Raw genomic sequence first — 144,179 nt, 5'->3', positions numbered from 1 at the left:
TTGCTGGGGTTCAGACATCTTCAGGTACCTGGAAAACTGGAGGGGCAGATAGTAATGCATCACAGGGAGCAGAAGAGGAGGGTGTGAAGTATGCTGGCAGCAAATGTGTTCCAAAAAAGACAGCAGAATTCACATTGGCTCAACAAAAACACACGGGAACATATATTTGCATCAATGCAGTGAGAGGCTTAAGTATAAAATGAAAGTCCAATTTCTTAGTGGCAGGTACTGTGGATGCCCCATGCCTTTCACTAACAGCCGTGGTAGATATTTCCAGGCACGCTGGCAGCCCACCTCAGAGTCTACAAGTCTCTGTTTTTCAGTCTTAGGGATTTCTTCAGATTTGAAAGACCATATTAGTAATATGAGGTCGCTCAGAAATACTGAATATTTAATATCCCCAGGGACACTTATTAACAAATGAGAAATGGGAGTCAGTGGCTAAATATCCAAGCTTCTTGGACACCCACAAGGACAATTCTGAGGTATATTCTACCCAATATTTCAGAGAGCTTCTGTTGACATAGAATCGTTGTTCCTCTATATACTCAGAGTTTAATGCACCTTTCTTGCTGCTTCCTGCTTTTCTTTCTTTCTTTCTTTCTTTCTTTCTTTCTTTCTTTCTTTCTTTCTTCCTCTACTTGTGCTTCCTGGAAACACTTCACAAATAAGCCACCTGCTCCCAAGTCCATGCCCCAGAGTCTAGCTTTTGTGGAACCCAAACTAAGATATTCACTGAACTCAGTGTCTCATTGGGTCCAAATAATTTGACTTTTGAACTCCATTAAAAGAGTGTGATACAAAAGGGAAAGAGACTTTATCCCTCATTCTGCCAGACTATTTCAAAGCTCTGACACCATGAAGATTCAAGGTGGTCACCAGCAGGGAAATGCATGCCTGATAGAGTGGTAAGAGAGAACAGAGCCTTGCAAGGCAGTTCCAAAGACTGGTGAGGTACAATATGTGCTGCAGAGCAGAGGGAGCCCTCACCTCTCACTAGGGGTGACAGGTGCCACTTATAGAGACCAACTGAGGACTGTGAATCAGTGAAGAGTAGTGGCAACTGGAGGTCCCACAGGAGGAGAGTAATAAAGGGAAATGTTAACGTGAGTTTATGTTTACTCATGTGTTGTACTTAGGTCATGGATATTTTGAAATTGTAAATAGTAATAAGAAGAAGTAAAATCTGACACGGAAATGAAAATATTCCACATCTTGTTATTGGTTGAGGCAATTATGGTTATGTCTTCCTCCCTCCTGGCAAGTTTTAGGAAATGAATTTCAGAGGAGATCACAGACTGCAAAGCATAGAGAGCTAAAGGGAGAGTAAGAAATAATGAAGAACCACCCAAGCAGTAGCCCAAGGGAAAAAAGTCACTGAGAGTATTCCCCAAACTGGTGAGGATTAACTTCAAAATTAATATAAGGAATAGATGCAGGAAGTTAAAGTAATAATTGAAATATTTAAAAGTAATAAGTTGAATTCCCAGTAAATAGATTAGAAATTCCAATTTTGAAAAAATGTCTCATTTAGGAATTTTTAAATTTTGCTTAACAGAGACCCAGAAGCCATAAAAGAGATAATTAAAACATTTTACCATATCAAATAAAAACATTTGTAAACTTTTTATCTACAAAAAAAAAACTACACAAAAATTAAAAACAAAAAATGCACTGGAAGATATTTTAATGCATAAAATAAAGAGTTATTATGTAAAGAGTTTCTATAAACCACTAAGTAAACGATAAGTAGCCTAATTTTAAAATGGGTGATGAATTCAAGTTCACAGAAGAAATCCAAGTGTCAATAAATATAAAAATGATATCTTTTCCTCCATGATCCTTTATGCCTCTACAAGTTGTTGCTTGGACTATCGCCCAGTCTGTCTGTCATTTATTTACCCATGATGGTTTCCTCAGGCCCTCCTTGTAAGAGAAAGATATTTTAGAAATTCTAATTTTGATGGCCCAGCAACAGGATGAAAGAGATACAAGAAAGATACTTAGCTTTCTACTTCTAAGATTGGCGGTATCTTGTGGTATAACTCCATTTACTTTATTAGCAGAGATTATTTTTCCTATCTTCCTATAAATGTCATTATTGCTTGCATCTAAGCACAACTCCTATGATATGCTCATATCTTTTTCTTACCTTATAAATTCAATTATTCTATCATCAATAAGGTATACAGGGAGCCCCACCCTGTTATAGTAGCATCAAAATCCCTAGCCTGCTAAAATTTTTAATAAATGCGTACATACTTTGATTCTATGAGACACAGAGTTGTAACAACTTAAGCCAGATGTTTATTTTAATTCCTTTTTTCCTCTTTTGCTATAATTTGAATGTTTGTACTTTCCAAAACTTATGTTGAAACTTAAGCCCCAATGTGCCAGTATTGAGAAGTGGGCCTTTAAAAAGTGATTGGGTCATAGGGATCTACCCTCATGAATAAATGAATCTATTCATAGATTAATGAATAATGGGTTAATGGATTAATGGGGTTTCAGGGAATGGGACTGGTAACTTTATAAGATGAAGAGAGACCTGAGCTAGCACACTAGCCCACTCAGCCTCCTTACCATGGGACGCCCTGCACTGCCTCGGGATTCTGCAGGGCGTCCTCACCAACAAGAAGGCCCTCTCCACATGCACACCCTGGACCTTGGACTTCCCAGCTTCCAGAACTATAAGACATAAATTAGGTTTCTTATAAATTACGCACTTTAAGGTATTTCATTATAAGAAACAGAAAACAGACTAAGACACCTTTATTTCTTTATTATTATCAATATTATCATTATCATCATTATTGATCTATTTGATGTGACAGACACAGATGAAGATGTCAAAGAACAGTTCACAAGGTGGCTTTGATCTGACCTAGTTCTCCCCTCTTTCTCACTTGCAGTTCTCAAGAATCACTGTAGAATGTGCTGAAATGCAGCATCCTGAGACGGAGGAACTGGCCAGAACAGCCCAGGCTCTGCTCTGGGCACCCCCTAGAAACAGGATGCCCTTCACTGCTTTCACTCAGTGTGTCATGTGGCCCCAGGTCACAAAGCCTAGGGCAGGCTGCTTTCTGGGGTCCCTTGGCTGTGATGCAAGTGGGACACGTGCAGACAAAACTCCATCCACCCTGGGCAGCTTTCCTGAGGCTTGAGGGGACAGATTTGAAATGAATCCCAGGCTTCTGTCATCCCTTGTTTTCTATGTGTAAGTAATAAACCCGCATCATGTACCTCGTGGTGTGTGGGTGTTCCGTCTCAGCAGACTCAGATAAGGTGGTAACCAGGGTGCAGTGAGCCTTCCTCACAGCTGTGTGCTAAAGTCTGACACGATGGCTGTAATCTGAATCCTTCTTGACTTTTTAATATCTTTGGTTGCATATATTTCACATAGATTTTATTTAATGATTCAGCTGTGACATTTTCACTGTGAAAATTTAATATTTTGTCAATATTTTTAAAAATCTTCCTCTCATATTACGATTTTTGCATTGTGTTTTCTGTTATTAATATTGACAAGCCGCTATCTTTCTGCTAGCATTTGTTTGACCTATCTTCCTCTCCTGCCTTTGTTTTTTTAGCCTTCCAATTTTTGAGGAAGGAAACAGTGTTAATAGTATCCACACAGTTTTTGAAAACATTTACAAATCAAAATAGTGAGCTGAAACAGATATCTCTGTTTAAGAATGAGCAGAGAAAATTACTGTTTATTGTACCGGGGTCTAGTTGACGATAAGGTGCAGGGTCATGCTGGTAGGACCACAGGGAGCGCTCTGCTTTGCTGAGTGTGGTGCTTACAGTCACTGAGATTGTTGGCAGTCATTTCATAACTCTGTGACCTTAGACAGGTTCCTCAGCCTCTCTGTGTCTCAGGTTTACCTTGTCTATAAAATCAGGATGATGACAATACATGCATTCTAGGACAGTTGTGAGGATTTAGTGGGTGAGTGCATGTAAAATGCTTAGACCACCTCCTGGTATATTGCCAAGTGTTCACAAATATCAGGTCATAATATTATTATTCCTGATGTTATTCATCTCCCAACAGTTGCTCCATCCCAACTGTTTCCCAATTTTCCTTCAGCCATCAAGCCTGCCATTAGACATTGAAAGATAACGGTGACAGGTTTGAGTTGCAGTTGTCAGTAGGAACATGAGCCCATTAAACTGTGCTTACTGTTTTGTTCTTTTAAGTCTTAACTTGGCAGCACACGTTGCACTTGGTAATATAAAAAGGGATGTGGAAATAGATGAATGACCTCAGTCCTCCTCAAGCCTCCCTCCCCAAGACAAATTCTGTAACCAGCTTCTTCTGTAGCTTTTCTAAAGCATTCTATAATCCTTGCAAAATAAGAAAAAAAAATCAAGGGGAAAAACACAAAATGTAGTGTTCTACTTTTATGTATTCTTCTGCACTTATTAATATCTCTTGCATATGGTATAGACTTTCTTCTCTCATAAATTTACCATAATTTACTTATCCAGCAGTCTATTGAACCAGCAGTCTGTTGATAACGCATTTAATATATTCCCTGGTTTACTATTTTATTTGCATAAAACAAAAAGGCACAATAAATATCCTTGTACATTTGAATATATATGGATTTATTTTCTGTGGGATACATATTTAGAAGTAGAATTCTAAACACAGAGTATGAGCACTTTTAATTTTGGTAAATATTGCCAAATTGCCCTCAACGGAGGTCCTATTAATTTGTATATCTACCAACAGTGTGTAATGGTAGATTGCTATTTTTCCCCATACTCTTACCCTCTGTTAGCAAACCTTTTTATCTTCACCAGTCTGATAGGTGGAAACAGTTTTTCATTGCAGTTTTAACTCACTTGTCTTTCATTAAGAATGCGATTGGAGGCTGCGTTTGCCACCATCATCCAACAACTGTGTTAGTGAGATAGCGTATGTATGTCAGTTCCTGCTTAGTTGTATATTTTAAAGCTCTGTGGTTGGCAACCAAAACCTTAGTCTTTTCTTGCTTGTCACAGAAATATTTTAAGAAACAAAACTGCAGCTTTCTTAGCCTAATCTTCTTGTTTCTTTTATTCCATACTTTTTTTTCCCTCTTACCAATTCAATAACATCTCTAAATTGCAGTGGCCGCAAAAATTCTCAGGAAATGTTTTACATGTCTATTATTTTTTTTCTCTGTGAGAGGACACTAAGAAAATGTAAAGAAGGAAATCCTTTTCCGCTTGCCTACAGCAATTTAAAGGCCAGTGATAAATAGTTAGCTGGTAGAGCAAGGCCTCCAAAGCAAGGGTAATAGGATGATTAGGTTCTATATTTTAAATTAGGAATGTCTACTCTGAATATATAAATAATCAGATAAACATTTATGCAGAAGTAAAAGGAGCCAATGATTAATTCATTTATTACAAAGGAATTAAGCATAAAAAGGCAACTTTTCCCAAAGAATAAAACATCCTTTAAAGAAAATTACAATGTTTAAATCATGGTATTTTGCATGTTAATTTTTTCTTCTCAGGACTAAGTATAAATAAACACGCATATGTTTGGGAAAATGTACTTTCAGTCTAAAACTGAGTCATCTGAAGATGGTTATTCATATGAATCATTTCTTAGAGATGTGAGTACTCCTCAAATGAGCTGATATTTATGAGTCGATATTTCTATTTTTAATCTAAAACATACAGATTTTCTAAAAACTCTCTTGCCATACTTCATTGCTTAGTTATAGAATGCACAGTGACAATACCTGAATCAATGAGTTGTGCTGGACAATTTTATCACTACATTAAACTGGCAAACAGTACATTTCCCCCAATGTCTTCTGCTTCCTATAGTCATATTCCTTTCTCTACTAAACAGATTATAGTTTAATCTGATTTTTCCAAAATGATTCACCTTAACCTCTCATTTCTACAGAAATTAAGAAGCATTAAACATTATAGAACATACACCTAAAGATTGCAGTGCTGAATATACTTTATTTGTAAAGAGAATTAATAGTTCATCAAGTTATTATTTTGATTGCTATATTTACATATGATAAAATGGAAAATAATTGTTTAAACTTTTATGCAATATTAATTAAACTAAACAAGGAGACAAGTTAATCAATGAATAGAACAGCATCGGGCCTGAATGTAAGGGCCAGTTTCTTTGCCAGATGTCTAGATATTGTCCTTTCTACTCCAATAATTTTTACCCAACACAATTTTACTGATAATTACTCACCTTCTTTCCTAAGGCAATAATAATAAATATTGGTGTAGAAAACACTCAAGGGAGCATCTGCCCAGCAATTTTTCCTTGTGGAAACAGTCCTTCTCTTTCCTGTACATCTTAAGAAGAGCCACTAGGATCAACAAAACTCTCCTTGGGCTCTGACCACAGAAGTAGGTTCCTGACCCAAGCTGGTTTTGGACTTGAAACAAAAGAAATAATCATGTAGTCACTCTATAAGTAATTGAACTTTTGAGATATAAATCTGGGAAAATGTCAGTGGCAAAAGGAAAAGATTAGAGGCAAGAAACAGAAAGTCACTTGTGACAAAGGCCAAAATGTAAGAGAGAGCTAAGGGAGCAGACAGTCCACGTCTCTTTCAGTTGGGTAGGTCAGGAAGGCTTGTAGAGGAGGAAGCATTTGAAGTAGGCAGTAACAAATGAACCTCCATGCTTCATGCATGCCAGACAGTGCTCTGGTGCCATTTTGGAATTTCTTTATTGCTTTCACTTCTGTAGACCCCATTTCTTAATCACAAGATGGTTATTTGGACATATGTATAAAGATGTGTGAATAACAATATATGATTAAGGATGTTCACTGCAGCATTATTTTTATTAGTAAAAAAAATTGAATATATATCTGTGTATGTATATACACACATACTCACACACAGATAATGACTACTTCTTATGGCATAGAATGGTGAGAGGGTCCATGAAAACTGTATCCCAGATATTTATGTACTCTTTGAAAAAATTTTAAAGAACACATTACCTTTACTTTTATTTACAACTCAATTACTTTTATAAAAGTTATATGTGAACACAGTTTAAATATCTTTTGTTTTAAAAAAAACAGCATGCCTCTAACCTCCCCTATCTTACCACTTCCTGATTTCCAGAAGCAACCATTTGCAAATCCTTTAACAATTTTTTTCTATTAATATCTATTAATCTGATTAATTTATTTAAATTGCTTCTTCTTGACATTTGAGTCTTAGGCACTATAACTTTTCACTGTGAAGAGGAGACTACTATCACCTCCATTCATACTTCTCATCACCTATTTTCCCGATATAATCAAATCATCATTTTTATTATTAATAGATCAATGTTCATTATTCAGCTGTTATATATGCTGTACCCTAAGATTATTTTTCCTTTTCTGCACATTTTGTTGTCCCTCTTGCTAATAAATATATTTCTGTATACTTTTCCCTAATAACTTACTTATCAATTCCTAAATTATTCCCCCACTCATTGCTTAAATCTTTTCTAAATTAATTCAAACATGCTAGATATTCAAATACATTTTCCAGAAAATTTTCTCCTCAAGTCTGCTGACATGCTTCGATAAAGACTAATCATTCTTTTGAATTTCTTCCTGGAGATCCCTGCTGCTTCTGTCTTATGTTAGATGTCTTTCCTGGATCCTGTGTCTTTCTGTTTCTTGGCTTACCCATTTATTTTAGACACATACTTTACTAGTGTTCCTAGAAAGAAAACATGGGAGCTAAAATTTTTGAGACCCTACATTTCTAAAAATGTCCTTAATATATTCCCAAACTTGCGTGATAGTTTGGCTAGATACAGGTTTCTAGATTAGAAGCCATTTCCCCAAAGAATTTTTTGAAAGTAGTTTTTAGCATATTTTCTTTGTCCCTAATGTTTTGAAATTTCAAAATAGTATGCTTGGGTAGAAGCCTTTTTTTTCTATTCCTTATATCAGACATACTATAGGCATTTTTCAATTTGGAAACATAATTTTCAATGCTGAGAATTTCATTGAATTATTTCTTCTTGATGCTCTTTCGTCATTTTATGTTTTGCTTGTTTTTCCAAAACTTTAGATGCTGAACTTCCTATATTGGTCCTCTAAGTTTATCTTTTATTTCCTTTTTTTACATTTTTTTGTATATTTTCTGGGAGAAATTTTTAACCTTTCCAACTCTTCGAAGTATTCCATTTCTGTTCTTTTATAATTTTTTTAATTTCCAAGAACTCTTTTATATTTTATGAATGTATTTATTTTGTTTTATTTACATTCTGTTTAAATTTTAAGGGAACAACACATTTTCTTATCTCTGAGTATTGTAACAGTAGTCAGGTTTGGGCCGCTATTGCTTTTCTCCTTGATTCACAGTAACTCATTCCTCCAGATTGTTTTGTTGTTGTTGTGTTTTTTGATATATTTTGGATTCATGTGTAGTTTGGTTCATGTCTTTCATATTGGAGACTTTTTCAAATACTTAGGATTCCTGACTGCTCAAATTTATGACTAGGCCATAAATTGTTGATTAAAAGATCTACATGTATCAGAGGCAGATGGGTATTGCATGTGGATTCTGTTTATGTATACATAATTTTTATTTCAAAACATTGTGAGGTACAAGTGTTCTTGTACATGGATGAATTGTATAATGCTAAAGTCAGGGCTTTTAGTATGTCCGTCTCCAGAATAGTGTACCTATCAAAGATAGTCAGTATCTCTACTTCGGTGACCAGCCAGATTCCCTAGAGACAGTTCCTTCAATCTTCTGCTTGAGGATATAATCCTACCGGCCAAGCTTGGAGAGTCAACATAGTGCACATAGAGCTTCACTTCATCCTGCTGTTTATAGTGGGGTGTTCTGTTCTAGACATCTTGTCTTCTAATCTCTTTGTCCTCATGTATTTAAAACCTTAAAAAAAAAACCTTTATTGTCATTTTTTATAATTTCAGGAGGGAGCAGAGGCTAATGCATGTCCAACTTTCACCATGTTTAAATTTTTAATTTGCATTTTATAATATACTATTATTTCTAAAAGCCATTAAAAATTGATACTAAGCTAGTGATGTCTACTTTTTATTGTAATCCTCAAACACTAAGTTTTCTAACAACAGAGAATCTTTAAAAAAATATATAATTGGATAGCAGGCAATGTAAAATCACCATAAAGTAATTTTGGTAAGATATTTAACTCAGCCTCTATCATGGAACTTAGGTAAATTGAGTTTGAAACACCTACTCTAATGAATGTTGAATGCTTGAATCCTAACTTTGGAATCAGTGTACTAAGTTTTCTTGCTGCTTTGATGTAAACAAAAGACTATAAAATAAAACAAAGATTTAGACATCTGTAAGACCCAAACATCTGGCATTCACAAATTCTCACTGTATCCACTATGTCTGAGGCACTTTAATTACTGGATATGTGCAACCATATTTCTATAATTATCGTTAAGAGGTTTAAATTTCAAGAAGAAATAAAGGTGGTTCTCTTTACAACTAAGAACCATACCTTCTATTTACAACACTGTAATTTCTTTCTTAACACATTAATTTGAGGGAATTTTAGAACAAGTTTTAGACTATCCTGGTTTGAGAAGAATTCCTATAGTTTTTTATATTTCAATTGAAGGTGATATACATTAGTGGTCCATGAATATTTACCAGACTATAAGATTTCACTAAATGTCTTGGACATCAAAGAAGCAGCTTTTCCTTGTTAACAGTTATCTGTGCCTTCCAAGCAGAGACCTCTCACTAGCTGGGTCATCAAAACAGCGGGGGTCAGAGAGGAAAAACAGTCTCTGCTTGGCCTGTGAAAGTGCATATCAGGAAGGTACACTTATGAGAGGTTAGTAGTCAAAATCTAGAGATTTCCTCAACAGTTCCCTCAACTGATATTACATTATATTGACTGTTTGTATAACTATAAACATCAGGATTTATAACCAGTGCAAACCAGCACTGATAGAAGTAAAAAGGCAATTTTTATGAAACGTTCTCACTTGCTGATGTTAAGATAAGAAAACATTCTTCAGGAGTTTCTTAACGAAAATACATTATATATGCTAGAATCTGCTGGGCTACTTTTATCCTTATCATTTCAGGGGCATACAAAAATTTCTTGGGAAGAAAATGGTTTGTATAATTTGGAATCATAGTCCAAAGCCATTTTGATATTCAAATAACTAACTGGTCCCAAGATTCTCCAAGTAGTATTATAAAACCATGGCTCTGGAATCAAAGAACCTGTGTTCAAATCCCAGGCCCTCTACTAGCTGTATATATTTGGTGAGGTTAGGTAATCTCTTGTATATAAAATGGGAAAGAAATATTAATTAGAATTCTTTTGGTTGTAAATTTCAGAGACCCTACTAAAATTGGCTTAAGCCAAAAAGCAAAAAAAACAAAAACCAACAATAACAACAATAAAAGAAAGTGTGGACTAACATAATTTGTTGGCTCTGTTTAACTCTGGGTTGGCTTTATTTTCTGGAATATTCTTCCTATGGAGTAGCAAAGATGAGCCCTTGCCGTTTCACGTATACATATCCTTGGTACTAGAAAACCTAGAAGAAATGGCAAAATGTCTTTCCCTCAAGAGTCACAAGAATCTCCAAAATGGGTTCTGGATGGCTTTTCTTTAGCTCTGTTCCTACCTTTGGGACGATAACTTTGGCTGGTGGGATTAGATACAGATTGGTGGGTCTGATCTATGTCACAAGGAGGTGAAGGTACAAGTCATAGAAGACACTACCAGAATTATTTGGAGGGATGGATTCAGATAGAAAAAAGTAAAGGCAATTCAAAAAGCAGCAGATGTCCGCAACGTGGTCTACTTCCCTCTATTTTACAAAGTCACCATGACAAATAGATGATATAACTTCAGTAAAGTACCAGACACAGTTTCACAATAATTTCACAATAATTACTCTCGGTAATTATTTTTTAAGAAGCTTACTTACATAAGTAATCCATTAGGGTCCAGACATTTTACCTACTTACCTGAAAGTTATATTTTGCCTTTTGCTCAGCAACATCTCGAGCATCTAATCAGAAGCTGTTTGTTTTAATTTCTAAGTATACAATAAACATGATAAGTTGAAGCTAGAACTTTCAAAGAAATCATCAAAAGTTTTTCAGAAACAAAGTCTGAAAATCTTAGCAATCAAAGTACAGATTGCAAGCAATACACTGCAGTACTTAAAAAGTCACCCACTGCCAAAGAACAGAAAATTCTGTCCCCACTTCAGAACAGGAAGCTCCATGCAAGTATCAACTTTAACCTCCACTTGAAGTGGCTGAGACAGTAGCCATAAACAGCCAGAGAAACGATTTCAGACTTGGTGTATTATAAAAATGCCTTATGGGCATCCTGACAATGAAATCTAGATGTTAAAATTGCTCTTTCAGCAAATATCTTAGGATCCAAAAATTAGAGACAGTGATATTTTTTCTTAGATCACCATTAGAATTATACGGGGATTTATATATATATCCACTATTTTAATAGAGATACATATACTTCAGAAGGCTCCCCTTTGCTTATAAGATGATGTTTATCAAGTGACTGGAATAGAGTGTGTGCTAGGAGATTGTGATATAATTTGGGGGTGGACTTGAGTCCATATTTATCTGTTACAGAGAAGGGTGTGGTTAATTATGTCTTAATTGACTTAAGATTGGATTGACTGTGTAAAGCAATCATCTGGGAAGAAATAGGGAAGAGGGGCATTTCTGTTGGAAAGACCATTGGAGCAGAGATTTGGAGGTGGAGAATTATACCAAGTGAATACTTAGTAGTTCAGGTTAGCTGAAAAGGAGATGAAGACAATATGGGAAATGTGCATGAAATATCCTCACCAGTATCTGATGAAAGCAATTTATAGAAAATTGGATTCTAATATTTCTGCTTATAGATAAATCAATAACAATTATTTTATAGAGAGGATTCTATAGATCTTTACAACTCCAAGGTAGCTATAACTCAATGCTGCTTTCAATATACAAAAATGTAAAAATTATTTCACAATTAAATTCACAGGGATTTCTTTGTCGGTAACTGAATCATTTGCTGGTCATGTTCTCCTACACTTTTTTGCAAAAGAATAGCGTAGGTACTGCCTATTACCTGAACTGCTTTTTAGAACATGAATTCCATGTCTTCAAAAAAATTTGACTCCATGCTGAAAATTAAACAATGTGGCTTTTTTATTAAAGCAGTTTCTTCCATTGCGCTGGCTTTCCTGCTGCCAGTTTCCAACCCCTTCTTTCAAAGCTGAAAAGGAATCTGCTGTTAGTTTAGTTGTCAACACACATGACTTTGGCAGTTGAGGGGCATGGAGATCGTTTCCTAGGACCAAGATGACCACACTATCTTTCTGGGAAAAGTCTTTTCCTTAGTTACGTAGGACCCTGACTTGGCTTTGTGTTACTTGTAATCTTGAAAATTTCTTTAAAGTTTTATGGATTATAACACAACAATCTTCTTATGGAGCAGACTCTGTCCTCAGATCTAGTTTAAATCTAGCAATTTTGCATGTGTTTATATAAGGAGGATATTTATTTTGCTGATTTTCTGAGACTGAATTTTTTAAGCATGATGGTATTATTTACAAAAGATAAATAGAGCCCTATAACCCCAAGAGCCCCCCAGGAGTGGAATAAAATTAATATTAAACTGCAACCTGCATCAGCATCCCAAGTGGGGGGAAAACTAAGTACATACATCATCAAGAAAAATTCAGTTCCTGTTATTTAGGTAGCTACATTGAATGATGACTTTCAGAATCACTCATTACTCCTGGAGAGAAGGGCGGTGAAAAATTATATAATAGAAGACAATCACCAGATAACAATCAGCCAACTAATATAGGGAACCCTCCTATTAACTGTAGAAAATATAAATAAACATCTTTCCCTCAAGTAGCTTATAATCTAAATAGAAGCAAAACATATTAAAATATACAAAAACAGTGAAGCATTTTAAAATTGATTACTAACAAAAAGTGTTATAAAAACTTATTGTTGACTTTAAAACTGAGTGAAAAGGGGTAAAATTTAATTTGGGCCTTAAAGAATGGGTAGGATGTTGAGAGAAAACTGTGTTAAAGTTCCCTCGAGGAGGGAGGAGGGAGCGAGCAAAGACGTGGAACAAGAACAACATTAAAGGAATAGCAATTAGTTAAGTTGGACTGGAATGGAAGGTTTGTGTGAGAAAAGTAGATTAGCTTGAAAGGTTTATAAAAGGTACATTGCATGAGCCCTCAAATGCAGTATAAAGGAATTTAATCCCAAAGGTGAAGGAGATTAACCTTAAAGAAGATTGATGGATGCAGGGTGAACTGGAAGAGGGAGAGGCGGAAAGCACAGCAAGTATAAACTAATCTCTGTGTGGCCCTTTCAGATTCGGCTCAATTGATAGAGCTCACGGGGGATGGAGCCGGCGTGGTATCAGTGGGAATGCAAAGGAAAGGATGCATTCAGGAGACATGGCCAAGGAATGTCTGATTAAAGGAGAGGATATCAGACTTTCTGCGTCTGGGTGGCTGGAGAGTGGTGATACAGAGCAAAAATTGGGACATCAAAGGGACGGCTTGCATCAGGGGAAAGAGAGTAAGTCTAATTTTAAAAACAAGGTTTAGCACTGATGTCCAGGGAGGAACCTGAAAGCCAGAGCTGAAGAAATATATTTGGTGTCTGCCTTCAGAGAGCTAACAGGTGACTCACAAGCATAAAAAGAGACCCCAAAGGGAGTGTGTATAAGGAAGAAAACTGAACTTCAGGAACGCTCACGCCTCAGAATAGCAAGCTAGAGGAAGAGGAGGCAGCAATGTGAAAAGGAACCAAGTGGACAAGAGGTATAGAAACAGAAACCAAGGGCTGAGGGTGTTTTTAGAAAGGCAGAGCTCTCCTTTGGAGCTACCTTGTGCTCAGACAAAAGCATTTTCTGCTCACCACTGTGGGGTAAGCTTAACGGAAACAAACTCCTGAGAATTTCCTGCAGCGCAACACACTCAGTTTAACTTTGCAGATTTCATTTACTGTTATGACTGTCTTTATACCACAAAATATGCCTCCACAGTAGACTAGCAAAAAATGTTACATGGCTTCTGTAGCATCAATTTTGTTTAAATGGAGATTAAGGAAGCATTAATCAGTATCTAAAAGAAAGTGTCCCATTATTAATTTGGAACTATTATATTAACTTGAGTGGCCAAAGTTTTGCCCAGTGAAAACGAACAAGCACCAACAGACTAGGCACACTATGGTATTTTAAAATATTCACTAAAAATTTCTTGGGCTTGGAATGGAACTCTTCCGTATCTGTTTCCCTCACATGTCCCATAATAATTAAAACTTTAATTCCTCTTTGAGGAATATTTAACACGGTCTTTGTCACATTCTTCAAATAATGAACGTGGCTGCTAAATCAGCCATAGACTCATAAAGCTAAAAGAAATCTCAGGATCATCAAGTCTTAGAATCAGAATAAAGGATATTACCTAAGCCAGTTTAATCACAGACATATGTTCCAATAGTTTTAAAAATAACTTTAAGTTTCCAATATCTATTGGCTTTGAGATGAGCTGCCAAGTCAGTTATTACCATTTGGGTTCATTCCTTCAATTTCCCTAATAACATACTTTCTATGCTTACAATAAAGGCATTGGGAGGTTTCCTAAAACACAATTTTTAAATATTAAATAAATGTATTCATACGTACATAAACAAGCAAGTATAACTATGCCAGTTAGAAGTGGATTTTGCTATAATAAGAGAGTCCTAAAAGAATAGCGCCTCACTCAAACATTTTCTTTTTCTCATATAAAATGTGGGGATGCAGACAATTAGGGCAGCTCTGATCCCAGGCTTCTTCCATCTTTGGATTCTTTTCATAAGGCCTTCATTACCAAAGTCTCCTCGTGTTCGAAGATGACAGCCTTAAATTACATTTGCCCAGATAAATGTGATTTCTAATATTCCACATTATAAATAACTCTGTAATGAATTCGTTTACATGTACACCTTTGTTTATATCTCCCATTTTTTCTCAGAATAAAGTCCTTGTGCCAAAATGTCATCCTGAAAGGTGTAACAAATTATAACTTTACCAGCAGTGTACGACAGTACCCTTTTTGCCTACACATGCCCTTGACAAAATGGAGTGTATCATTCTCTCAATTATTTGATAGGTAAAAATGTTTTCTTGGTAATTTTAATTTATACCTCTCTGGTCATAAGTGACCTTGAACAACTTTTGTGAATATTAACTACTTATATTTATTCTCCTGCAAATAGTCCTGATATTTTGATAATTTGAAGCTGAAATAAGAAAATCATGTGAAAACATTTTGCATATTATAAAATGCCATATAAATATGAGATGTCATTAGCATCTTATTAATACTAAGAATGTCTTTTCTTTCTACTTTTGAGAATAATGTTCAGATCACGTAAAATGTTATATGTGACCGTTCTATGAAAACTTAATATACTTTATATGTAGAATGCATTATTATTTTTGGAGATACTGAAAAGTTGCCTAATTTGTTGATTAATTGACAGACAGGAGATGAGGGAAAGGGATGTATGACATCAGTCTTTCTTACTGTTACCACCTCACACATGTCATATCTCTACATTGACATGGGTCCAAGCATATGGCAAAATTAAGCTTTTTGTCTAAGTTTCCAAAATATGACCATTAACAGGAGGTAAAACAGATTTGAAAAAACCTAAGATTTGAAAAATAAATGGAGCTTTCTAGACTTCTAAGAGAATATCACTAAGGGTTTTAAAACCCATCTCATCTTTTTTTTTTTTAAGAGAAAACAAAAGTTATGATACAGGAATTCCCTTAATATACCTTGCCTCTTCTTACGTTATCTAAGTTTAAACACGTTATTTGTTTTCCTCTTCACTTAGATGTTTCTCTATACATTTCTCTATGTAAACTCATTCATACCAAGGCTATGACTAATTAGGATGCTTTTGTCCCTCAAATGTATACCTCTAGCTAAATCTTACTACATACCACACAACCTACAATCACTTAAAAAAAAACTAAATTCATCAATATTTTTCTGCAGTTTAGTGTCTTGTAAGCAAACAGATTATATAACAATACTTTACCAAAAACAGACACCTTTTTTGTGTATTAATCAACATTTCAAGTGCATATAATTTATGTTAACAGGATATGCAGATTTGGAACTCAAAGTGAAGAGGCAATGAGAATACTATCTCACTCTACCTTATTTCTAAATTTTATATATTCTGATTATCCTGGTTATTTCAAAGTCATATGAAGTATATTTGTTTAAATTATATGTGATTTTGTCAGAATTTGAATTAATCTATTGGACTTATGCAATTATTATTTTTATACACGGCTTATTTTCTTACATTAGTTGATTTGTCATGGTTGCTGGTTATCTTGTGGGCTAGGTGAGAAATTAATGAAAAAGAAGTTAGAGGGAAAAAGACATTTACTAAACAATCCCAATATTAAATATACTTCGCAGAAAATGAAATGAATAAATATTTCTAAAAATGAATATTCTTACATAAATCATAATTATTTTTCCGGAGAAGAGTCCAACATAATTTAGCCCTTGGCTACTGAAAGTTGTACCTCCCTGTCTTGGAACGATGAGGTATTTCCTAAATGGCTTTAGAACTACAGAATGCAGAGCACAATATCTGCAGTGCAGGGTGGTCCTTTATGCAGTTGAGAAAAATAAGCATAATGAGTCAAGTGCCATCTATAGTAAATGTTAAGGTATGGTAAGAAAATTTGCAGAGTTGATTGATATGTAACCTTTAGATAATATATTTCTTATGCAAAATAAGTTAAGCCTTTGGGCCTTAATTCTGAAATGATTAAAAACTCCTCATGCAATGTAAATCATGGACTTTAATTCTTACCTTTCATGCTATCAGTGTTGGCTTTGCCTATAGATTGTCTAGACTCCAGTTCCAATGCAGTGACTGAGTGTGGCTGAACATCTGATGCATTAGTTACAATCTTTTCATGCTGAGGATGTGTTATGAGTGCTGCTGTTAACAGCTGTGATTGTTGTTTGTAATTATCTCTATTTTCCTCATAGGTGGTCTCTTTGCTGCTACAGCTTCTAAGCAATCATCTGTAATGTTGACTTCTCTTAAAGCTGTGAACTAAGGACTGAACTTCCTCCCACTTTATTCATCTCCATTAGGGAAAAAAAAAATACAAATGCTTAATAACTGCAAATGTCAAATGTATATTCCCTTAGTCTGCTGCCATATGATACATGAAATGGAGAATGTTGATTATTCCTAGGTATTTAAATAAAATAAATGTTTGATATTAAACTGAGGAAGGACTAAGGCAAGGATGAAAAGTTATATCTTGACTGAAAAATCTGATTGGTGGTAGCTGCATGTGATGCTGAGGACTGTGAATCTATATTTAATCCTAGCAGATGGTGGGGTTCAGGACATGCTATCCCAAAATATTGCACCTTGGCACATTGAATATTTTAAGCTGAAGGAATTTGAGAAATGGTATGTGCATGAAGGACTTTCTGACCTTCCCTTTAAGCAGGCCATGAGACCCTCATGTGAGAGGCACCCTCCCCGTACCTGGAAAAAAGGAACATCCTTACTTTCAAAGACAAAGGGACACAGACAAGTATGTGAACAAATAGGCCTTGCTAAGTTTCTCCTAGTTTATTATTATACATAGTTCTTATCCCCTTTGTCTTATTATATTTCTCTACAACTCTTCACTACTCATCAAAACTAACACAAAAACATTTAGGTTTAACAACTTCTTTTGGTCTTCATTTCCTTACAAAGGCTTCCATGTCACATAAAACTTACATTAGATAAATGTGTGTGCTTTTCTCCTGTTAATCTGTCTTTTGTCATAGGGACCCCAGCCCATAACTCAGGAGAATAGAAGGTAAAGAATTTTTCTTCCTCTCTACAGAGAAGCAGTTAATTATTCACTAGCAATGACTAACCTCAGTGCATGAGTAGTGATTCAAATCTACCCATTTGGGCAAAGAGATTCTAGACAAATCTGATTGTGGGTAACAGTATTGTCTGTCACTGAATGAAGGTTCAGTGGATTATGAGCCAATAGGGAAATCTATTGAGAATCTGTAGGGATCAAAAAAGTACCAGGTTGTCTTTTTTAAATATGTGAGTTCAACACACAAAATTATAATGACAGAATTGAAGAAAAGCGGTAAGTCATTTTATAACACCTGAAAACTGAAAGTTAAGAAATGTTCAGGTTAGAATACATTAGTAAACCCTAGCATGTACTGACAGAGTAGGTAAATATAATTATCTAGTTTTATGAGACATTGTTGATATACAGACAAAAACTTATGGAGAAAAATGAAAATCTGCAATGATGGAGCCAAGAGACCTTCAGATGTGAGAGAAACTTCTCTGATACACAGGAGGAAGTGGTCACAGAAGCTGGGTAAATGCTTGTTTTCTTTGAGCCATGCAAAGAAAAACTTTTTCCCATATTTTAGTTGATAAATAATAACTACATATTCATGGGGTACATAGTGATATTTTGATACGTATAATGAATAGTATTAGATCAGGGTAATTAGCAAATTCATCATCTCAAACACTTATGATTTCTTTGTGTTGAAAACGTTCATATCCTTCTAGCTATTTGAAACTATATATTATTGTTAAGTATAGTCATCCTCCAGTGGTAGAGAACACTAGAACTTATTTCTCCTAGAAAAATAAACTTTTAGAGAAGGAAAAAAAAAAAAAGAGTATTGTCTGTGTAATAAATTGCTTTTAAAATCCATCAGTAAGCAGCATAATGTATACAAGTGCTGTGGTTTAAATGTGTCCCACAGAAGTTTATGTGTTAGAAACATAATCCCCCATAAAACAGTGTTGGGAAGCAGGGCTTAATAAGAGGTGATTGGGTCATGAGGGTGGAGCCCTCATGAATGGATTAATGTAATTATTGAGGGATTGGGTTAGTTATCAAAGGAGTGGGATGTTACAAAGCAAGTCTGGCCCCTGATGCCTTTCTCCTTCCCATGTGCTCACTTGCCCTTCTGCCCCTCTGCTTTTCCACCATGGGATGAGTAGGCCTGAAGGCCCTCCATGGAAGCCAGCCCCTTGATATTGAACTCCCCAGCCTCCAGAAGCATGAGCTAAACAAAGTCCTATCATTATAAATTACCCAGTCTGTGGTATTCTGCTACAGCACCAGAAAGTGGATGTGAGCATAAATAAAGAAGGCATAAAAATTCAACACAGCCAAATTAAAATCATTTGAGATTCAGGATTCCAAAGGCCTTGGGACACTCCACTGCAAGGACAACTCTGTCATTTGACCCACCTCAGTGTTAGGTGACCTTGCCATCAACATATTGTTGCATTGACCTCAGGGTGAATTTTTCATGTACCATGATTGTCAGAGGGGCAGAGAACAGAGATGGACAGAGGTAACAAGAGCATATGATTATATTTGTCTGTTTGCTACTACATGTACGTTACGTAGAATCTGGGTCTATGGAAAAACTTGCTTTTATGGTAAAATATCAACTGGTATCATGGAGGTGAAAAAGGGACATGTAACCCCCACCTACCTCTACTCACCTGAGATGACCAACATTGTTGGCCAGCTAAATTGGCTTAGATTAGTTCATTAAAGGGGTGGGTATCTCATCTCCTTTTCTTTTTCCTTATTCTCAGATACATTTTATGTGTAATGTTTTGTTGAAAATGATCTCCTCTTCCACAATCCTTCTCTATACTTATTTCTTGCTACTTTTTCTCCATAACATTTAATGATGCATATTAGTGAAATATAAATTTCAAATGAAGTAATGACAGATTTCCCTATGGTTTTAAACTCATAGGATTTACAATTATTATCTGTGTGAATGTTCCAACACACTAAGGGTATATCTATTATTTTTGAAGGCTAAAAGGCCAATACTCTGCTATTTGTAGGGTATCTGGGCCACTTGAGAAAAAATAAAACCAATCTGCTCTGGAGCACAGTTTTGAAAAGCCAACTTTGGGCCACTGCCAACTCACAAGCACTGCGGGTCACACAAATAAAAAAGCAGTCTTTCTTTTGGTGCCAACATAGTTGTAACAACAGACCAATAGCTTCGTTGGTAGCAAAATAGAATTTCAAACATTTTCTTTTATTGGTATGACACGTGACAAGTACGAATTTTGCATTTTCAAGCCTTGCCTATCATTTATCCAGAAGTATCATTTGTTATTGGGTATTTATCTGTGACATACTTATCATTACAGCCTTCATTTTGCAATCACTGAGCAGGTTAACAAATCCAGATCCTCTGGCTGGAGAGGTCCAGTTCAGGTAAAGACAAAGTAGCTGGTATCAGGCTAACCCTCCCACAAGAAACAATTAAAAACTTTTGGACTCATGCCTTTCTGTCTGGCGGCAGCCATCAGGTAGGTGCATACAAGATGGGTGCATACAAGCACATCCAGGAGCTACGGAGGAAGAAGCTGTCTGATGTAACGCGCTTTCTTCTGAGGGTCCACTGCTGCTAGTACTGCATGTCCCTGTGTTCCTCAGGTTCCCCTCCTCCGCCACCCACGCAGCCGGCAGCCAAAGCACACACACTGGGATCCTAAACTGGACCTCTTAAACTAGAGGGTCTCGATTTGTTAACCTGCTCAGTGATTGCAAAGTGAAGGCCCAGCAAGGTTATGCCATATATAGGATTCACGTGGCCATGGTGCCACCTGTGGACAGCCTGTGCATCGCGGTATTAATGAGCTAAAGCTTGCAACGGGTTTTCAGTTCGTTGCCGAGGAGTGAGCTGGACGCCACTGTGGGAACTCCAAGAAGTCCTGAATTCTTATTGGGTTGGTGAAGATGCCACATATAAATTTTTTGAGGTTATCCTTATTGATCCATTTCATAAAGCTTTCAGAAGGAATCCGGACACCCAGTGGATCACCAAACTGGTCCACAAGCACAGGGAGATACGTGGGCTGACATCTTCAGGCCCCAAGAGCCCTGGCCTTCGAAAGGGCCCTAAGTTCCACCACACTGTTGGGGGTTCTCCCCATGAAGCTTGGAGAAGGCACAGTACAGTACTCTCCAGCTCTACATTATCGCTAATATAAGTAATATTTGTAAAATTCATACTTAATACACAATTTAGCACAGTCAAAAAAAAGTCAGATTCATTTTAAAAAACAGCTATTTGGAAGTAATAGAGGCAGAAACTGAAGAGGGGAAACGCACTGGGTGGTATCTATATTTATGTGATGTTTCCCTCAGGGAAATGCTCAACAGCATAGTGACAGCCAGCTGGAACCAAAGCAGAAAGCTGCAATCTCTTTGGATGAGGTGTTAGAGGACAGAGTTTAATTAAAGTTATACTATTTGATATAAATAGTAGGTAAATTATAAGTACTTATATCTTAGCCATATTAATTAGAATTATTAATATTTACTATGCAGAAAGATGATCTTTTTATTTTGAACATGTATTTCCTTTTGGACAGTGGAAATACTTAAGAATATTAAATATATTTAATTTATAAATCCAGCTAAATATAGTTGAAGGTGTATATTCATTAACTAGATTGAAATGGTATCAAATATTGTTCCAAAAGGACTTTAAGATGATGGTTAAAAGTTGCTAGACTTAAAAATTCTAATAGTAAGATTTGCAAGCTAAAGATAAGAACTCACTGTTAAGGAAGAACTAAGTTTTTGAACTTGTAACTTTAATAAATTGAATTCTAATTATAAAACCCAAAATAAACCCTGGGTTAGTTTATTCTTTGAAAAAAAAAAAAAAGAAAAGAATTCTCAAGGACATCAAAGATCTTACACTGTCAGGGACAAGAGTGTGACGATTACAAAAGGGGGCAGAGAGGAGGTTCAAAGTTCAAGCAAATGGGCAAGTAGGGGGTCAAAAGGAGCTGAGGAGCCAAAGGGAACAAAGGAGGAAGAAGACAAATATAGCAAAAACAGGAAGGATCTTGATGGCCACTGAAGTCAACCTTTGTTTTAACCAGGAAGCTTCAGTGTGTGTGTGTGTGTGTGTGTGTGTGTGTGTGTGTAAGTGGGGGGGGGGGGGGGATGAGATTGAATCATTCTATGTAGATTTATATACTAAGAAAAAAAAAGGACAGTAGCCAGCCCTCTGTGTGGGATACTGCAATCATACAACTGTAAGGAAAAGTGAGAGGCCACAGGGAAAATCTACACGGGAGCAAATTGCTAAAACCCTACAGACCCATCATCATTCATTCTTAGAAATCAAATATTTCTGTTCAACAGCAGAACAGAGTTTGGACAATAAAATGTACTCCAAAGTGACAAAGTGAATAAAACCAACAAGGAAATCCATGCAATCTATTATATTACTTTTTCCTTGAAAAACCAGGACTCCCACAGCCAATTTAATGTGCACTTGTACAAATCATCTCATCCCTAGTGAACAGAACAACCACTTTCCCTTTATCATTCCCAACTTCACTTTTATCCTAATGCTCCTATGCATAGGAATATACATGGAAACCTATTGTAGTGATATATATGTTTGTTTAAAAATTCACCCTAAATACTTTTTCAAGGGTAAAATCTACATTTAATATCAAATAATACAGGTAATTGGACAATACATCATGCCTTAAATTATTTTCATCTCAAGCTTGAAATGTATTTTCTTTACTTTCAAATTTAATCGTTCTCCAAGGTGTATTAGAATTTTCTCACTAACTATGACGGAAACTCAAAGGAGCCAAATTTTGATTTACTTTTTCTGACTCCCTCATACTGTGTAGTAATGCTGGACATTTAGAAAAATTGATTTGTTCAAGTGATGACACTTCTGCAGATTCTGCTGCAATTGTCATCAAGTAAGCAGGACTTCACGGCAGGAGTTTCATTCCGGCCCCTCATTATTATTAACAAAACATCTAATGATGTTAACCAATGGTTCTTAAACATTTTTTTTTCCTGTACCCTCAGAATATCTAACACATCCCTATCAGTAACAGGGGGTTGTTATGGCTAAACTTGAGCTGGAGGTCAGAAAAGATGAACTTTTAAGAAGTGTAGGTGTAATTCTAATATGACCCTTTACTCCCCATCCTCTTGAGAATAATGTGCATAAATGATGCTGTGGTCTGAATGTGTCCCCCCTCAATGCAACAGTGTTGGGAAGTGGGAATTTTGGAAGGTGTTTAGGTCTTGAGGGCTCCACCCTCATGAATAGATTGATGACATTATAGCAGGGCTTGACAGAAGACTTTTGTTTCTTTTTTTTGTCCTTATATCCTTCTTCCATGTGAAGACACAGCATTTCTCCCCTCTGGAGAATACAGCATCAAGGCATTATCTTGGAAGCAGAGAGCAGCCCTCCCCAGAGAGCCAGACCTGCTGGTGCCTTCATCTTGGACTTCCAGCTTCAAGAACTCTAAGAAATAAATTTCTGTTCCTTATGAATTGTCCAGTCTCAGGTATTTTGTTATAGCATCACAAAATGGACTAAGAAAGAATGGGTAATAGAGGAGTAGGGTGTTGCTATAATAAACACCTAAACATGTGGAAGTAGCTTTGGAACTGCTTAACGGATACAGGCTGGAACAATTTTGAAGTGAATGCTAGAAAAAGCCTGTATCGCCATGAATGGAACATTAAGGGTAAGTCTGGTGAAGGCTCAGAAGAAGAAAAGAGCTGTAGGGAAAACCTTTCTTCTTAGAGATTATTTAAGTGGTCATGACCTGAATGCTAGGAGAAATGTGGGCAGTGAAGGTCATGGCCATTCTGATGAGGACTTATTAACAGAAATTATCAAAAAGGTATTGGAAACTGAAGGAAATGCCATCTGTGTTACCAAGGGGCAAAGAACTCACCTGAATTATGTCTATGTCTTAGAACTTTGTGGAAGGCAGAACTTAAGAGTGATGGGGTAGGATATTTGACAGAAAAAACCTCTAAGGAGCAAAGAATTCAGGATGCTGTGTGGCTTCTTTTAACTTCTTATAGTAAAATTCAAGAAGAGAAATGACATAAGGATGGAATTTATAATTAAAAGGGAAGCAGAAGATGAAGAATTAGAAAATTCTCAGCCTGGCCATGTAAAGAATAAAAAAGTGTATTTAGGAGGGAAAACCAAGTGTATGGCCAAGTGACCATCTGAGAAGGAAGTCAGTCTGGATAGAAGGAAGCCAGGTACTATTTGTTAAGACAATGGGAGAATGACCCTGAGGCATTTCAGAAAATTTGGGGGTTGCAATACCCATCTTAGGCCCAGAGTGCTGGGGCCTTAGGGGCAGAATACTTTCAGGAAAAGGCCTAGGGAACCTGGGGGATTTCAGGACTCACTGCCCAGGGCCACTTCGTGTCTCTGCTCTCTCTGCATTCTGGCACAGCACTCCTTCACCACCCCAGCATGGCTCAAGCAGGCACAGGTGCAGCTGGGGCCACTGATCCAAAGGGCACAAGCTGTAAGCCTTGGTGGCATCCACAGGGTGCTAATTCTACAGGCACATAGAGTGCAAGAGCTGTGGAGGCATAGATATCTCCACCTAGATTTCATAGAATGTCTCGGATATCCTTGGAGCCCAGGCAGAAACCTTCCACTGGGATATACAGTTGCTGCAGAGAGGCCCCACTAGGGCAATACTTAGTAGAGTTGTGAGGGCAGAGCCACCCCCAAGACCTTAGAAATGTAGAGCTACAAGTGTGCAGCACCAGCCTGGGAGAGCCATGGGCACTCAACTCCAACTCATGGCAGCAGGGGCCCCTGGAGCCTTGAGGACCCAGGCCCTGTCCCAGTGTGTCCAGAAGGTGAGACATAGAGTCAAATAAGATTATTCTCCGGCCTTAGGATACAATGTGGTTTTCCCTGTTGGGTTTTGGACTAGTTTGGAATCTGTGACTCCTTTCTCTTTGCCCATTTCTGTCTTTTAAATGAAATTATCCATTCTATGCCTGTCCCACCACTGTATTTCAAAAGCACATAACGTGTTTGATTTTACAAACTCACAGCTGGAGAGAAATTTGCCTCAGAATGAAGAATCATGTTTTGATTATCACTCATATCTGATTTAGATGAGACTCTGGACTTTAAACTTTGAGTTGATGTTTGAATAAGTTAGCACTTTGGGGGCTACTGGGATGGAATAGATGTATTTTGCATATGAGAAAGGCATGAATATTGAGGGCTGGGGCAGAATGCTATGGTCTGAATATGTTCCCTAAAATTTGTGTGATGAAAACATAATCCTCAATGCAACAGTGTTGCGAGGTGGGGCCTTTTGGAAGGTGTTTAGGTCTTAAGGGCTGTGCCTTCATGAATAGATTAATGTCATTATAAAAGGGATTGACAGAGAGACTTTGGTCCCTTTTTTGACGTTCCGCCTCCTGTCATGTGAGGATACAGCGCTCCTTCCTTTCAGAGGATGCAGCATCAGGGCACCATCTTGAAAGCGGAGAGCAGCCCTCACCAGAGAGCAGAACCTGCCAGGGCCTTGATCTTGGACTTTCCAGGCTCCAGACCTATATGCAATAAATTCCTATTCTGTATGAATGACCCATCTCAGGTATTTTTTTGTAGCAGCACAAAATGGACTAAGGCAAATGGCAACTTTGTGGAGGAGGATGAAAAGTAATTTAGGTAAAGAATTTGCATTTAGGAAAAAACTAATAATATATTATATTTCATCATGAATTATTCTTATAACATAGTAAGAACTTGAACTCTTGAGCAAGAATGATGGGTTCAAATCTGAGAGCCACCATTTCCGTGGTGTATGGCAGTAAGCAAATTCCTTAAACTCTTGTTTCCATTTCCTCATTCTGTAATGCAGGGAGACCAATAATGGCACCAACTTAACAGCTTTGTGAGGATTAAATGGGGTTCAATACACAGAAATTGAGATTATGCCTGACAAAAAGAATTCACTAAGTGTAACTTGTTATTTTTATAGTGGCTGTTGTTAAAAGAATATGTAGCCTGTTTTTAATTATTTTATGTACTTGAAAGAAATAAAATGCATCTTTTTATAATATATATGTATTAGTCTGCCCAGTCTATTATAACTAAATACCATAGACTGGGTGTCTTAAACAACAGAAATTTATTTTCTCATAGTTCTGAAGACTTTCCAAGATGAAAGTGCCAGCATGTTGGATTCTCGTGAGGACTTTCTTCCTGGGTTTGCAGACGGCTACCTTCTCACTGTCCTTACATGGCCTTTCCTCTGTGCATATGCAGAGAGAGAGAGAGGGAGGGTGGGAGGGAGAGAAAGAGAGAGAAAAAAGTCATCACTTCTTTTTATAAGGTCACCAGTCCTATCATATTAGATTCCTCCCTTATAACCACATTTAACCTCAATGACCTCCTTAAAGCCTCTGTCTCCCAATATATTCACATTGGGACTTCAACATATGAATTTTGGGGACACACAATCTGGTCCATAACAATATATAATCCAGATACTTGAAATTTTTAATCAGTATCACCACAATATCCTTCCCTACCAATTAGCCCACATTAGTTTAGCTGAATTACTCACTAGAAGAACAATTTAATGGCATTTTGAAAAATTAAATTCCTGATTCCTAACTTCCTCTAAAAATAACATTTTCTAGAAGAACCAAATTAATTGTAACTCCAGTCCAGTGTGTTGCCTATATCCTAACAAAGTGCTTTCCATAAGAGGGTGATATGGGCAGAGACGGGGCAGAGGCGGGGAGCAGCTCACAGATGCTACGTGATAATTAAATCAGAATTATCATGGGCGCTTTCTCAAAATATACGTGTCTTTCTCACACTATGCTTTCCAACTCTAAAAAGTAGCTTGTGGGTATCTTTGGGTACTATTTAAAAAATCCCCCCAGATTTCTTCCATGCCTTTCCTCTCTTTTCAAAGGAAAATTATACAACTATTTCCCTGCCAGACCTATTGGCTGCCAGAGCAATCAGCTTCCACTTCTCAGTGAATAGCAAGCACAGTTATTTAGAGTTTTGTAGCAATTGAGCCAGACACCTCCTTATTCTCCAAGTCTACGAACCAAATTATTTTGCAAAAGAGAAATTTAAAAAAAAAAAATGAATCAGATGGTATCTGATATATTGATGCCATTTAGTTTTAGAATTTTTTTTTAAATAACTTTGACTAATTCCATCTTGTTAATATTAGTTAATATTAGTTTTCCATTACTACTATAAGGCCTCTTTGCTCCTATTCAAAGCACATTAAGGAAGTGTAATTCTAGAAAAACAATTTGAATGAAAAGTGCATCGGCCATGTTAACATATCAAAATTATAATTATTCACAAAGAGCAGCAAAAGGGGAAAAAGACACCGACATAGGAATGTTAATTGATGCTGAGAGAATAAACTCTGCACTGGTCAATATAATAAATGACAAAGTTAACTTTGAGAAAATAGGTGTAAACAACAGCATATATTTACATATAATTAGTGGAGCTGATTGGTATTGGTTCACAAGAACTGATTATTGAAATTTTAGGATCTCTGCTAGCCAGTTATTAAACCATGGATAGCTTAAAATTAATCAATGTAGAAGTGTTTCACACCAGAGAAATTAGCAAATACTACAAATCGGGACTTTTTCCCAAAGAGCTGGCTGTTAAACATTTACCAGCACACCACCATATTCAATGCAACTTACTTATCCACATTTATGGCTTTAACTATAAACAGGATGCTATGTGAATACCAGACATTTTTCCTCGCTTCCTCCTTACTTAGTCACTCCTGGTTTGTTCCAGTTCATCTGTATAGAATTATTTAAATCTTTTTTAAAATGAGGAAAAATATAAATGAAAACTATATTATACTATATTAGCTTGGTAGGTATACTTTCATTTTGAAGAAGCAATGTATTTCTGTATTCCTCCCATAAAAAGATGTATACATACCATGGAATTTTTACATCTTAAAATCTACATCTATAGCTCCTTTGCCTAAACAAACTTTAATATGTTTGCATGTCAGTGCTGCATATAGTACATAGTATTCTATAAGTCAATGATTCTTAAATGGTAATGGACCTAGGAATTACTCGAATGATTATAAAAACAGATCCTCAAGTCTTAATCTCAGAGATACTGATGCTGTAAGTCCAGGGTAGAATGCAGGAATCTGACAGTTTAGAGTATTCCAGGTGATTCTGGTGCAAGTGGTCTTCAGCCTACTATGAAGCATTGTCACAAGGTAGTGTACAGGGTGATGGCAGAGTGTCTGCTTTTGATCATCTTACGGAAATTTATTTTGAACCTGTCTACTGTAAGGAGCATTATTTGATCAATCTTTTCAGGTCATATATCTCAATTTATACCTCTTCCAGGAACGCTGATCAAATGAACTCATCCTCCAGTTTGTCCAGATATCTCTATCCCATAACTTTTTCTCTCTGAATTGTATATTTTACTTGCCAACTAATAGCTGCTAAACAACTGCTGGTTTCCTTGGCAAAGGGTCAGTTTTGAGTCTTACTTCTCAGTAGTAGCAGGACTTTGATGGATTGAGACTTCGCAAGCACAATTTCTGCTTAACATCATAATTCCCAGTTTGCAACCTTTTCTTTGGAGCTCCTCAGAAGTAAAATATCCAACCAGAAATTTAAAGCCTTTTGAATATACTTAGGGGCCTCCTCAAGTCTCATCCAGGGAGTAGAAAAAGAATTTAACCTGTTTACCCTCAACCCTTTATTATCTACGGGGGTTAATATTTGCCTAACAACTCTTAAGATACTGGGTAAACAAGCTAATCTCCTTGCTTATTTGACTTCAGATATCCTACTGGAAGACTGTCTTTTACCAGCACTAGACCAATATTTTTCAGAGATTTGTTTTATATGAATACTTCATTCAGTTAAACTAAGTGATTATATGTACCAGACACTATCCTAGGGGTTTCCAAAAAATTTTTTTGCAAGTGATTTCCAGTTCATATGGTAATATAATATTTCTAAATTTTTATCTTTGTTTTGGCCTATACACGAACCTTCTCTAAACTTAATGCACTCTTCCATTTGTGCCCTAGGGACCTCTTCTCTCAAGCCTGCACAGAGACAGGTAGATGTGAATCACCTACTGCAGAAACATAAGCAAAGCCTGAGAATAGTGCAAGAAAGAGAGAGAGAGACAGGGAGAGAGAAATATTTAGAGGTTTGTGGCAGAAGATTTCAATTGGCAGAGTCTGTAGAAACAACCACTTGGGAGGAAGAAATGAAAAATATGGGGAGACGCCACATGGAAAGAATATAGTGGAGAATGCACAAGCCCCTGGAGGCTAACTCAGTGTGCAGTCGTTCCCTTTGGAGGAGCACTCGCTTGAGTGGCCAGCCAGTTGTCCATGGTTTGTGTTGACTCTGGTCTAGACAGCAGAGAGACAGCCCTGAAGGAAACCCAGCTCTCCTGACCCACTTCTCAACCTGCCACCCGTTAACAACTCAGAAGCAAAATAATAAGAATATTTGGAAGCTTCAAGAAGAGAGAGTAAGGCGCCAGTAGATGCTTAGAAAACTTGTGAATTAAAGATGACATGAAGAGGATTCCTCACCCTCTGATCAACAATATGAGACTAAAAGTACAGTGCCTTTGTATAAATTGCATAAAAGTGCCTCTCTGAGTTAACAAATGTAAAAAGGTACCAATTCTCAATAGAGAAATTACAGAAAAGTGTTTCCTCTGGGCATTTGAATTATAAAAAGTACAAGTCAGAGCAGCACGGGCTGGACTTCAGAGCACAGCCTGCACAACCACCATGCTCAGAATACCAGCCACAGGCGGGCTAGACTCAGGTTGAAGTTGTTCATGTCTTTCCAACTTCCTGAACTACCCTCTGCTTGGCTAACTTTTATCTTTGAAGATTCAATTTAGGCATTACCTTAACCTTACTCAACTGGGTCAATACTGTGTTACCCAAAAAACCTTTCATGTTTCTGCCCTAATACTAATATAAAACTATTATCTTGAAATGACCTCTTTATTTATCTACTTCTCCCTCTAAACTATAAGCTCATCAAAGACAGAAATCACATCCTGTTGATCTCAGGGTCCCTGCCACCTAGCATAGTGCCTGCTACATAGTAGGATCTTAATAAATGTTTGTTTAACTGTCTATCCCTTGCAAAGCCATGGCATGTTTACAATAGCATTTGCTTCTCTGTTAAACACTTCTAAAGAGAAGAGAAAAGCTAATGGTGCAGATTTTCATAGCATACAGATTCTCCACTCCACTCAACAGATTCAGTGAAGAGCCCTTTTTTAATCAGACAAGTATAAACGTAGCATTCTAAGTTATTAATGCACACTGCCTCTCATTTAACCCAAGCACATACTCAGGTCGCTTCTTAAAAATAAACTCCTCCAACCTTAACCCATTTTAATAAGTTGTGTGTTTCAATATATTGTTTGGAAACATTATAAAATGTTCTAGCTAACTAGCTAACAGATTATTTTAACATCTATATTTACAATATACATGCAGAGTCTCTGACAGTTTTACTCTTAAGTACACAAAATGCCATTGTTACAATCAGTGGGATGGCATTGCAATTATGGTTACAATAATCTGCATATTCCATTTTCAGATTTATCATTTAGAATACAATAGTCAATAAATAAAATATTTGATAAAGTCATTATCATTCATTGTTCCCATAGGATATGTGTTAAGAATTCCTAACGATAGCGTACTGTGAAACTTCAAGATCTGCTAGAGTCTGTAAAGCCAGGGATGTGTACAACCTAGGACTGTTCTGACATTTTCATAGTGTCTTCAGTTTTTGTAAGTAGTCATTTACGTCAAAAGGTAATAAAGCATAAAAGCTGTGCTGTGGTGGCAGTGGTTTCATAAAACCGCCTCAACAATGAAATTAGTAATATACTGCGCTGTTTGATAGCGTGTTTTTTTCAGATGTTATCTAAATGCAACTTTCAAAACCTTGGGGAAAAAGACATTACATTTTAATTTTACGGGTGAACTACAGTAGGTTCCGTATAGATTAATTGAAATTCCTATGTGCTTGGTCAACATGATAGCCAATGATTACCCAAACTTAGATTTTATTTAAACTTGTCTTTGTTTTTTCTTCATAAATTGAGGGAAGAAAAAGTGAAAAAAGTTAAGTATGGGAACAAAAACTTAGCTATAAGGATGATCATCAGATTATTACTTAAGTAGGAAAAGTGAAAAATATCCTGCATGTTCTGTAATAGGACATAGAGTACATAAATTATCCTAAAGCCATATATGGGATATACTATGCATTGATAAAGCAAATACATTTATCATCCTAAAGGGATGTAGTTATTTCATTGCTCAGTTTAAAAGGCCAATTTAAGAATATGTGTATATTATAAACCTTGAAAATAAAAAAATAAAATAGTAATATGCTTAAGAAAAACATGACAAAGTTGGCTGATAGGAAGTAAGAAAATGTATGTGCACTGACTTCCTAATCTTTTACAGCAGTATTTAACAGATAATTTTTAAAGTTAAAGTTTTCTGAATGGCATTATTTAAAAGATATTTTACTTCTATTTTAGAAGAAGTAGGAAACATTTTTTTCAGGAACAAACTGCATAAAATTCCTTTTATTAATCCCACTCTGAAATATTGCTTATTGTTGTACTCAAATCTTTTTATATTGCCTTTTCTTCTGGTACTTTTAATTCAACTCAAGGTAACATTGTACTGATTGACATGCTGATATACAAGCCTTGCTAAAGCATTGGTCATAAACCAATTCAAGAGACCAGAAGGTAAAATAATTAAATAAATTGACTGTAATAACATACAGAAATACAGAACCTCAAACTGGCCACGAAGAGTTTAACAATGAGATGGGACTTGAAGTCCTGAAAGGTGTATAGTCTGGTTACAGAGAAGTCTGAAGGCTGTTTAATAAAGGGGTGGGGAACCCAGAAGTAGCTCTGCTAGCGGAAGCCAAATGTTTCAGCCTTTCACTGCAGTAAAAAATGCCTTGATTCATTCAATCTGCTCTGGTATGGGCTGGAGGAATAAAAAAAATAGTCTTCAGAATACCAGTGAGAGAGCAGAGATGAGACTAGGAAATAAACAGATAAATAAATGGACACAAATCCTGCATCATTTGCAGTTCAAGGAAATGTGAATGAAACAGATTGGCTGAAACTAAGCATTAATGCCCATCTGGAGAAAGGACTATAAATGGAAAGGTAAATTAGGGTTAGATTCTAAAAGAAACTAGAAGCTAAGTAGAGTGATAGACTTTAACAACTATAAATAATCACTGCTGGTTTCTAAGCTAGACTTTGAAAAAATATGAGTGGTGTAAAATGAACTAGAAGTACAAAAGAGAGAGTGGAGAAACAACCTCTCTAAATCGCCTACTATATTCCAAGCACAGTGCTCAATAATTTCTTATTTAATGTTTCTAATAACCCCATGAAGCACATATTATAATTTCCATTTTACAGATGAGGAAACTAGGAATCAGAGATGTTAAGTAACATGCCTGCTCAAGGTAGTGAAGAATGGAGATCATTAAAATGCTGTTTGGGAGGGAGGACTCCTGAATGGTACAGTAAGGACCTTGAAAAATCTGTTTATCCATAAAAGCAATAAAAATACTGAAAAAATAGTCAAAACCAACTTTTTCAGAACTCTGGAAATTAACTAAAGCCTTGCAAAAATTTAAGAAATATTTCTCAATTTTGGCAAGGAGAACAAGCTTCTGAAGTATTTTAGCTTGCCCTATTTTCAACTCTTCCTCTCTAATTTTATAATAGCCATGAAAATCAGCAGCATTATAATCATGGCTGTTGTGAACAATAGCAACCTCGCCACAACTGCAGGAAGCAAGCTGGGTTTGGAGCATCTCAAAATTCCCCATCTCTAGAGAATTGTTTCTATTTTCCTTGTCTTCTGGCTCCCCAGAAAATCTCCATTCACGAGGTTTGTCATTACTTGACTTGACTCAAAATTCCCTCAATTGGAAAATCCCTATCCAGAGTCTTTGTCAAAAATAATTAGCCACAATTGCTAATAGTGCAGCAGCCTGAAGTGGTGATACCAGCTGGAGAAAAGAAGAAGCAAACCAAAACACTTTAAAGGAGTATCTGGGGAACCAGATGTTGATGGGGGCTTGGAAGACCTCCAACATATTCTTTGGGCTCTAGACAACCATGTGCAAGTGCAAGGATGGGTGCATAGTGAGGAAACACAAAGAAAGGCCCTTATCTCTCATTTCTGACTAAACTTGAGGTTCTGAATAAGAAAGAAGTGAAGACTAAGGCAGAGTTATAATATAAACTGTCAAAGCACTGAAGGTGCTCCCCAACACATACAGAGCCCCTCAGCAAATAGTGGAAACTTACTGGTTAAATGCAATTAAGGAAATTTCTGTATAATCATTAGCTGACCGTTAAGCTAATCTGGCAATGACTTCAGTGGCTACAAATTATACAGAATAGAGAATAAGTCCAAGAAAACACACAAATAAGAACAAGAACAACAATAATAAATGGCAGCAATAAAAATCCCTGGGGCTGTGTAGGAAATTTGTTTCCAGAGATGCCAAATTATATTGTTTAAAATGCCTATTTGTCAATAAAAATTACAGGACACACAAAGACACAACAAAGTATGGCCCATATATAGGGAAAAAGCAGTCAATAGACTGTGCATAGAAAGCATAGATGTTAGGCTTGATAGACAAAGGCTTTAAATCAGCTGTTATAAATATGTACAAAATCCAAAGGAAACCATATCTAAAGAATTGAAAGAAATGTTGAGAGCAATATGTCACAAAATAGAGACATTAAAGGGACAATAATTATTTAAAATAATCCAAAAGAAATTCTGGAGTTGAATAATACAACTACTAAAATGAAAAATTCACTAGAGGGGCGTAATATTACATTTGAATTGGCAGAAGGAAGAATCAGTGACCTTGAAGATAAGTCAATTGAGATTATTTAGTCTAAGAAACAGAAACAAACAAACAAAAAAATGAATAGAGCCTCAGAGATCTGTGAGACATTATCCAACATAACAACATATTCATAATCGGAATCTCAAAAAAAAAAAAAAAAAAAAAAAAAAAAAAAAAACCGAGGGAGAGACAGAGGAAGAAAGAATATTTGAAAAATTAATGGCCAAAAACTTTATGGTCATATGTTAGATTATAAAAAAAATTTGATGAGAAACATTAATCAAAATATCCAAGAAGCTCAAAAAACTCTAGAACCTAAACTCAAAAATATCCAAACAATATAGTCAAATTGTCAAAAATTACAGATAAGAGAATACTGAGAGCAACAAGAGGAAAATCAATCATCACCTACAAGGAATCTAAAATAAGTTTAACAACTCTTGTTAAACATCTTGTCAGAAACTATAGAGATAAGAAGGAAGTAGGATGACATATTCAAAGTGCTGAAAGAAAAAAATTGTCACCCAAGAATTCCATGTCCCTTAAAAGTGACAGAGAAATTAAATATCTCCAAATAATCAACAACACACACACTAAGTGTGTCACTAACACACTTGGCCTACAAGAAATAATAAATGGAGTGCTTCAGGTTGCAATGAAAGTATACTAGACAGTAACTCAAATCCACATGAAAAAATAAAGAGAACTGACAAAGTTAATTACATAGGTAAATATAAAGATAATTGTATTTTTGTCCATACCACTCTGTTTCACCTATCTGACTTAAAATACAACTGCATAAAATAATAATTACAAAGCCAGGTGATAAGTTGATAATGCATAAAGATGTATTGATAAGCATATGTTGATAATGCATAAAGATACAATTTGTATAACTATAATAGCAAAAAGGATTGGAAAGGAAATGAAGGAAAGTTTTTTTATACTATCAAAATTAAGTTGATATCAATCTAAACTAGATTTTTTAAGTTAAGGTGTTAATTTGTGAATATCTGGGAAACCTAAGAAAATAACTAAAAGGACATGTTTTAAAAATTAACAAGGAAATGAAAATGGTATACTAGAAAATAGCTGTTTAACACAAAACAAGGAAGTAATAAGGGAGTAGAACAACAAACAAAAATAAGACACATAGCAAATAACAAAATAACAAATAACAAATAACAATAGGATTTATATTAATCCTACTTTATCAGTAATTACAATGCACATAAATAGATTAAACACTTCAATCAAAAGGCAGAGATCAGAAGAATGGATAAATGTCCCACCTTTATAAAACATCAATAGAAACACACTTTATATTTAAAGACACAAATGGATTGAAGGAAAAAGGATAGAAAAATATATTCCACACAAATAGTAACAATAAGAGAAATAAGACCTGCACATGTGGCTCCCCAGATCCTCAAGTGCAGACCCCTGGGCTGAATCCAAACTCCACAGAACAAACCCTTTTAATAAAGGCAAAATTTGGATTAAGTCAAAAGGCTGCACTCAAGGATCCAGAAGGATGCATGTGGCCCCAAGAACACAGGTTCCCTACCCCTGGATCTGACAAAATAGATTTTAAGACAAAAATTGTTAGAAGAGTCAAAGAAGGACATTTTATAATGCTAAAAAATCATCCATGAAGGATACATAATAATTATAAATATATATGCATCTAAAAATATTGTCCCAAAATAAATAGAGCAAAACTGACAGAATTAAAGAAATAGACAATTCAGTAATAATAATTAGAGGCTTCAATAAACCACTTTTATTGCATAGAATGAAGACCAACAAGGAAGTATAAAAAACTTTAGCAACTGTAAGCTAACTAGACCTAACAGAATCTATAAAACACTTCCCCACACAACACATTCTTTTCAAGTGCACATGGAACAATCTCCAGGATAGGGCATATGGTGGACCATGAAACAAGCCTCAATAAATTTTCTAGGATTGGAATTTTGAAATTATATATTTTTTAAGCATACTAGAATTAAATTAGAAATCAATAACAGAATGAAATTTAGGAAATTCACAAATATGTGGAAATTAACAATATAGTACTAAATAACCAATGAGTCAAAGATGAAATCACAAGAGGAATTTAATTAGAGATGAATAAAAACAAATACTAAAATATACGTGGTGCTGCTAAAGCAGTGCTCAGAAGGAAATTTAATGCTGTAAATACCTACTTAAAAAATAAAAAGATCACCCATAAATAACCTAATCTTTCATCTTAAGAAATTACAAAAAGAAATGTAAACTAAACCCAAACTAAACAGAATAAAATAATAGAGAATAGAAAACATTAAAGAAAATAAAGAAAACCAAATGCTGATTCCTCGAAAGATCAACAAAATTGATAAAACCTTTAGTTATAATGACCAATAAGAAAAGAAAGAAGAATCAAATGATGAAAATAGGATGAAAGAGAGTACATCAGTACTAACCTTGCATAAATAAAAAGGAATTATAAGGGAACACTGTGAATTACATGCCAAAACATTGGGATAACTTAGTTTAAACAGATAAATTCCTGAAAGACACAAACTACTGAAACTGATTCAAAAAGAAATAGAAGTGAGCAAAGGACATGAACAGAAACTTTTCAAAAGAAGACAGACTAATGGCCAACAAACATGAAAAAATGCTCAACATCTCTAATCATCAGGGAAATGCAAATCAAAACCACAATGAGATATCAGTTATCTCCAGTGAGAATGACTTTTATCAAAAAGTCCCAAAACAATAAATGTTGGCATGGATGCGGAGAGATAGGAACACTCATACACTGCTGGTGGGACTGCAAACTAGTATAACCTCTGTGGAAAGTAATATGGAGATACCTCAAAAAGCTACAAGGAGAACTACCATTCGATCCAACAATCCCATTACCAGGCATCTACCCAAAGGAACAAAGGCATTCTATATAAAAGACATCTGCACTAGAATATTTACACTAGCACAATTCGCAATGGCAAAGATGTGGAAACAAACCAAGTGCCCATCATTCCATGAGTGGATTAATAAAATGTGGTATATGTATACCATGGTGTTCTACTCATAAAAAACAATGGTGATCTAGCACCTCTTGTATTATCCTGGATAGAGCTGGAACTCATATTACTAAGTTAAGTATCCCAAGAATAGAAAACAAGCACCATATGTACTCACCATCAAATTGGTTTTAACTGATCAACACTTATGTGCATATATAGTAGTAACATTATTCAGTGTCAGTCAGATGGGAGCCGGGAGGAGGGGATGGGTATATACACACCTAATGGGTGCAGTGTGCACTGTCTGGGGGATGGGCACACTTGAAGCTCTAACTCAGGTGGGGCAAAGGCAATATATGTAACCTAAACATTTGTACCCCCATAATATGCTGAAATAAAAAAAGCAAAAAAAAAAAAAATGAAGAAGAAGAAGAAATAAATCAAAAGTGACCTATAATAAGTAAAGAATTTAAATGGCTAATTTAAAAATATTCCACAAAAAAATTCTAGAACTGAATGGTCCCACTGGTAAATTCTACTAACCATGTGAAGAGGAATTAATAAAAACTTTTCAAAAACTTCCAAAAAATAGGAGAAAACACTTTTCAACTCATTCTATGAGGCCAGTATTATCGTCATACAAAAACCAGATAAAGACATCATAAGACAAGAAACTGCAGGACAATATCCATTATAAGTACAGACATAAAATTCTCAATATAATACTAGCAAACTGAATCCAACAACATATTCAAGGGATTATATACCATGACCAAGAGGGATTTATCCCAGGAACAAAAGGTAACCTCAACATCACAAAATCAATTAATGTAATACAATGTGTCAATAGATTAAACAACAAAACTACATGATCATTTCAATCAATTCAGAAAAATCATTTGACAAATTCCAACACCCTTTCATGATAAAAACACTGAACAAACTAGGAATAGAAGGGAACATTCTCAACCTGATAAAGGGTATCTACAAAAAAATCCAAAGCTAACATTATATTTAATGGTGAAAAACTAAAGGCGTTCCCCCTAAATTCAGGAAGGAAACAAGTTATGTCTACTTTTGTCACTTTCATTTAACACTATAATGGAGGCTGTAGTCAGGGAAATTAGGCAATAAAAAGAAATAAAGTGCATTTAGATAGGAAAGGAAAAAGCATAACTATCTCTACTAACAGATGAAATGATCTTGTATTTAAAAGGCAGTTTCTGAGCTCATTCTTGTTAGCATAATACAGTTCCTTGCAGTTATAGGATGAGGTTCCTGTTTCCTTGCCGGCTTTCATCTAGGGTGGTTTCACCTCCCAGTGGCCTCTCTCATTCCTTGCCATGGGGCCCCTTCCATTTTTAAGCCAACAATAGCACATCAAATACTTTTCATGCTTTGGATTTCTTGAGTTCTTCTTCTGTGACAAGCTGGGGAAAAAAAAAAAAAAAAAACTCTCTGCTTTAAGGGCTCATATGATTAGGTCAGATCTAACAAAATAATTTCCTTATTTTAAGGTCAACTGATTTGGGACTTCGATTGCATCGGCAAAATCTCTTCACTGTAGTACCTAGATTAGTGTTTGTTTGAATAGCTGGGAGAAGGTACATGTACACCAAAGGCCAGGAACCTGGGGACAGGATATCTTAGAATTTTTCCTGGCACATTATGCTTTCAACAAACTGGCTAAACTGTTAGAGCATTTGTAAACTGTGTATTTATGAAATTTATCAGCCCAAGAACAAAGACAACGAATGCCAAACTGCATAGCGGACATGGACATGCAAAGATAAAGAGTTGATCATTGCTATCATTTATTGTGTGTCTTGCTGGAGTATAGCATGAGCAGACTATGGTGTGAAGTGGAAGATAATCAGTGAAGCTGCAGAGACAGAGAGAGAACAGACTTTTATGCTGTATTAAGGACATTAAGCTTTATTCTACTGGCAATGGGCAGCAGGAAAACAACACAGACAATTTCATTGTACACAGATTACTCTGATGAGAGCAGGGAAGGTGGACTCTGGAGCCTGACTGCCTAGGTTTACATCTTTCCTCTATTCCTTCCTAGCTCTGTGATCTTTGACAAGTTATTCAACTTTTCTGTGCCTCCATTATCTTATCTGTAAAAAGCAGATAATATGATTATCTATTTTATGGGGTCATCTTGGGTATTAAATAAGTTTATATGTAAAGCACTTAGAGACCAGCACATAACTGCTACTTAAGGGTCTGCCATCATCGTCATTACTGAAGGAGCAAGTTTGGAGAATAGAGTGCATTTAGAAGGCTACTGAAATAATGAAGACACGATGAAGGCAATGGCAATAAAGACTCAAGCACATAGAACAAATTGAGAAATATTAACAGTAAGTTTGACTGGACTTTGTTTGATATGGGGGATGATGCAAGAGCAGTTGAGAATGATTCCTAGGCTCCCTGGTTTAGGTGAATAGGCAGATGGTGATTCCATAAGCCAAGGCAGAAAAAAAAAGGAAAGTATTTGTGGTGGGACTGTTTCGGGTGGAGATGTTCCCACATGGACATATGATCAGATATATGCCTGAAAATAAGAGTCTGAAATATGGAAATGCAGATTTAGGAGTGATTGACATATTGATTGTAGATAAATGAGATCATCTAAGAAGACTATATAAAGAGATGGAGCAATGGATCAAAGATAGAACCTTAGAAAACATTAAAGGGATGGCAAACGGAAAAACCTTCAAACAGACAAAGAAGCAGTAGTCAGAGATTTATGAGAACAAGGAAAGAATAGCTTCATGGAAGCTAAGGGAATAAATCATTTTAAAAACATGGCCCATGGGCAACAGTACCAAAAAATGCAGATATGGACCGAATAGTATCCATTGGTTTTATTGCTGACCCTACAGATGTCATCAGTATCCCCAGTGAAAATAGTAAAGTGGATGAGTGTTCAGCCAGGGTGCAGTGTTTGACCATTAAAAGGTTATTGCTGAAAGAAAGAAAGAATGTAAGAAGATTCTAGAGCAAAATCTAAAAACAGTGACAGAATTAAACCAAAGGGGGAAAAAAAAAAAAAAAAGATCTGTCCTAACGCTTAAGAAGCAAGTTCAAAAGGTGAGTATTTAATTAGTCTGCCCAGGCTAGCTGGTCTCTTAAGTAAATTATCTAGCATGCAGGACTGAAAATTCCCCACAATTACAGTTCAAAATATTTCTCTAATAAATTAACATCAACTTCATGTGAAACATAAGCTACGCATGTTTCAAATATTCTAGGAGGAAAACAGGCTCAATCAAATACCATTTTTGTCACAGATCAAAGGTTTCCATTTCCAACATTTTTATGCCAGTGAGACAGGTGTCTCCTGTTGTACTTGGGAGCCCTCAGGGATTTTGCTTCTGTATAATTACCCACAATTTAACACCTAGAAGGTGTAAAACTGGTATCTCCAAATATATCTCAAGAATGTCTGGGTTATCTTTAAGTCCAACATCATTTCTGCTTGATCACGCTTCAGGGAGAGGGGTGTTTCCCTGAGTAATAACAGCTGACATTTATTGAGCAGTTTGTCAACATGGTATGGGTTATTCTCTCTTCAGCCATTAGTTCATTTAACCCTCACATAACACAGCAGTAAGGAACAATTATTATCTTCATTGTATGGCAGATAAAATTTCAATTTAGAGAGGTTAAATAACCTACCTAAGAATGCAATGAGGGAAGGGGAGTGCCCAGATGTGGATTTAAATAGTCACAACCTATACGCTATAATGTATTCACCCTGGATTCTCCTCCACATGTACACCATTCATTCATTCATTCAGTGGAGGAAAAGTTTGGTTAAGAAAACAGAGGGTGAGGGTCAAAGGGTACCAAGTTTCAGTTATACAAGATAAATAAATTCTGGAAATCTGCTATACAGCATAGTGTCTATAGCTAACAATACTGTATTGTATACCTAAAATTTGCTAAAAGGGTAGATTTTAATAAAAATATTAGAAATTGACTCAAGTTCTTAATTATTCAGGAGGCTAAATACATATGGGACTAACTCACGTCTGTTACTTTCCTTTTTTCCTTCCTGATTTTGCCTTCTAGCCACTGCAAAACACATTATTATCTTTACTAAAGAAAAAACAGAAAATAGAAAATGTGAACTCAAAACGAGAAAGTCAGCCTTACATAAAATTATGAAACAGGGAAAATCTATGCCACACCCAGCCCCACGCTCCTTTGCTTCCCAGCTTATGTAAATGTGCAGATGGTAATTCCACAAGCTAAGGAATCCCTTCTGACAAAGTCTCACTGTTTTTGTGGCCTTTGAGTTGCTGAGCAGCTCAACCTCCTCACCCCCACATGTCCAACACAGAGCTGCTCATCAAACTCTGGCCCTGTCATCCTACTCATTCCGTAATCAAAACACATAAATAATACATTAAATTTCCATGTTCCATGGGTTCTTCCATGTTTCAGGAATTTTTTTTTCTTAAATGTTGCACATATACTCTAATAGCTGATATTGTTTAATCTCTCGCCTTCATACCATCCTTACAGGAGTACCTTCTCATCCTTACCTAAAGCTTAACTGATCTTTTTTAGAGTTTTTAACATTTTTTTCTCTCTCAAATTTTCAGGTTAAAAATCTCTGCCTATTCTACCAAATAATAACACATCACATGTCATTCTACTAATCAAAAGGTTGCCTTTCGTATAATAACCTCTAATCACAAATACTGCTCCATAAAGGAAATGGTAAGTCATTTTGTTTTTACAACTACCAGAATAGATAAGTTTAAAGTGGGCTTCCCAGAGTCACCTTTAATAACAACAATAACAAAACAACTATAGTGACGGGGATTTCAAATGCTGTGGCAGCCAGTGGGAGCTATTTTTGAACAGACACGTCTCTTGTAGTCGCTCAAATTATGCCACTGATGCTGCCTCCCACTCTGTTTATAGTAGGATCATCCCAGCTCAAACAAATTTAATACCATTTCTTTTTAATAGATCTGGAAGAACATTTGTGAGGAGAAATGTGTAAATTAGGGTAAGGAAATGCTTTTCTCTCAAATGTCAATGCCATTCAAAGATCCAATTAAAGACACCCTGGACATGAAATCTAATTTTAGTTACAGAGTTTTTGCTTTCTTTTGTTTTTCACTTTTAAAATAAAACTTTATTTTGAAAAAAATTTTACCAAATATCTGTCAAGAACTTATCACACCCCAGCTACTAAAGACAAAGCAATGAGTTAAATGGATTTAGTTTCTGCCCTAGAGTAGCTTAACCTCTACCAAGGAAGACAGATTATCAAACAAATTATAAAAATACAATGTAGAGTCCAGGATGTTTAGGGATAAATGACAGAGAAACTGAAGCTATATTTCTTAAGAGGAAAAATTTAGATGTTATTTACTTCCATATCTATCACAGTGTCCACAGTTTACCATTCCTCATAAGAAAAATACCATAAGGAAAAAAAATGGGAATGAAAGAGAAATAAGTTGAGAAACTTTTCTGATTCTTATTTATTGGTATCTACACTCTGAATTATTAAAAACAGAATGTGGTAGATAGTAATATTATATGTTATAAATATAACAACTTAATCCAGTTTAAAATGTAATTTTATAGAGACTGATATTCAAAGACAGCATAAGCAAAAGTTTTTCAGTATCTTGACAGATCAAGTGGATGATTTTTCCCAAAAACTATTGCTTAAGTACAAATGAAAACAGAAGACATTACAGCTCCTTTTGCCTATGTGCTGGTAAACATTTCTTAGGAAGAGAGAATCAAATGATGTCTGAGAAAAACCAACTGAAGTGTATCTGGCAAGGCAATTAGGATTTTTAAATTACTGCCCTGTTGTAACTTTTCCAAGCATCAGAGATTCAGGGGTATAAACATTTCTTTGAAAAGACATGTGTTGTCCTGAAGAGGAGGCTACAAAGACCTATATAGAGAATGATTTTACCAATATATGAAAGCATATATAATACACATATTTATTCCAATTATTTATATTGTCTCCAATGCATGATAAAGAATAAATAAAGCAAATAACCCCATAGTAATTGATGTATATTTTGATACAGGAACACATGCTAGATGACTTAAAGTATCAAGAAGAGATGATTATCATTAATATTTGTTTTATTGATCAATCAATTGCAGTTGCCCAATCCATGATTTGGGGTAAAATGTGCTTTCATTTGGAATGAAAACAACAATGATAACCAAAACAGCCATCCCATCAAAGCAACAAACATGGATTGTATCAAGTTATTCCCTTCCCCGAAATTAAGTAATGAAAAGAAAGAAAGCACTACCAAGGGCCTATTATTTTTCTTATTCTTTGATAATATCACCATACAAAAAGAGTATAAGCCTGAAAATTAAGTATTTTATCATTTGTTTCCTTCTTTTTTCTCTAAACCCTAAGGAAAAAAAGATCTTTTGACAGCTAGAACTTTGAAGAATCAGTGTGACAGAATATGCTTCAAGCTCAATTATTTTTTAAAAAATGATGTTGGAAAGACATCATTTTCATAGTCAATTTTTAAAAGCGTGATCACAATATGACTTACATATTTTACATTGAAGTGAAAATAACACCATAAACCTTAAAATCACTTTAAACAATTCATGATTTTAACAGCAAAATTACAAAATAGAAAAATAATACCATTATGAAAAAAGATCCAAAGAAGGTTAATGATTAAATATCAATAGTAATGAAGCAGCCTGTGTGATAGTCCACTAAGGAGAAATAAAGGTTTACTTCATCAAAGGGCCAGGAATATACTCCTAATACCCTGAATTGTTTTAGCTCAAAATTGGTATTCATCCCTTTTCTCTCTCCTGAGTTATATAGAAGCTAGAGAATACATTAGAACATATTTTCAACTCAATAACATGTATTAAAAGCTCCCAAATGTGTGCTTTTTTGTGTTTTCTAAGTGGTTGCTAGGATTATAAATGTTCCTTCAGGATGGGATCTCATGGAAGCTCACTGTTACCTTCTTAAATTATTTGGTGGCATTAAAAATGGAAACTCAATAAGGTAATGTACACATTTTGGGTTTTTTTATAAGACACTCCAATTGAAGGAAGGAGTTTCTGAACTCTCTGTACACTATTCTAACAATAGTATTCAAATAATAAGAAATACTCAAATAACACTAAGCCTAATAGCCATAAGAAAATCCACAAAAAAATCAAATCATAATACAAAAGTTTCAAATATATTTTTTGCTCTACAAATATTTGTCTATCATTTTAGGAGTCTAGATACACAGGAATGAAGCACAGTGACTGTCTATGAAATTGAGGTCCAAAATTCTATTCAGCAGACCTATTTATTTAAGAAAGGTTCATGCATAGTAATTTAGGTAATCAAAAAAATGTATTTTAGGAGTTGCCAGAGTCTGATGAACTGTATTCAATCAACCTGATCCAACTTGATCTACTGCCTCCAAACAACTTAATTAATTCAGAGAGTAAAGAATGCCATTCTCAGACGAAATATAGTAAAGCAGTGTAGATTTTAACATCTAGGTCACAAAACCAAATATACATCTCAGGTTTTTGAGCTCAGGTCTCCAGAAACCCTTGTCAAAAAAAAGTTTTTGATGAAGAAATGCTATGTCCAGAGCTATGACAGAAAGAAATAGCACTATAAGCATATAGCAGAAGACCCTAAGGGAGGAAGAGTAAGGCAAGGCAACCAGGACACAACTACAACAGAGTGGGGTTCTGATAATAACAGGATATTTAAAATGAAAAAGAGGAGACAAATGTGAGAAACATTTCAGATTTCCTTCTAGAGAGAGAATCCTGACACAGTAATTTCCAAGTAATGGGAAAGAACAAGCATTTCCATGCTGAAGAGAGAAACTATGAGGGAAGAAAGAAGGACCAAAGACCATAAAATGAGTCAAGCTGGGTCCCAAATCAAAATATATTGTTGTTTCTTATGAAAGATAAACCTGAAAATCTAACTCAAACTCACTTCCCAATTTCTTCCTGCTAATGTATGTGTATACTCTATGGTTTTAACATAATTCAATTCAACAAACTTTTCTCTATCCCTATATATGTGAGACACTGTGCTTGGGGTGGGTTGGGAGACAGCAATGGAAGATTTAAGAATGAATTAGACATGAATAAGCAATGTGCCCACAGTACAATAAGAGAGACAGATATATACCTTTCTAATGAATTAAACTAAAACTACTTGCCTTAATAGAGATATAAGGTAATGAACACAGAGATAGAAAAAATTACTTCCCAGCTATATTCTAGAAAAAAAATACTTTAATTACAACTGCACTGTAAATATTCCAAGATGCAGAAACTGGTGACTAGAAAAATTTACAGACCTATAAGGATACAAAAGTAACTTTAGGACAATTTCTTAATCTCACTAGATTCAGTTTACTTAACCAAAAGTAAAGCATTTAGTTAGATCATTTTAGCTTATTTTTAATTCTAAAAAATTTACATTTCCGTTTGAGTGTTGTTGGAAAGGAGAGAAGAACTTAGAGTAGAGAACATCAAGAGGGCAAAACTTCACAGAGATCCCAGATTTGAAAGTTACTAACAATTATTTCCATGCATGAGCTGAGAGACAGTCACTCCAACTTTACATCATTTCAGTATGTTTTATTTTCCCAAATTACCTGCTTCTAAACTCAAAAGAGATACAACAGCAGGTATTTGCACCAGCAAGCATTCTCTAATTGACATTTAGGTCAGTATTACAGGAGAATGATTGTGTATCCAGCAATGAGGCTATCAGTAATTAGGCAAAAATGGAGAAATACTTCCTTTTTTCTTTTCTTTGGTTGCTGATAGAGCCTTTCGTGCCTTAATTTAGCCATACGTTGAAACAACTAGATTGTGGTTAGAAAAGAACCACAGGTTTTCTGTTCACAGTAGAATCAATTGGCTGGGCTACTCTGTGAAAGGAAGTATTCAACATAAATGTATGCAAGGTTATTTCTACATGAGCTGTTCAAGGGCTCCTTCCAAATTCCTTTTACTGCATCAGTGCTTAAAATAAACCACAACTGAGCTTTCTAATGACCTTAATGCAAAAAAAAAAAGAGTATATTATATGTACATGTAATAGAGATATAGGTACTTTAGCTATTCTTTTACAAACTACCTAGTTTCTGTCTAAAACTGGGATTGTAAGGAGAGAATTCTGTATTTATGGGGATATTAGGACAAATTAGATTTTATCAATAAAGTCTAGTATAGACTTATGAGTAAAATTTCAATAATATTCACATGTTTATTCCAAACCATTTAAATCACAGTTTACTAAGAAGCATGTTGTTCTAAGCATTTATGTTAATATTCTCTTCTAGTCTTCTGGTAGAACTGTTTCTAAGCTTAGAACTTTACCAATCTCTCCCTTTCAGAATTCTTCTTCATGGGCTTCTGATACAGTATATCCCTGTCTTTCTATCTTTCTGACAACTCTAGACTATTTTCTTTCACTTCCAAATAATCAAAGCCCTACACTTCAGGCTTATCCTGAGTAGATTTGCCCTGTGCCAACCTTGATGCATTAGCTAATTCACCCACTTCACCCCAAGAAGATCTATACATAAATCACTCCAGCCCAATTAGACTTGACAACCTTTTTCTCTGAAGGTTATAAGAAAAAAGAGCAAGAAGAAAATTCAGTGAGGACTACATTTACTGAGAGTTATAATTGGTTTAAATATAAAAGAACTATATAAATACAAGAGAAAAAAAATCAGTATTTAAGTGACTGGTATTGTAATTCTAAGACAGTAACACTATTTTGTCACTAAACTAAACCTAGTTCTTAAGAGAGTAAAACATTTTACCTCTGTTGATTAATATTTATACAATCACTCATCAACCAAGCATGGAAGAAAAATATGAATTTTGTTTCTTTTAATCCTATAAGATCAATAACAATGATAAAATTATTAATCAACCTTCAATGATTTATTATTTATGCCTTTGGCTATTAGATGCAAAATACTCCAAACTAGTTCATTCAATAACTAGCTTTCCTCAATTATTTTTATTTTCACTCCTGAATATAAAGAATATCATCATCTTCAAAATAGCAATAAACGTTTTTTGATCAGCTTCTAACAGCAAGGCTGTGTGCTAGAAACTGAAAAAGGAAAGACAGAATATCTGCCCTCAGAAAGTTTATGGTGCACCTGATAAAGAATTAAATACATGAAAATACTAATAAAAATACAAGGCAGCATAAAGACAGCAAATGAGTGCTCTTGTCAGTAATATGTAATTGTGATGGAGGAAGAAGATTCCTAATATTAGGGCAATCAAAGACAGCATGACAAAGTGCATGAGACAGAATCAGGGCCTCCTTGCAAAATGAGTAGAATCTAGACGATAATGAAACACCAATTTATTCAAAAGCAAAGTTAGAGTTTGGGTGTTCTGGGCAAAAGAAACACATTGAGAGAACAACAGATTACAAGGAAGGTAATGGATGATGCTGTACAACCAAAACCAATCCAACAGACAAACATGGGGATAAGTAGGCGCTTACTTCTCAGGAGCTGAGGATATTTATCACTTGGTATGAGATTCATCTGGCCTCACTAGCTTCTGGAACAGCTCTGCTCTTAACATTTAAACAATTTATTGCCTAATTATTTAGTTTGCCCTTTTGAAGGGTCTGTCTGCAGGACACTCTCTGAGAATGAGCACAAAAAGTGGGCCCTTGGAAAATCATCCCCCCCATTGCATTAAAAGCAAAATAACCTTTTATCAAATGCTTTGTGACTACTTAGAATATTGAATTTGTATTTTAATCACCGAGTTCAACAGGAATATAGCCAGTGGGAAGGACTTAATTACAAATGATGTCTTTCTCATGGTTATGCCCGCAATCCCAAGAGGTGCTTTAATGAAGTTCTGAGCCCTTAGACAGGAAAGGTCAAATGGCTTTCCTCCCCCCTACCTTAAGCGTGCATGTACCTGCATCTTCATCCTAGCAGATGTTCGACCAGGTATAATATTAGCCTGAGGCAAAAATTCCAGGAAACAAGATCTCATAGGGAAGCAATTTTCTGGAATTCAGGGGATAATAGAGCAGCCTCTTTCTGAGTTTGAAGAGGAGATGAATTCAGATAATCTCCTTGTGAATATAAATGTACATTTCATTAGGAGTGTAATAGGCCAGGAGGAATACCATTCTGCTTGAGAATTTATTACATATTAAAGATTCATGATATTTTAGATCGATAATTTTAAATGTTGAAAAAGTTCTTGCTATGTTTATACTATGCACATATTCAAATTTATATAACTTAAAACCAGCTCAAATTGCTTCCTTTGGTAGGTCAAAAAGGATGAATTTTCTATTTTATCTGGCTCAACATAATTACTGTCTTACAATTAGCAAAAGAATATAAAGTTACATTTTATAACATCATTTGACATATTTTTCATTCTCATAAAAGTTTTGTATTATGCTAAACAAAATCTTTTCAAAATGTGCAGAGTATATATATATATAAAACTATTAGCTCTAAATCTGTGCCTACTTTTCTAGACATAAGTTATTTTAAAAATTAATATGGAAGAAAATCTTTGATTTTTTTCTGAAACTTAAAAAAACTGGCCTCCTTGCCTTCCTCAAATAAAAAAAAATCACACAAAACAAAACAAATCTTAATATGCAATGAAAGATATGAGTTTCCATATGAATTACTAATGTTAATAAGTGGAATCTTCAAATACAGAATACTTTTTTGACGTGATTTTCTTTGAAAAGATATTTGGATCCTCTAATTTCTTTTTTACGATTTATACCTTTGTAAAATATTTAAAGTCATGAAAAATTGTATTTATTTATTTACTTACCTGATTGGATATTTTTTACCATAGCTTATTATAATGCCTGTTTCCTGATGAAAAATTATAATGGCTAATCAAAGTGATGTATACCTCTATGAAACACTATTTAGCTGAACATTAATTAACTAAACACAAACATCTTTTAAAAGACCCTTAAGACTAATTCCAATGTAAATTTTAAATAATTAGTAAACCATGTGAACCCAAAAATGAATAGAAATGTACATAATGTCAATTAAATTAAGCCTGAATAATACTTAAAACATGCACCAGTGACAGGTTAAATACTTGTAATTAAAGAGACTGGGGATCTTTTAACAAAGACTAGATCTTTTAACTGGAAGGAGATGTTGGAAATAGGTATGGAGAAGTGATGACATGACTCTTACCAGGAGCAGCGGAGGTAAGTAGCTGTTATTATTTCTGAAAGTCTAGCTGGACGGTTGGGGTTATACCTGAAACTGAACAAAATTCTAGTGTAGCTCGCCATGGTGTGGCTATGTTGCCAAACAGGTTGTCCTGTGTGGTTAATAAACAATTTCTGTAGAGAATACATTAAACTCTCTTAATGCTGTGCTGGAATAAGTATATAGAGCAGACCACAAAATAAGGGAACAAGAGCCATCCACAGGACAGCTGAGCCGATTTACTACCCAGGCAGCCGCCAGAAATTAGGTTTTTAAGCTGAGGGAACAAGATCAGTATTTAAACTGTCTTTATATGATTTTATAACGATACACCACCAGCCTCACCACCCTTATGGCGCTTTAATATAAAAATTGTATATTTGTTTTGGTTTTAAGTCTAATTCCTTTATGTTCTCTTAAATACACACCACCCGAAACATTTAGAAGAAACAGCATAAAAACTCTTTTCATAGTTGAAAAGCAGAAATGTATCTTATTTTCATTGGCAGTAAATGTACGGGCCTACATAACAGCTGTCTCAATGGCCACTAAATTAACGACATAAAATTGCAAAACCTTTAGCCCGTTATGTGTTTGGAGAAACAGAAAAATATGAAAAGAGGCGCCTTGCCCAGGTTTCGGAATTCCAAAAAAGGTGTTGAATTGCCCGTTTAAGGATTCATTCTTCATTATTTCATTTCGAATATAACTATCTTCATTTAGTGAGGGGTTGGTTTGTCTTTGGAATGAAATCTTTCCAAGAAGCACGTGTTAATTTGGCAAAGACCTGATGGCAAGGGCGATCCTGCAGGAACCCGCGAGATGCATCAAAGAAAGGCGGGAAGAAAGCCCCCCCCCCCCCATCCCATCCTTCCTCCCCGCCCCGTCTCCTTCCCGCGGGCGGAGCCGGGTGGCTCGGGCTTTATCTCTAGGACAATAGCGCCGCTCGCCGCCAACCGCGCGACTCTAATGCGCGCTCCTGGCCCACCAGTGCCCCTGCCCCCCGGTTTCCACACTAGCTCCTCTGCCCCACCGGTCCTCCCGTCCCACCCGCACCCCTGCCCACTGACCGCCCCCCCCCCCGCCCGGGCCCCACCAGCCCCTCTGCCCCGCGGGTCCCTCTACCCCACCAGCGCCCCAGCCCGAGCGGTGGCGGCGGTCCTGATGAGCCCGCAGTCCCGCCTGTGCCTCCCGGGGCCGCGGGCGAAAAGCGGCAGCGCCGCCTCGATTCCCCGGACGCCCCCCGGCGCCCCGCGCCCTGCGACTCGCTGGCGGGGCTGCCTGCGTCCCGCCGCCTCCCTGGCCACGGGCCCCTGGGCTTGTTTGCTTGTCCTCAGTCCCCGGGCCAGCCCCGCTCCCTCCTCCCCGCGGCTTCAACAGCCGTTTGCTTCCTGCGGTGTGTTTCTTTTTTCCCCCTTCCTAGGCTCCATCAAAGGTGGCTCTGTTATTGAAATATGAAGCCATTTCCTCTCCAAAACCCTTGGTTACTCAAGGCGGGAATCAATGGACCTATATACTCTCCCCGGAGTTATAAATAAATGTCTATTTGTTCAGGAGGCGTTTTCCCGCGTGTCCCAGCATCTTCCCCAGCAGTTATTTTAGGGCTGTGTGTGTGTGTGTGTGTGTGTGAGAGAGAGAGAGAGAGAAGAGAGTGAAAGAGAGAGAGAGAGAGACTTGTGTGTGGTGTGTGCGCGCCCTGTGCCCATCTGGTTCTAATCCTGGGTATGGATCCATAACCCAACCCCACCTATCCCGTCTCCCCCTCGCATTCCTCATTCTATAAATAAACCCAGGTTCTTTGAGCTCTGTCATCTAGGGATACAATAGCAGTTGTTTGTTAAGGGAGATTTAAACCCAATGCGATTTGGGTGGAAGGACACCTCCAGTTTAGGAAGCTGTATGTGCTGTGCCGTCTATCTAGTAGCCTGGGTCTACTTGGAAGGGAAGAAGGCGGGAAAGGGAGAACCTCTCCTAGCCTTGGATTTTCCTTTTAAGCAGAGCCTAATAAAACCAGGTAAAAATGGACTGTCCTGGGGAGTCGGCCTCACGTCGCTGCCCCACAGATCATGTCACAGACCCCTCGTCCCGTCCCCTCTGGACAGACCCAGGAGTGGTGAGGGTGCAGGAGGTGTGGTGTGGGTGGGGGCTTGCAGTGGTAGCTGCCGGCTTTCCTGAACCCCAGAGCGGGATACTCACTCGGGCATCTGAGCAGAGGGGAAAGTCATCTAAGAGGCTGCTGTTTTACAAGGTCTGGGCACAGACCTGCCCCTCCCTTCCTCCCTGGAGTTAGCATGAAGTGCACGTTAGGCTGTAATTAGGGGATCTGGGAGGAGAACTTTCCTGGTGACGCTTTGCTTTTCTTCTGCTCTTGGTGAGAAAGTGCCTCCTTCTTCCCAGGACCAGGACCTCTGCCATCCAGCGCCACAAAGAGACATTCTGCACACACACACACACACACACACACACACTCGCCCAGAGACAAACTTAAGGTGAGGAGAAAGAACGCTAGCTTCACTTGATCTCCAGCTTCCAACTTAAGCAGGACTTGAGAGCATCTGAATTTCTGGATTTCAGGACAAGGTAAAACTTCCGTAATTTTCACCCCTCTTTCTGTCATACCTGGTGCCTTTAAGACTTGATATGTACATATATAATGCCTGTATACATTAAAAAACTTTTCTTATTCTTTTCTTCAGCTTTCATTTGAATTTAACATGACACCTCAACTTTTTTTAAAGGTTCATATTGTCAGATAAAATATTGTATTGCAATAAACAGACTCAGTCTACAATTGGGGAAAGAATTAACTCTAGTACCCTGGCTTTGGCTAATGCTACTATAAATCTGGTATGCTCAGTTTCCAAGTGGTGACTTTTCCATCTGTATTTCTACAAGCATTTTTATAGCACCTGAGATGATAAAAGGATAGTATAAGCTGAAGGAAGAGCTGAGGAATGGGAATGTCCAACCAGATTTATGAGTTTTGTTTTAGGGAATATATAGGTTTATGTGGAAAAGACAGTTACTTTACTCATGAGGAATACCTGTTAGATCAATAATCTTTGAAATGTTACCATTTTTAGGTCCAGGCTTGTCTAACTAATTATGAAATTAAGATGATAGAATTATGATGTATTTCATAAGTAGAATGATGTTGATGGATAATTTTAATACACTGAAAAAATTTAAAGTCATAGTTTAGATTATTTTAAAAAGCTGCTTAAAGGAATTATTTATAGGTTGAGACTGTTTACAACTGTAAGCAAACCTGAACTCTTTGGGGCTTAGATTAAGTAGTTTTCTTCCATTGAATATGACTGTTGTGTTCAAAATAAGATGGTTTATTAATTTGAAAATAAGTTGTTTTATTTTCATTTATCACTGGAAAAATACACACAGTGGCCAGGACATTTGGGAATTTTTAGGGTGGAAAGTGTTCCTGTACATGTTCCAGCGTGATGTCATAAAATCAAACATACTGGCTGGCTTCTTGGAAGCTAACGGTTCTTAAGAAACGAAGCCTGTGAATTAATTTCTAAATGAATGTAATACTTATTCATTGCAAAGGTAGTTTCTGTAACCAGTTCTATTTGATTATTTGAGTGTACTAAATTTGCAGTAATTTCATACACATTTCAGTGACTTCAATATTTTAATGGAATCATAGAGTGGAAATATTGTTCTATGAAAAATATATCATGGTAGTTCTCTTTGAAACTTTTAACATGATATGTCTTAATTCTTACATCAGTTCTTAACTTCTGTTCCATTTATATATATAAATGAAAGAAATTTTTCCTTCCATTCAGTAATATAGAATGTATACCAATTAACTAGTGACCATTTAAGCTTTAGTCTGTAGTCACTTTTATACTACCTGTTCTTAAACATTTAATTATTTCAGCTAACAGAATGAGTTTATATATTTTTGGTGACCCCTTCACTAAATTGAAACAGCTTAAAAATAAGAAAACTACATAAGAATTAATTTGCTTAAAGCTAATTAAATGAGCAAGAGCAAACCAACAATCTCAATAGACCACTGGTCCAAAGGAGGAATGTACCCAGAGGCCAGTATTCCAAACAGGAGTGCCCTGGTGGGCCTGGGCTTTCTATGGGAAATAAGAAAGGGGGAAACATCGTGTTCTTATAAAGTGAGCCATTTATTTTCAGCAAGGGTCTGTCTCTCAGAGGAATGACTGACACTGTAATTTAGAAGTACTGAAGAGACTTTCACAGAGAAGAATCAATTCATTATATCCCTAGTGGTTTCACTTCCTTTTCCTGCCTTTGGGAACAAGTAACACATCCAGGATAAATACATTCGGAGAACGCAGAAAGATACTTTATGAGTAGACAGTCTACTAAACAATCCTGCCTTGTAGCATTTTGGGTGTGGAATATTGGTATTTTTTCAGCAGTTGAAGAATTCTTTTGAATCTTAAGGTAGCACTGCACTGTATCTTTGTAAAGATGAACAAGAGTTATATTCATAAAATTACTTTATTTTCATTTCCTTTTGCCCCATGCACATTTTATTTTCCAGATTGCATTTTTAAGATAATAAAAAATTAAAATTCCAACAAAACGTAAGGCAAATTTGAAAATAACTTTTATGTAATAGTCTCCTCCTGTTGCTTAAATTAATTTTATGACATCCTACAGCCATTACTAGTAACCTCAGTACTTAGTCTATGTCACTTAAATGTACTTAGCCTGTCATTTAAAGGTAACAAAATGCTGTTAGGGGAAGCAGGGAGGGATAGAGACCTGAATATATTTAGGATTTTAATCAACAGTGTTTAAGGAGGATTAGAGGAAACAGCTGGTTAAACAATTATTAGGTGTGGAGAGGAGGAGATGGTATAAATTAATAATGCATCTCTTTATTATTGCACTATGAATGGGAAGGTCTGTGGCAGCTAAATGTGTGAAGCATGGTCCCTGTGTGCCACCTAGTGGAGAAGTCAAAGAATGCTTCTTCACCATTCTCTTAAAATATTGTAAGATTTCATTTGGCTGACATTTCCTGAACCCTACATGCCAGACATTGGGGTAGGTGCTCAGAATGGAAAATAAAGCAAGTGACTTTTATATAATTTAAAAATCAAGGAACGACTTAACAATTTATTAAATTCCCAGTGATTGTATTTAAAATCACTTTACTCTCTATTGGATAATTTACCATCAACTTTCTGCGTAGATGAAGATATGGCTTAATCATCATAACTCGCTTATATATAGGATTTGTTTTTTACAGATATGCCATAATGTAGTTCAAGGAAAGGTGGGGAGAGTTTGACCATCCTGAATCACTGTTTTTTAAATATAAAGAAATTTCTATAAAGTTTATTGTTACTGAGTTTAGTTGAGTAAATACTAGCTTAAAAGGTTGGCACACAGACACTAACACATTTTATTACATATTCATATTTAAAATTTATTAAACAGAAAAGATAGTAGTAAAAATTGCTTTGGGATAATGAGGTAGATTTTATAAAACATTGCTCTCAAACACTAATAACTAGCATGTAAAACTACTTCATCGATACCTATTGTTTGTATGGAGTTTTGAAACAGGAACCTTGCTTCTGTTAAGTTGATATAATAGGGAAAAAATCCTAGACAAGAACAATTACATGGAAAACTGCCATTTGAAAAAAGCATTAGGATATCATAGAAGATTAATCCATCTGAGTATTGCACTGAAAGTTTTAAAAAACTTTTCTCTGGGAGATACATGAATTATTGCTCCAATTGGCTCTTTGCAAGATATATGACTTCATGGCAGTGGTGTTCGGCACATCAGCATTAATCAAGACAAGTTGTGAAATTCAGATACGAAGGTGAAATGCCTCAGTAGAAAAAAAATGATGAATTTGTTACTTGCTGAGCTCTAGAGGTGTAATCCACAAATCGAGTTAGGCCTACTGTTAGGGAATGGAAGTTTCCTGTTCAGAAGACTTTGGTCTTTTGTATGGCAGCAAAACCTACCCAGTGAAAGGAGAGCTGCTTATTAAGTCCCTTCTCATTAATGCCACAAAATTATAGCCTGTATTGATCAGGGGAGGTGGCTGGAATCAACACCATCAATCATGCAAAATAAAGCAGATTATCTTAATCTTTGTTTCCAATAGATCATTATCTACCAGGGGAAAAAACCCACATTCTGTTAATAATTTCATCTGATCCTCCTTGTGATTTAGAATGAATCACACACTCATTCTAGTGAAAGAGCTAGTGAGAGACGGCCTAATAGCAGAGCCTCTGAAAGTAGAAATTTAGTCATGGACTGGAAAACTATGTTACAAGAAATTTTAATGATTTCAGATGACTTAATGATAGTAGACAAGAACAAACTCTACAAGAGAAAAACAGCCAAGATCTCTGAAACAGTCTGATGCTGCTGGAATCTTGGTTATCTTGTTGTAGCCCCACATAATGTCTTCTCACACAGATGAAGATCCGGAAGGAGATGGCTGCTATTAAGAAAGTGCTCTTAGTTATCTTTCTCTGATACAGCCAGGATTTTTTTTAAAAAAATATCAAATGTTTGCTGAACTATTTTGAGAACCTATTCATTGTTTTATAGTTCACCAGGGTGACACCTGAGATGAGGGTATTGCTAGAAGACCAGGAGGCTATTTACAAAACAAAACCAAAAATCTACAGAGTAAAAATAACTTAGAAAACTTAAGTTCAAAGGCTGGTTCTTAGTCTGGTCAAAACAATAGAAATTTCCCCTTCTGTCCAACCTAATAATACAAAGAGAACACAATTTGTCTTGGTTGGTTACTAAACTCCGATTACTATTAGATCCAATTAAATTAAATAATATTCAAATTATGTTTATGGTAAGTATGAATTTTTCTATACTTTTTGCAAAGTTTTATGAATAACATCTTGGTTTGGTCTTCATCTATACTCTGAATTTTTTTCAACTTCACTCTGTTATTCTGAATTTTGGGGGATCATTTTACTTGATCATTCATTTGTTACTTTGTTCATTCTACAAAAATGAATTGATCACTGGCTATTTGCCAGGCACTGTGCTAGTGCTATGTGCTGGACCCTCCATTTTATACTGTGAAAACCCAGTCTAAAAATAATCAGAAAGTCAAAATTAATGATAGTGAATCTAAAATATTGTAAGATCCTGGCCGGGCGCGGTGGCTCACGCCTGTAATCCTAGCACTCTGGGAGGCCGAGGCGGGTGGATCGCTCGAGGTCAGGAGTTCGAGACTAGCCTGAGCAAGAGTGAGACCCCCGTCTCTACTAAAAATAGAAAGAAATTATATGGACAACTAAAATATATATATACAAAAAATTAGCCGGGCATAGTGGCGCATGCCTGTAGTCCCAGCCACTCGGGAGGCTGAGGCAGGAGGATCCTTGAGCTCAGGAGTTTGAGGTTGCTGTGAGCTAGGCTGACGCCACGGCACTCACTCTAGCCCGGGCAACAGAGTGAGACTCTGTCTCAAAAAAAAAAAAAAAAAATATTGTAAGATCCTGAAGTATACTTTGAGCAATAGAAACAACCCAAAAAGTTCTGGCCTCATGGTCTTAGTATTACGAGAATTTTGAACATGTATTTTTAAGAATGATTTTCCCTTGTTTGCCGTCACCTCACTAAGTGGATAAGAGCTTTGTTTCTTGGTTGGCCTGGGAAGGCTGCTCTGACACTTCAGAGCCCCAGGAGGGGTAGAGTTCCAATAGTATGTCTGCTTGTATGTACAAAAAAAAGAAAAAAAATGCATTTACACACAGTTGTCCACCATTTTGCAACTAAAATTCTGATTGAGCAAGAATGATTTAGTGCTTACCATTTGCACCAGGCAGGCGCCATGCTAGGTGTTGCATGGTAATTGGCTCAAGGAGTTCGCAAGCTAGTGGAGGAGACAGATGGACACACATCATGAATCACTAGCAACATTTGCCAAGTAGGTGAAATTTACCTTTCTAACCTCCTGGTCTCTTTCCTTTGTACTTAACCAAACTTTCCAGCCCCTCTACCTCATAAACTGAGACTCTTGCTCTCCACCCTGGCCCTCCCCCTCCCCCAGGATCTGATATTTCTCTGGTTTATTGAGGGTGTCTTGACTACACTTAATTGGCAATGAGGTTTGCTCATGCATTACACTTAAGTGTGAATGAGTTTCACTCATGCATCTACATTTCAATCCTTTTATCTCTTTAAAGTAATTGTTTTGTTTTCTGTAAAAAAAATTTAAAACATCTGGAGGGGGGAGGCTTCCCATCCTGCCACCAAAGCTTGTAATTAAGCCTGATTAGGTCCTCCAAGGTCTTCAATCTCTCACTTATCCCCACTGCATATGTGAGAACAGAGGGATTCCCTCAAGGCCTGTTTCCAGAACCTTGGAGGTCCATGGGTCCTGTTAACTACCTGCTCCTTTTAGCTAAACCTGACCAACCTGATCTTCCACCTCCCCAGTACTTTAGCCAGATGGATTGCCCCTCCCTTTGCCCCAAGGGACATCCAAAACCCATCCTGTCTGAACATTCCTGTTCACTTTGCCAAAACTCTACATCTTCTCAGCCCATCATTAAAGTGCTTTAGTTGTGGCCGCTGAACAGAGACAACATCCATAGTTTCTTTTGTTCTACCGTTTTGAGCCTTTATTGCACCCCAAATATCCAGGTCTAGTGAGCGGGAGCAGTGAGAATGGTCATATTTGGTCCAAGAACACCTCCAAGTCATGGAGCTGAAAGACTATGCATAGGGGAAGCACAGGGGTTAGCCATCATGCTGAAAATTTAGATCAAAGCCAACATGTTTTAAAAATATCTTCTCAGGTACTCAAGTGCAGTACAATTGGTTTCAGAGAAATTTCATCTTTGAGGCTCATTATAGATTCTGGAAAACTGAAAGAAAAAGAAAACCATGCTTTGGCTTTTTAAAAGTCATATTAATCAGAGATATTTGTTTAAATTTCCTTTTCATTTTATGTTTAATTAACATACAGCACAATAATAGTCATATTTTATTCAGTGTTTCAATTAATTTATGTAAATTTTTAAAAAATTATGTTCCATTAGATTATGCCACCACAGTTTGGTGCTTTTGTAAGATACTATTGGGGTCTTATAACATAAGGATGTGCTCACTACTTTTTAAATTTCTAGGACTGATGACCCTTATTTAGAGAGTTGGTTTCCTTCCCTGTCTTTTCTGCAGCCTAGAGGAGAGGGAAGATTCACCTGCATTATTCACCTGGCTGGGGGATATGAATGCCTGACATTCAGTAGGTGCTCTGTAAATGCTTACTATTGTTGCTGTCAGTGCTCAGTCTAGGGCTGAACGTAGGGCTTCCAGGGGCTCCTGGCCCAGGTGCCTGTATTTCAGATGTCTGAACACCTGGCACACCCTAGGCCATTCCCTGGCCCTGTCTTGTTTCCTTATCAATCTCCTTCCTATCCATTGGTGTTGTTAAATTTACAAACTCCTGCCAGATTTAAATGATAAGCATTAGAGTATAAAATTAATAATATAAATAAAATTAATTATTAATTTCAATACATCTCAAAATTTAAAGAAAGCAAGAATGGAGGCAGGAAACCAATTTAGAGGCCATTGAAATAGTGTAGGCGCCATCTAATTGGGTGCATTAACTGGATGTGGGAGAAAAGTCTAGGGTAGTGTGGATGTTTCAAGAGTGGATGATTATATGAAGAGGGATGCAATTGGCTAAAATTGGGAATATAGGAAGAATAAAAGTTTCTGGGAGAAAATGATGAGTCTAATTTAGGACGTACCTAGGAGACACCTGAGGACCCATAGGAGTTGAATGGATGCTATCTTAAGCACAGGGGAAAAAGCAGTCATGGCTGGAAATAGAGATTTTTGAAGTCTCTGGCATTAAAATTGTAGTTGAAAATCATGTGGAAGAGAGGAGGAGATCATCTCAGGGAAAAAGAAAGGGTGAAACAGTTGACCAAGAACTGAAATCCAGGGAAACATTTATAAGAATGAGTTTTTCCATTATTTATGCATGATTTTGACTTTCATTTTATCAACTGTAGATGTCCAAGGAGTTGGATAACAGCAATGGTTTATTCATCCTTATATCTCACAATCGTAGTCATTACTTTGCATATTGAAGGTGCCAGACATGTTTGCTGAATTAAATGAAATTAAAATGGTATTTCCGAGCCTTGATGCTCTAAAAGACAGATTTTCATAATGACAACCCTGAGTAAGACCCCAAAATGTCTGAATTGTAGTTGTTTATTCAATTTTGTCCAATACTGAGCTAGCTTTAAATATATGTTGTTGCATTTTGTTGTTTAAAAATCAGTAATCAATGTGTGGTGTAGATGGTAATTCACCAGAGTACTTGATTAACCATAGCCCATGTTGTTTAGGTTAACATATAAATGAGTTCGCCACAGAATGCAGACTAATTCAAGTCCATTTATAATTCCTTTCCTAGTTTCTTAAGTCTGAAAACTTCTAAATTTTAGGTCAGACTTGGAGTCCATAATCCTGAATTTCTCTAGCTTTCTCAGCAACTTTTTTTTTTTTTTTTTAGGTTTCCCACACCCCACCCCAATAGGATTGCTAGATAAAATACAATAAATGATTGAATAATTTTTACTATATGTATGTCCCCAAGAATGGATAGGACATACTTATACAAAGATTCTTGTTTATTTAAACTTTTAAATTTATCTGGATAGTCTATATTTTTTATTGGCTAAATCTGACAACACTACCCCCTTCTTGAAGTTACTGTGACTATAATATGCCAAACAAAGATTTCTTCATGAGATTTCTGAACACTCTACTTCTAAAGGCCAATGAATAAAGTTACATATTTTATTTTCACTAGTGAAATAAATATATGAAAAAGATGATCTAAATAAAATTGTCTAAAATATACAAATCAACATGCAAACTTACAGAGCATTTATAAGTATGGTGCTATATACCCTATATACTAAGAGCTGGTCTAAGAAGACCATAAATGTGTATTAATGATCATGTTTTTTATCTTATCTAAAATATTTTAAAATAATGTTTATATTAGAAAATTAAGCTTTTTACATTTTCCAATTTCAAGTCAACAATAATGATAAAACAAAAATAATTATTTTTAAATGAAGAACCCGTACATTCAGAAAACCTATGTAATATATAGCAGGTGTAAATTCTAACTGCACAACGTCTGAAAGGGATCTTTTCCTGTTAATTATACTATTAATATGTTGTAGTTGTGCTGCCACCTTGTGGCATTTTGTGATATTACCCAACACAACTCAATCCATTAACATGTTCAGATTGACCATTTGGTTAATGATAAAATTATTCTTCAAATGATTAATATTTTTTATTTTACCCACAAATCGGCATATACTTAAATATCAAATACTTTCAAGTATGTAATGCAAATATATTCATATTTTATTTGCAAAATTTATCCTCCTTGAGCTAATCACTAAATTATAAGTCATTCAGTACTGTATGGATTTGTTAATGTTTTATGGATAAATTTGGTTGTATCTGCATGTGTGTTCAGTTTACTTAACTTTTTTAACCTGAATTTCCCATAAACTTAGTGAACTTAACATTTCCAAAATTGAACTCACTATTTTCCTTCAGCCAAGCCTGGTTCATGTCATCTCTCTCTATATGTTAAGACCATATAATTTATTAGTCAAACCAGGACAACTTGGAGAGTGAAGGATGGTGCCTTGCTAATTCTAATAGCCAAAAAGGTATAAACAAAGACTGCCCTAAGCAAACTAGTCACTTAGGTATAAGTTAAAAACCATCATAATCCCAACAACCCAAACTAGAAAATTTGGAGTTCTGGACTACTGGTTTGGGGAACTGACTTGGAATCGCCATCCCAGATTCCCACATTCCTTCTACCTATTCATTCCCTTTCATCTTCACTTGTTTCTTTGGTGTCCATCTTGCTTGCCAATATTCTCAATGTCCTTATCCCGTTGTCTGCAAAGGAATCTTCCAGACAAAATCTTTTGTCGTGATAAATCTATCTGCCTGCCTCCTCCACACTTGCTCCAATCGTCTGGGAACTGATAGGAAAATTTCATGTCACCCTGCAGAATGGGACAACTATACAACTTTATGGGATTTGATGTCAGCTGGATCTTTCATCCTGTACAGCAGTTCCATATTTTTTAAAAGTCCATTGCTTCTCAAACTCCCGGAAACAGATGTCTAAGCCTCCCTAATTCCCACTGAAAACAGAAGCTAACTGTAAGGAACCCTCTCACTGTTCTGCCACCAAAACTAGCCTCTGGCCTGTACCCCCACATAGTCTCTCTTTTTTCTTTTCTGTTAGAACAATATTTTTTTAAAAAATCTTCTTTGCCTCTAAGGGACTAAGGCAGTCGTTGCCCCCTGAGCTCTGAATCCCATTTTGTCCTGTCTTCTTGGAGAATTGTCCATTAGGGCTTTTCTCTCTTGTATCTTCAACCTCCCCCACTCTGGTTATTGCTTCCTATTTGCATTTAATCATGGTAAAATCTTTTTTGTCTTAAAAATACAAATTTTCCCTGATCTCACATACATTCTATCTATCACTCTTTCTCCTTCCCCTCAAAGCCATAGTTCATGAGCTACTTCTGTTCACTCTCCACCCCTTCACCCCCATCCCCTCCTCAACTCATCCTGATGTGCTTTCTCCCTCAATTACTCCATTGAAATGCTCCTCAATAGGGTCACCAATCACTCATTTTCAATGTTTTTTTTTTTTTTTTTTTTTTTTAGTGCCATTTAATACAGGTGACCATGTTCCCTTCATAGCAATCTCTAGCCTTGGCTTTTTTTTTTATATATTTTGTTTTGTTTTGTTTTTTAGACAAAGTCTCGGAGCTTTGTCCAGGTTAGAGTGCAATGGTGTCATCATAACTCACTGCAACCTCAATCTCTCAGGCCCAAGTGATCCTCCTGCTTCAGCCTCCTGAGTAGCTGGGACTACAGGCGTACGACACCACACCTGGCTAATTTTTCTATTTTTTGTAGAGAGGGAGTCTCACTCTTGCTCAGGCTGTTGTCTCGAACTCCTGGCCTCAAGCAATCCTCCCGCCTCAGCCTCCCAAAGTGGTAGGATTATAGGCGTGAGCCACAGCACCTGGCCCTAGCCTTGGCTTTGTGACATCACACTTTGCTGGGTTTCCAGACTTTTTTGGTCACTCCATCTCAGTGTACATTTCAGACTTAAGAGAAGCTCACCTGGCCCCTAGAGGTCTATATTCTAATAGCTTCTGTCAACTCTATATATTCTCCCTGTGCACTTTCATCTACTCCTGTGCATTATGCTACTCTCAACTATGTGCTGATGCCTCCCTGACCTTTATATCTACCCAGAATTTTCTCCTGAGTGCCTAAACCACCTCCGCTAGGAGGTGTCACAAACACCTCAAATTCCACAAGTCCATAATAAATTCTTTCTCTTTCTTCTGAAGTTGAACCTCCCCTAGTTTTATCTAGTTCAGTAAATGACACTATTTTCTGTCCTCTCAGTTTCCAAAAACAGAAACACTGCAGTCATCCTTTGGATTCTGTCCCATAAATATCTCTTGAATATATATACACCTTTTTCCATCTCCATTAGCGTAAATCCTACCCTTCATCACTGTCCGCTCTTGCTTGAATTCCTGCAAACCTTACCCATTGGGCTCTGTGTCTCTGGTCTTGTTCCTTCCTAATGGAGCTAGGGTAATCTTTTCAAAGTGTAAATATGAAAATTTTCCACTGCTTAAAACTCTTCAATGTTTTCCCATTGCTGTAAAATTAGGTGCAAATTATTTAATATGATTTGCAAGGTTATCAGTGTCCTGGCTGTAGCTTTCCTTTCCAGCCTCATGTAAAATCACCCAGTATGCCAGCTGACAGGATGAAGTGACCAAAAAAGTCACGCTAATAATACAGAAAATAGAAATAGATCAATAGGAGATCTAAATATTAGTTATCAGACATAAGCTTTACCTGACTGATGTATTTAAGAAATTAGGTTCAATATAGAGGATTTTAGCTAAGAACTGGAAACTATAAAAAATGATTCAAATGGAAATTCTATAACTGAAAAAATACAATGACTAAAATTAAAAACTCAATACATGAGTTTAGAAAAGTTTAGACATATGGAGGAGATGATTAGTAAACTGGGAAATAGCTCAGAAAAATATAACCAAACTAAAATCTGAGAGAAAAATAAAAGTTTCTGGGGTGGGAGTGAGAGTAAAAGACACATGGGATATAGATGTTGGCATCTCAGAAGGAGATAAATAATGGCTGGGACTGTCCAATAAGTCACAAATCCAAGAAACACTACAACATCCCAACAGGATAAATGCCAAAAAATAATGAAACCCACACCTGGGCATGGCATAGGAAAACTGCTGACGAAAACAAAGAGAATATTAAAAGCTTCTGGAAACAAAAGACTTCAGACAGACTAATGAGTAGCAAAATTATCTACTTGGAAAATTTATTCTTCTTTACACTTTATAACATGCTAAAAATCAGTCGGTTGGCTTGCCTACATTCTGGGTAACTCTTATCTGTTTGGCCTGCTTTCTCTGAGAGAACAAGGTTGTCAAGCTGAGGGGAATCTCAGTGTGCCTAGTTCCCTGAAGGTGCTAGACTGAGACAAATTTTAGTGGTGACTCGGTTCCTAAAATCTGTTTTCAAATGCTGTACAGTCCTATTGCTATCTAGATAAAATTCTGGAAGCAGTTTGAGATGTTCACATCCATCTTAATCACTACATAATGTAATTTTAAATTACAAAGAGGAAATAAATATGATGATTGAGAGGTTTATCATTTATACAGGTTATTAGACAATGTTATACCTATGTAAGTCACTGAAAGGCAGGTCTTGGTAACCAAAGTAAGTGCATATTTATCACGAAGATTCCAATAATTAAAATCTCTCAGAATGTCTATCTTCTCTTTCCAAATGTTCATGCAGTTCTCCTCTAATTCTGTGCTCATGCAATTCTCGAGCAGAAATCCCTTACCACTTTATCCCTTCCTTGTCAAACCTGGCTCATGCTAGGACCATGGATATAATAATTCTTTCAGGCAACCTTGCATCATGCTGTTAGCTGGAATTAATCACATCTTTCTCAATTCTCTCTTAATACCTTCTTTGTACCACCCTTGCTTCACATACTTTTCTATGTGTGATAGTGTAATCAATTGTTGAACTGTTTTTCAAGTGTCCTTGTTAGTAGTTTGTTTTATCCATCTTTATGTCCTTCAAAATTTTGAGCTGAAAGGTTAGATTTGGAATCATAGATTTCAAAAGACCTAATCTGTTCCAACCTCCCACCCACTGTAAGAATCCCCATGTAATACAACTGACAGATGTTTGTTGATCTGCTTCAACACCTGCAGTGGCAGAAAGCGCTATGTATTTCACAGGGCAATTCATCTCACTTTTAGATGACTTATCAGCAAGTTCCTCCTGACATTGTGCAAAATCAGCTTCCTTAACTTCCATCCACTTGGTCCAGTTCTGCCTTACGAAGCTACATGGAATAAGTTTAATATCTTTTCCATATTTGGGCCATTTATTTCTAAATGCAAAATGTTATGTTTTTTTTTTCTGTAAAATTATGTTATTTGGGGCACATCGTTCCAAACTCTGCAGATGGTTTTATTTCTCCTAGCTTCCAAGCCACATTGCAATTACTCTAGTATTAGTTTTATAGCCCATATACATGCTTTGAGCCTTGAATCTCTAAGACTAAAAAAAAAAAAATCTTATTTATATTAGCCTCACTTGAAAGTAAACTTCTTGACTGATAGTGGTGGCAGAATTATAGAAATGAATAAGATAATGTCCTTGTCACTGGCAAGGTCTCCTTTTATTAAACAAATAGCTAGTGCACCAGAGAAATGGAAAATAAACGTCAACGCAGAGTTGAAAACCTTTATTTTGAAAATAGAAGGCATTGATTATCTGCACTCTTTTATTGTGTCCTTATTTTAATATGTATGGTTACTATTTCAAATTAATCTTCAGAGAGCAGAATGAAAAGAGCATTGCACCATCATTCAATATCTGCATTCGTAAACTGATAGGTCATAGCAAAAATTGAAACCTAGTTTGGTCTAATAGTTATTATGAAAGAGGGTGCATTAACTGGCCAAAGGTAAAACAAAATAGTTTGAAGTTTTTGAGATCTAAACATTAAAGGAAAATGCCAATTTACTATAATTGGTATAAGGCAAAGTGTGATCTTAATTCATATACCTATACCTTCTTTGCAAATATGCATTCTTCCTTTCTCTACATCCCTCCTTGCCTGCACCTGGGTGACACTGTCCATGCTGAGGATGAGAGGTGAATAATATGAGACTCCTGCATGATATACTATACACCTTGAATGGTGATGGATGTTATTCTGGACCAGTAACTGTCACCTCAAACTGGTGGGTAGGAAGGGAGTCCTTCAGAGATGAGACATGGGCAGTAATTGGGATACTATGTTTCCCACTTTTTAAAAATCTTAGTTTCTATGCAGTATGGTAGTAGATAAGTGTAGTTTTCAATAAAACATTTGATTTAACGTACCAGAAGGAAAAGTTTGAGTACTGTGCTCTTAACGTTAAAGTAGCAGTATAGTTTGCTTCATGCTCCTATCACTATCAACGTTTTAACTGGTTGTTAATTAAGCCTATTATCAGAAACTATGGAACAAGATTAATTTAATACTAAATATATCATATCAGTTATTTCTTTGTTTACACATTTTATTTATGTAACAGAATGTTGCAATGAATCACAAATCTGAATTTTGGTGTATGGGTGAAAAGGGCAGGAAACTTAAGTTTGAATGGATGATAAAAACATTTTCCAACATCTGTGCCCAGATACACAATTGGAAAAATATCTAAGAATACATAAAATGTGCCTTACAGTAAAGTGACTGTGAAGTTTAGATATTAACACAATTATATTCATGCTCTGGGTTACGTTTATAAGCTTTGGATTAAAGAAGATCTCTGAGAAGCAGAGCAGCTCTCTACCTAGTCCATAGGATTTGTGCTAGAAGTAAAACAAAGGTATTGTGGGTCCTGATAATTTATGATCTAAACTGCACATTTGCTCCTTAAGGACGCCCAGCAGAAGAAGTGTCATTTAGAGTGAGCAATCTCTATGCAAGTTGCTCTAATAAAGTAGTCACCATACAGTTTTAACAAGAATTTTAGACATATCTGATAAAAAATAATCTCCTTAATAGTTGATTGTTGGTAAACTACCTTGCACTGAATATTTTACATTTACTTGGCTATTTCATAGTTTTCGAAACCTCTTCATTTTATAGTATACTTTGAATGACATAATTTACTTTTCATTGACTTAGCATTTGTTTTTCATCAGTGGCCAATAATTTATATACAGCAATGACTTTGATTTTTCATATCTAATATACTACATAAAATTGAAAATTTATTTAACAAGTTTTTTAAAAATTTAAAATAGCATATTCTCTACTAAAAGTATATTTCCTGTTAGTCAAAAGATGCTTCTCTTTAAATAGAATTGAACATCATGTATAAGTTACTGTGTTAGAAGAGTTTTGGGGAAATATTTTATATCCATGCTGATGAAGTTCAAATTATTTCAGTTATTTTAGAGCTTGAGCTATGGAGTCAGATAGACTTGGATTCATATCCCAATTAAGATTTTTACTATGTACCAGTTCTGTACCTTGTGCAAATCACTTAAATCCTGAATTTCATTATTCATTAGAAAACATATTTATTGATAGTATTTGCCTCATAGTGTTTGTAGTTCTGAGAATCTACCAAGATATATACGTAGGGCACCATGGAAAGTAATGAAAAATCGGCAGCTATTTATATTATTTTCATAAACTACTACCAGGGGAACTATAAGTGAATATTTATATAACAATAATGGCAGAAGAAATCATTGAGAAAATTACTGACAGATTTAGTTACATAAATGTTCACAAATTCTATACCTAAAAAAATTACTATAAAGGGAAATTTTTTCAACATATGCTGCAAAGAAGTAGTATCCTTAATATACAAAGTGTTCTTAAAAATCAACAGCAGATTTTTGACAAGAGTACCAAAAAAATTCAATAGGGAAAGCATATTTTTATTTTTCAATAGATGATACTATGACAACTAGATAACCACATACATAAAACAAAGTTCAACCCTACCTCACACCATACACAAAAATTAATTCAAAATAGATGAAAGACCTAAATGTGAGAGCTAAAACTATAAAACTTAGAAGAAAACATAGGTGTAAATATTTATGACATCGCATTAGGCAATGGTTTCCTAGATATGATGCCAAAAGCAAGCAACCAAAGAAAAATTGATAAATTATAATAGATTTATCAGTGCTTCAAAGGATAACATCAAGAAAGCAAAAATACATCCCATAGATTGGGAGAAAGTATTTGCAAATCATTTACTAATAAGGGTCTGATATCCAGAATATATGGAGAACTCTTACAAATGGCCAATAAACACATCAAAAGATGCCCAACATCATTAATCATTAGGTAAATGCAAATCAAACCCAAAATGATATATCATTTCACAGCCACTAGGATGGCTATAATGAAAAAGGCAAATAATAGCTAATGTTGGTGAGGATGCAGCAAAATCAGAACCCTCATGCATGGTTTCATGAATGTAAAACAGTGCAGTGCATTGGAAAACAGTTTGACAGTTCTTTAAAAGTTCCACATACAGTTACCATATGATCCAGCAATTCTATTGCTAGGTATATGCCCCCCAAAAACTTCAAAAACATATGTTCACACAAAGACTTGCACATGATGTTCATAACTGGATTATTCATTAGAGCCAAAAAGTGGAAATAACAGAATTGTCCATCAAATGATAAATGGGTAAACAAAATATGATAAATATATATACACTGCATTTTTGTTTATATATTGAACAGGGGGAAGGAAGGAATGGAAAGTAAATCGGTACATGGTTTCCTTTAGGGGTGATGGAAATGTTCTGGAATTAGAGAGTGGTGATGGTTGCACAACTTTGTGAATATACTTAAAAAACCTAAATTGTATGCTTAAAAGAGTGAATTTTGTGGTATGTAAATTACATTAAGTTTTTAATATTGAAAAACTCAATAGCAACTAATGGGAGAAGATTAAACTATGGCAATTCCCAAAGGAGTAAATTTAAATGGCTGATAAGAATGGGCAAAAATTTTTGATGTCATTTGTAATTAGAGAAAAGCAAATTAATACAAACATTAGCTTAGCAACTTTTTGTCTATCAAATTTATATTTTTTAAGAAAATTATACATGTCACATGAGAGTATTTTCTTTATTCAATCTATCGGTAGGAGTAAAAATAGGGAAGCTTTCTGAAGAGGAATTTAGCCATAAGAATCTAATACTTTTAAAAATTGCATATCTGATCTATTAATATTTGTCTATCTCAATGCAAATACCACATTCTCTTCATTACTATAACTTTATAAGTCATAAAGTCAGGTAGCACAACTCCTCCCACATTGTTCTTCTAAATTGTGTTGACTATCCCAGGTAGTTTGTATTTCCAGATGAATGTTAGAATCACCTTACAAATTTCTACAAAAATGTGGGCTAAGATTTTGATTGGAATGTGCTGAATCTATATTGAATCTTCTGTTCCATGAACATATGTTGCCATTTATTTAAGTCTCATTTAATTTGCCTGAATGATGTTTTGCAATTTTCAGGCACAAGTTTTGCAGATGTATTGGTTATTTCTCCCTAAATATTTTGATGCTATGATAAATGATACCCTTTAAATTTCAATTTCTGATTATTCATGTCCCATATATAGAAATAGAATTGATGTTTACACATGGATCTTATATCCAGCAACCTTGCTAAACTCAGTTATATGTCATAGAAAATTTTTGGATATGATTTTTCTGTGTAGATAATCATGTGGTCTGTAAATAAAGTATTAATTCTTCCTTTCCAATTTGTATGCCCTCTACTTCTTTTTCTTGCTTCAATTCACTCTCTGGAAACCTCCAGTGCAATGTTTAAAGTATATGATAAGAACATGAATGTTTACCTCTTTTCTTATTTTAAGAATAAAGAATTCAGTCTTTCATCATTAAGTGAGATGTTATCTGTGGGTTGTACATAGATACCCTTCATCATATTGAGGACGTTCATTTCTATTTCTTGTTTATTGAGAATTTTTAGTAGGAATGGCTGTTGCATTTTGTCAAATGCTTTTAATGTACCCACTGAGATGATCTTATTTATATTTTTATGTATCTACATATCTATTTATGTCCTTTTTATCTATCTGTTAATATGAGGAATTACATTGATTTTCTAAAGTAAAGTAAACCTTGAATTTCTGAGATAAATCCCATTTTGTATAATTCATTTTATGTGTTGTTGGGTTAGATTTGCTAAAATTTTGTAGGGAATTTTTGCACTTACGTTCATAAAAGGTAATTTATCTGTAATTTACTTTTCTTGTAATGTTTTTCTCTGGTTTTGGTGTTAGAGTAATGCAGCCTCATAGAATGGATTAGGAAGCATTCAATTCAGTTTTCTCTAAGAGTTTGTATAATGTTGGTATTATTTCTTCTTTAAATGTTTGGTGGAATTAATGGTGAAGTCACCTGAGACTGGAGTTTTATATTTGTTCATTTTTGTTATTTTTCATGGGAATGTTTTTAACTATAAATTTAATTTCTTTAATATTAATAGATACAGGACTATTCAGGTTAACTATTTTTTTCCTGTGTGAGCTTTGGCAATTTGTTTCTTTCAAGGAATTTGACTATTTCATTTAATTCATTGAATTTATTAGAATAAAGTTTCATAATATTTCCTTATTATCGAGTTTATATCTATAGAATGTTAGAGATATTATCTCCTTCATTCATGATATTAATAATTAACATCTTTTATCTTTTATCAGATTAGCCTGGATAAAGGTTTATCAATTGTGTTGCTCTTTTCTCAGAACCATCTTTTGTTTTCATTGATTTCTACTCTGATATTACTTTTTTTTCTTCCATTTACATGGGGTTTCATATACTCTGATTTTTCTTGTTTCTTAAGGTAGAATCTGAGGTCACTGATTTGAAACTTTTCTTCTTTTTGAATATATGTTAAGGGCTATACTTTCTAAACTAAGTACTGTTTCACTGCATCCCAGAAATTTTGATAGGATAGGTTTTCATTTTCATTCAGTTCAACATTATTTTTAATGATCCTTTTGATTTCTTCTTTGACACTTGGGTTATTTAGAATTTTCTAGTTTAGTTTCCAAATAGATAAAAAATATTCCATGCATCTTTTTCTTATTGATTTCTAACAATTCTGTAGTCAGAGAATACATTTTGCATGACTTAAATCTTTTTTACATTTATTGAAAATTGTTTTATGGTAAATGGTTAGTATGCATTTGAAAAGAATGTGTATTTGCTCTTGTTGAGTAAAATGCTCTGTAAATATCAATTAGGTGAGGTTGGTTTATGGTATTAAAGTCTTCTATATATTTACCAATTTTGATCCACTTGTTTTATCAATTATTGAAAAGGGACCTTCTAATCTCTTCTTGCAGTTCTGTTAGTTTTTGCTTCATGAACTTTGAACCTCTATTATTAGGAGCACACATTTTTAATACTGTGATGTTCTCCTGGTGATTTGACTACTTCATCATTATGAAATTACTCTCTTTTCCCCTGCTAATATTTTCATTCTGAAATCTACTTTGTCTGATATTAACATAGTCTATTCTTTTGACTTGATATTAGCTTGTTATGTATTTTATCATCATTTGACTTGTTATATATTCACATCTTTTTTATTTAAATTAAGTGTCTCTTAGGAAATATACAGGTGAGTCTTTCTTTTAAATCCAATCTGACAATTTCTGCCTTTAAATTGGAGTTTTGGGATAATTTAAATTTAATATAAATACTGATATTGTCTGAATCTACCATCATGACAATTTATTTATTTGCATTTTTCTCTTCTCCATTTCCTTCACTCCTCCTTTTCTATCTTCTTTTGGAATGATTTGAGCATTTTTAAAATTCCATTCTATGTCCTTTGTTGACTTATTAGCTATGAGTATTTGTTATATAATTTTACTGGTTGTTTTAGAGTTTATAGTATACATTTTAACTTATCACAGCCTACTTTCAGGTGATATTGTACTACAGTAGTCCTTCCCTTATTTGCAATCTCACCTCTCCTTGCTTTAAGTTACCCCAGGTCAGCTGTGGTCCAAAAATAGGTGTGTATAGTACAATAAAATATTTTGAGAGGTAGAAGGGGAGAGACTACATTCATGTAACTTTATTACAGTATATTGTTATACTTGGTCTATTTTATTATTAGTTATTGTTAATTTCTTACTGTGCCTAATTATAAATTAAACTTTATAAGTTAAACTTTATCATAGGCATATATGTACATGAAAAAACATAATATGTATAGGATTGGGTAGTATCTGTGGTCCCAGGCTTTCACTGGGGGGTCTTGGAACATATCCCTCACAGATAAGGGAGAACTACTGTACTTCATGTAAAGTATAAGAACCTTATAATGATATATTTTTATGATCCCTGGACCTGGTATTTGTACAAATGTTGTCATGCATTTTATTTTTAAATGTGTTAAAGAAAAAAAACCATCATATATTGATATCATTTTTGCCCTAAGGTGTCAATTATCTTTTGAAAACATTTACAAATAATAAAAACATCTTTACTTATTTAGTTAGTATATTCAGTGTTGGTCATTCTCTGTGTAGATTCAGATTACCATCTAATATTTTTCTTCTGCATGAAGGACTTTCTTAAATATTTATTTTTGTGTAGGCTGTTGATGAATTATTTTAGCTTTGTGTGTCTAACAAAGTCTTCATTATGCCTTTGTTTGTGACATATTTTTGCAGGGTAAAGAATTCTGGTTTGACAATTATTTTCTTTCAGTGCTTTAAAAATCTTGCTGCATGTTCTTGCTTGCTTTGTTTCAGACAAGAAATCTGCCTTTATCTTCACCTTTATTCTTCTGTGAATAATGTCTTTTTACTCCTGTTTTTCTTTCAGATTTTCTTTTTACTACTGGTTTTAAGCAATTTGGTTATTATGTGTCTTGGTTTAATTTTATTCATGTTCCTGATGCGTGGGACTTGCGAAGCTTTTTGGGTCTGTAAATTTACCGTTTTTATCAAATTTGAAATTTTTCAGTCATTACTTCCTCAAATTTTGTTCTGCCCCCCTCCTCTCTCCTTTGCAGATTCCAATTACATGTTTATTTGGCCACTTAAGTTGTCCTACATTTTAGTGATGCTCTTTTCCTTTCTATTTTTCAGTCTTCTTTATCTCTGGTTCATTTTGGACAGTTTTCATTGCAACATCTTCAACTTCACTAACCTTTTATTCTGAATTATTCTGAATTGTTTAACCTGTCATTAATCTCATTCAGTAAATTTTTCATCTCAGACATTGTCATTTTCATCTGTAAATATTTTATATAGGTCTTTTGTAAATGTCTTTTCCATGCCTCTATTTAACATGTTTAATAATTCTTCTAACTTCTTGAACATTTGGAATATAGACATAATAGCATTTTAATGTTTTTCTCTACTCTTTCTATCATCTGTATCATTTCTGTGTCAGTCCATCGACAATTTTTTTCTCTCTCTCTTCTTTTATTTTTTGTATGTTCCTGCTTCTTTGCATGCCTAGTAGCTTTCTGTTGAATGCCATAAATTTTGAATTTTACCTTGTTTAAGGCTGGCTACTTTTTATTTTTTCTACATATTCTATACATTGCTCAGAAATATGGTTAAGTTTGATTCTTTTAGGTCATTATTTCAAGCTTTGTTAGATGATAGCAGAGCTACATTTAGTTTAGTTTTACTTGCCCTCCTACCCTTGAGTAAAGATTCTTCTTAAGATTCTAAACCAATTCCCCAGGACTTATGTGGCTTTTCATTCTGCCTGTTGGAAACAGGTACTATTGCCAGTGCTGTGTGAAGGCTAATCCTTTAGGATGATTCTTTCCCTGGACTTGGATAGATTTGTCACACACACGCACTGATCAGTTCTCAACTGAATATTCCATGGGAAAACTCTCTAAATATCGCAAGTTCTCTCCTTGTGCCACTCTGGGTAGACAAGAATTTCTATGTCACAAAATTGGCCAAGTGGGACAGAGTAAATTTGCTTTCATAGCCACACATTCCTTCCTCTGTCTCCATCTCTTTCTTCTTTCTCTCTTTAGAACACTGGTATCTGGGCCATCTGAGCTACTCATGTGTCTACACTTCCAGGATCTTTCCTCAGATCTACTGTTCTGACCCAACTGTTAGCTCCTTTCCTGACTTTATCCCACCAAAACCAATGCTTCTTGTGTGTCTGGTCTTCTGATAATCTCTAGCTTCTCTAATAATGCCTTTGATTTAAAGGTTCATCTTCCCTAGTGAACATTTTAGGCAATGGGAGAAATATTTTGTTTAAGGAGTCATCCCAGTAATCACTGACTCACATCATCCACCTTGGCCGCCTCCTGTGAGGCACCAGACTACACGCATCCTTATGCAGCAGCAGAGTTCCTGCCATTCTCTGTTTAGTTCTCTTCACAAGTTAGACTTTTCAGTATCCACAATGGACCTGGCATGAGCTCAGTGGCACAGTCCAAGAAGTCCTCATTCTCAATTGTAAAATGAAGTTGCTTCAAAATACTAGCACTCTTCTACATTGTACTGCCTTGTGACCTTTAGCAGCCTTGGATTTGCAAAACTCTTGCCTTCATCTCCTCAGCTCAAGTTGTCCAGCAGGCTCTGGGTAGGTTCCTTCTTCCTGTACTGTATGGAATCTTTTCATATTACCTAACTTTCTTTAGAAAATAAACTGGGACAATTCTATGGCTCACTCCATTTGTTTCCTGTTAATCATAAGTTACTATTTTTTGCCTGAAGTCCAATATCTTGGGTGCTATTTTTTTTTTCTGTATTTTGTCCATTTTCTTTTTAGTTGTTTTAGAGAGGACTGTGGATCCTGCCCGCTTACTCCATCCAGATCAGAACCAGAAGTCCTGGATGGTTTTATATGTTTGCTTTTCTTCATTTTTCTAGTCTCTGTAAAATAATACACACATACATATAAAACTTGTGATAATAAAAATATGTGATTTATTTTACTAACATAAACAGGACAGTATTAAAGGACTAGACTTGATAATCATAACAATATGCCTGCTTATCTAATAAATAATTATATAAATAGTTTTCAACTTCTGTATCAAGACTCAAATTATATCAGATATTTTTCCCTAAGGAGGAGAAATTCAGGGACACACAAATTTCATAATCTAGGAGATAAAAATGGAATGACTTCATTTGGAAAGAAAGATATGTGACTCTTTAAAGATATAAAACCCCTATTGATAAACCCTAAAATGTTACAATGACACCTGTGAAAATAGTGTTAACATGGCTTTGAATATAAATTACCACAAATCTTACTTATCCTAGATTCTAACATACTTCTCAAAGATTTTTTTATTACCCAAATCTTACTTATTCTAGATTCCAACGTGTTTCTCAAATATTTTTTTCATAAAACCTTTTAGTCCCCATTTACAGAAATTTCTTCAATGACCACACAGCTAATGAGAATTTCTTGGCTTAAATGCTCCACTTTGAATAACATCTTACACTTTTCCCAAACTCAAGAATTCGTCACAATACTAAAAACCTGTTTCTACATCTGTAACTTTGGCTTTTATGATCTCCTTGGGTGGCTTGTTTTTTTCTTGGAGTTTCCAAACCCCAGATTATGAAACAATCTTTCTGAAAAGGGTATCAGAGATTCTTATTTATTTATTTATTTATTTTTGCTTTGGTTGTTTTAAGGGAGGGGGGAAAGAAAAGTCTGGGGTATTTTCAGAATTTAAGATTGTTCTTTACATTATATCCAGCACAAACAGATATGACAGAGTACTGATGCCAGGAATGTGTTCCATGCAGCCTTTCTATTTAAGTAAGCTGAAGATTGGTTCCTCAATTAGTTGAAACTTCTGGGTGGTCTTTTAAAAAATAGCTCTTTGAAGAAAGCAGTGCACTAACAATACTGTAAATGTAAAACAACATTCGTTCTTTAATTTTGAAGCTTAGAAAGAATGAATAGCAATTCGGTGTTTTTTGTTTGTTCATATAGAATTTCCTATCTCTGACTTTTAAGAGGGAAAATTCTATATAAATCTAGTGAAAAAAAATTTAAAGTGTATCTATTTGGGTTTAGAATTAGCCAGGTTTATTTAATAAGGGGTGTGTGTGTGTGTGTGTGTGTGTGTATGCATGCTCAAACTACCTGATTTGTTTACTTTTATATGTAAATAGTGCATATGCGTACACTACTTTCTTACTATTATCAGTGTATATAAATTTAAGATAACTAGGAATATGTATTAAATAAAAATCTCTTTCCATGTTTGAGAAAATTGGCCATTACTTAGTCTAGTCTACATATTTGATTTCACTTTCTGGTCTGAAACCACTCCTATATGTTCTCTTGATATTACCATCCCATTGCAGCTACCCCAGGCAAAATACCAAAGTCATTGAAGTTGGTTTTGTGGGCACTCCATACCCTTCTAAAGACTCCTTTTTCCCTTATACTCGTTGTCTGAGCAGTGAAAAAAATATGTAGTTGAATTGTGAGGCCTTTTATTGCCCTGAAAGTGTCCGTTTAGGCAGCTCTACACTCCAGGGAAACATAAGACAAGCTGGCAATATTAGTAATCTTCATGACTCAAATGCCCATAACTGTGATTTTTATTACTACACTGGCCATGTGTATGTAACAGTTTGACAATAAAAACAGTTACCACTTCAGTGCTCAGAATGTTCAATTTTAGTCTTAGCTAAATCCACGGACACCTAGCTCTCCGCACCCCACTCTCCCAAATAAGAAGAATAGTCAAATTAATTCTGACATGAAAAAATAAAATCTCCTACAAACATGGGCCTAATAATTGGGATTGGTTGGCTGGGAGACTGAGCAAATTTAAATAAAGTAAACTATGTGACCATTGTGGACTTCGCAAATTCTCCAACCAAGTTCATTCTAAATGGCATTTTTTGACTGTAAACACAATGCCCATTTGAAGAATTGTACTTAAACCTGAACACAGAACACTGAATTTAAGTTCCTCATGGTGCTGCTCAGCTTTATCAGCTATGGGCAAACAAGTATTGCCATGGCCTTCAGCTTAGTTTTCTTTGCTAATGGCTTTTTTAGAGGAATTATTAGTAGCTATTTCTCACTGCACATAAGCAGAGGATGATAGAAGCAGTCTTGTTCTTTTGTCCACCATTGCCCTGAATGTATTATTTTCTAGTGCTATTGTCTCCCCTCTCCTCAGTCTATATTAATGTCTCCCATTTAAATAAGCTTTCCTCAAATACCCATTCTCCAAAGTGGGAAACAAAAAATAGACTCAAATCTGCATTTGGCAAATACTAGCACAGGAAATTTTCCAAAATCGTGAATGCCTACAAAAGGGGTCAACATCCATTTGCTTTTCATGTGCATTTAATTATTGGAGAGAATTTGGTTTGGCAATTATGCTAGTATTTTGAAGCAACTTCATTTTACAATTGAGAATGAGGACTTCTTGGACTGTGCCACTGAGCTCATGCCAGGTCCATTGTGGATACTGAAAAGTCTAACTTGTGAAGAGAACTAAATAGAGAATGGCAGGAACTCTGCTGCTGCATAAGGATGCGTGTAGTCTGGTGCCTCACAGGAGGCGGCCAAGGTGGATGATGTGAGTCAGTGATCACTGGGATGACTCCTTAAACAAAATATTTCTCCCATTGCCTAAAATGTTCACTAGGGAAGATGAACCTTTAAATCAAAGGCATTATTAGAGAAGCTAGAGATTATCAGAAGACCAGACACAAAAGAAGCATTGGTTTTGGTGGGATAAAGTCAGGAAAGGAGCTAACAGTTGGGTCAGAACAGTAGATCTGAGGAAAGATCCTGGAAGTGTAGACACATGAGTAGCTCAGATGGCCCAGATACCAGTGTTCTAAAGAGAGAAAGAAGAAAGAGATGGAGACAGAGGAAGGAATGTGTGGCTATGAAAGCAAATTTACTCTGTCCCACTTGGCCTATTTTGTGACATAGAAATTCTTGTCTACCCAGTATTTGTACCTTGAAAAATTACAAGGGGGTGAGAAATAGCCTTTTGATGTTTCAGCAGAGGAGCAATAACTGGGAATGTTGTATATGACTGCATTTCCAGAATTTAAATATTTTAACACCAAAGAGCAAAAATAAAAGAGGTAATTAATCCTCCTGATGCTTATTTTTCTTTCATATGTATATTTATATATACACACACACACATATATATATATGAAAGACGAAGGAATAAGATATGCCAAAACATTAAACTGACAGATATAACTTGAAAAATAATCATGAGGATATTTTTCCAGCCTATATGCTGGAAATAGTACAATGTAGACACTGCTCTGGTCAAGGGAGTTGCATTCTATTGGCAAAGTTGAGTGTCTAATCACATTAGTATGACACCAAATGCAACCCATTGAGATTCCATAATGGTAAGAGATATTTGGGGACATGGATTGCATTTTATACACTTGCTTCTAAAATATTTTTGAATGAATCCTTTGAAAATGATGCCAGCAAGTAGCTATTTATGCTGTTTATGCATACCACTGAACAGAAATTTATGTTCTTGCTGAGAGGGTTATTTTGAAAAGAACTTCCTAAACTATCACTAGAAAATGCAAATTGTGGTCAAGAGGTTTCTGAGGACTATGTTATTCTCCTCTATAAGAGGAATGGCAGATGCATCCTTAGGCCTTTCACTACATATTGAAAGAATATTTGCCATTTTGTGCAGTTTTTTAAAATTGATTTTGTCTACACTAGCATTGAAGTTACTGAGTCACATGAGATCATTTTCATTCCCTTTTTTCCTGTGGATTTTTTTTTTTGCTCTGTAACCACCCATTGCTCTTTTTTATACCTGTTTTATGGTACATATTTTATAGTTTTTTATATTCCAAAATACCTGTCACCTTAACTTCAGTCAGCTTCACCTATTACCTTCTTTTTTGTTGTTTGTTTATTTTTAGCAATGGCATTTTTACAGGATAAAATTCTTCCCTTGAAATTCAGGAATGAAAAAAAACGACACACCCTTCCAGATGTAGAGGAAATAAAACTTATCCTGCTCTTGAACTCCTTGAGATTTAAATGACCTTCCTTTTGTTTTCTGTCACTTTGCACCCCACCTGCTTTACTGTCTACTCCCACACCTTGGCCAGGCATTGTGACTCCAAAGAGCTTTCCTGAATTCACTTGCTGGCTTGTCTGCAACATGGCAGGCAGGCTAGGGAAGGGAGTGGGCAGTGAAGGGGGTAGGACATGTGCCCATGTTTGCATTGCCTTTGATGTAGCACATTTGTAGTCAGCATTAGCAGAATGAAGAGGTGGTTTGGTTGCCTATGAATTAGTTCATTGCTAGAAGGTACCATCTGGAGTCCAGTGACATCGAGCCTTCTTGCTTTATTGCTGCTATTACTATTGACAAGTCAGATAAGAATTAAAGTCTGTGGATTTCACTATCTTTGTCTCTGAGCCAAGCCAAGGGAGGTTTCTATAAGCCTGCCAAGAAAGGACAAGTAGGGTTCAGAAGGTCTCACTAGAAGTTATAATTGACAGGCTGGTCTTGTTCTCTCCTCTACCTTTTCACCACTAGCAACAGCTGTTTCTTTATTGTACCTGTCATAACTTACCCTTTTTAAGATGGAGGTCAGCTAATTATGCAATGAGTGGATCAAAGAGCATTATCCTTGAGCAAATTTTAAATTAGCAGGTATGAGGAAGTGAGATAGCTTGGGCTCAAGTCTTATACTTTCCTTTGTTTGGTGTGGTTTTTTTTTTTTTTAGGGGGGGTCTACTTATTATATTCCTAATTTTTGTTTTGACTGTCATTGGTGGTAGTACAACTTAAAACAACCTCAAGCAAACCAGGGTAGAGAAATGCCGTAGGGAATGCTGGTGCAAAATCAATCCCACCCACACTAGGCCTTAGATAGCTTGCACTGTGTTTGTTTTCTATCAGTGTGAGAATATTCTGTCAATCTGATGGGCTGGGGATTGGCAGTGGAGGTACAGGAAGTGGGCAGTCAGCAGCAAGAGCCTATGTAAATGCTTTAACAGCTCACGTGCATTATGTTCTACAAATGGACTTCAAGAACTCGTGTGAATTGTACTTGCAGGAAAGTATAGGCAATCATATGCTCTTGGCCAAAAACGGTCCTTTTCTACCAGAGTAGATTATTTTCTTCAAATAAGCAGCACAACTTGGAAGATTTGCCCATGGTGGGTTCAGGTTGAGGCACCGACAGGCCAGAAAGGGTCATACCAATCAGCACAAATAACGGAGTAATTGAGTTACTATAGTAACTAATTTAGTTAACTCCAGTTAACTCTAGTTCACCCTCATATCCAGCTTCATTTAGAACTACAGAAATGCCAATCTCTTGTATTCATTTATTGAATACTTGCTGGAAACTTAGGATTATAAAGACCAATGAAACTAGGAGTAGTTCTCAGAGGGTATATACTTTTGTAACACTAGCATTGAGTCAAACAGTTTTAGATGTTTCATTAATAGTTTATTATATGATTGTTTTTTACATTTGTATGAAATGTGATGATTTATTCAATAGGTATGTTTGTGAGTGCATGTGCATGGCATGTCTTCTATCTAGAAGGCTGCAGCATATGGTTGTGCAGGTTGTGTACTATACAATGCTAGGGGCTGCATTCATCCTGTAGTGTTTAGTGCAAATCAGCAGAGCCACCCATCCCACCCCTGAGCTTCTGCTTTGTGCCAAAGGACATAGTGATGAACACAGTTTCTACCCTCCCGGAGCTTGCACTCTAATAGTTATATATACTGGCAATGAGCTGGATTCTGCCATTGAATCCCATAAAATATTCTAGTTATCACTTTAAAATATGTGGCCTGACAATCTCTTGCCATAACCCAATATGAAAATGTATTAAATTTTTATGTGTTCCATAACACTGATCGTTGAATTTATAACAATAGCTATGTTAATCTGGACTTACTAAAGAATGAGTGAGAGTCCAATAACTAACCCCATACATTTTGAAATCTTTACATTTTACTTCTGTAAAAAATTGGAAATCTTTGAATAGTGTGCTATGCGTGCATCTTCCCTAGTAAACAGAGTATAGATGACATGATTGAGAATATCCCTCTTTGTAATGTGCTCTGACAGTTATATTTTTAGCATCTTATGAGATAAGTGAAGATAAGGTAAGTAACCTGCAGTGGTGGTGGTGCTTTGTTTAGAATACCTGCCAGCCTCAGGAAAAGTTCAAAACGGTAAGATGTGCAAGGCCTTCTTGTCCCTGCCCCTGATTGCCCATCCAGTCTCACCTCTAGCCAGTCCCTTATGATCAATCTACTTTCCAGTCACATTGAGCTCCATGCAGTCATACAGCTGGCCAAGCTCCCCCATAGCCCATTTCCTTTGCAGGTGACATTTTAATAGGTAGCAATATCCCTTTCTCTATCCCTTCTTTGTCTTCCAAGTCCAGTTGAGCAACCATCTTCTTTGTGAAACCATTCTTATCCCTTGCCAAGCTGGGTTAGGTTCTTGCCAAGACTGCTGCTTTGCACAACTCCAGAGGGCACCATTCTCACTGCATGTTGGAGAGATCCTCCTCTTTTTCCAACAGTATTATGAGTATGCCTCTGTACACTTCCCGTCCTGTTCTATTGTACTGCTTCACAGTCTTTCTCGGGGGTTACTGCTTTAGGATGAGAGCTGAACCATATTTCTACCTGCCCAGCATAAAGTGGTTGCCCAGTAGATAGTTATTTGAATGACGGCTTCATATGGCTCAGTACATAATTTAGGAGCCCATGAGATATGTAACGTTGGAATTCCTCTCTTTGGATCTTCTCAGATTGTTCACTTAGGCTATCTGGTGTTTTTTTCCCTATTGTAATGTCTACTCTTCAAGTCATTTCTCCCATTTCCGGTGGCCATGCTGCTGATTCCCTTTCTTATATGTCTGTTAGCTCCAAAGAGCACTACTCCTTCTCTTTCCTCCTCCTCCCCATCTTCCTCCTCTTCCTCCCTCTATTCCCCCTCTTCTTCTTCTACCTTCTTTTTCTCTTGTTCTTTTCTGCTTGCTTCTCAGCAGTAGGCAGTAGGGGCTTTGCTTTTCAAACAATTACCTGTTAAGAGCACACTTTTTTAAAAGTCACTTTCGGAATCAGCCACTTACATTATATTTCCCATGACATTTATATCTTTAGTATTCTCTCAGTATTTGCAGTATTGTGTGCACTAAAACTTGTTTTCAGGTGTGCAGTTATTACCAACCTCTGAAGGTGATGTGTGACGGCTAGTATGTGAGATTTTTCTACAATTTTTAGATAACAATTCCTTTTTGAAAAGTTGTACAGTATTACCATTTCCCTTGCTTTCCAGGTCCTGTATTCTCAGGATCACACTTTATAAATGTACCTGCATACCTGCTAAAGTTAACAAGGTATGAGAGATTGTTCAAAGGTCATTAGCACATAAATAATCCTCAACTGTCATTTGCCAAACAGAGGAGAGTTTGGGTCTTTGATGTAATTGTTCATGGAACTACTGTAGCTTTCTGTGAAAATTATGGAATAGAGAAGCTTAGTTCTTTGTGGTCACTCCTTTCCACTTCACTTCGTTGGTATTCACCCAGGAACTCTACCACTTCTACACGGCTCTCACTAGCATGGCCTTGAGACTCTCCATGGTACTTCACAAAACCATGATCAAGTTTGAAATGGAAAAAACCTTGGGGAGCTTTGTATCGGTAACTCTAATGGTGGGAATTCGGAGTCAGGTTTAAAGGGAGGGTTTGTGAAAGGGGTGTGGGACTGGTCATTTTGTAGTAATTAGACCACTGAGGAATCTACCCATTTTACTGTATATTATAATCATATATGATTGTTTAACACATTAGGCTTCATGGCAAGCCTGATACTTATATAAAAATTTTAAATGCCATTGTTCTTCATAAAAGAAAGCTAAAAATTACGTAGATGTTTTTGGAGTCTAGGGTAATCAGTTCTAACTGATTGACTAAGCTTGAGTCCCCATAAAGAAAGTTGGTTAAATGATTTTATTTGTTTTCAGAATGAACAAATTCCTCAGCTAAGGAAATTGTAAATGAGAATTATTTTGTTTTAAAAGCTTAAAAACCACTTTAAAGATCACTATAATTTGAAAGCCTATTAAGATGAATTCTTGGGCTGTATCTTGTATCACAAAATCAAATTGGAAACTCAATTTAATGAGCTTAGCTGTCAATATTTGCCAAGTTAATTGGAAAATATTGTATTTTCCCTTTTTGTACTGTATAGACATAGCATTTTTGGCTGGAACAGACTTTGTTACTTATAAACCAATGAATTGAATTCTGGTGAGGCTATGTTTTGATGTGAACCAATATTAAACCTGTTTCAAGGTCTTGGAAGATATCTTAAAAGTGATTCCCAGAAGGGATTGAGACTATATCAGGTGGACAGAAAAGAAGAGTTTCTACTGCTAAAAATAATAATAATATATTTATTTTTATTTTTATTATGACAGTATAATTAGATACCTCAGAAAATCAGTGATTATGGAATTTTTAATTGTATGTAGTCAAAAATCAGAATTGACAAATACTTTAAATCTTTTTACACCTTCTCAGAATCTGGTCACCATTTAAAATATATGTAAGTCGCCTCATTCTTTGTCAACTCCTTTGTCAGCTACTTTAGATGCAGTGGTAAGCTTAGCTTTGGATTCTGCAATATGAATAAAACTTGTTACTGTCACATCTGTGATGGCAACAAAGCTGTCTTGTAGATGATTTGCGGTTGTATTTTTAGATCCAGTGTTAATGTAATGTTTAACTGACAGCTGTTGGAATTTTGAACTTTTAAAGAGATGCTAAAATTTTAAATGAAATGAATCTTAAAATATTAGGTTTTTTACTAGCTTGATTAGAAACACTTTCAAAAGTAATTTAGTTGAAAGTGATGTTATGATCAATTTTCTACCCATATAAACTCTACTTCTAAAAATTTTATTTTAAAAACTTTTGTTTCAAATTGTAAAACCTGTAACTAAAAGGTTTGCATTCATTTAGTTGTGTACATATGGGCTAAATTATAAACTCATTTTTATGTATGCCTATATTTGAAAGCAGTCCTAAAACCTCAGTTTTATTCATATTTGCACATCATTATATGAGGAAGAGTTATTTCCATGTTTTTAATTTAAAATGGAAGTTGTTTTATTTTATTGGCTTTTGTCCATTTTTGGATTTATGTTGGATAGGAAACAATGCGATAACAATTTAAGTTATTAATATCCCTAGGGCATTCCTTTAGAATGTTTCAGAAAAAACCGTACATCATTGGTTAAAAGTGACCTTCTGATCTCTTTATTTTTTTTCAGTTATTTTTCTTTTTTTATTTATTCAGGATATTATAGGGGTACAAACATTTTGGTTACATGTAATGCCATTTGCCCCACCCAAGCCAAGGCTACAAGTGTGTCCCTCCCCCATACAGTGCATTCCACTTCCATTAGTTGTTGGTTTACCTCCCCCCCCACCACCAGCTGGCACCCACTGAGTATTACTACCATGTGAACACCTTAGTGTTGGTCAGTTAGTACCAATTTGATGGCAAGTACATGTGGTGCATCTTTTTCCATCCTTGTGATACCTCACTTCGAATGATGGGCTCAATCTCTATCCAGGATAGTATAAGAGGTGTTAGAGCACCATTGTTTTTTGTAGTTGAGTAGTGTTCCAATTTTCCCAGCACCATTTACTGAATAAGGTTTCTTTTCCCCAGAGTATTTTTTGAGTATTTATTATAATGCCCATATATCATGGCAGCATTTAGAGTATTAAACTACAAAGAAGTTATGAATTAGCCTGAGAAGTGGCCACATTGCTAATTTATATTCTGACAGATTTGCTCATCTTTTAAGAATTGTTCATGAGATGATTTGATTTTTGATGATTTTCTTTATGTGTACTAATAGAATATGAATGTTTTCTTCTGCAGCCTGTGAAAGATGCATTTTTAATAGCATCATAATGTAATATTTATATTGGTTGTCTAGTTTTTAATGTTCTGTGGTAAAATTACGATATTAGGACAGAAAAAAATATGATCAGTTTCCTAGAGATAAACACAGGGAAGATAAGAGGTTTATTTCCTTTTTTTTTTTTTTTTTTTTTTTTTTTTGAGACAGGGTCGTGCTCTATCACCCCAGCTTGAGTGCATAGCTCACAGCAACCTCAAACTCCTGGGCTCAAGCAACCCTCCTTCTTCAGCCTCCCTGAGTAATTGGGACTACAGGCATGTGCCACCACACCCAACTAATTTTTTCTACATTTAGTAGAGACGGGGTCTCAAACACCTGGGCTCAAGAAATCCTCCTGCTTCAGCATCCCAGAGTTCTAGGATTGCAGGCATGAGCCACCATGCCTGGCCTTATTTCCTTTTAATGTCACTGTTGTCATCAACATACATTGCTTAACATGTATTTATCAACTTCCTCTACTAACAACTATCTAGTCCAGAAAGAGACTATTAATTATGGAAGACGTGTCCCTCTGAAAACCTAGAAATCTCATATAACTAAAAAAAAGTTGAGTAGACAGTGAGAACACCTGCAGATAATATTTAGATAGAGCTCATAGAAACATGCTAAAACTACTGTAGCAACTTCTTACACTCCAGGGCTTGGAGACCATAAATCTTCTTGTCTACATATTATACTATTTTTTCCTCCAACAGATTATGAATTATCTACTAGTTAGACCTAGAATATTGGACTATGTTGAGAATAAGTCTAGAATTTCCTCTGTGTGACCTAGAAGGAGAGTCTTGCTAACTGCCAAGGTAAATGGCATAGGAAAAAAGACATTTTAAGTACCAATGTCATAATGAATTGGTGTTTCTGTGTACACATGCCATCCCACCCCTGTGATGTGGCTACACATGCAAAAGCCACTAAGAACACACAATGATAATATAGTCCATTCTTACTTTAGTTAACAATTTATATTCTTTCCTTCCTGTCATATGACTGGATTTTAACAACTACTTGCCCACTACTATTATCCCACCCATTTGAAAAGATCCCTGGTTGAAGAGGGTACACTACAAAAACGGAGAGACATAGTTTATCTCTCTACTCCTTTCATGGTAGAGAAATGAGTCAAAGATATGTAAAAATAAATATATAATACTATCTGTAGTATATCTGTAAATCCCAGTTCCAACCTCAAGATGAACTGGGTTAGAGAATAAAATTCCAACTGCAAGCATTGCATGCAAATAAACCTTCAATGAAATGTTAACAACTTTGCAGAATCATTTTAGAAAAAGCTTAGGGTTTCACATAGTTTATAACCTGGGCATCAAAATGATGCTATATGTGCTTCATTCAGTTATTCAGAAACAAGAAAATATTGTCCCTGCACTTATTACTATGTGTGTGTGTATGTATATATATGTATATGTACTGCTTTCCTCACATACCCTAAATATTCAATAAAAGGTTGTAAACTTGAATACTATAATAACCAAATGCAATGTGTGCTTTTATTCAGATATGCTTTTTATATTTATTTGAGAAAACCAATAAACAAACAAAACCACTGCAGAACCCATTCAAAAAGCTGGTTTTGAAGAAGTTGAATCCTATCTCAAGGATTATCTAAAGCAGGTTCTGATGAGTCAGTGAGTAGCTTGAGCGGATGCACTTTGATTAAGTGAAGCATTGCTGAGTTTGTCCTAAACGCTGTCAGCATTCTCTGGGGACTAGCACAGAACAGCCAGCCAAAAAGTAAGTAAATTGAATGGCTACTCAAACAAGCATTATTGATATCAAACCTTTAAAAATCCATGAATTTATGTGATGATGAGGACAGTCTTAAAATGCAATATAAGTAGAATGGACGGTCTGATATCTCCAGGAAGGAAAAATTAAATGATAGCAACAAATAACATAACCCTTTGACATCTGACATCAACTACTTCCATTGATGGATTAAAAACTTGACCCTGAAGCAGTTGAATGACTTCTTCCTGGGTCGCACAACTAGAGGAAGAAATGAAACTAAATTCTCTCTTTCCGTCATTTTTTTTTCTTTTTTGAGACAGGGTCTCACTCTGTCTCCCAGGCTAGAGTACAGTGGCAGGATCATAGCTCACTGTAGCCTTCAACTCCTGGACTCTAGTGATCCTCCCGCCTCAGCCTCCTGAGTAGCTGCCAATGTAGGCACATGCCACTACATCTATTAATTTTATTTTTTTTCGTGGAGACAGGGTTTCACTATGTTGCCCAGGCTGGTCTCAAACTCCTCACCTCAAGCAATCCTCCCACCTAGCTCTCCCAAAGTGCTGGGATTGCAGGAGTGAGATACTGTGCCTGGCCTGCCTTTCCTTCATTACACCCATTCTATATCTTCCCAACTCCCCAGGATAACCCCAACTTTCATGTTACTGTCCCCCTCATATAGTTACAAATAGTTCTGTTTACTCTGTGCCCTGGTTCAGATGATAAATAATCCCATGACCATGTCAAATATCAAATAATGTAATAAATATAATACAATGTAGGGAAAAGAGTAGAGAAGAAATGATGTTAGAATGGATGGGAAAGATTTGGAAATGATGAATGGGGATAGAAGCATAAAAGTAAAACAAGAGAAAGGATAGAAAGGTAGTGGAAAATGTAGGGAGGGGAGGAAACAGGATGGAAATAGGCTGATTTTAAAATGTGGGGGAGGAAAAGAGAGAAATGCTTCATAAATTTTAAAATGCAGGTTTCATGAGGATCTGAGGTTCAACCTCCCAGGTTTTATTTGCGTGGTGCAAATCCGTGGTTCACTGAGATTTCTGAGATCTTTAATTAGGAAAGAAACCACAAGTAAATTGTGGAAACATCCACAACTATGTCATACTCAATAACGTGGTCATTTTAAAATGATTTGCTCTAAACCTAAGCAGATTCTATGTAAGTGGCTAAGGTGGACTTAAATCTTCCTTTAGTAATAACTGCAGGCATTGACAAGCCTAGCAAATATTAAATTGAAATGTGTGTCTTTATGTTACTCAAATATGTTGGTATATATTGTTCAAATAAAGAACTAGGAAGCCCACGGATGCCTTGCTCATTTCTGTTTCTGCCACTGGATCTTTTTCCCCCATACCCTGCTAAACCTTTGAAAGAAAAACTTCCTGTTAAGCTATATAACAAATCTTGTTCTTAGAGAAGCCGTGTTAAAAGGTTCCTGGATCTGATAATTGTAGTTCAGTATTCATTTTGTTGTGGCATTTTATTTCCTCAAACTTAGAGACTGTGTGCCAAATAATCACCATTTATTATTTTTTTGCTACTTCTTTATTGCCCTTCCTTTTTTTTTTTTTTTTTTTTTAAGATAGGGTCTTGCTCTATCTCCAGTGCTGAAGTGCAGTGGCATGATCTAGCACTGCAACCTCAAATTCCTGGGCTCAAGTGATCCTCCTGACTCAGCCTCCCAAGTAGCTGGGACTGTAGGTGCGTACCACCATGCCCAGCTAATTTTTCACTTTTTGTAGAGAAGAGGGCTAGCTCTTGCTCAGTCTGGTCTCGAACTCCTGGCCTCAAGTGATCTTGCATCTGCCTCACAAAGTGCTAGGCATGAGCCATTGTGCCCGGCCTACCTTTGCCTTATTTTTGAGTGGCCTTTTCTTCCTCTTTATTTTTTCTTTCTTAATATTCCGTTACACCTTCATCCTGTTTTCTACTCCATTCCTACCCACTTTCTCCCCTTTGATAATGAGGCTATAAGGGCAACTGTGCTGGCTTCAGAGAGGATTGGGCCCACAGTGACACTCTAAGGGGACAGCATTGTCAGACCTGCTGAAAGTGTCCCAAGACCAGAGCCAGTCTTAGTGTTTCTGAGACTGTTTCTGTAAAATCACACTCATCCCAAACTCACAGAAAATAAACCATGGCAAATAATCCTTTTTTCCCTTCAAATAATCCTTTTTAATGACAAATCTTTTTTTTGAATTGTTAACCATTTTTGGATGGGAAACTTTCCAAACTGATTATACCTTTTTGTCTTAATTTTTATAAACATAGCAGTAACATGGGTTGTGAAATAAGAAGAAAATATCCACGCATATGCCTACTATTTTAAGAAAATAACTAATATGTTATATGCATTCTTTTCCAGTGCTTTAAAGTAGCATTTTTTATCCAAAACAAACAAACAAACAAACACATGTAAACAGTAGAGAGAAGAAAAATGGAATATAGGCACAGCATTATTTCCAGAAATTGAGAATTCTCAGAAGCTCTACCCTACACACAGATGAAGAACACCTGGTAATCTTAAAAGCTCAAACCAGAGGTTCTCAAATCTGTGCATCCATCAGAATCACCCGAGGTGAGTGGGGCTTGTTAAACAGAGAGCTGCGCCCCAACCCTGGAGTTTCTGACTCAGTATATCTGGGATGGGGCCTAAGAATTTGCAGTAACAAGTTCCCAGGTGCTGCCACTGCTGGGATTACAAGTCTAAATCATAGACTTGTAAGAGGATTCACCTTTCTCTGAGGTGGAGCTATCTTTGGTTTGCTATTTTTCTTACATTTATCCATAATAATCAATCAAGTTGGATGCCAACTTGATAGCAATACTTTAGTCTTCATAGTTTTTGTACTTTTCCAAAAACTCATTTAAACCAAGGAGAAGTTGTCGTACTTCTTATATTATAGGTGAAGAAATTGAGACCTGAAGTTATAAGACCTGGAATAGGACTCGCATTGTCTTCCTTCGAGTCCATGACTTTTTCAAGTTTCTCAGGTTGCCAAAGGATCGTGCCAAGGGTAAGAAGCAAGAGACTGCCCGTGGCCAGATTGGAGGGTCGCCATGAGGAGAAGGTCCATGACAGGACATCCAAGCCAGGGCATCAGGAAGGCTTTTGTAGCTGCTTCAGTAGCTTGTACTTTCGCAGAGCTATGCAATATGACAGAGAAAAACTCTGCTCACCTTGAAGTTTATAAAGACTCACCCCGAGGAAAGGTATTGTTGTATAGTTGAACAAAGATTTTTTTTTTTAATCATGGTTTCTTTCTTGAGCCTTAGATATTTTCCAAGCTGTTCTGCATTCTGCCTCATTGTGTGCAGTATATCTTGGGGCTCAGGTAAAAATTTTATTATTAGCCTATTAACGTTAGCAATTGTTCCTCCACACATTTAACAATTTACATGCATCACTGGCTTGAGGGCATTAGCCATCATTTAGGCCAGTGATCTGACTGACGGACTAATATCCCTGTAATGCCAGAAGCAAAAACAGAACCAACCACCAACAACAGAACAGACAGGAAGCCAGCATGAGGGTGCCATTTTATTTTATTTTGCTAAGTAATAATATTTGAAAATCTACAATTTGAAAAGTCTAACATTTACAGGTCTATAAAATAAAGGCCATTCTATTAATAACAGCAAAAAGGTAAAAAAAAAAAAGTTACTTCAGAAGGAAGAACTTTTTTAAAAATTTGAATTAATTTAACCTAATGAAAAGCACACTTTAACGGTCTCTATTTTAGTTTTTCATTTTAATTTCTAGAAGCCTTTGTATTGATTTCCATAATTTCTAAGCCAAATTTCAAATGCTAAATTGAAGCCTGGTTTATTTCATTATATCGTCAATGGAGGAAAAAAGTAATTTTTCACTCTCGTCCGTATAATAACACATGCAAAGTTTTAAGTGAAGGGTCCGCTCAGTCTTAGCTCCTTTAGTACTTTTAACTGTTTCTGCCTGGTCAGAAACAGCTCGTTCTTACGCTCAGCACACAGGCACAGCTGTGGGTGCTGAGCATGCCATGAGGACAGCGTCCAGAGCTTAGAGGCAAGCATGGCCTGAGCTAGGCCCATAACCCAGTGAGAGGGATGAAGGGAGGCATTCCAGCTTGTGCGAAACCGTAAGAGTTGTAAAACCAGCGAGTAGAGAGCTGACAGCGTTCCTTGGGGCACACAGGACAGCAATAATGGTGCAGTCTCTGGGGTCACATTGCCCAGACTCCCAGCTCCTCACGGTACATGCTGAGTACCCCACTCACTCTAACACTCCATTTCCAGAACTGTAAAATGTGTTTAACAATGTGCTTACCTCAACCGAGTTGTTCTGAGAAATAACAATTAAGTGGGTGAAGCTTCAAGAGCAGTGCCCAGCATATGACAGTAGTTCAGGAAATATTACTATGTAGTGTTAGCTCTCAAGGCGTAGAAAATAACATGCATGCCTTTCACTTAGTTTTATTTCCCCATTACCTAATACAGTAATTTTAACACAGCTGGTGTTTAAGGAATAGCAATTGGACACTTTGGTATTAGACTGTTGGTCTTAGTATATCTGCACTTTTATCAAACTATTAGACTTTGACATTGGATAGAGTATCTTGCTCCCAAATAGTGGTTCAAGTATTACCAAAGCAGAACTGTAAAATTACATTCCTATCAGCTGCAGCATCATGGCAGCCAGCCTTGGTCGGCTGTGAAGAAACCATCAAGATGTGAGTTGCAGGTGAACTAAGAGAGCTAATTCAGGGGCACGTCATAGCTGGTTGTGTAAAAATCCCTTGGATTTCCTAAATTTTATCAAAAACTGAAAATATATTCAGATAACCTACCTAAATATTCAGAGGAGACATGATTACAAAATGCAAATAAGCTGGGCTCAGATTCAGTCACTCATATGACTCTACTGTGTCTGAGTTGTCCTCTGGAGGGAACTAGCACACAGGCCCCTGGCACAGCCCTTTCCCTCGAGGGCCTCAGTGTGGTATGTGGCACCTTGTGTTATACACCTCATTGCTCAGATACCCAGAGATTGTGTCCCTAAAGTTTTCTTTTCTAGTTTTGTGCCTATAGTGAGATCCTTGTTGTGCTGCCAGGGTAGCAAAAATGATTTCCAGTCTGGATTGCAGTAACGCCAGTGTGGGATGCTCAGAAGTGTTCACCGATACATGCCTCTATTCTGATCACATATCACTGCACATGTGGGGCATACTTGGCTTTTTCAAAGATGGTGTGTGTTTATCTTTGTGTATATGTGTGTGTGTGTGTGTGCGTGTGTATCTCTGTATATGTGTGCCCACATGTGAGCCACGAGGCAGCGTTCATGATACCAGGGTGGTATTATAAATGAAGCATGGCAAATCATGTTCAAAAAAGTGCCATCTGACTGACTTCTCATAGGTAAGTCTTGAAAAAAAGTGTTTATGTTCATATATAACATGAGTCAAAGTTCTATCATAGTAGTTTTAAGTTACAGAGCCTGAATTTAAAAGGCAATAAAACCAATAGTTTCCTCATCAGAAAAAAAAGTGCATCTCAAAGTAGGTACTGCTTTTGCTTAAAGGCAAATCCAAGCTTTGCCGTTTACTAGATGTGTGACCTTCAGCAAGATAACTATCTGTATCTGGGGAAATGGAAATATTTGTCTCACATCATTGTTATAAGGACTGCATGAGTCATTGCATGTAAAATGCTTAGGCTAGTACTTGGCAAATAGTAGACACTCAATGAAAAGAAACCGTTGTCATTATTATTATTTATTGCCCCTCCATATACACACACTCAGGATGTTTGCATTTTAAAATTGGGTTGTTGATCAGTCAATACCTTAGCTTATATAATGAACCCTTAGTGGTATAGTTTTAAATACTAGAGTATGGAATTAAAGGATATATATATATATCCTTTTTTTATATATTTTTATCTAAAATATATATCCTATATATTTTAGATAAAAATAAATGAAAATCAAGGTGACTGCAGTGGTAGGACATAGAACTTTAACCTAGTGTGTGTGTATATGTATACAACATCCTATAAATTATACTACAGATGATCACACTAATGTGAAAATTAATCTATCAAATTCTCCACCATTGCTCATCCTGACATTCTAGGAAAGAAGGTCTCCTTCATTTAACTGTTGAAATTGATACTTTCTTTATATTCTGCTCTCTACAGTATCCCCTCCTTCTGAGTCCTGTGACAGCAGAGAGTGCATTACACCTCTGGTGCTACTTGCCTATTGTTTTATGTTTGTGTACATAATTCTCCCAATGATATTCCACATTCTAAAAGATCATCTTTTATTCTCCCAATGATATTCCACATTCTAAAAGATCATCTTTATTATACTTAATCACCAAAAAACACAATTCACTATAATCCTATGGACAAAGGTCATTGACTGCAAGAAAAAGAACATTAAAAAAAAATCTTTAGAGGAACAAGCAAGTGAACTTCTGAAAATAAGATTAGTGAATCAGGAAGAATTTTGAAGGTAACACTCCTGGTTTCCTGGACAAGCAAGTTGCACAATTTGCTTGCTGATCAACAATCTTCTTTCTGTGACATAATAAAGAAAGAGGAAAGATTTAAAGCAAACAGGAAACACTGAAGCCACTGGCATCACAGCAATGCAGATTTTTAGAGGGGAAAATGCAGAGAGAAGTTTCAGTCCCAGAAGAGATTTGGGGAACTTCAGGGAGTAAGTGCATTCCGCTCTGGAGGAGAGGTTGCCTGCGAGGACCTCCAGGAACAGACTCCGAGCTCTTTAATAAATGTTCCAGGGATTCAGACTTTCCTGGAAAAAACAAATTAGTGTGAGAAGCCAGTACTGTGCAATTTCAGTTTTAAAAATAGCCAGTATTGTTAAGGCTGCTGCGTGCATGAGAGAAAAAGAAAGTCCTTGTTAATATTTGCTTCAGCTTCTATGTTAAAACAGAGGAGCAACACTGAAATTCTTGCCAGGCAAATACTGCAAAGGTTGTAAGGTTTGTATCACTTAGAATTACTTTTGGTCCTTCCAATGACAAACTTTTGTGGGGGAGAGAGGTGGTGTTCCCTTTTGTCAAGCCAGTCTTTCTATGAAGGACAGGAAAGTGATGGTTCTGCCTCTTTCACTTAGGACCAGAGCTGCACCTCCTTGTCTATTTCAGCTCTTCATTTGCCTAATTGCCCTGTGAGGCCAGCAGGGACCTTCTCTGCAGCCGTGGCTTTGCTGACTGCGGAAGACCCTACCTGGCACTCTGAGTTAGTGCGTCAGCATTTTAGGGTGAAATGAATGAAAAATCAATCAGGATGACTGCAGTGGTAGCATGCACAACTCTATCATAGTTTGTTCATAATTTTCAACTATTCACCATAGACCAAAGCAGTGTTTAAGATGGTAAGTGAATCTGTAGCAAATGTGCTGCTTTGCTTAATCAGGCACTTTTTTTTTTTTTTTTTTTTTTTGTCCTCTTTTCTATTTACAACAAATCTAACCTGCTTAGGAAGCTACATGAAAAATGAGTGATGATGTCAAGTCTCATACAAATATTCTTTCTTTATTTGCCCTGGTTTTAGACTCAGTTCCTAATTAAACTATGTGATAAATATTCATATATACATATATCACATTGCTATTTTATTAACTTATACTCCAAATTCAGAGGCTTAAAATTGTTTAAGAGTCTATTTATGTTCTTGCCACATCTCTTTTTTACTTGCTATAACTCTGTATATTAAAACTAGAGTGTTTAAAATTTCTAGATTTACAATTCTGCAAAGATAGAGTTAAACACTATTTGGACTCTGGCTACATGAGAGTAACTGGAATTGTTCAAAGCTGCCGTCTTCAGCTCTCAAAGACAGCTACAGTAACTTTCTGAACAGACTGGGTTAAATATTGTTACAGACCCATTCTATGATGATAAGGCGGTAATAAGTTGTGCAGTGCAACACTCCAAAGGGTTCCAAATCTCACAAGCCTCTTTGTATGTGATGCTCTCGCAGTGAAGAAGATTCTTTGGGCTATAAAGATGAAGAGTCTACTTCTTCTGGTGCTGATTTCAATCTGCTGGGCTGATCACCATTCAGACAACCATACTCTGGACCATGACAGAGTTATTCACATCCAAGGTAAGGAAACATAGGTTTTCTTATGAAAGTCAAATTAATTTCAAGTTACTTAGAGTTGAGATGCTGGGTTAGTGTTTCTTAATTTCAGCTCTGCTGCACTGACTTTTTCTTTCTCTTTCTGCTAATTGGTGAACATGCTCCCTGGCTTTTGAATGCTAATGCATTGCAATAGAGTTAAGAATTGGGGACAATTAAAGTGGAATGGCTTAAGAATGTCCAACTGCTATGAGTTCTTACAATAGTTTTTTAGTTTTTTAGTGTAGTTGCCATCTTCAAGTAAAATGGAGGGCATAAAGTTCATTTAAATGCAAGGAGGAGAGAAGAAATAGGAAGTAAAAGTTATGATGTAAGGTCATTCTATTAGAGTAACTGTTTAATCATTAAGAGAAACAATATAAATAAAATAAAAATCAAACAAGCTATGGTCTAGGAAAAAGTAGCTTACCCTATTCTCCTTCAGGAAAGCATTACTTCCTATAGACCACTACATTGCCACAGCATATTTCTGTTCAGCTCAGCTGAATCCTAAGCCTGAGAGCTGTAGCACGATTTGAGGCTGCAGTACAATGCAGCTATTTCCTCAGTCCCAGCTTCAGATGAGGGACATCCTGCATTAAGAAAGCTAAGAGACTTATGCAATATGAAAAGACATTTCTAAAGGAGCTATAACCTCTCCCTTGCCCTTGTATGCTGAATAATTAAAATAAGAATTACAGAACTTAATAGTTTAAACATATGATGATATTAATTTTAGATAAACTCAGGTGGGAAACCAGAGACATTGTAAGTTTGCTAAGAGACATAAAACACCAAGTTATAGCTTCAAGGTCAAAAGTGTAGTCTCAGAAAACTGCATTCACCGTTGGAAAGTATGACTTGTGAAGGTCAAGTGATAGTATACTATTTTCCTGTATGCATCATGACTACCAAAATAGAATTCTGAATTTGTCTATGTCTAGCTATATTTTGACACATCTCTTTCAATTTTGTTTGCTTCCAACAGCTTTATTTTTTTCACTGCTGAGCCGTGAAAAGAAATTGTGTAATCATAAATTTTTCCTCTGCAAGCTGCTGACTCAGCTGTTTCCCTAATGTATATACTAGAACCAAAGCAATTTCCCAAAGACTCTAAGATATTTACACATAGCGGTTTCTAATGAGGAATAACATCTTCTTAACTTCTAGACACAGAATTCAGTTCAGCCAAAATGGTAACACCCAGTCATTACTAACAATAACAGTTTTAAATCCAATGTAAAATCAACTTTAGCAGTGTTTTCAAGTTACTAGTAGACAGATACCCAAGTTATATTATAAATTATGTACAAACCATTTAGTTTAAATTGCACTCAGGTATGAAATTATTAGTATGAAATATTTTTAAAATATACTAATATTTAAAAAATTACTCCTGTCAGGCTCAAGTTATCTCAGCAAGGAAAACTTCTGTTGCTCTCGCTCTCCCATTCCTGTCTCCTCTGTGGAAATTTAGTGCAAAGGGATTTCTGACCCAAGGTATCAGAGCTATTCAGGTTGTTTGCATACACTGTCCAGTTTTTTTTTAAATGCCTTGATAGTCCACTTTATTTTAATTGTAAATTCATATTCTTAGAAAGTGCAGGCTTGCCTTGAAGAGTTGCTAAAGAGCTTTCAAGTAATAGAACTGCAAGGCCTGTATTTGGCTTGTGGAAATTAATACTGAGACATGATTTGGGTCACAGGATTATGATTTTATGCCCATAAGCCAAGATTTATTTTAAAATCATTCCAAATACCTGTTCTCATTACTTTTTCCCAATAATTTTTTTCCTTCCTGATAGCATTCAGATTGAATTTTCAAATTCCATAGTCCTCCAAAGAAATTGCTTCCAAGTGGTCTGCCATAACTCCAGCTGCCTTTTACAACATACAAATAAACCATATAGCCCAGTAGAGAATAAATAAAGCAGATTACTTACTTGCTTCATTACCCACTTGAAATATTACATATCTTCTCATGTTTAAAACTTTTATTTATCAAACATGGCCCAGAGGAATTTAAGGGAACTAAAGCCCTCATAAAATTTTATAAGAATTTGCAGTCAAATCATTAAATTAACAATCTCAATCTCAAATTCTTAGATTGTACCGATAATCTGTATGAGCTTCTGTCAGTAATAGAAAATTGTTCACAGTTCATATTACTGTAAAAACACTTTATCTCTCTCATTTTTCATTAAATTTCTATTTTTCTGCTCTGAGTTCTTCAGGCCTAAATAATAGTGGGAGAACAGTGAAACTCATCCTCAAATTCTCCTTGGCTGCCTTACTACAGATGTTCAACATTCTGATAATACATTCTTGAATCTCATACATAAGAATTACCTAATTATTTTTCTGAAGTGTTCCTCTCAGTTTTGTTGTGGGAAATTTTATAGAGATGTAGGCACAAAAATGTTTAATCTGGATTTTAAAAAGAAGAAAAAGGCAGATGGCCAGTAAAGAAAATGGCAAGGGTAGACCCCTACGCATAAAGTTTCTAGTGAAAAGCATTTTCCTGATGATGAAAATGAAAACTCCCTCAGCTTCCCATGGAGAAAGATACAGCTTTAGATAAAATTTCACAGGTATTAATTGATTTCCTTTAATTTTGTATTGAATTAATTTGGTTACACTAGAAAGCAAACTTTACTTGTCCACAAAGTCTACTAAAATATGCAATAAAATTATTAGCTTGCATATCATGTGCTGTCCTAAATATAGGGGAAAGTAATTTTATCAAATACTTCTGCAAAAAGAGAGGCTGCTGTTAATACCATCTCTATAATAATTTCAACTAATGGGTTATATTCCTCAGGTCATGATGTACCTAGCCAAACAACTTTTAAATCCTTTGAAACTTGAGACCATTAGGAAGAGTTTTATACGGAGTACCAAATCATACAAAAGAGCAATATTTAAAATATTTGGATCAGGTCCAAAAACTCTTCACATAGACTTTCAAATACCAGTACAATCTCAGAGATGATAAATATACTTTTAAAACACAATTTTTAAGAAGACATTACAGATAGCAAAGAACATTTTATGACCATTTGCTCATTAACCCATTTGCCCATAATGTGAAAAGCAAAATAGTTATATTGAACATGTAACTGCTCAGCCTTATCAAGGTCATAGAGTCAGTGCTTCCTGCATCTGGTGTTCAAGTGCAAGTCTTCACATGACAAGTTGGAGTCTTTCCCCTAACGCAAGATCTAGCTTTGATCTTGGAAAATTTACTTCATCTCGCTAAGTCTCAGTTACCCCATCTGTAAAATTTGCCCTAAGTCTGTTTATTTCATAGAGCTTTGTGAGAATTAAATGAGATAATATATGAAAATTTCTTAGTACCGTGGCTGGCACACAATAAGCTCCCAATAGTTATCCTGATAGTAGTTATCATTGTGTTTATTAATTCCTCACTGTTATGGGAAACTGATTTTGAAACAGAAAAGGAACCATAAATGATGGTCGAAAAAGTTTATGCTTTTCAAAGAACATTTGTTAACAGAACAATATTGTTATCTCAGTTCTAATGAAGTACACATTTTATGAGTTGCCTTCTTTGCCTTCCTTAATTTTGCAATTTAAAATTTCCCCAATAGTATTAAACATTATCTGCTCACTTTTACTTTCCTTGTAGAAACTGAAGCTTTCCAAAGTTAAATAATATTTTCCCTTAATATCCTTACTATGTGAACACAGATAAACTACTTTAAATTTTTGTAAAGAATAGTAAGAGGAAATCTCAGAAACAAAAATTTTTCCTTTCTATTTAATAAGTAAAAGTTATTGTCACCTTTCTCAAAAGACAAAACAATTAGTTTTTTTTAAAGAATGAATTACCAGAAGTTCATCTCTGTAAGTAGAAAAAATAATGTATATCTAGAACTTCTGGCAGAAATGGACACTCCTCACTCAGGCTCATTGGATCCTCCTCCCTACGTTTGTCCTGAACACCACCTTCCCTTCTTCAAATCTGGGCTCATCTTTCACGTACCTTTAGCATTGGCTCCCTCCCTTATCAGACTGTCTGTCAACTTTGAAACTCTAACTATATAGTAGTGGCTGGCCCATGGTAGGTGCTTAATGTATGTTGAATAAGTGAGTGAACAAATGAATGAGTATAATGAGATACTTCCAAATTACAGCTATCATAATGAGCATTTCTTAAATGCTGTGACGTCGCTGGCATTTAGCAGCACATGATACATTGTGTGAGCTTAATGAACATTAACTAGAGGACAGTTTTTATTCTGTGATTTTGACATAAGCTAAATCATAGCTCACAGAATTAAAAAACTTATAAGGACGTTATTATAGATCGTCTAGACCAATCTCCAAATGTACAAATGAGGAAATCAAGACCCATACCATTAACATTGCTCATCCCAGGTTACCTGACTGATGGGGGGCAGTTCTCCTGGCTAATCTCCTTCCCTTCATCAAATCTGGGCTCTTTTTTCACCTTTTTAATGAAGTCATCCTGACTACTGCACTCTTCTCCTCTCTGGCACTCTAATCTCTCTCCTCCTTCTTTTCCATTTCTCTGTAACACTGGCTGTATCTCTGCTTATTTTGATGTAATTGTTTGTCATCCATTTCCTCCACAAAAATATACAACAGCTCCACCAGAGCAAGAATCCTTGTCTCATGCATCCAAGTCACCTAAACCAGCACTTGGCTCATAGTAGGTGATCAATACATGTTTATTGAATAAATCCAAAACCAAAATCCAGTTGTTTTTCCTAATCAAGTTCTGGTCCAGTCTTTCTAAATCTCACTGAATTTTTTTTCAATTTATATAATGAGAAGAAGCAGATGAGCAAGAGGATTGTGAGTTTGGATAGCAAATTTAGTCTGGTCATGTGCAGGGCTCCCATGCTACATGCAGCATTTTACACTCCATGAGAAGCCACCTGAGGCAGGATGCAGCCATCTTCCTAATGTGCGTGTGCAGCTTTGAAGAGTATTGGATTTACATTTGGTCAGTGCAATGCTATCCTGTTGCTTATGTAATAACTGCAGAGTCGGGATCTGGTGGTGCAGACTGGATCAAAAGGAGTGGGATATATTTAATAATGTATGATCGCAGACCATCTGCAGAGCCAAATTTTAATGGGAGAACTAGATAAGTGTTATTCTAGCCTATTTTTTTCTCTTCCACCTAAAACTCATTAGAACTCTCTGAGTCTGTAACAAAAGTTAAATTAGTTCACTTTTGTCCTTTTGAGGCAGAGTATGTTATTTGCAGCCACAAATGAAAAATCTATAAAAACAAAGAAAAGCATCCAAAAATATTGTCTAAATTAAATTGAGATGAATATATATATATATACATATTGTTAACAATTCTACCTGGAAATTAATAGCTATAAAATATCAAAAAAATTCATCATGGAATTACAAAAATTAGTACATCATCAGTATTAGATGGCTAATTCTACAATTTCTAATCAGTTTACTGTAGGGCATGAAGCCAAAAATGATAGTAAAAACCTACTACATTAAACACAGGCTTGCCATTTCATCAAACTAATAATATGACCATATTAATATAATAAATGAGCCCCAGAGAAAAGGACAAAAGTATATACATAGGCATATACATAGGTAAAAATACTCATGTACTGCACATATACATTTATACACCATAGAAGACTCATTTATTGAAGAAATATGTTGAGCACCACCTATATACAGACATTGGGAATACAACATGATGAACAAAACACATGGTCCCTAGCTTCATCAAGCTTAGAGTCTAGTGAGAGACACAGCCATTATTATGAATGTAGAGCTATTGATTATGATGACAGAAATATATATTTTCATGCCAGCTTTGCTTCTGTCAATGTGTAATTGCTGTCCCATGTCCTAGTCTTCTTTGCATTGGTGTATGCTTTTGTGTATCCATTTTGTGTATCCTAAGAAAATCTACTTATACAGGCATTTTTTGAACATTGGCCTCCTTTGTGCAAAACATTGGGTTATTCTCTATGGAAAGAGACCATCTTCTGAGTGAACTTACTAATAATATCACCAGCGCAACAAACACAAAAGAAATAATAAAATAAGTATTAAATAAAGGTGAAAATAAATATTAAAAAGAGTAATTAGTAACCAAAACAAAAGGATCTTACTATTTAGAACTTTGTACCATACTTATTAAACTTTTTATTACTTGGTAAAGTTAAATACATCTTGAGAATATTTCTAAACTTGATATTGAATAATCTGGAATGCTGAACTCTATGTTATTCTGTAAATTATCTATTAAAAAATACAGTGTTATAATATTTCAGGTATAAATGCCTATATTTAATAATCTTTTTAAGTAGCAAGAAATTCACATTGTATTGCCATTGCTTTCTCTGTTCCATCCTTGGTACTGAAATCCTCAAACTATGTGCAAAGCCAGTGATTATTTAGAAATTCTCCCAAATATTAGGAAAAACCCATTAAATAGTGAAGTCTTTCCCTTTGGTTGCAACTATGCAAGAACTAATGCTGACTCAGCTAAAGCACTGACTTACAGCTTACTGGCTTAATGTTGAAGTCATTTCAAAATGTTGGTTCTCTGATTTTTTCCAAAGATCAAGAAAGAATAGATTTAGATTTCTTTATTGGTTCAGCTCTTTATTTTAAATATAAATTGAAAAGTTACCATTTTAGGGGAATCTTTTGGAATACAAAATCTATTAAAATGCTAAGAAATTAAAATATTCTATCACGGGGTTATCAAAATAATAGTATCTAGAGAAAAAGGAAATATTTGTTATAAGAATATTCATATTTCAAAATGAAGATATTGAAAACATAAGAAATCTAATAGTTCTATAAAAATACTTCAGAAATACTTTGTGTACTTTATATTGCCACAATGTGATAGCACTACATATATCTGCCCTCAAGAATAATTATTAAGCAGTCAGTACAAATGGTGCCATTTTAAGTTTAGTTTAATTAAACATGTTTTTTACTTGACTTCACTATTAAGCCAGTGACAAATCGCCACATGTCTAAGCTCTGAGTAGCATGTTTTTACATGTTCAAGGATTGTGCTATGGAGTGTGTTGAACAGAATAAGTTAAATAAGAATTCTCCATACCTTTTCCAAATGCTGTCCATTCAAAAGGGAAACAGACATTATGGATTAAAACACATACACACACACACACACACACACAGAGAGAGAGAGAGAGACATAATCCATCTTGTTTAAAACTAACAAAGTATGTTAGAACAAGTAGCAATTTCCTACAGTCAAGTGTGTAGATTAGGTGAAGGGGTTGGGAAAAAAGCAGAGTCCTATCTTGTTTCTATAGAGTAATTGAAAGTTTAAAATAAAAACACCACTGAAAACACCCTTGAAGTAAGGAGATTTCCACTTCTAGATGATTCTGTTTGTAACGGTGCTTGCTTTGCCTGCGTGCTTTGGCTTGTTCCTGACAAGCATTGGAAATTATGTTTGTCTATTCTGCTCAGAGTTACTGAAGGGTAAAAAAAGAGCAGGTAAAAGGAAAGAAATGTAAGTTAAAGTTATGTGTGTGTTACCTTATAAATTACAGTATATAGGACATAAATTTATTCTCTTGTTACATGACTATATCTATTCAGAATGGTTTCATGATCATCTTATGACTAATGTTGCTAGCAAAAAATAATGAACACTTTCATAGTAGGCTTTTTGTTCCTGTTTTTTGCTTTCTTCGGCATAGAGAGATAAATTGTAAAGTTTGAAATTTTCAAGTTTTCTTCCTCATTATTGCGTAGGTTATGAACAATCACTTGTTACTTTCTCTTGAAAAGTGTCATAAATTATGCGGACAGGTTTTAAATCTCTAAGAATCTGGTGTGATTATTTTTACACCCTCACTTTGCTTTGTCTTTTATCACACAGTCATTAAAAAAGGGCCTTAATTGGCTTCAAGTACCAAAGAGCTGATTAGATAGTTAATGCTTCATTTAGATGTTTCCATATAAACAGAATACCTTGTTTTAAAAGATGCATAACATAACAGTTTTTTATAGACTACCCACAATATATTGAAATCAAAGTATGCTCCAAAATTAAGCTTCTTAAACTTCAGCCTTTTTTCTTACAACTAATTATGTGGCCCACATATATAATTGAATAAATAAATGAAAACAAATGCACATATAAATAATAAACACGAAGTGTTTTTAAGAGAAACAAACAAGGATGTGAGAGAGAGCACCCGGGGGCAGGGGGATGAACTCCACTGAGGGAGAGCAAGAGAAGGGCTCTTTAAGCAGGAAGATCAAGCTGAGACCTGGATAATGAGCAGAGACAGTCACATCAAAAACCAGAGGCAAAGCATTCCAAGTAGATTGTGTGAAAAATGCAAACTCTCTGATCTGGGAATACGCATGAGGCTTTCCAACCAGAAAGAAGCCCAGCGATCTGCAGCCTGGCAGTGGAGAGGGTGTAGTTTAAGATGAGATTGGAAGACTAGGCAGGAGCCAGACCATAGTACTTTATATGCAGTCCAGAGTACAGGGTTCAGATTTTATTCTAAAATTATTTGAAAATGGTTAAAAGGTTTGAGCAAGGGGTAAAAAAATATGATTTAGATTTATAAAAGACCAGGTGAATAATGGATTATGGTGGACCAAGAGTAAAAATGAGGCTATCCCTTAGGAGGGTCCTGGGGTAGTTCAGGTAAGAAATCATGGTGGTGTGGGCCAGGGTGGTAGCACTGGATGTGGATGGGTATAAACCAATTTGGAAAAAAAAAAGTGGAGGTAGAAATGGAAACACTTACTGATAGATTGGATATAGAAACTAAGGGAAATGCACACACCAAACCTAGCTCCTAGATTTTGGCATGAACCAAAGGACAGTGAATAGATGCATAAACTAAATTGAAGAAGAAGACAGGGAAAACAGATTTGGGTCAGGGATGGGGGACTAGGGTTACATATTTGACATTCAACATGGAACCAACAGGTAGATATTAATAGATTTATTAGTTTGGTGCTCAGGAAAAAGTATAATGTGAAAACATTTTGGAATCATTAGCTATGGGACTAGAGAAGTTCACCTGGGGAGGGGATGTGCAGAAAGAGGGAAGGAATTGGCCCTGGTCTAAATTTTGAAGACCCTCAGCACCAACAGGTGGGATAAAGGAGGGTGCAAAGCCATGTAGTTGCTTTCCAGAGTCTCAATCCTGATCATTAATGTGTGTAAACTTTTTTTCTCACATGTTTTTTAAAACATTTAAATTAGTTGCAAGCATTTAGAGGTAGGAGGTTTTTGCATTAAAATTTGCATTGCTAGCCTCTGTTGAAAAATCTAAAGACCTGCTATTTTTCAGCCTGGAATCTCACAGGACATCAGTGGGAACCTGTATCTGCTGCCCCTTTTGAATGGGGGATGTGCTCCCTGCAACAGGGACAGTCCCTTCCACTGTCTCCTATTCTCATGCCCATGGAGCGCTCTTCACTCCCCTCACCCTTTCCCAGCTGGGCATTTGGATTTGACTTACCTTTTATTTTGTTTCAGCACTAAACTTAATAGCCGACTCATATAGGCTATCAATTCATGACTATTTATTCATTAAAGAATGAAATGTCTCTCTTTATTCCTTTCGGCCTCTAGGATTAACTCTGTGACAGTATTATCTTGATGTCTTTTATACTAAGTGAAGATATTAGCCTTATCAATGTATAAAACCAACAGTGTCCCTTCTGCAAATTACAAATCACTTGACCTTACACTTCACCACAAAGTGGAAGTGGTCTGAGCGGACACAAGTAGATTTGAGCTCTACTGCTGTACCACATCAAGGCACATTTCCAATAATTAAGGAGTGAGGATAATTACAGCTGAATGAAGAAGAATGACTCATGCTAATGCTTTGGTTTCTCTGTGTCCTTTGAAACAAGCCTCTATTATAGTTAAAATCCTGGAAAGTATGTTTATATTAAGGATATCATTCAACATATTAGTAAAATGTTCATATTTTATTTTTTGTGTTCCTTAATATTTCTATAACTAAGATAACCTTTGATTTTTTTCTATGTCTAAAATAATAAGAATTAAATACTAGCTCTTTATTCACAAATCTTTGATAACACAGATAAATTTAGATCTGAAAAATATTAACCAGAACAGACAACTCTAAGTTGACAAAGATACTAAGATTTGTTCTACTTCTAGAATAAGCTACATCAGAAATAACAATGGCAATAATAGTAATAAATCAATATTAACATTTAAAATCATTTGCTATATGTATTTTTCATACTAGAAAGGGCATTACCTGAGTCATTTCATTGAGTCCTCACTGCAACACTGTATAAAGATGGTTAACCTCACTGAAGTCGAGAAAGCTTGAGAAGCTTGCCCCAGATCACATTGTTCAGTGGTAAGGCTGATGTTAAACTCAGGCAGGCTGGTTCTTGTGCTCCAAACCCATGCACGAACCACACTGCTCCATGGAAGCCTCTTTAGGATACTCAAAAGGAGTGAGAAATAGGTAAAAATTGTCCCCATTGTATTCCATTAAATTTATATAACTATGTTCCGAAAGAAATCAAAGCGCCATGAAAAAGAACTTTCGTCTTGGGCTTCAGAAAAACTTTTCTCACAGGCCACCATGGTGGTTCTTAACAGGAGTAAGGGGAGCAAAGTAGGGGTGGCAGCTGCAAATACACACAATCCACACCTATGCCAAATAAAGACTGTCTGAACCCCCCAAGTAAATGAGGAGGAGGCAGACAGAAATTGGGTGATGACACAGATAGATATAGATACAGAGATAGAGATAGAAATAGATAGATATAGATATAAACACAGACACAGATATAGACTTAGATATAAAGATAGAGGTAGTTTTTTTTTGGGGGGGGGGCTTCTAAGGTGGTGGTGCTGAAATGTAGTCCTGTCTTGTTAAGAATCACTGGATTAGGAGAATCATCAAGAGTTGAGGAGATGTGACTATCTCAAGAACCAGTGCTTTCTGGCGACTGTCTTCTGAAAGAGTACAGTAAAGAAGACAGGGAAGAGAGAAGGTGTTTGGCATACCTGGTACACTTTGGACCTTCAGTAAATGTTAGTAAGAGTCAACATTAGCTGAGCGCTGTCTGTAGGTCAGGCACTAGGCTAAGTTCTCAACATGTATTACCTCATTTAACCCTCACAAGAACCCTGGGATGAGGATGGCTAAACTCCATTTTACTGATGAGGAAACTGAGGCACAGGAAGGTTCAGTGACACAACACAAGAGGCATAGTCCACATGCTTAACCACTATCCTATAACTGTTTAGAAAAGAAATGAATTAACGTGGAAAGGCAAAGGCCTGCAAGAGAACTTTGCCAGCAGAACAGAGCTAAACTTCCCCCTCACACTGTACTACTTCCTACTAGCGAAAGATAAAGAGAACTAAGAAGAAACAGAATATTGATCAGGATCATAGCAGTTTCAGGTGTACAACTCAGAACAGTGACTTTTACACTGTGTTCAGCGGACACCCAGAGCTCCTTGGGGCCACCTGGCATCCGTTGTAAGCAGAGGGCCTCAGCTTTATCAGATTTGTATGGCAAAGGTTTGTTTAGATATCATCGGGTGGGGGGAGGAGGAATCCCACTGTCCCTGAAAAATTTTCTAAAAATATTTCCATAGATAAACCTCCAGACTCCAAAATAGTGATAGAATTAATCCTCATTTTTCACTGTGAAACCTGGATATGACAATAACATCGTACCCGTTTGTGATCAGCATTACCCAAAACAATACTATATTTTGGTCCTGGGCAGTTTCCCACCACAAAATCAATTTAGCTCTAAAGAAAGGAAAAAAGACGCCACGATGAATACCTAAGAGGATGCTTCATAGCACATCACATCAGATCATGCAGATCTCAACAGGAAGGACACATGCCATTTGAATAAATGGTAAAAACACAATTCTAGACAATTTGGTTTATCTGTGGATTGGTAGGAAAGGGGAGGGCACAAAGACTAAACAGGGGTTGAGAGAAGGTAGCCCCTGGCAGGGGTGGGAGGTGGGCTGGATGGGAGGAGTAAGGTCTTGCAGCCTGGGAGACCAACAGGAACGGTCACAGATGTTGAAAAACAGCACTGATCACTGTAAATCAGAGTGATCTTCACTTATCCTGTTTCCAGAACTGGGTTTTTCCTATGCAGTTCGAAATCAGTATCTTTAGCAACAATATCTTTAAGGAACAGGGAAAATGAGATAAAATTTTCATGTTTTCAATACAAGGTTAAAGATAACATTTTTATTAAGGGCAATAGGTCTACTGAGAAAATAGAATCTTTCATTTACAACAATATATTACAATCATGGCTACCAGCTTCTTGTGTATATTTCCAGAGAGACTCTAGACAAAGTGGGGTTTTTTGGTTTATTTGTTGATTAAATCCTATTTACTTTTAAATTTATTTATTTTTTTTATTTATTTATTTTTTTTTTTTGGTTGAGACAGAGTCTCACTTTGTTGCCCAGGCTAGAGTGAGTGCCGTGGCGTCAGCTTAGCTCACAGCAACCTCAGACTCCTCGGCTTAAGCGATCCTACTGCCTCAGCCTCCCGAGTAGCTAGGACTACAGGCATGCGCCACCATGCCAGGCTAATTTTTTCTATATAGATTTTTTAGTTGTCCATATAATGTCTTTCTATTTTTAGTAGAGACGGGGTCTCGCTCAGGCTGGTCTCGAACTCCTGACCTCGAGCGATCCACCCGCCTCGGCCTCCCAGAGTGCTAGGATTACAGGCGTGAGCCACCGCGCCCGGCCTTAAATTTATTTTTATACCATTTTATTTAGCATGTGCACAGGTGATACATTCACGTGATTCAAAATTTTTAAAATATGGAAGTGTACACAGTGAAACTGTCCCAGGTATTTCCTGACCTCAGCTCTTGACAGACTACCAGGCTTATCAGTTTCTTGTGAATCCTTTCAGGTATAGTTTATGCAAAGCTACACGAACTTTAGAATTCTCACAAATGGTAAGAAGCACACATACACTTACGTGTCTTTGGGTCAAAATTGGAACTACAGATGAAAGCAAAGATGGAGCAGGGAAAAATTCAAGATGATTTCAAACTCACATCGAGGGCACAGAGCAAGAGTGAGATCATTTTGCTACTGCGCCCCGTCGGGAATGCCCTTCAAGAGGTTCAAGATCCTTTGCATGCAAGAATAGCTGGGAAAGCAAGCCAAAGTTTTGTCTGTGACAAATTCAATGTAGTAAGCCCTCTGAAAGAATAGTAAAGGCTGAATGGGGACAGAGAGGGTCAGCAGGGATTGTGGAGGCGGGGGCACCTGGAAAGGTTTCTGATGCCATCTGACTAGACACATCAGAATCGTGACAAAGGATGGACTCTTCTGGCTCCAGGTGAGCAGTTTTGGGGAAAAATTAGATTTATTCCAGTCTAAAGGAAACAAAATAATTATAAACGGTTAAAGGTAAGGTACTCCTTAATTTTTTTCCTAACTTATGTATCCTACTCAATGTAAAGTGTAAGGTACAATGAGAGACAGATATCTAAATTATATATTCTACTTAAATACTGTGTCTGTAATGTGTATAACTATTTTTATAGTGTTTTCATTTTAGATCTGTAATATAGTTTGGTGTAAAGCAAGATCAGGAATCTACGTCTACTGTTATAGCTAAGCACAGGCTGTACCTAGCACTAGTGTATTTCAGTAACAGATGCTTACTGCATGCCAGGCACTATGTTGATGCTGGGGAAAAAATGTAAACAATACATAGGGATTGTTTTCAATACACTATGGTAAGTACAATGATAAGGATGCAAATCCATCTTGGTTGCTCATCCTCCTGCAGGCTTTGGCTAGCCTAAGGGAAATAACAGCTTCCAAAGTGTTAGTCTTACACATCCAAATCTACCAAAGTGTTAACAAATGTCATGATATAAGGAAGTATTTTTAAAACTTTGTGCGTTTTTTTTTTTTTTTTTTCCAAATGACTCATTGTGGAGCTGACAATTGAGTCTGTCTATCAGTTTGAGATGTCAGAGAGAAGTTAGCTTTCTATTTGGGGTGATGAAAAAGTTTGAGAAAGAGATAGTGGTAATGATTGCACACCTTGGTGAGAGTAATTATAATGACTTTGAATTGTACAGTTAAATGTGGTTAAAATTGCAAATTTTTAAATATGTATTTTACCACAATAAAAGAAAATTGAATGGTGGAAGTAGAGTTTTTTCTTGGAGGGATGTATTTTCAATATCCTTACTTAGCACCTTATTTTGCCATCTTAAATAGATTCCCTGGTTGTTTTTTCTTTCAATTGGCATAGAAAATCCAAAAGTCTGGAACATGCTTCCTCTATACACCTGTGAAGAAGGTAGCCAACATGAAGACGAGCTGTCTCGCACAATCCACAATTCAGTTTAAAAAGACATACTTTGTTTGGTTCATAACACCTTCTCCTTTTTCCTGTCACTTGGATTTCTTTGGGTGTTAACCGCCAAGAAAAAAAAAATCAACACTTCAATAGAACTGAGAACAATAGGCAGTGGTTCAGTACCATATTTGTAAATTGTTTTTCTGCAATTGTTTTTGTCCTACTGTTTAAAAGACTTCATGAAAATTTCATAGCAACTACAAAGATCAGTTGTTCGTTCACACCATTGCTTTCATTATTTGGTAAAACCAAATGATGTCCCCTGGATTTCACAGCAGAATTTGTAAAATAATAATGAGGCCCCAGTGGTTTCTCAAGTCCCCATTAGTGTTCTCACCAGGCCCTGCTGTTTCCCCTGGAGACAACTCTGGGCTTTGAAGGGCATCAGGTCTTTCAAGTCACTGACATTGACCCTCACTAATAGATATGGGAAATTTTTGCACTTATAAATTACACTCTTAAAAAATTCAGTCCCCCACTGGGCATCTTCAATTTCCCTAGTTAGCCATAAATGTTCAACATGCAGGCTTATCTAAGGACACAATCACTAAGGTCTTCAACGGTTCGTTCCATTGTTTATTTGCACCTTTTCACATTAAAAGGAAAAGGAAAAATGAACACTTGTATGCTGCTTAGTTTTATATATTCTTTTATATTTTTTTAAAAAGGAAAACAAGCAATACTTATCCTAATGATCAAGGTTTATTTTTAGCTTTTGCATTTTAATTGCTATGCAATTGCCCTGTTGGTCAAACAGTTTTAATTTAAGCATTAATTTCAAACTGATCCAGGATTTTAAATGCAATGGTCAGATTCAAGACTCTCCAGGCGAGAGTGTGCAAAGTTTGTAATCGGAGTTTGTGGTTCCCTTTTCTGCTGTCTTTCTTTTTCTTGCCCCTGTCCAACTTGGTGTGTTTCCTGGCTGATGCCTGTGATGACAACCTGTGACATAGAGCCTGGTAAGAATCTGAAGCTCAGTGTTCTCATGAGGTGGGCTTGTCAGAGTCCAACAGCTAAAGCTAAGGTAGAGCCTGCAGTGGAGGTCAGAGCTCCCGACCTACTGGAGTGCTAATTTCTCCACATCATACCTGCTCTGCAGCAGGCTGCTCTCTCGGCAACGCCCGGTGCTATGTAATCTGCAGTGTAGAGCTTCTAAAAACAAGCAAACAAACAATAACCATTGTTCTCAAGGCCGTGTTGGGGGTTTAGGTTAATGAACATTAATGTGTTATGCATCTTTCCTAGGGTTCTTTGAATTTCATCCAGGGACTTCTGGCATCTATCACCTCAACATCCCCTCTGCCTCCCACAAGAAATAAAAATGGTAGAATTTTATACATTCTGGAAGGCTTGTTAGAAAAATTATTTTTGTGAAGTCAGTGGATTTTGAGTATCTGCTCATTTTTCAATATTATATCATATAAGTCATCCTCTACTCAACAATGCTGGAGTAAAACAAAAACAAAATCAGAAGTCTACATTTCTAAAGTCTACAAGACAGTTTACGGTTAACTTCGGGAAAAAAAAATTACAAGTCTCAGTCCCTCATACCAGAGTTTTGATCTTTGCTTTAAATCTTTTAGTTTATATAAAATTTATGTAACATTTAGACCTTGTATTCATCCTGGAACAGCTTATAATCACGCTAAACTGCACATATTTCCATGTCTCCTATATAACACAGGTGGCATTATGTGTATTTATTTTTCACGCCACGTGGTTCAAAACTTTATAAGTGTGTGCCTATAATCCTAGCACTTTGGGAGGCCAAGGTGGGAGGATTGCTTGAGGCCAGAAGTTTTAGACCAGCCTGAGCAAGGGTGAGAAATTAGCTGCTCTGTGGTGGTGTGCACCTGTAGTCTCAGGTACCCAGGAGGCTGAGGCAGGAGGATTGCTTGAGCCCAGGACTTTGAGGTTGCTGTGAGCTATGAGATGCCGTTGCACTCTAGCCCAGGTGACAGAGAGAAACCCTGTCGCCAAAAACAAAAACAAAAACAAAAACTTCATAAGTAAGTGAAACTATGGAAGATTAATATATGCCAAGATTTTGCTCAGTATTGGACAGAAATATGTGTAAAATCTATGCAGAAGGAATGGTTAGCAGTTAGTGCACACTTAGTATTAGTCAACCATTGTTCTAAGTGATTTATGTGTATCAGGTTAATTTTATATGGTAGGTATTACTATACCTAATTCATATATAAGGAAATTGGGGCTTAGAGGTTGAATAACTTGCCCAAGGCTACAGAGCTATTAAATTGAGGAGGTGAGGTTGGACCAAAGTCTGTATTACCTTAAAGTCCTTTTTCCTAACTACTATAATATCTTCTATCCCCATGCATTGGGGCATTAATTTTGACTTTAAACTAAATAACTTGAAAAAATCATGAAATTGAGCCCCTCTTGTAGCTATGTGTCATTATCTAAACTCATGTCTCAGCATGAGAAGACCCAGCTCACAGGTTTCTCCCCAGAAAATACCAGGTAGGAAATGTTCCCTATGGCTCTCAGGCATTACTGAACACACTTAGTCAACAGCACCTTATTCTCCTCCCAGAAAGAAGACACTAGAGATGTTTAGGTAGAATTTGGATGCAGTCATTGGGCATATTTTAGGGGAAAAACTATATATAGGGTAGATTTGGATAGATTTATCTTTTATCTCTTGAGATTCTATGTTACTAAATAAGAAGATAAAGAATGGAATATAAAGAAAATGCTTAATGAGTTGGATTTGTGATCCATTTTAATTAAATACTAAATAGAACCATTATCCTCTCCTTTCATTAACTATTCAAAGCGGAGGCATTGATGGCTTTGTTAAACTTCACAGTCTTTTGAGAATCGGGGATCATTTATAAATGAAATGATATGCTCCTTTTAAAATAGTATTTCTGATTGCTATATGATAAAAACAGAAATGCTGTGTCTATTTTTTGGATACTTTCTATTTTAAAATCAGAATCCTATGTATACTATTAAATAACTAAGTTTTGAGATCAAGGTGAGTGGCTACTCTTCCTGGTGATTTGTACATCTTAAATGACTGGCTGCCAAGGATCATTCAGTACGTTCTGCCTAAGGCAGGAGGGCTGCAGAGCTTCATGAAAGGCAACTTTGGCAGCTTTTAAAAGCCATGTATGGACAAGAAGGTATATGTGTCCAGGAGTTCTTATATTGCTTTCTCATTTTCAAATCTTGTACATCCTCAAAAGATAGCGTCAAGGTCAAAAGCATAACGTGCAAACCAGAGGGAAACCCCGAGAAAGCCAAGATCTGAAAATAACAGCTGGTGTCTAGAAAACGGCAGCCCCGATGACTTGGCAGACTTGGAATATTGTGGTGCTGTTTGGAAGGCAACAAAGTCCTTGGAGGAGGGAGGAGGGAGGAGGAAAATCAAAGGACAAGCAAAGGAAAGGTGGAAGCGATAAGAGAACCACAAAAAAAGACATAGCAGAAAGCAAAGGAAGAGGGAGTAGAAGGATATTTAAGGGGATAAAGAAGTAAATAATTATTTGCTTAATCAGAAAATAAGTATAACTTTAGATATGCTTTTCTCATTCAGATTTTGAGGAATATATTTCAAAATCTTCTGGAGTATGTCAGAAGCATTGCTAAAAATACCGTTCTGATAGCTAGCCCTTGTGTGAAAATGAAATACATATATGTTGCTTGAAATGCTCCAGAGTAGCATAACACAGATGTGTAATTGAATAGAAGCCATAAGTGTGGGGATATTCTGAGTTCTTTGGTCAGAGCAATACAATGAAAGTGAATTGTGTTCCTTGATACTTTGTGATACTAGGGAGTATCACAAACTTAGCCAGGAAATCCTGGCTGGGGCTGACCTTACCTTGAAATTTTTTGGTTTACATTGATGAAATAGGTGTGGAACTCTTGTCACTTCTCTTGATCTTGTTTCTACATTTTTGATATTTAAATGTAGAAGAAAAATGGAAACAAAAATAAATAGAGTATATTATGAAACCATTGAACTTCAAGTGACTATGGGCTCTTATACCCAATGTTTCTTACTGATTATAACGTACATTCTTCCCTTCTGCTTTAGAAGACATGACTACCTTATAGATGCCTTCTAGTTATTAGAAGTACCTTCCTCTGTGGTTCAAAAGCAATTGTGTAGAGAAGCTAGTCCCCCAGAGCTAATCACTGTCAGACGTCCTGTATGTGTAGCACATTTCACTTTACAAAACATGTCTGAAGGCACATTAATGGTTATTTTTTTTCTTTTTATAGCAGAAAATGGCCCCCGTCTACTCGTGGAAGCAGAACAAGCCAAGGTGTTCTCACACAGAGGTGGCAATGTTACACTGCCATGTAAATTTTATCGAGACCCTACAGCCTTTGGCTCAGGAATCCACAAAATCCGAATCAAGTGGACCAAGCTAACTTCGGATTACCTCAAGGAAGTGGATGTTTTTGTTTCCATGGGATACCACAAGAAAACCTATGGAGGCTACCAGGGGAGAGTGTTTCTGAAGGGAGGCAGTGATAACGATGCTTCTCTGGTAATCACAGACCTCACCCTGGAAGATTACGGGAGATATAAGTGCGAGGTGATTGAAGGATTAGAAGATGATACTGCTGTGGTAGCATTAGACTTACAAGGTAGGTATCTCTAAATCATTTTAAACTTAGAAACAATAATTAATTGTTTTTTTTTTTTTTTTGCATAAGGAACAATGTCTAGTGGTTACCATAGTAACGAAACGAGAAACCAAAAGTCCATTTCCTAGAGTGTTTTTCTATTCTTTTGTATTTTGCAGTCTGCCTATGATTCCAGCTTTCATATTTGAGATGTATGCATAATGCTTATGCACAAAATTGAAGCTATTTACAACTAGGAGAAACGTGCGGTGGAATTGAATTAACAATTTTCAGAAACTGCCTTATGCCACTCAAGACTTAAATTCCTTTATATGATTATTGAGGAATTCAGATTTGTATGCTTTTTTATTATGCTTCTAAAATTATCTCAGTTTCAAAATAATGTCAAGTTTTGTAAAGGACATCTAACTAAAATATGTGCAGTTATATTCTGTAAAATGACTGCAAAAACTTAATTGAACAAAAAAAACCTCTAGATTTATTTAAATATTCTTGTAAAGAAGTAATTTTTTAATGGTCCAGAGTCTCTTAGACATTGAATACCAAATGGTATTCATTTTGGGAAGGAGTGCTATTTTTTAAATATGTAAAACATTCAGTAGGTTCAAAAATTGACATATATACAAAGCTATACAATATAAAAAGTGTCCTTGCCATTCTGGCATCCCCTCTGCCCATTAGTTTCTTATATATCCCAAAACATCTCATTTCTCATAATTTCAGCATTACTTGACACTGAAGGATGAATTTTGGCAGCATTGACAGAATACTTTCCTTCCTTATGTACATAAAACTATAGATACCTTTTTGCTGGAAGCTCCTTTTACCTCCTAGGGAAGATTTGTGGGTTTTAGAAAAATACCTGTTGGTCCACTAGCATATCATGGAATATTTGACCTTCTGAATCTCATAGAATCACATCACACATATGGAGATTTATTTGCTTTGTACATCTAATAAATTGCACAATGTTATAAAGTACATTTTTGTGACCTTTCCTTGTCTCACAGTTGCAGTTCTGGGCTCCTGATTGCATGCAACCTCGTGCTTTCCATTTTTATTGGTTCATAGTAATTCCATAAACATTGGCATTATTCAGGATGGAAGTAGTTGGTTTAAAGAAGACAGTCTGTTATCAAATGCTAATTGAGAACCTTTATCAGAGGAGCATTGGAGGATGGACAGAACTGTGAGCTGGTAGTACCAAAAGGCTTAATTTAGTCACAGCTCTGCCAGTATCAGTTTTGTGACTGGGGCAGGTCACTTACCCTTGTGAGACTTTGGTTTCCTCATTTATGAAATAAAAGTTTAAGCTATATTACCTACTGTTACTTTTTCTTATAAAACCCTATATTTTATACCACCATAGTTCCTAAATGTCAGTAATTTGCATGTGGTATTTACCTTCTCCCTACATTTATTTTAAAAGTGAATTTTTAAATAAATAGAAACCAGTATAACTTGCCAGAAGTAGAAGGAAGTCATAAAAATAAATACAATGAAAATAAGGGATTTCTAAATTCTAGTTGGATACCACTGCTTGGTAATGGTTTTGAGCACAAAGCCTGCTTTCTCATTGTTTGAAAGGAGATTTAGCCCATGCTAGAGGATAATGCATTCTCGGGTTAAACCAAGGCTTCCTCCAAGACACAATTGCAGATGCTGAAGGGGAGCTATAAGAAAAGGATTTTTCTTTCCTGGGCCCTGCACCATCCCAAATCTCCAGATTCTCCATGCTTTGGGAACACTTCCCTACCATATAACACATACACATATGAGCCAATAAATGTGGTCCAAGGAACCAATTTAATTGGTAAATGTTTTTACAGGTGCTGTTTCATGCCCTGAGATACAAGGAATTTCAAGTCTTTGTTCTTTTCATTCCATAATCTTGCAGCGCATTAAAGATTCTAAGATAATTTAATGAATTAAGGCAGAATTCAGTAAAATAAGTAGGTACAAACAAATTGCTATAATCATATGCAGTATTTATTTTGCTCATTTTCAGTAATCCCCTTTTATAGATGAAGCTTAGGGAAAACATATTCTTTAAGATAACATGGCCACAGCCGGGCATGGTGGCTCACGCCTGTAGTCCTAGCTTCCTGGGAGGCCCAGGCCAGAGGATAGCTGCAGCTCAGGGGTTCGACACCAGCCTGAGCACAGTGAGACCCCATCTCTTTTTTAAAATAAATTAAGAAAAATGATTAAAAAAAAAAAAAAAAGATAACATGGCCAGCCAGCTCTTTTAAGAGCTGGAGCTGGAATTTGATACCAAAGGCAATTGGATGAATCCTATGCTCTTCTCCACTGTGATCTAGGGGTTTGCAAGAAGGAGAAAATTCTCCTTTGGGAGAAGAAGAGAGGTTTCGAAAAGTCAACAGCATTTAGCAGCTTCAGGCTTCAGAAGATTCTTAATGGCTCCCAAATTATTTGGGAGATAGCCTAGAAACTGTCCTTTGATCATACTGCATTAATCAGTGTGCTCATGATAGCTGTTCAATTCTCTCCGCACCCCTCACCCCCAACTATGATGTTCTCATAGCACCTTATATAGACTTCCATGATAGCTCTAATCGCAATTTGTTTTGTAAATATTTGCAAACTTACCTTTCTCCACCTGCTAAACATGATCTACATGAGGGCATTCAAGTGCCAAGAACAAAGCTGATGCTCAATACATAGTTTACAAAGCATTTGAACTTTCAAATACAAGAGTATGCACGCAGTAGAGAGGGGCATAGAAAACATTCTTAAGGAAGAGACACTTGAATCGGACCATGAAAGGCGAACCTTTCAAAGGGGAGACAGCATGAAAAAGCAGGAAAGAGGGCATCATAGGTAAGAGAGAGAAACTTCTCAAAGCAAAAACGTGGACAAGTCCCACCAACAGCATCCCAGCATGCCTAGTTTCAGTCTCAGCATGATGACAGGGTGAGATAAAAAATGTTAACTTTTTATTGTAACTAATTTCAAACCTTTAGAAAAAATAGAAGGAATAGTATAATGACTCTCCATATACCATCTTCCAGCTTCAAAAACGATCATGATATAGCCAGTCTTCTTGTATCTTGCTTTATTTACTCCAACCACCACTGAATAATTTTTAGAAAAAACTGAGATAGGGTATTATTTTATCTAAATATACTCAGTAGAAGATAAGGATTCTTGTTTTAAAACAAAATTACAAAAACAATTAAGGTAGCCACAAGAATAAAATAAAAACCATAAAAATAAAATCTGAGTAAACTTGATTGATAACCTGAGGACAATTTCCACAGTCTGAGATCGTCAAGGTGCAGCAGAGAAGCGTTTCAAATCTATGGTAAACCACATATGGTAAAAGACACACCTGTGGTTATCATTTATTAGCTCTTGTTCCAGTTTCTGACCTGCTTCATTATCAATAACATTCTTACATATATCATCTACCAGTCAGACAAGTTTCACTCAGGGTCCCTATCAGTCTTCTAATATGCATCAAAAAGGCCGGGGAAGCATATCATTTTAAATGCCATGATTATGTTGCCTTTCCAACTGTAATTGTATATTGTCTTTAATTATATTAGTCCCTTAGTACCAGATTAAATGCTATTTTCACCAAAGGATTTTACCAATTAAAAAAAGTCGCATTCCATGATACCTAAATGATGTTGTTTCTCTTTGCATTACAAGATTTTATTCTGTCTTGGATTCAAACCACATATTCTGTCAAACTGTGAATTCTTTACAAGAAGCGGCCACACCCACACGTGTATCCTAGAGTACCAAGCACGGTGCCTTGCTCTCAGTCATGTCTTAAGAACTGTTTGTAGAATCACATTGACAAAAAAATGTATAAATCTTTACAAAGACTGACTTCCATGTGAGTTGGAATTAGCTATGGAAAGAATATTTTCATACAGAATCTTGGATTGGGTAAAGCCCTCTGATTGATACCAATTACCCACATTGCTAGAAATAGCACCAAACAAGCAAGAAACCTTGTACAAATATAACAACAGAGTGTCACTAGAAGCACAGTAAGAGGCTTGGGCTACAGAATTCATCTCAGCAATCAATAAATATACAAATAATGATATGAAAAATGTGATATCTGTGCTTCCAATCTTCCATTGTATTAGTTTTCCATCAGTGAAAATGAGACCTAACATATAAAAATATAGTCTGAGAACTTTCAGAAAGAGAAAAATAATTTCAGATATATGCATAGCATTGAGAGGCACTGTGAGAGGCACTAAGGAAGGTAAAATTATTTATACTACATGGTCTCTGCATTTTTATTATTAAAAATATTTACATTATATAGTTATTGAGACTTGCTTTAACTTTTATATGTACCAGGATATGAAAATATTTCATATGCCTAACAAATTGATATTTGCCTACAACTAGGAAGAATTAGGCTATGCAATCATAAATCTTAAAGAATGCGTCCTCCAAATGCATTTCAACAGACTAAACTCCTCACACCATTTGGTATTATTCTTTTCTATGTGATGTATCATCCTTACTCATCCCCTTTGTAATAATACAAACCAGCCTTTCAGGGAAAAGTGAAGAGCTTTTGGTTATATTTTGACATATAAGGGATAAATGAGTCAGATATTTCTTGAAAATAATCATTCATCCTTTTTTCCCACCGATATGAGTTTAACTTTTCTTATATTTGTAACGCTGGATGAAAGCAACCATTTCCTCCATAATTCATCTGTAGGAATTGCAAGTTTTTCCACAGAGCCAAGGTTTCTGCAGTTGGATGTTGAAATCTTAACTAGCTAGAAGTATAATAAGTAAATAAATAAAATACTAACAAACATGAAGTTCCAGAAATGTCCCTGCTTATAAAAAACATCTGATTGTTGAAATGTGTACAATACAATGAAACTTTTAAAACTTTGAGGAAGGCATAGAAGCTGACTTTTATTTACTTGGAATATGTTCTTTCCACCACCATCAAACATTAATCAAAATTTGTTAAGTCTTTTGAATTGAAACAACAGTAAGTTGACCATTTCTAGTTAACAATTGAAAGATGTTGACTTTAAAAAGTGATTGAATTAAATTTCATATAATTTCATTAGGTTCAATGTCAAATAAAAATATATTATACTGGATTTGAAACTAAATGAGTCATTTTTCAGTAATATTCAATGGTTACTCAAGGACAAATTACTAAAGAAATTTTTTTCCTAATGCTTGTAAGAGTCTCCCAAAATACACTACAATGAATTTAAACCTGAAAAATTTTCAGAATCTTTAAAATTGTTGGAAATTCAAATATCCCACATTCTCCACTGTGACCATCTTGAGCCATTTGGGAAATGAAAGTCGACCAAAATGGTTTCTTTCTCTCTTCGGGTTGAGATGCTTTGAGGTCTACCCTCACTTGAGATCTAGCTGCTGAAAGAATCTCTACTGGATAAATTGGATATTTTCCTTTTCATCAGCATGAAAAGGGGCTGCTGAGGAAAGAGGATAAAGGCATGAGGGGACGGGGAGCATCGTATTAATACTAGTTACTTCACAGAGCTCTCTGGGTTCCTAGCTCGGTGCCTGGGCAAAGCCCTCCTTCGACAGAACCAACTCCAAACTTCCCCCCCCCCTCACCACAGGAGTTAGTGGCAACCAAGAGAGTCTTTTTCTCCTTTCTTTTGGCTCTGATTCAGCTTATAGATCCCTCAGCCAAGAACCTGAGAAGGCAGAATGAGATCAGGAAGCCTTCTTGGATCTCTGCCTTTTGTGGACGGTGCCAGCTGGACTGCCCTAGAGGGACAAACATGTCCTATAGAGGCCTCCAGTGGATGTGACTTGATTTAAGGTTATTGAAATTTCTTCTTGTAGAGTCTTCCAGGACAATTCATAAAAGACAATATTTCCTGTGTACTGGTTATGCTATTGGTGAATTGTATATCATCTTGAATAGGCTCTGCAGTCTTGTAAAATAGCACAGGTGCTATAACCCACCAAATTACTGTGTCAGTGGAACAATTTTTTGCATTCCTCCACATGCTAAAATACTAATTATTTCTAATTATATCAAAAATTTAAGGAAATTTCTGAATAATCATTCCAAATTAATTATCTTTTAATAACTATGGGGGAGATACTTTGACACATTGGTGCTTTTTAAAGTCCAGGAAAGGATACAACTTTGCTCTCTTATCTGGTAATCCTTATCCTTTAAAGAAATTGTGCAGAATGTTGAGACAGCTCAGTTACCTCCATAATTATTTGACCAAAAGAAATGCTTTGGGAAAGCCATTATATCTTCCTAGGCAAAGTGAAGTCCCAAGTGACACTTTTTACATTTGCTAAGGGATTTTTATCCTCTAAAAGATTTAACTTTAATTCTTTGGCATTAATTAGTCTATCAACAGATGTCTACTCTGTACCTACCTTTTAAAGGACAAGTTAGGGAAGTTTTTTTTTTCTATTTTTAATAAAAATGTTTTTAAAAAACCTTAGTTTCAGTTTGCATTATACAAATATAGACGTTGAAAAATGATAATGGAAATATTTTTAAATGAAAGGCCTTATTTTAATTGTGCTATTTTATTTAAGAACAGGAAAAAAATAAGATCAAGGGCTCTATTAAGAGTTGAAACAGGCCGGGCGTGGTGGCTCATGCCTGTAATCCTAGCACTCTGGGAGGCCAAGGTGGGTGGATCGCTCAAGGTCAGGAGTTCGAGACCAGCCTGAGCAAGAGCGAGACCCCCATCTCCACTAAAAATAGAAAGAAATTATCTGGCCAACTAAAATATATATAGAAAAAGTTAGCCGGGCATGGTGGCGCATGCCTGTAGTCCCAGCTGCTCGGGAGGCTGAGGCGGTAGGATCGTTTAAGCCCAGGAGTTTGAGGTTGCTGTGAGCTAGGCTGATGCCACGGCACTCACTCTAGCCTGGGCAACAGAGTGAGACTCTGTCTCAAAAAAAAAAAAAAAAAAAAAAAAAGAGTTAAAACAGATAAGAAAGCCATGATGCTTTTTATGAAGTCATGCCTCACTGTACAGAATTGTCTTATTAAAATGAAATGAGTGTTTAACTAGGTTTTTGTCAGATATGCAAAGGAATTCACTTTAGAGTTTCTCCAAATAAGAAGCTACCTAAGTGAAAGTCACTTATCTGCAAGTTATTAGGAGCACATGTAAAAAGAAGTATATATCTACATTTGAATCATTTGTTAACAGGTTTCTTTACACATATATGTTTCTTTAAAAGACTATATATTAATAGTACTAATTACTAATTATATAAAAATAATTACTAAAAAAATTGTGAATTCTCTTTAAGCACTACATTCCCTACCACTCTTAGTATTCAATTTTGACTATTTCTACATCTTCTACTAACTCTTAGTATTCAATACTGACTGTCCCTGTCCCCTAGGTGAAAAGGGCTCAGTAGTAATTTGCTATAGAGTTGGTAACCGGTAGTGGAAGGTAAATTCTCAGGGGAGGCCATTTGAAAACTATAATCTGGGACAGATCTATTAAGAAAGGGGAATTTCAAGGCTTGAGTTGAGCTCTCAGCAAAAGAGGTAAATTGCTGAAGTTATCAAGCCAAATAGCTAATTGTGAGATGCTCAGAACAGAGCGGCTGCTTGAAGGGGACAAGGACCATGAGAAACTATTGCTAGATGACCAAAGACTGCTGTCTTGTCTGATAGAGATGCTGTTGTGTTTTTCATCACAAGTGGTGTGATGAACTCAGAGTTGTTCCTTTTTGTGCCATTAGTGACCCCTTGCCTTCTCCTTCGGACAGGTGTGGTATTCCCTTACTTTCCACGACTGGGGCGCTACAATCTCAATTTTCACGAGGCACAGCAGGCCTGCCTGGACCAGGACTCCGTGATCGCCTCCTTTGACCAGCTGTATGACGCCTGGCGGGGCGGGCTAGACTGGTGCAATGCCGGCTGGCTCAGCGATGGCTCTGTGCAATATCCCATCACAAAGCCAAGAGAGCCCTGCGGGGGCCAGAACACAGTGCCCGGCGTCAGGAACTACGGGTTTTGGGATAAAGAAAAAAGCAGATATGATGTTTTCTGTTTTACATCCAACTTCAATGGTAAGATATTAACTGTACTGCCTTCCTTCCTATCCCAGAGACCAATCCGTACCATAACACTACACTTGGCTTTTAATCTTATCTACTTAAAAAGATAAAAAAAAAAAAAAAACTTCGAAGTATTGCTCTAGTTTAAAATGATGTGAAAAGTCCTTGAACGTCGTATTTTTTTTAAATATCCATGTCAGTCAAGCAAAACCGCGTATTTCCAGTATTCCTAGGTTTTATTGCATCCAATTTTTATCATGCAATAGTTGAAACTGTCACGTGGTATGAGGTTTGTTTCTTATTGCCAAAGATGATGCTGCCACTGTGTGCCCTCCATGGAGTATGGCTCTCTCGGTTGAAGGAAAGGCACCTTCAGTATTACACATGCTCTCCCTCTCAATTACAATGCACACTTATTCACAGTTGATCAGCAAAGCTCAGAACAAAGTGGGGAGTGAGCAAGAAAAATAAATTAGAGCTAACACTGAAGTGGAAGGAAAGGTCTATGTGCATTCTGTGCAAACGATATCAGTGTTGATGTCTGATTTCATTGTATTCATAAAATGTCCAGCCCTTTTCTTGCCCCTTCCAGGACCAGCTACATAAAATGAAAATGTGGGGCTTCTTATTCAAAAATGTTAAGAATTTTAAGATGATGACAGTGGAGCATTAAACCAAACATGGAGTCCTTCTAAGTGTGGGGACATGTGTGACTGCACAGGTCACACATCCATGAAGCAAGCCTTGGCCCTATCATTTTGCATTTTAGGTTGCTGGTAATGTGCTTTGGGGAAAATAGAAAGGGATCAAGGGTCAACAAACTTTCTTTGTAAAGGGCCAGATAGTAAATATTTTTGGCTTTGCTGGCCATAAGGTGTCTGTTGCAACTACTCAACAGAGCTTTGTACACTGCAGCACAAGCAAAGCCATACACAATACTAAACAGATGGGCGTGGCTGTGTTCCAGTACAGCTTTATTTATGAAAACAGGTAGCAGGCCAAATTTGACTCATGTGTTGTAGTTTGCTGACCTCTGGTATAGATGATAGAACTAACCCTCTAGTTAATGTTCCAATGGCTTCTACCCTTTCTCCAAATCACATCATTTCAGCCTAGAAAGAACTGGTAAGCATTAATTTATACTCCATAATATCTATTTAATGAGAGGCAGGGGGACATCACATCACAGTCCAATCAGATAAAAGAGTCTAATTAAAACTAAAACTAAGATGACTGAGAAAATTTTCAGTGTGTTTCACTTTGAGTCAGTTGATGTCATATTTTATACATATTAAAGTAATCTCAGTAAAGTAATTAGCACTATTCAGTAAGTGGTTGAGGCTAACTTGTCTTTCTTATAAAATCAAGAAATGGTTAGGTGTCTGAGCTCCAACAGATGGAAGTTGAAAAAAATAAACAAATTCATCTTCTTTACTAGGGAGCGAACACAGACTAGGTTTAGATTCTGAGTACGTATCATTTGTGGCGAGTGACTTCCTGTATTTTATGCATTTTCATACTGTAGTCTTTGAATGAGAATAATGTCTTATTGATACCTGTAATGAAAAGGACTTGAGGGCTTTTGATTTTTTTTTAAATGGACTTTTATGTCAGGAATGTGTTTTGATCCTTTCACATTCAAATTTTGCTTCTCCAGAAACTTGTGCTGGGCTTCAGTCTTGCTACAGCTAGAATTTCAATAGCTCTTGCTTTTAACATGGAATTCTGTCTTCTCTAGTGCCACAGAAGGGCTCTTTTAGTCACTAATTAGCTAACAGAAACCGCATCTGTCATTTCCCTTTGCTTTTTAAAGCTATAAAAGGGCACGTCTGAACACATATTAAGAAGCAAGGGAAAAACTAATTTAATGGAGAGCGACCTAGGGACACTACATTTAACTGACAACGCTACGTTCCCAAAACTCTCCAGATGCTGCTCTGTGTTCCTTCCCCTTCAGTGAGAAACGCTTCCGTTTTCGGCTCCTTCCTTCTCTGTGTGGCCGAATCACAGACGGGCCACTGACTCCGTCTCCTTCTCTCCACAGGCCGTTTTTACTATCTCATCCACCCCACCAAACTGACCTACGATGAAGCGGTGCAAGCTTGTCTCAGCGATGGTGCTCAGATTGCAAAAGTGGGCCAGATATTTGCTGCCTGGAAACTTCTGGGCTATGACCGCTGCGACGCAGGCTGGTTGGCGGACGGCAGCGTCCGCTATCCCATCTCCAGGCCCAGAAGACGCTGCAGTCCTACGGAGGCTGCGGTGCGCTTCGTGGGTTTCCCAGATAAAAAGCATAAGCTGTATGGTGTCTATTGCTTCAGAGCATACAACTGAGTGTGCCCCGAGAGCGCAAGTCAGTTTTAAAGTCATTAAGAACATGTGAAAGGTTTTGTTTTCAATACGAACTCATGCAAGTTACCAAAACTGTGATAACCCTTTTTTACTTACTGTAAAGAGTCATTTTTCATAAAGATCAATTCATTAATTTGTTTTTGTAAAGCTATCATTCGATATATATTATAAATTAATATAATTTTAAGGGAAGCTCTACGTAAGAAGGCTTTAGAGCTAAACCGTTTAAGCTATATCATCCCAACAAAGTACCCTTTCCTGAGCGGGGCATGCAATAGCTTGAGGATTGCTAGGATTCAAGTAAGGAAAGTAAAGCTACTCAGAGCAGCAGCTTTCACAAGCACAAATTTTACACATTTGTACAATTTTGAAATGCACTGCAATAAACAAATTAAAAATGGATTTGAAACACAGGCTTCTTTACATAAACTGAGAAGTTGTACAAAACTCAGTTTCACAAGGGAACAATCTACACTTTTCTAAAAGTTCATATTTCAAGCCTCCAATAAACAGAATATTTTACTCTTTAAAATCTTGCCTTTTTGACCAAAAAAAAAAAAAAAAAAAACCAAATTCATATGGATTCCAATGCATAGTAACAAGCACAGTTAAAACTCCTTAATAATGCCATTTATATGAAGTATGAGACTTAAATAAGCAGATAATATTTAACCAATGAAAGACCTACCATGTTACAATTAAAATTACACATGTCTAGGAAGAATTGTTTTATCTTTTGAGTAGCTTTACTGAGTTATATTTAAATTCTAAGGGCCATTTGCTAAGCAGCATTTAGCATCTACTCAGGGCAGTTATATAGATAAACTGCTGGACAGAAAAATGGTAAAATTTAGCAGCTTGATTTTATGTTAGCCTATAAAATGTTATTGTCCTACAAAAATGACTTTAAGCTATTTAATATTTCTTTCTTATTTACATTACATGAAAAAATTACATCATAAAAGGAATGAATAACTGTACACTTGCCTCACCAAGAAACAAAGACCCAACTTTCAAAATTCTTAATATTTCTATTTGTACATACACTAGAAAGCCCAACTGGTGCCTGTTTTGGGGGAAAAAAGTTGACAGTGTAGTTCTAAACCTTCTCCCAAATAGAAAATGTGGTCAGTGGTGTCACTTTCCTTGCTGGTCATCATTAGGCTTAAATGAAATGCTGAAGCTGTCATCATCAAAGAGTTTACACTAAAATCTTCAGGCCTTTAAATGAAAGGTTAAGTCCAGCTTCAACAACTACAACAAAAAACTTTCCACGTTAGCAGCTCCAACCTTAAATAAAGCTCTGTTTTCCTATATTTTTATGACTGCTGAGACCCCCCCCAGGGACCAATATTTGTATTCAAATTACATTTCATGATTTCCCATTGTTTCGCAATGAGTTCTAATAAATGGGATTTAGTACAATAACCCAAGTATGACATAGCAGGTATGCTTTCGTGAATGTTTTTATGTAGATTTTCCTTCCATGAACATGAGTAAATAAATCTGTTTTCTGAATTGATTGTGGTTGCATTTAAAGCTCTGTAATAATTCTAATAAATTTACTCTATAAATGTAGAGTTATGTGTGTGGAAGGTATAGAACAATTGGAAGTCCATGAAACCATAACCATGTTCGTATATCAGCTAGACAAAATGTTGTAAATAAAAGCAGATCTTTTCTTTCATCAAAAACATATCTGGAAATGCCCAGATGCTTTAATATTAAAAGATGACAATGTATGCATGCACATTTTTAAGTTAGTTTGGATATGAAAACTGTACAAAACTATAAATCCAAAGAGATTGTGAGTTTAAACTCAAACACTGTTGGTATAAGTAGAACTCACACTTCTAAATTAAAGATACCCGAATGGTCTAGGATAAGATGGCTATATTATTTAAAGAAGGGACTATCTCCAAAGTAATAGTTCTAACACCTCAAATATGGAGGATAGCTCACTGGAGAAAGTCTGTACTTGAACTATTATTACCTATGCTATAAGAAATTTGTTGAGAATGTAAGTGGGAACAAATTTCTGTTGAAGCAGGCATATAATTTTCAATTACTATCGCAGAACTCTACCTTTATAATGTTAGGCATAGTAGCATTTCTTAACTTTTGAATACTTATTAGTAAAGGAATTGGTGCTGATTAAAATCTCTGGAATGACTGTTAGCTGATTAAAATCTATACCAATTGCACACCATTTTGCCATTCTTGTAAAAAACAAAAACAAAAATCTTAACACAATGAATACTGCTGAGCAGAATTTTTATCGTCTGACTTTGCCCAAAGGATCAGAATTTCCATGCCCTTTAGACTTCTACTTGAATGAGTCTTTTTAATGTTCTCATTTTGCTGTTTTTCCACCAAATGTCTATTTTCCTACTTCATTCCCTGAGATATCTCACTGAGAATGTCTGAAAAAGAAAGGTCACTGTAGTACAATTCCTATCAGAATATTGGTACAATACTGGCTAATTCATAAATTGCTCCTCAGACTTGGATTCCAAGAGTATCAGAGGGATGAGATGGAAGGCTGAGCTTCGAAAATTTGTTTTGATTATTTTGTTCATAATTAACACTTGTGACCATATAAGGAAGAAAATATATCTGCAAATTTCACTGATGCCTACATTTGAAAATCCAAACAAAAAAAGCAATTCATATAAAAAGACAGATTAGAAATCAAAACAAGTTGGTCACATTAACACTGGAAGCCATCTTTGAATGATTGCTGCCGTATTTTATCACAGTAATTTTTAGCCAAATATGGTATTTGTAAATTTAAACTTTCTCTCATAAAAAGGGGGCCGGTACCTGTTAAAGTGTTATTTTATGCAATAATATAGTCGCTTATTATTTTGGCAATTAGAAGTAGTCTCAAAGGAGATTCCAGTTTGGTTGCTGGCAGCCATACTGGGTTTCTTGGTTTTAGTACTCCAAAGAATAGGTGGTCTCATGGAATAGCTGACCACTAAGGAGGAGAGGACTAAAGGGGAATCACTTATCAGTTTTACAACAGAGTGCATTAAGGAAGATCAATGGATAATTGACATAGTTTTCTTGAGAAGTTAACTGTATCATAGCTCAATACTGCCAGAGCAGCAATGGGTGTACAATGAAAGATATGAAAAGTACAAGTCATTAAACCATCTGATTAAAAGAAAATCAGTATTTGAAGGCATTTAATAGATACTGAGTATAAATTTGAGGAGAAGAACAAATTTGTATTACAAAAAAAATGTTTTCATTTTCTGTAAGATACAATGAACTGGTAAACAAACATTAAAAGTCAATTTTGTGTTATTGCAGTATCTTTTGATTCTTCTGAGTTGTAGAATCTTAGCTATTTTTCTTTGTGTCAAACTCTGTAAATACATTATTTCAAAAAAAGACATTTAACCCATCCTTATTCTGATACATTTGATTGAGTTCAAGTTATAAACACATAGCAATCTCCATTTCCTAGTATTTTTGCAAAGTTAAAAAAAATAAAATAAAAGCATATCTATGGTGTCACTAAATTAGCAATAGTATTAATACTATCCCAAAATCTATTAGCTTTTTTCTCTTTGTATACAATTCAAGCATAATTTATTTTGCTCACCAGATTAACAATCCCAGAAATCTGTGATGTTGTTGATTAGGTTACTATACTTGAAATGCTTTATGACTTAATTATGAGTACTGAATTAAAAGAAAAGTTTTTCTTTTCGTAGTAAAGTCCTTCTTTCTAGCACTTTATGCCCAATAGCAAGGAACATATTTTCTAATATTTCCATCCCTTCCTTGAATTTTCAACATGAAAAATAGTTTCTGCGTTTTCTTGGTATATAGAAATGAATTCTTAGGTGCAAGCATCTATTGCTGGTGCAATGACTTCCCTGGAAACACACCTACATGAGTGTGAGGCATTGACATTCAAACAAAAGGTAAACTTTACCATGTTTCCTATACTTTTCTGGAATACACTGACTAGCCTTAGAGAAGAAAAAAGTCCAAGGATAATATAAAATTAAATAATCTACTTTGAGTGTTTCAGTTCTCACACAGATGGAAGGTATTTTCTCTTTGCCAGCAATTTTTATATATTATTACAGCCAGTTCATATGTTAATATAAAACCTGCTTGGTACTAATATCAGGAGGTCTTATGGAGTTTTATAATGCTTAAATAAAAACAAGTAAATTGTTCAGATGTGATGTCCTTAGTTCCCTACCAAGTAACAAGGCTTAATATTAAGACTATTCTTGGGCATTATGGACCCTGTCCATGGTGGTGAAATATGTAAGGAGAGTAATAAAAGCAAAGGATTATTGGGGAACACGAAGGAGACAGTGTTCTAAGAAGAAATCAACACCAAAAGTGTAAGAAAAGGATATTTCTTTTCCTATCTTAGTTTCTTGGGCCCTCTATTTAGGATTATCAAGAGGCATATCTTAATATGGCTCTGCAGTTTTTGCTTCCCGTAGCTGCTATATTCAGGAAGCTAACAGCAGGCCACAAGCCTCAACCTTAGGGAGAAAATTCACTGCACATGCTTTTTTTTCCCCCCACTAAGAAGCAAACAAAGTTTATTCATTTTTTTTTTCTATATTTCTTTCAGGCCAGTAAAGTTCTGTCACCTCCATTGCCACTCATCATCTGAAACAACTTGGGCCACCCCAGGGTACAATTCCATGTCTTTCATGAAATCAACCAATTTTCCTTCTCAGTTTATCTTTGTTACTCTCCTGTCCACAGGGGATTGTTCAGTCTCCAGCCTCAGCTATTAAAAGATGGCTCTTTCATTTAGTTGGTATCCGACAACAGCCTGAGCTCCATTTATTCAGGAGAGTACCCCCAGGGCAGACAGAAAGCTCAGATTCTCCATTACATAACTATGAAACTATTGGCTTTATCAGCAAATATGAGATTCTGAGATGGCAGTAGAGCTCTAAGAATATTGAATCCCCACGGTTTTCTTTCAAAGCAAGAAGCCCCCATCACCAGCTCTTCATCCTGTTTGAAATATCTGGATTTTTTTTAAAAAAAAATGTTTCTTTCTTTGGTTTTAATCAATGAAAATTCTACCTGCCAAAACTCATATACATGTAGAAAGCAGAGAAAGATAAAAAGCAAGTGAGTTTTGAGATTTTAGAGACTATGAAAGGTCCTTCTTTGAAGATGCTGAGAATCTTGCATGTGAATCTAAAAACAGAGCTGTAGAACCACTTATTTATTATTGTAATAAATAAACATATTCTCATGTAATGATTGCTGCAAGCCCAGGGAAAAGATAAATAATGTCCTTGGTGGTTTTTCCTGTGCTTGAGTTCTGCCAAACTGAAAATTATTACTGCATGGGAAGATGCTTCCTCTTGTGATGAGAGCCAAACTTCAAGTGGCTGAGAAGCAAATTCTGCTCTACTAATAGAAAGAATGTTTTTGAAAAGCCAACCTTTCAGTTCAGTGTACATGAATATTCAGTAATCTGTTAAAGCAGTCCTACTCAGCATATTGGAATCACCTGGAAAGCTGTAGAAAAACACGGAAGCTTGAGTTCCCTCCAGCCCCACAGATTATGGTCAAGGGGGCAACACGGACATCAGGATTTTTAACCTCTGCCTCACCCTAGTGATTCTGATATGTAGCCAGGGTTGAGAACCACTGGTCTTAAACACTTTGGAGGGGGGAACATCAAAGCCATTCCACTGATACATGACTAGATTGATATGTATAGCTTACAATTTAAAATAATTTTTTAAAATTTTATAATTGGTTTGAATTTGATTGAACTTAGAATATTCTTCAAGCATAAATATTTAATTCCTTTCATTTGCTCTTTCTCTTCTAGTAATAGTTCCCATTATATTAGCAAATATGTATTAAATAAGTTATTTATCTGTCTGCCCTATTGTTTCTCCTATAAAAACTATTTTAAACCTTTTATATATTATTCTGACATCAAACATTTTCCCATCTAAAGTACTGAAATATAAGGGTTATAATAATAATTGTGTAAAATATTTTAGGAACAAGAATTCGAACTCCACATTGAAGTCAATGGCTTCTGAGATTTCCATTATAATCTCAGGAAAAAAGAACTGTTTCCCCTATGAGTTTTGCATTATAAACATGGGCCCTCAGACAAAAAGGCAAAAGCCAACACAATGCTAACTAGGTAGAGGATTGGATGGGGTGGGGTGGCATGGAGAGGAAGACAAAGAAAAAGAGAGAGAGAAAACGAAGAGAGAGGAGAAAGAATTCTACCCTTGTCCTCAGTAAAGATATATGGTTTGATTAAATCAGTTTACCAAGAACCAGAGACAAACTGTCTACTTTTTAAAACTCTAACTGAACATGTTAAAATAGATAAGTACTATTGTTTTCCAAAATCATATTTATTTTATGGCATCACACATATTGAAAACATGCATTCCTTATTACCAGAAATTCACTCATCACGTGAAAGATACTGGGCTGTTTGTAATCTGAAGATACAGTTCAATAGAGTGGTTCAGAGCATAGATACTAGAGCGATAGAACCACAGTTCAAATCTAGCTCTGCCACATATTGACTCTGGGCAAATCATTTAACATTTTTTAGTCTTGGTTTCTCCATCTAAAAGTAGAGATATTAATATTAATAATATCATTAATGCCTGCTTCATGGGGTTATAAAATTTGCATGAATTAATATATTTTGGTGATAGCTAATACAATATACTACATTGTGCCAAGTATTTTACATATACAATTTTTTAATCCATTTAGCATCCTGTAAAATAGGTATTATTACCTCCATTTTTAAAATCAGGAAATGACGGCCCAGAGAGGTTAAATGCCTCGACCAAGATCACATAGCTTCTTGTAAATAGCAAAGTGAAGATTTAAGTCAAGTAGAAGGTTCATGGAATTGTCCCCTTAACCACTGCACCACACTTAACCTCATGTAGAACCATGGAACAGTTCCTGGCACATAGTGAGCACTTCATTATTATATATGCATAGATTTGCAAGTCAAATTAAAAAACAGGCATCAATTTCTCATATGACAAATGGGATCATAATACTAACAGTAGAAGGGTTTTTTTCCTAGTAATTAAATAAGATTATTTGAAAATATAAAGTTTATTAACACTCATCATTACAACTACCTCAAAATATGTTTCTCATTGTGTTACTACTTAAATCATTAGTGTATCATTATTTAAATTTTGGTTTGCATATAACCTTGGTTGATAAACTAAATTATGTTTCCAAAAGCATAGACTATAGAATAACAGTTTAGTAATCCTCTATTCTCACTTCAAAGGCCAGCATAGTGCTATAGGTGTAGTTTGAAAATTAACATTTTCTTACCATAAATGAATACATATTTATAGTAAAAAACATTGGAAAATTCAGATAAGCACAAAAAGAAAATGAAAATCACTCGTAACTCACAAGCCAAGTATCCAGGGGAAAAGAGACATTTAAATTTTGTTTTATAATATCATATTTGCCACGATGTATGTGAATAGAGCATAGTTTTTAATAAAAGTTAGATCTTCATACCCACAGGTCAATTAGGAACATCATTTATAGTTTTCTAAATTCATAGTTTTATACGTTTGCATTTTCTGGAATTGACTAATTAATTTAGCGAGTGTTCAATTAAATTAACCTGTGGGTATGATAGAGCTATTGGAGTCTGCTGTAACTCACCCAGATCCAGGTGAGAGACAGGAACCATGCAACTCAATCATAAACTAGCTTGAATGTCAGAGTATTCCACCAGGAAGGATAGCCTAAGAACTCCTTCGGCCATGGTCTAGATTCCCTGATTCTGTGGCTCTCCCAGAAAGCACAGAGGCACATGCCAAGGGCCCGGCTCTGACACCAGGGCACTAGGACCTGCCATTTTTTACCGTATCCTTAGAGTAGACAAAGAACAGAGAAGTGACTAAAGACACAGAGGCCTCCTGCCAGCACACTTTCTGTGCAAAAAAGAGAATAAAGTTCTATTTTTTAACCTTCTCCACTTAGAAGAATAATTCTAAATTCTAAAGAAAAAGATGATAATCAATGATCTCATCAGGTTAAAAAGCATAGATATTAATTAGAAAGGTACCCCAATAATATAACAACACTTAGTTGTCACCAAAAGGATATAGAAAGCTGCCGAAGTATGACAAATACATGGAGAACTGACTTTATTGTAAGGGTCTGGGAAGAAAGTTCAGCCATCGGGAGTTTTAAGGTTTGGTAGGAGAGCGCATTCAGGATGTACTTTGGAAACCTGGAAACACTTGGGCCAACATGAAGCCTAACAGTGCCTAGAGACTGCTGCGTGATACTCTAGAAAGTCCGTGGAAGAATCCTATCTCTGTGACAACAACCTACACAAAGGCCCACATCTTATTAGCATAGAAGCACATACGGGTGATCCTTTTTCTCACCCATCATAAGGGTCATGGCCAACATTTCTATGACAAAAGACAGGTTAGCAAGAGAAAAGCATAACAAATTTACTGAAAGTTTTACTTGACATAGGAGCCTTCAGAAATGAAGACCCAAAGACCAGGGAAAACTGTCTGTCATCATGCATAGGTTTGATAAAGAATGAACAACAGTGTAGAAATGTGATTGGACAAAAGGGTATGATCTAATGCAATACACTGGAGCACAGGCACCCAGCAAGGCCTGTTTGTTCAGATTCTCCTTGGCCTCTCTGTGTAGCATTCCTTCCCCCTGGGTTTGGGGTAGGAGCCCTCTGGAATGAGGGTCTTCATGGGAGAAGGGAGAAAGTGATCTTTCTAGGTTTAATGGCTTGCTTTGGGGAAGAGAAGTTCTGTTTTCTATGACTTGCTTCAGGGGAGAAAAAGAGGAAAGAGACAGGACAAGGAGAAGGGCCGAGAGAGATTTTGCATCTCAGGACTTCCAAATTTCCTTTAGTTCCATGTACTCAGCAGGCCACAGTGCCATACTTTGCTATATCATTTTCTGAGCCCCAATATTAGCCAAAGCATTGCTTTGCAAGTCAGGTCCGACATGTAATACAAATAACAAAGACCTCCAGTCTCATTTGGAATAATGCAAAGATAAATAAAACAGAAAATATAATTAAAGTATATTCCTTTAAATAATTTAAACAGATGTAAATATTTAATGGCTCTTTATATAGAGGAGCCTTAAAAACACCAAAATTTACGAGTATGCAGTGTTGATCTGAAGCTCTGAAAGTTATTTCCTTCTAAATGCAAATAATCAAAAATGGTAATTAAAAATATCTGTTGTCTTTATGATCTCAACTATGTGCAACTGATAATTAATATACCTGGAAAGAAATGCATCAATGTATTCATGGTTGTTATCTTCGTGCTTTCTACCTCCAAAGTTTTCCAAAGCAAAGATGTATTATGTAACAATTATTTAACAAATAAATGTGCCACGATATTAGTACATTCTCCTTAGAGCCTGTTTCCAAGACACAGTATTCAGATCTGATGCCATAAACCCTCCCCCACTACATCACTCTCTATGCCAATTCTCTGCGAAGCCACCCTGGATGTCACTTGGTGAGGGCCTGAATCATCTTCCGTGTTTCTCAAGTAGTGATATGAGTATTTTGGATAAAATGATTCTTTACCATGTAGGACCATCTTAGCTTTCAGGACACTTAATTTCCCTCACTCCTCTAGCTGCTCATTGCCAGTAAGTACTTCCAATCATTGTAACAACTCAAAACACACCACACATACTTCCTTACATCCCTGGTATAGACAAGAGCATGGTTTTTGAGAACTGTCTGAGTTTTTTATTACAAGGTGATAATTAGATCAGATAGAAGAGCACTAAAGAGGCTCCAGTGGCCCTTTGTTACCTCTTCTGTAAGGTGGTCACAACCCAGTTCCTGCCTGATGTCCCCCAGAGCTGGCTGGGCATGCTACCTCCTAAACCAGCTACCCCTCTGGAGCCCCATCAAGGTGATCTTCTCCAGGAAATGCCTGAATATTTTAGCTAACTCTAATCTCTTACTTATCTGCAGTCCTTTTAGAGTGCCAGAGATTAGGAGAATAACTAGCTCATCTCAGCATTTACTGCATTCTGTTAAGATTATTTGCTGATTAAATGTGTTAATGTGTGTAAGTGCTTCTAAGAGTACCTGGCACATAGTAAGTGTTCAATAAATGTTATATTCAGTAGTAATCATCAATCATTATTATTATCATCTTTATCATCATCACCTTCATTATTTGTGATTTCCTTTACAATCACAGTATATCAGATAGCAATTTTATAATCAGCCCCAGCCTGGAAGCTTATCATGATTACTGTTAAGTCTACTATATATCACACACTGCACAAAGTGAAGGTATGACTTCTTCAATATGGCAATCAACTCAAAACCTAAACAGTTCTTACTCAACAGTCAAAATTTGAAGCATTGTAAGTTGTGCTTGTATTTCTATTAGACACAATGATTCTGTCCCTGTCAATGTATTTTTCAAAAAAGGCTACAAAAATTCTTCACAAATATATGTTTTATAAGCATTTATTGAATTGTAAAAACCAAATGCAATGTAAATTTCATGTCATATATGTTCATTTGGAAATTTTCTGCATGGGCTAGATTAGTTGAAGTTTCTTAAAAGACCAGTGACATTTGAACTGAAAATTTTATTTTTCTGGCTTAGCAAATTTTCCTGTAGCAAGCGAAGCTTTTTCCCATTGATCTAAGATCATCCCTCTACCATTCAAAATTAGACCATCTCAACTTTGTCTGTGTCTCAACCTTGTTCACGATCAATTGCATGCTTAAAAAGCTTGAGATAGCTTTAAATGGCAATCGTAGACCACAGCATGGGGCTTGTGTTGGTATAGACTGTAGTCCCTTAGTGAACATAAACAGTTGGCAACTAATGAGGGAGGGAAGGTTCTTATTAATGACTTTAACAGGATCTAAAATTGGCATTTGTCAGATGAACTATTATAAGCTGAAGGTCAGCTGCGTTCTGACATAGGACTTAATCACTTGTGTTCTGATATACACACATCTCTAACACATAAACTCTGAAAATTTCTTGAGATCAAACATTATACATAGTTCTCTACTTCCTTCACAATTCCAGCAGCACACACTCTCATTTATACTGTTCTCTGTAGGTCCTCCATGAAGCTACAGCTCGATAGCTGAAGAGGTGTGTCTGATGTGATAATGAAAATAATTCCACAAATGAAAATTAGGTTTGTTATTTTATAGGCTCCAGACTTATCTATAAACACTTCGGGTTTCATTTTAGGAGTTCCCTTTGCACAGGAGCTTAACTACTAAGTTTTCCCTGTAAACTGACAAATAAGAAAGATCACTCACAACAGAATTTTTGGTTTTGATTTTGTTTTTTCTAGTTAAACAGAGCAGGAGACTTTTGGGGTTACTTTAAAATACACTTTACAGGTAGGGTTTAACGTGGGGGAAAGAGTTTTTATTCAATTGTTAACAAGTACTTGCATCCTTTTAGTTATCTCTGAAGAAAAGAAAATATGGAACATGAGGTTCAAAATTCATTAGTCCTTCTAAGTATCTGTGCATAGTTTGGGTTACCACATTTTCTGTCCCAATTTAAAAGTCATTCAAGTTCAAATTCCTTTCAGTTGCAAATATGTTCAGGATCCCTGGGGAGTTTGCGACTGAACCAGATGGCTGGCAAACATGCAGAGTTCCAGCTATCAACTTTGTTATCTCAAAATAATTGAGTCTCTCCTCTTCATGTAGCCTTCAGTGGAAAGCAAATTGTGTAAGGAGAAAATGTTATTGATGCTTATTCAAGTTTTATTGGGTGATTTAATGTGAATCCATATTGGTAAATACGGAAAGAAATGGGGTCATAACATAAATTTCCAAGTCCACAAGTTATCCCTAGCATGCTAAATAAATGGTTGTTGAATGGAAATGAGTGTAACTTGTCCTAGTAGAATGGATGAACTGTGAGAGCCACAAATTTTAGAAGGAGACCAACTTCCAGGTTTGACTGAAATGTTTTCTGATCGGTCTAGCCAAGCAATGTTATGTATCTCCCCAATTCTTAAACTATTTTCTGCTAGCTCACAAACAACAAATACTATAGAGGTTCATGATGTGGTACAATAATATTTTGAAGTATCATTTGTGTCTTTCCTCACAAATAATGAATGAATTTGTGCACTCTCATCCTGAGGGCTTCCTCTCTCTCCAAGTCCTCAAGGGCAGACACAGGTCACCAGTGCAGAGCCTAAAAAGTGAATCTAAGATACTCAACTCTTCAACAGCCACAGGGCAAACAGGAGGCTGAGAGATTCAGACTGTGTGCTTGCACAGGGGGAATTACTGCTCCCCATGACCAGAAAAATGATGCAGTGGGTGAGAGGAGAGAGAAGAGGGGACTGCCATATGGACAGGAGAATGGACGAAAGAGAACCAGCAAGGCTCTGCAAGTCGTACCCATCAGTGCCAGTAGTGGTTTGGGTGCCGAGTCAGGTAGAATTGATGCCCTGTAAGGACCACCAACAGTGTTCAGTTGGCTGCCGATCCATCAACCATCCACACGGTTTGTACCCCAGGACTCTGTCCAGCCTCTTACCTGACCTATCCAGAGCAAGGAGACTTGTATATATCTTTCTGGAGAGGGGAAAAGTCCCTTCTTGGAGCAAGGAGGAACTTTACGGATTGGAATTATGAGGGAGCACACAGCCCCTGGTTTATTCTTTCAGTGTACACATATACTTAAAAATAAATAAACAATAAAAGCTTATACCAAACACCAATAAGGAAGGATGGATACAGTTATCAGCTGCAAATGCCGTCCACCCTGATATTTATGGAATACAGCACAAATCTGGTTTTGTTTTTCTTTACAAATTCAACCCAATCCAATTCAATTCAATAAGCATTTTTAAAGTTCCTACTATTATATGTACTAAATTCCAAGGACACTGCTATAATTGTGATTCAGGAAACAGAAAACCACTGCCACAAACTGCAACTGTCTCTTAGTATTCATGAAAATTAGTGACTAGAAACTGTAGCACTATTACCAAAAACTCAATGTCTCCAAATGGTCCTTGCCAGTAGAAACATTCAAAGAATAAGAAAAATGACTTCCTCCATACTTTCATCTTTCAAATCTCTTCGGTAAAACCTAAATTATACAGCAAAATGTCATGGCAAGGAAGTCTTGGAAAGGCACCTTTTATAAAACTCTTTCTAGCTTCTGCTATACAGGAAGGCAACATAGATAAAGATTAAAATTACAGCCAAAGCAGACCTTCCTTTGGACTGCTCAACATACATGCATACTCTTCTACCTATATTTAAGCTTCTAAACAGCAACAAATAACATCAACAACATGCTTCCACCAGTATCAGGCAAACAAGAGTGTACTCATCATCCTGTGATTCTTTTCCATTCTCCTCTCTCTTCTTGGTTAAAATTAACCATATGAAGCATTAACAGTCCCACACTTCCAGGTTGTACTACTTAGTCCTCTGGGCAGCCACAGAGGAGCCAGATCCCATGCTCCCACTCATGTTGTTTCATTTTAGTTTGGACATGGTGGGAAAAGGAGGTTCCTCCTTTGCCCTCATCCAAGGAAGGGTGAGAAAGCAGGCAGGATTTGAAGTGAGGCAATGGGAGAGATGACCAGAGCCTTCCATTCAGCAAACAAGTAGGATGAGTATGGAAGAGCAAATCTGAGAAAGTACATAAACTAGATCCAGTCCAAGTATCTATTCCAGTGAGGATAAGTTGCTTCTCTCCCCATAATGGAACCAGGTTGCTGGCTGGTCCTACCAGATTATACTCTTTGACCAGAGGGATCAGTATTTGTCTCCCCTGTTGACAGATTTATATGCACAGTGTTATCAGCTAGGCTAGGATTGATGAAAGTCCATATTTTTGAGCTCATGCACAATCTCCATTCTGGCCACTATGACTTTGTTTAGGAGTCCATGGATTACCACTAGAGTAGTAGGGGAAAGAAGCTAAACAATTGAATAGAACAGGTCATCTTGCCCACCTGCCTCCTCTGCAATGAGTCTACTTCGGTGAGATTTCTATAACTGCTTCATTCATATGTCTATTTTCCAGATAATAGGTGGCCGTCTAGCCCCTGACCATGTAGCCATATTTGTAGTCACTGCCCATAAAGCAATGTGTGTTCACATGTCTGGTTATATCACCTTCCAGGCAAAAGGAACACAAAGTAGAAGTATGGCTTGAATTTTTACCCACTGGAAGAGCTTCACTTTCCTACTTCACTTGAGGGCCACTCTTGAATGGAACTATAATGCTATAGCAGTCCATTTCTGTCCATTTCTGGCATAATAATGCACAAAATAGACTCAAATATTTCCTTCCTTAATAACTTGTCATAAATGTTGACTCAGGCAGGGGTGGTAAACACCTGGCTGAGCCATCTATTTACATAATTTCTTCATGACTTCAGGACCTGTCCAAGCCCAATCTCCTATATACGACTTTCATTTGATGATGGTTTGATCCAACTCTGGTTTGCTGAATCAGAAACACCCAGTTCATGAAGAGCATCTCAGGTCACACAGATACTTTGTATCCATTAGTCATCTGTTCAATCTCTACAAGGACTCTAAAAGTTTACAGTTTTATGTACTTCTCATTAAATGAATTGAAGTAATGCACCCAAATGTGGAATAAATTGCTCCCACATGCTGTGTCATTTTCTTAATAATGCATCTTAGGTATAAGAACTCATGCTTCACTTTGGAGAGACCATCTTTTCATACTCCAGGCCACTGGACTATTTTGAAACTCTGTTGCAGTGGCAGGTCTCTGCATTTTTGTGTAATCATTTTTCACCCTCTGCTATGTACATTTCTGACCAAGAGACCTAGGATGTCCATCACCCTCTGGCTCATAATGAATGTCAATTATGTCCTAGATAGATGCCCTGTGTTACTATGAAGTGATCAATGTCTCTGTGGACTAAAATATGACATAGACCCCAGACTATTTGATGTAGCCCTGATGTAATGCAATGAAGATGTACAGTCTTTGTCAGAAGAAAGCACACTGGTCATGTTAAAACAAGTTAGAAGAAAGGATCGCTAATTTGGAAGTGCTTAGTAGGTGTAGCATTCTGTTGATTTATTCCAGTGAAGAAAGTATATTTGGAACATCAGATGCATCTATTGTCACTTATTTTATTAAGTCTATAACAATGTACTGTTATTTAACAAAAATCATCTGTGAGCTTCACAAGCTAAATAGATGAGTTAAATGGGATTGTGGTAAAAATCATCATCACTATATATTTCATACCTAGAGTTTCCTCTTGACCACTCCAGCTGGTGTGTTTTCTGCCCTTATATAACATGTCTACCTAGCGTGCCCAATTCAAGCCTTTGATCTCATCGTTTTCTACCACTTGCCTCAGCAGTTCTAACATTTCTACTTTACTTCTTGTGGGCCATTACTTTTTCCAAGCTTCTAAGAGTTATCTTCAGAGAGTGTTAGCATTATCTCCCAGGCCCTTGTTAGTGTGTTAAATCTTATATCACAGGAGAGTGTTGTCATATCGAAAAACTGTCTCTTACCCAACTTCACATTTTACTCCCCCAATCCAGCACCCTCAGAATCTAGTCCAATCTGTCATCTCCTAACTCCTATTGATATATGTTGGCTAAATCCTAGAGCTTCTTCAAGGTGCGGTGTCTTTCCTCCTTTAGTGGGCACAGCACTTTCCTGGTCGGGTTATGTTGTAACTCAACTCTAGCAATTGGTCTGATTTCCAATAACAGAGGTGGGAGTACATCCTAAGTGGGGTGCTTGTTATCTTGCAAGGCAGACAGAGGTCTCTGTATCATCTGGAACAAAAGTCAAAGCACTGCCTCTTACAGGGAGAAGAGGATCACCTCTAAAGGCTCAGAGGCTTCAGAGCTTTAAAGTTTATCAATCAAACTCCATTCTTAAGACTCCATGATTTCCCTGTGGTAGCCTAGACCTTGATACACAGACTTTCTGGGGATAGGATTTCAATATCCCTTCTCTGAAGATTTGCTACGCTTATAATCAAGTCCTGAGCCTGATCCTTGGCTTTTTCTGCCTTACAGTAACAGAAGGGGAAAGTTTCTTTAAATTCTTCCAAGGAAACCTCCTGAATATCACACTTTACCTTTAGTTGGTGATAATCCCCCTCCCAGTTTCTCTTTGTCTTTCTCTAATTCATCAGTGGCCCCTAGCAATAACCATCTCTTTCCATAGCCCTTATAATTATTATTTCTCCCTGAATCTGAAACACCTAAAGTATTTGACACCCCCCTAATACATTTCCTTCACCAAAATCCATCACAATTCACCACCAATGAGCCTTAAGGACTGCAATTTCATAGTAGGCCTGAGGCTGTCCATTCTCTACCTCTGAGCAATGATGGGGTTCTCACTGCCTAGCAATTGATCCAGCTCCAATATCCCACTTTAAAGTCTGCTTCTGTGGATTACGCCTGGCACCAACTGTCTAAGACTTGGAAACAGTCTCTAAGATGTAGATTTGTATGCAGGAAGTTTATAGAGCTGTGCTGCTTGGAATAACATTTATGAGGGAGAAATAGAAATAGAATTGAGCAGAGGGAGAAGTTGAACCACAAGGCACTTGCACCAGAGGCTTCAGCCAAGCCCACAGGGACTCTGGAGCTAGAATGAATCTCAGAGTAGTCCTGAATTAAGGGAAGTTGACAACATCTTTGTGTCCCTAAACTGACCAGCCCTTGGATACAGCATGCTCCAAGGAAAAGTCCCTCTGCAGAGATTAAGTCCTGTTAAGAAACTCAGGTGTGAGTTTTCAGCAGCTAACATTCTAGCAGCTGGGAGAATAGGTGTCTCTTTTAAAATCATATAGTTTCCTCCCTGCTTTTAGGGCCATTTGTATAATTCCCATGTTCATCTTTTTGTTTTTTCTTCCTTAAATTTTTATTTTGAAGTAATTACGGATAGCAAGTTGCAAACGTAAATTACAGGAGGCCACAAACATAGTACTGAGAGGTTTCATGTACCCTTCACCCAGTTTCCCCCAATGTTTACATCTTATAAAGTCATAATACAATATAGAATTTGGAATTTGTCAATGGTACAACCTGTATGCATAGTTCTATGGCATTTTGTCATATGTGTAGATTTGCGTAATGATCACCACAATCAAGATATACAAGATATACAACCTTTTGTAGCCTTTATCCCCAATACCATCTCCAGCCTCTCACAACCACGGATCTGTTTTCCATCTCTATAATTTTGTATTATGGAGGATGTTGTATAAATGGAACCACACATATGAGTCCTTTTTTGTTCAATTTTTTCATATGGTAAAATTCACATAATGTGTGTTTACCATCTTAAACATTATAAGTGTACCGTTCAGTGGTATGAAATACATTCATAATGTTGTGCAGCCAGCATCACCATCCACTTCCAGAATTATTTTCATCCTGTAAAACTAAAACTCATTACCCATAAAATAATAATTCTCCCTTTCCTCTCTCCCCAGCCCTCAGCAACCACAATTCAACTTTCTGTCTTCATAATTTTAGGTACTCTAAGTACCTCATATAAGTGGAATCATACAATATTTGTCCTTTTGTGCCTGGTTGTCTTAGTCTCTTTTGTGCTGCTATTAACAGAATACCTGAGATTGGGTAATTTATCAGGAACAGAAATTTATTTCACATGGTTCCGGAGGCTAAGAAGTCCAAGATCAAGGTGCCAGTAGGTTTGGTGTCTGGTGAAGGCCTGGTCTCCACTTCCAAGATGGTACCTTGAACTCTGCATTCTCCAGAGGGGAGGAACGTTACTCTTCACATGGCAGAAATGCAGAAGGGGGAAAACCTATTCCCAAAAGTGCTTTTTATTGTGGCATTAACCCACTTATAATGGCTCTATGCTCATGACCTAAACAGCTCTCATTAGGCCCAACCTCCCAGTACTGTTGCATTGATGATCAAGCTTCCAGCACTTGAGTTTTGGACAGGACAAACGCTGAAACCACAGCACTGGCTTATTGCACTTAGCATAATGGCCTCAAGGTTTATCCATGTTCTAGCACGTGTCAGAACTTCTTTTCTTCTTAAGGCTGAATAATAGTCTATTGTGTGGATATATCACATTTTGCTTACCCATTCATCTATTGATGGGCACTTGAGTTGCTTACACATTTTAGCTATTGTGAATAATGCTCCTGTGAACACGGGTGTACAAACATCATTTTGAGACACTGTTTTCAATTATTTGGGGTATATAACATGAAGTAGAATTGCCAGATAACATGGTAATTCTATTTTTAATTTTTCGCAGAATTTCAATACTGTTTTCTATAGCATCTATACCATTTTACCTGCCTATCAACAATGCACAAGGATTCCAGTTTCTCCATTTGTTATTTTCTCGTTTTCTTTTTTCTTTATACTAACCATCCTAATGAGTATGAGGTGATATCTCCCCCTTGGTCTTTTAATTACATAAGTTGTCAAAATCTTTTTGTCACCATTCTCCTCTCAAGTCACATTTTGTATTAGTCCCTTGGGTCTTGCTGGGAACTAACTCTACTTATAGACTTTTGTAAGGGAGAAAAAGTAATAACTTTTCTCACCCGTTGCAAGGTTCATGGCTGAAACTCCTATAACAAAAGACAGATTAACAAGAGAAGGACATAGCAAATTAATTTAACCAAAGTCTAACGTGACACAGGAGGCTTCAAAAATGAACACTCAAAGACCTAGGGAAAACTGTATTTTTATGCTTAGGTTTGATAAAGAATGAGAATTCATGTTGAAGTGTGATTGGACAAAAAGAAGGTTTGACCTTTAAGTAATAAATTGAGGGGAACTTAGCAAGATCAGTTTGTTCAGGTTCTTCTTGGTCTCCAGGTGTAACATTACTTCCCTCTGGGCATAGAGCAGGACACCTGCCAGGAGACAGGGGGTAGGAGAAGGTCAGAAAGATATTTCTGAAGGATTTTCTCAATTTCCTTCAGCTTAAAATGCTCAATATGCTAGGGTGCCATATTTGGGGTACCATCGGGGTTTCCTGCACCCCATCATTTGGAAACATTATATATAGAGAAAGTGTAGGCCATGAGAAAGGTCAGCATCTCTGTTGCAGCATAACCATCTCAGATGAGGTCGTTTCAGGCTTCCAGGCAAGCAGGACCAGCTTCATCAGTCAAAAAAGCAAGTGCTTGCTCCTACTGGCAAAGGAGGCCCTGTAGGAACTGGGTTTGGGACATTCAGCACCATCCAAGCTGATGTAAATGTTCCTTTCCAATACTCACTATTTTCCTCCTTCCCAGCCACAGAAGAGATCCAGTGAAGCTGTAAATTCAACCTCTCTAATCATCAGCAACTCCCAGGTCTTATTTTAGCTATGACAGCCCTGTGGTTATCAAAAATAAAAAATTATTTTAATCATGATCCTCCGACCATGCCTTAAGCCAAAAGTTAAAAAGCCTAGTTTATAAATTTTTTTTTCTTCGCAGCCCTGCTGAGCACTCAGAAGCAGCCAGCCCTATATCACCATGCGTCTTATGAGGAATTCTATACCATTACTGCAATAACATCCAAGGAGCCTGTCTGCACCATCACTGTCCATCAGAAACACAATGCCCAAATGAGGATTTTTGTGACTTCCACAGAGTTAATTTACCTTCCTAATTCCTTTTCTAAGTCAAATAGATTTTCAAGATTTTCAAGAAGCACATTAGCTGTGACAATAAAATACTTTAAATTTTAACAGCTCTTTTTTTATACATACTCTCCAAAGAAAATCTAAAACTATGCAATTATACAAACACCTTCATAGAATGCTAACTACCTTAAAGAAAGAAGCAATTTAAGTAAATAATTTCCCTATGAACATTGAAGAGGTATTTAATTTTTCTCACATATATATATTTCTTAAAGTGTTGAGAGTAGGGGTATTTCCTGAAATTATAAACTAAAATCTAAACTTTTAGTATTGTCAACAACCTCATGACAATACAGGCCTGCTGCTACGGAGTCGAATGCTGAAGAAATGGGCATAAAGTTAACAGTAATAGATACAAAACGAACACATTCAAGCAACTCAAGAAGAGAGAATTTAAAAACTGATATTTACCAAAATGCACTGATTTAATTGCTTTTTAAAATATGACTGTTTGAATAACTATTATCTATTGGATTTACTATGCAAAAGTGTTTAGGCTTTGGATGCTGCATACCAGCTGCCTAACTGAGCCTTTTGAACCAACAGTGACAGAGTCTTTATCTTTAGGAGAAAAACATTTCGAAACAAGCTAGTAGAGTTCTTCTAACACACAGGGCAATAATTTTGCTC

At 36.3% G+C, this 144,179-nt stretch overlaps 1 protein-coding gene and 1 pseudogene across 1 annotated transcript; both read left to right on the top strand.

Moving 5' to 3' along the window:
• Window positions 1-20,468: 20,468 nt before the first annotated feature.
• On the top strand, window positions 20,469-21,137 carry LOC138398035 (large ribosomal subunit protein eL15-like; annotated as a pseudogene).
• A 30,601-nt stretch (window positions 21,138-51,738) lies between these two features.
• On the top strand, window positions 51,739-127,555 carry HAPLN1 (hyaluronan and proteoglycan link protein 1). The gene is made up of 5 exons (XM_069492562.1): window positions 51,739-51,805; window positions 94,221-94,346; window positions 113,053-113,424; window positions 121,189-121,491; window positions 123,524-127,555. The coding sequence occupies exons 2-5, from the start codon at window positions 94,247-94,249 to the stop codon at window positions 123,811-123,813; spliced, it is 1,065 nt and encodes a 354-aa protein (XP_069348663.1). The 5' UTR covers window positions 51,739-51,805; window positions 94,221-94,246; the 3' UTR covers window positions 123,814-127,555.
• The last annotated feature ends 16,624 nt before the right edge of the window (window positions 127,556-144,179 follow it).

This window comes from Eulemur rufifrons, chromosome 17 (genome assembly GCF_041146395.1).
Source record: "Eulemur rufifrons isolate Redbay chromosome 17, OSU_ERuf_1, whole genome shotgun sequence".
Taxonomy (NCBI): Eukaryota; Metazoa; Chordata; class Mammalia; order Primates; family Lemuridae; genus Eulemur; species Eulemur rufifrons.
The sequence above is the reverse complement of the archived record's forward strand: the minus strand, read 5'-3'. Positions and strand labels throughout refer to the sequence as shown.

Coding starts and splice junctions, on each gene's coding strand:
- HAPLN1 (XM_069492562.1), top strand. CDS start 94,247: ATGAAGAGTCTACTTCTTCTGGTGCTGATTTCAATCTGCTGGGCTGAT. Junction 94,347..113,052: donor CAGAGTTATTCACATCCAAG/GTAAGGAAACAT, acceptor TTCTTTTTATAG/CAGAAAATGGCCCCCGTCTA. Junction 113,425..121,188: donor GGTAGCATTAGACTTACAAG/GTAGGTATCTCT, acceptor TCCTTCGGACAG/GTGTGGTATTCCCTTACTTT.